Source organism: Hemitrygon akajei, chromosome 14, assembly GCF_048418815.1.
Source record: "Hemitrygon akajei chromosome 14, sHemAka1.3, whole genome shotgun sequence".
NCBI lineage: Eukaryota > Metazoa > Chordata > Chondrichthyes > Myliobatiformes > Dasyatidae > Hemitrygon > Hemitrygon akajei.
In genome coordinates, this window is record NC_133137.1 from 34,061,612 (window position 1) to 34,205,790 (window position 144,179).

Here is a 144,179-nt window from a genome sequence, read left to right on the forward strand (position 1 = left end):
ATCCTACCAGGGAAAGGGTTCCTCTTGTCCTCACCTACCACTCCACTAGCCTTTGCATTCAGCACATAATTCTCCACAACTTTCACCATCTTCAGTGGGATCCCCCTCACCAAGTACATCCTTCCCTCCCACAGACTTTCTGCTTTCCACAGGGATCGCTCCCTACATGACTCCTTTGTCCATTCGTCCCTCCCCACTGATCTCCCTCCTGACGCTTATCCTTGCAAGTGGATCAAGTGCTATACCTGCCTCTACACATCCTCCCTCACTACCATTCAGGGCCCAAATAGTCCTTCCAGGTGAGGCAACACTTCACCTGTGAGTCTATTGGGCTCATATACTGTGTCCAGTGCTCCTGGTGTGGTCTCCTGTATATTGGTGAGACCCATCATAGATTGGGGGACCACTTCACCGAGCACCTATGCTCCCTCTGCCAGAAAAAGCGGGATCTCCCAGTGGCCATGTCTATCCATGGCCTCCTCCACCGTCATGATGAGGCCACACTCAATTTGGAGGAACAACATCTTCTATTCTGTCTGGGTAGCCTCCAACCTGATGGCATGAACATCGATTTCTCAAACTTCTGGTAATGCTGACCCTCTGCTTCATCATTCCCATCCCCTTTTCTCTTTCTCACCTTATCTCCTCATCCACCCTCTGGTGCTTCTCCCCCTTTTCTTTCTCCCATGGCCTTCTGACCTCTTCTATCAGACACCCCCTTCTCCAGTCCTGTATCTCTTTCACCAATCAACTTTCCAGCTCTTTACTTCATCCCTCCCCCTTCAGGTTTCACCTATCACCTTGTGTATCTCCTTCCCCTCCTCCCACCTTTAAAATCTACTCATCTTTTTTCTCCAGTCCTGGCTAAGGGTCCCAGCCCAAAACTCAACTGTACTCTTTTCCATAGATGCTGCCTGGCCTGCTGAGTTCCTCCAGCATTTTGTGTGTGTTGCTTGATTTCCAGCATCTGCAGATTTTCTCTTGTTTGTGTAGATTTTGGTACTCCAGTTATCTCTGCCAGCTGACTATGAGGGGTGTTAGTTAGATTTGGCCCAGTAGGGTAATTTTCTTCAGCTAATGTCAAAATCTTTTCATGACATCCTGGCAAGGGTCTCAAAATGTTTTTTGAAGTCAAAATTAAATAAAGATCAAAATCACTGCTTTTTGAATCAGCTCTGTTGGCCCAAATGGATCACGTAACACAAGCACATCTTTTCCTGATACAACTGTTCCCTTTAAGCATGGTGCAGTGTCTATCTAACAGCTAAACCAGTGCATGTGACTGACTGTCTCCTGCCCCAATTAAGTGGCATAGTGTCCCACATAAATAAAGAGTATCCTGCCTATTTTCTCAATATGTTTTTGTTCTTTAAGTGTTGTCCCAAATAAGCGTCTGCCCTGATTAACCAATGGCCAAATTAACCTAAATGCACTGTACCATTCTTATCTAATGTCTCACAAACAAGTTTGGATAATATTCCCTTTTTTCTAAACCTGGGTGGCAGAATAAATCCCAGCTGTGAAGTGGGACTAGAACACACAATCTGATTGGGAAATGACAGTGTTACAAAGCCACAATGGAGGATCCCCCATCATTCATCCATCCTCTGTAGTGACAAGAGAAATAAATCAGAAAAATAAAGAAACGTCTCTGGAAAGCATTAATTCAGAGTAAAAAGTCAATAAATTAGTAATAAACTTGGTTTATTTGACTTTGTACAGTGATTCTGATATTCAAATCTAAATCAAATTTCTAAACAGCAGTAAGTCACTGCAGAAAATTAGTGAGTAGAAAAGGAAAAATGTGTATTCAATCTAGTCATTACATGCAAAATGTAAGGTATCCCTGGAGTGTTATAATCCGTTATACATCTGAAATACTGATGGAATATTAACATTAGCATTAATGTTAACATTATTTTCAAGAGAGAAGAAAAACAGAAGCATCCTTACTGCACAAGTATTTTGAATCTAGTAGTAATCCTCTCAAACAAATTCCAACAAAATATCCTGAATTATGTGCCCACCACCCACTAATTGTTTATTCCCATATATGAAATATTATCTGTAAGCAAAATCAAAACTCACTGCCAGATATTTGAAGAAATCCCATGTCATTTCTCTTAGCTAAGGAAAAAAATTATATTGATTAAGATCAAAATTAATGTGATGAGTATACAATCAGGCTTTGATTAAAGTTACAATTTAAATGCAGCACTTCCTTTTGAATTCTGTACTTAAAAAGCCGACAAGCTCAACTCAAGTTAGTCGACAGGTGGGTTAGTCGGCAGGCGGGTTTAAGAATTCTTCTGAGGAACCTTGGTTGTCACCTGAATAATAAGAAAATATTAATTTATGAGAAAAGAGCTCTCAGCATTCATCCTTAAACCCATTTCCCATTATTAGTCCTGAAGGAAGGTCTCGACCTGAATTGTTGACTGTCTATTTATTTCCATAGAAGCTGCCTCGGTTCCTTCAGGTTGTTATAACTAGGGAGGTTATGGTGACAAGCTCCCACTACTCATTAAATGCTCCCAATGGTGTGCACCTCAAATAGCCTCTGATAACCAAGTCCAGCTCCTGGCCTTCACGTGTGGCTTAGTTGCTAAACCCAGCAGAACCATTGCTACTGATAGGAGAAGGGGCAGGTTACTGGCACCTTAAAACCAGTCACTTTGGGCAGATGGGGCTCATCAGCTGTGGTTGGCAGCTCATCTTGGAGAAGGAAAACTCTGATCTCAAACTCCGCTGCCTTTCAGCTATACCCACTCATGAGGAAGTCTTTAGTGGTAACCCCCAAGGGAAAAATCCAGAGCTGCAATCCCTAATGCAGTCCTACATTGAGTTCAATGTTGACTGGCAACTCCTGAAACGCTGCTGGAACCAAACTGTATTGGTCTCTGCTGTTCCTCTGGGTTCATCAGATGCGTGGAGAGGGGGACCTTACTACATGGCCAACAGCTTGCTCTCAATATCATACTGCCCAGGCTTGCACATCTAGACAGCTAGGAAGCAACAGTCAACTCTGACTGAGGGGGGGCCTCAGACTCAGAGACACTGCCTAACCTGCTGAGTTCCTACAACAACTTGTATGTTGCTCCCATTATTTGTACTTGTCTCTGAATATACTACCCTGCACGTCACCCTTGGGTGAGGTATAGCACCTGCTTAGCCACCCGATCAGGGTCACATGAAGCCATGGGAGTAGGTGGTGGATGGTCATATAACAAGTCCTGGTTATGCGACCACTGATGCCAGCAGACAATCTCTGAAGAGTATAGATGTGGCTGGGGTCACCCGGCTTGTGAAAACACTACCCAGAAGAAGGCAATGGCAAACCATTACTGTAGAAATTTTTGCCAAGAGAAATCATGGTCATGGAAAAACCATGATCACCTACATCATACAACACGGTACATAACAAAAAAATTATGGTGTTTAAGGCAAAAGTGACAAATGTTGTCTAATGAGGATAAATGTCAGGCTTCATTTCTAGTTTATGGCAACATAAGCGATCTTAATTTCATTGATAATAGAGCAGTCCAGGTGACTGCAAAGTGATGGGAAAAAAAACCTTGCTATCAGCTTTCCTGTTGATTAACTGTGTAACTGTCAAAACTAAGGGATTGAATATAAAAATATCTTGACAGGTTAAGTAATTAGACTAATGTGTTGAAAATTACTGAGGAAGTGGAGAGTAACAGTTACCTTTAAAATCTGAATAATCAAATATAAAAAGATAAACATGCACATTCTAGAAGATTTTGGGTAAAAATGTAAAAGGAAATCAAAAACTTCATAAACTGCATTGATATTCATTAAATTCTAATCTGGGGTTACATTGTTAACACTTATTACTCACAGTCTTTACTTCAGTGTAGGCTGTTAATCCGTCCTCTCCAAGTTCCCGCCCAATGCCAGAAGCTTTGTATCCACCAAATGGAGCCTGAGCTCCAGCCACATTATAGCAGTTTATCCTGTGGCAGGGTGATGTGGTTAATAGAGGTACAAATTAGGAAATCAACTTTAAAATAACAATATTTTATTGCCAATTGGTGCTTTTCTAATGAACAAAACTTTGTTGGACTACGTCAGAAGTATAAATAAACTTGATTATTTATACTATGTGGATTTTTTCCCCATACTAATTAAATTATTTCTGCAATCCAGGTTTCCCCCGCTATCTGAAGGTAGAGCGTTCCTATGAAATGGTTCATAAGCCGGAATGTCGTAAAGTGAAGAGGCAATTACCATTTATTTATATGGGAAAAATTTGTGAGTGTTTGCAGACCCAAAACATACCAAATCATGCCAAATAACACATAAAACCCAAAATAATAGTAATACATAGTAAAAGCAGGAATGATCTGATAAATATACAGTCTATATAAAGTAGAAATACTTTTCTACAATCATTGCAGCACAGTCCACCATAGCGAAAATCGCACGCAAGCCCAAGGCAAGATGGCGGCACGACGCAGTTTGCAGCGGCCATTCCGGAGCTGGTATCTGTTATTTGTTAAGCGAGGTGCGGTGCACAGTCCTAATCTGATGAAAAACAGACGTGGGAGCACGGAGGAGCATCTGGAAATCTCCAGGAAGGCCTTCTTCGTTGCTGCTGCTGTTGTGAGGTCTGGGACTCTGCTGAGAAGAACAGGCCCCCAGTCCTCGGGGTCGCATTGCCGGTGGTGGGGGTGTCGCAGTCGCTCGGCAGAGGATGGTGCTCAGAGAGGGGATGGTCGGAGGTTCGATGGACTCGGAGTCCGCTGCAGTCGGGGCGCTTTCACCGTGTGCTGCGTCTGCGAGGCTGGGTCCAACGGAGCTTTCATTGTTTGATGCATCTGCGAGGCTGAATCCAGTGGCGGCTTGGAAGTCCATAGCTGGTATTCCCTTCTGCCGCCTGCGTGGGATGGTGAGTCTGTCAGGACCCTGAGGACTTGTGGAAACTGTGTGGTGGTTTCTCTTGAACTTATAGTCTTTTAACATCTTTGGACTATTTTTACTGTGCTCATGGTCTGTTTCTTATCAATTATGGTATTGTCTGCACTGTTGTAACTATATGTTAACTATAACTATATGTAACTATGTGGTTTTGTGTAGGTCTTGTAGCTTTAGTTTTTGGATTGTTGGGTGGTAGAGTTGGTCTCTTGACTTGGTGTGTCTGGGTAGTCTTGTTTTGTCTGGTGGATTTGGAGCTCCTTTCTGGGGTATGCGCTAAGATGGTAGCGCGATATTAATACGCAGCTGCCTCTCCAGACTCTGGACTGGGGATTGCCAAATGTTATGTGGATTTTCTGGTGTAGTCTGTTTTGTCGTGTGCTTTTGTGATATCATTCTGGAGAACGTTGTCTAATTTGTTAACTGCATTGCATTTGTGGTTTCTAAATGCCAATAAACTGAAACTGAACTGAACTGAAACGCTCTTGGCAGAATCACTTGGCGCAAGCACTCTCGGCAGAAGCAGTCTCTCCAATAACCTTTAAGCTATGAAGCTGCCAAATCATACCAAATAACACATAAAAATACACAGCCTATATAAAGTAGAAATAATGTATGTACAGTGTAGTTTCACTTATTGGAATCGGGAAGACAGCGAGCACACTGATGATGGTATGTTAGGCTGAGTTGGGATGGTGGGAGAGTGGGGTGTCATCTCATCGTCGTCTGTTTCCATCAGGGTAGGCAGATCATCTTCTTCTATGTCTGCCTGCCTTGATGTCGAAAGTTGAGGTTCGTTGTCTGCTGTGGAAGGCTTGAAAAACGACAGTATGCTTGACTACTTAGCCTCGCGCATTTTTCTATCACACAGTTCTTTGTAAGCACTCAAACCATCCTGCAAATATGCCCTAAACCTACACACCCTTTCAAAATTAAAGTCATACTTTTCTGCAATCATTTCAGCGTTGTCAATCGCAGCGAAAATCTCATGCAATTGCTTCATGTTAAGTTCCTGGATGACTTCACTTTTGGGCCATTCGCTACTGCGTTCGGTTTCAATTGTTATCCTTTCTTCTTCATCAGCTCTTCATCTGTCAGTTCTTGATCATGGGATGCCAAAACCTCTTCAACATCATCTTCATCAACTTCCACAAACCCAGCCTCCTTAGCCAAACTCACTATGTCCTTACTTTGTTCACCACGATCGAAACGCTTAATTACGCCCAGTTTTACGCTAAGTGTAACACCCTTACTCGCTCTCTTAGGCTTTTCCGATACCGTAGAACTCATCTTGCTAATGGATGCACAAAATAAATCGAGATAAAGCACAGATGCTCACGAGCATGTGTTTAAGCTATGGTGGCTAGAATGCGGTTCCTGGCGAGGAGACACGCTGCATTTTTTTGTGCGTTGCCTTTTTTTGTAACAGTGAAAACACCTTCTGTTAGTGAAAACAGGTAACTAATGTAGGTCTTTCGTAACAGCAAGGTGTTGTAAAGTGAACGTTTGAAAAACGGGAGACACCTGTTTTATTCTAACAATTGCAGAAAAGTAGTGAATTTTCCAATCCAAACAACTGTGCATAATATTTTGCAAACAGCAAATATATTCTCTCTTTAAAAAAAAAGCCAGGCAGGTAAGAAGAAAGTGATCATGTGGAAATATATCTGTAACCCTGAAGTCTTCATGAATTTGTAACTTTTGTAAAATGTAATGTAACAAAATGGGGTCTATGAAATCCTAAGGTGCTTTGCTGGCTTGGGTGAGAAAACTTACTAGTGTGTTTGTGTTATATGGTCAGAGGGGATGCTTGATAACAGGGGCAACAGGATGGAACTTACAAAGTTCAAATGTGAGAATGAGACAAGGATGAAGATAACAGAGGAATGTAATGTTTATGGAATGCTGTAAGTTTGAATACTCCCTAGCCGATAATATGATGAAATGCACAGTATTATTTTAAAATCTTTTTTTAAAGAAAATGCAATTAATTAGTTTTCAAGGAGACTGCAAACTAAACAATCCTTTATTATAAGATGAGGGAATTGAAAAGTATTTAACTCAGTAGGGAGATTAGAAAGGTAAGAGTATTTCATAAATGGTGTGAGACAATTAAAGATTGGTTTTCAAAGCAATCATAATAATGCCCTGACAAGAAATACAAATGTACTACGTACTTTAGGTATATGTAATCGAGAATACAATTGGAAACCTAATTACAAAGCAGATAGAGAAGAAAATAAGTTTTCCTATAACTATAGTGTTTGTTGAGATTGCAACCTAGAGTTTCATGCAGAATTTGAGTCACTGCCTCAAAGACTGTGGGAAGATGAATCTTGGGATTGTATACTGCTTATATACTTTGATAATAAACGTACTTTGAACTTTGAAGCAGATATATCTGAGGTGGTGCACTGAAAATACACTGGATTGATTCCTGGCACTCCAATAACGATTGATTGGAATTGGCCATACTGTCTGAAAATTAGAAGGTTGAATGGTCTGATTGAAACTCATAAGATTCTAGCAGGTTTAAAAGGGTGGTGGTGATGAGGATGTTTGTTGTTCTGGGAGAGACAAGTATTAGACAACTTACAGATGAGGAGGAATTTCTTCTCTGGAATTCTCTCCCCAGAATACCGTGCGTCAGTAAGTATATTTAAAACAATAGTAGACAAATGTTAATAAAACAGGAATGGGTTAGAAAAATCAAACTGAGGTCAAAGATTAGACCAGCTATGCCCTTATTGAATGGCATGGCAGGTTGGAGAGGTCACATGGTCTTATCCTGCAACACCATTCCCATAACCAACAAGAACTAGACAATCACGAGGAAATCTGCAGATGCTGGAAATTCAAGCAACACACACAAAATGCTGGTGGAATGCAGCAGGTCAGACAGCATATATAGGGAGAAGCGCTGTCGCTGTTTCGGGCCGAGACGTCTTGACGAAGGGTTTCGGCCCAAAACGTTGACAGCGCTTCTCCCTATAGATGCTGCTTGGCCTGCTGCGTTCCACCAGCATTTTGTGAAGAACTAGGCAATGGCATTTCTGTCTCACAGAATTCAGGTTCAAATGAAAAGCAGGCACAGATATTAGAAAAGACTCAGTAGTCATGTACCTCAATAGCTTTTTAAAACTCATGGCCACAATTGAGTAAAATAGACACTATCTAAGGAACAGCTGCTCTTGATGGTATTTTACAGTCAGCTGTTCTAGGTTACCTTGGCATTCAGGAAAATAATGTTTTTCTTCTGAATATTGTGTATGTAATTGTGCCCACAATGCTGCTGCAAGTAAGTTTTTCATTGATCTGTGCATGCATGTACTGCTGCACATAATAATAAATTCAATTTGATTTTAGAAAAGGGAAAAAATCCAAAAGAAGAGTGGGATGTCTCAGGCTTACACAGGGAAACTCACCAGACAGTTCCTGCACGTAAACCATGAGAGACGTAATTGGCCTTATTGAGATCATTGGTGAAAACTGCTGCTGCAAGTCCATATTTGGTATCGTTTGCTCGTTCGATTACCTCTTCCAATGTCTTAAACTTCAGGATCTGCATCACTGGTCCAAAAATCTCCAAGTAAACAAAAAAAAACTTACATTAATTGAATTAATAATTTCATAGATTTTTAGGAAACTTTGTATATAAGAGAGATTACTTTGCATTTAGTGACTGCAATGCCATTAGTTTCAAGGTGATGATGGAAAATGATAGGTCTGGTCTTTGATTTGAAATTCTAAGTTGGAGAAGGGCCAGCTTTGATGGTATCAGAAAGGATCTGGCAGGTCATAGTCATAGATAAATGCAACACAGAAACAGGCACTTTGGCCCATGTAGTCTGTACCAAACCATTTAAAGTGCATACTGCCATTGACCTGCACCCGGACCATAGGCCTCCATACCTCTACTGTCCATGTGCCCACCCAAACTTCTCTTAAATGCTGAAATCGAGCTTGCATGCACCATTTGCACTGGGAGCTCATTTCACACTCTCAAAACACTCTAAGTGAAGAAGTTCCATTAAACATTCCACCTTTCACACTTAACCCATGACCTCTAGTTGTAGTCCCACTCAACCTCTGTGGAAAAAGCCTGCTTGTATTTACCCTGTCTATACCCCTGATAGTTTTGTGCATCTCTATCAAATCTCCCCTCAATCTTCTAAGTTCCAAGGATTAAATTCCAAACCTATTCAATTGAAGTGTGGATTGAGACAAACTGTTTTCTGGCAAAGGTGTACTTGGTAAATGGGAGGCCTTCAAAAGTGAAATTTTGAGAGTACAGTATTTGTATGTTCCTATCAGCAGATATTGAGACTGTGGTTAAGAAAAAGGAGGAGGTGAACAGCAAGTATCGGCAGGTAGGAACAAATGAAGTACTTGAGTGTAAGAAATGTAAGAGAACTCTTAAGGAGGAAATCAGGAAGGACAAAAGAAGACATGAGGTTGCTCTAGCAGAAATGGTGAAGGAGAATCCTAAGATGGTGCCAACAAACAACGATTTCTCAGGTGAATCTTCCAGATCACCAAACTCCAATTATTTCACTCCTTATTTACCTTCTGCTTGTTCTTTTAGTCTGTTTGTGTTTCAGAGACTGTTGGAGCCTGTGACATGCAGTTTGGAGTTTGATCGAGTGATCTGACACTCTGCTATCCCCAGAAAGAACCAAGAGCAAGAGCACGAGCTGCCTTAGGAAGAAGAACAGAGTTGGGGCCCTGATTGACTCCATTTCAAACCATCGAGGAAGGATGAAGTATCAACGCGAATGCGGATTCAGGCCAGTGTTCGCTTTCCATGGAGGCCACGGGCCGATGGTGGTTTGTAGCCGGATCGGCTGCTATCGGAAGGCCACAGGCCAGCTGTTGTTCTTTGCGGAAGGATTACGTTCAGTAGCAGCTCTCCTCAGTTTTGATAGGAGGATATTTTCAAAATTCTGAGATTTATGTGATTATTGGACTGTAGTTTGTATTGCTCTCCTTCAGTTTTCTGTGTTTTCTTTCTAGTTGTCAATTGGCGGGTTGGGGTTCCAGGCGGGTGACCTGTTTTTTTTGTGCGAGGGACAGGTTGGGGATTGGGGTCTGATGTTTCTATGAATTTTTTCTGTGTGGCTCTTCTCTTACCTTTTGCATGTATGAGAGAGAGTTGGCAGGGTTTTGGTGCTGTTGGCACTGTTCTTATTTGCGAGGGAGGGGATTGGGGTTTGCTGTTGTCCTTTTTGTGAGGGTGGGGGTTGGGGTTTGGGGTTTTTGATGTTCTGATTGCCATCTTCTGGGTGGGTGATCTGTTGGTTTTTATGCGAGGACTGGGTTGGGGGATTTGGAGTTTAGTGTTTGGTGTTTCAGCTGCAGTTTTTGGTGTGGGCAATCTGTTAAGTTTTTTTGCATGACGGAGGGGGTGGCGGGTTTGGGGGTTTGCGAATTTTGTTTCTTTTTCCTTTTCATGAGATGAAGGGAGTTGATGTATTTTCTTTCAACGATTCACGTGTTTTTTCTGTATTTCATGTAATCTGGAGAAGATGAATATTAGAGTTGCATTGTACATGCATACTTTGACAATAAAGTGAAGCTCTGAGCTTTTTCTACAGGTATATTAAGAGCAAAATGAGCGAGAGGGACAAAATTGGTCCTCTGGAAGATCAGAGTGGTAATCTATGCCTGGAGCTAAAAAAGATGGAGGAGATCTTGAATGGATTTTTTCTATTTATATTTACTTGAAGGAGGCGGACCAAGTTTCTACAGGTGTGAGGCAATGTAGCAGTGAGGTCATGGACCTGATTCAGATTTCATAGACCCCAGACAGATTGCTGTCTTGAGGCAAATTAACGTGGATAAATTACCAGGGCCTGAAATGTGTTCCCTTGGACCCTGTAGGAGGCTAGTGTAGAAATTGCAGGGGCCCTAGCAGAAATATTTAAAACACCCTTAGCCGTGGGTGATGTGCCAGAGGATTAGATGATAGCTAATGTTTTTTGTTCTTTAAGAATAACTGAGGAAATTATAGGCTGGTGAGCCTGACTCAGTAGTGGGAAAGTTATTGTAAAGTATTCTAAAGGAGCAGATATATAGTATTTGGATAGATAGGGACTTATTAGGGATAGTCAACATGGCTTTGTGCATGGTAAGTCGAGTTTGTTCAGTCTTAAGAGTTTTTGAGTTACCTGAAAAGTTGATGAAGTAAATGTAGTGGATATTGTCTACATTGACTTTAGTAAGGCCTTTGACAAAGTCCCAAGTGGAAGGTAGGTCAAGAAGATTCAGTCGCTTGGCATTTGAGACGAAATAGTAAATTGGCTTTGTGGCAGAAGCAAGAGAGTGGTTGTAGATGGCTGCCTCTCTGATTGTAAGCCTGTGACTAGTGGTGTGCTGCAGGGATCGGTGTTGTTTGTCATCTACATTAATGAACTGGATGATAATGTGCTCATCCGGATCAGCAAATGTGCAGATGACACCAGGATTGTGGGTATAGTGGAGAGCGAGGAAGGCTATCAAAGTTTGCAGCAGGCTCTGGACCAGCTGGAAAAATAAGCTGAAAAATGGCAGATGGAATTTGATGCAGACTAATGTGAGGAGCTGAACTTTGGAAGGATTAACCAGGGTAGGTCTTATATGGTAAATAATAGGCACAGAGAAGTGTGGTAGAACAGAGGGATCTGGGAATACAGGTCCATTAATTCCTTGAAAGTGTCATCACAGGGTTGTAAAGAAAGCTTTTGGCACATTGGCCTTCATAAATCAATGTAATCAGTACAGGACTTAGAATCTTATGTTAAAGTTGTAAAAGGTGTTGGAATATAGGTTTTTTCCCCTAGAACATGGAAGATTGAGGGGTGATTTGATAGAGGTATACAAAATTATGAGGGGTACAGATAGAGTAAATGCAAGTAGGCTTTTTTCCCCACTAGGTTTGCTGAAACTACAACTAGAGGCAATAGGTTATAGGTGAAAGGTGAAATGTAATATATTTAAGGGGAACATGAGAGGGAACTTCTTCACTCAGAGGGTAGTGAGAGTGTGGAATGAGCTGCCAGGGCAAGTGGTGGATGCGGGGTCATTTGAACAACCAAGAGAAATTTGGACAGGTACATGGAAGGCAGAGGTATGGAAGGCTATGGATGGGACAAAGCAGATTAATGGTTTGGCACAGACTAGCTGGGCCAAATGGTGCCATCTGTGCTGTAGTGTTCTATGACTCTATGAGAGGGGAAACTGTTAACTGTATGAATCAGTGTGAGCTAGGGCTAGGGTTCACAGCTATACCATGGCTGATATGATGAGTACAGGCCATTACTGAATCTGGATGCACCCATACTACATTTTGGCATATGGCACTGATCTTATGGTCTCTCTCATCACTGCCTATTGGATATGATGCAGGCTGTTATCTGTCTCTATTTGTTGCATGCACAGCTCTCCACAGCCCAGAAATTGTTAACATAGGGCTAGAGTTCCCAATCTTTTTTATACCATGAACCCCTACCACAGAGAAATCAATAGTCACTAGCAAGCTGGCAGAGTGATGTTTGATTACAAAAAACATCAGGAATAGATTATTTGGCCTTTCAACCTTGCTCCACCATTCCAAGTCCAAACCAAAGGTGATCTTCCTCAGTGTCGCTTTCAGCAATCCTGTATCTTCAAAGTCCCCTAATACTCAGAAACCTACCAAACTTTGTCCTGAGCTTCCACAGGATCTGTCCTCTATGGCCTACCTCTTATTCCGAGATGACCTCTGATTCTTACCTCCTAGATCCACCGGCATTTGGTCGCTTTCATTGAAATCTCCTCGCATTCTTTTAAACTCTTAATTCTTACAAGACTAGTCTGGTCACTCTTTCTTCATCTGGCAAATTTACTATCCCTGGAGTCAGTTTAGTGCATTTTCAGTGCACTGCCCACATTGCATTTATTCTTTTGAATGCAAGGTGACCTAAGCTGTACATAATACATCATATTTATTCTTACCCTGTATAACTGCACGAAGACGTCTCTACTCCTGTACTCAAATTCTCTTGTAAAGGCCAACATACCATCTGGTTTCATAATCAATTGCTGCCACCAAATAGTTTCCAATGACTTGTTCCAAAGCACACGTGGGTCCATTTGAACGTACTCTGTCAATCTCAGAGTTAAATGAGGATAATGAAAAATGTGGATGATTTCACATTTTTCCACATTAAACTGTATCTGCTCCATTCCTGCCCAGTTGTTCAACTTACCTATATCCCTTTGCAGCCTCTTTATATTCTTCCTGATCCAAATTCCATTTGCTTTGTACTAATAAACTTTGACAGATGATATTTGGCCCGGAGCAACATTGTTGATATGGATCACATTTAGCTCAAAAGCCGATCCCTACAGTACACCCCTACTCACAGTCACCAACTTGTAAACAGTCTGTTTGTTCCCTCAATCTCTGTCCAACAACCAATTCACAATTTGCCCCAACTATTCCTCCTCCTTCTTAAGCCTGACACCAGTACTGGGGCATGAGCCACCAACAGCAGCTCGCCAGAGTCCTGTCTCCTTGGCCAATCTTTCAAGTCCAGTTGTAGCCCATCTATTTATCTTCTAGGCCAAGATCCTTCCTCTCTCAGGGATGAGGTGTTTGGAGCTTCTGTTGGTTTCTGTAGCTCTGTTTTTTTGTCGGATGGGATGCTAGCCCCATGCCCAATCCTCTTCCTTTTGCACCTAAGCTTGGGACCATCCATGGTGGAGTTCTCAACTCCTCCTGCTCTAGCTCAAATAGAACAATCTTTCAAAAATCCAAATAAACCACAAAATTATTTTATTAGTTATATCTCAAAGCACCTAAATCTCAAAAAATACATGTAAAAAACTTGGAAAATTGAAATATTACACAGTTTGGAAGACCTGTTTATCTCTGTAGTGCTTAGGACTCTTTTTACAGAGCCAAAAGTTACCTCAGTTTTAACATCTCATCCTAAATTACCGGTATCTCATCAAACTACAGCCAACAGAGATTACATGTTTGTCATCTGATATGGAAATCTGAACCAAAGAAGTGAATAGTAAGTGACAACTCCCCTTCCCCCTCGCACCACTATGAAGTTGAAGAGGGAAATGTGGTGCCTAAAGCAGGTAATATAGTTTGTGTAAGGATACAACAAAAGAAGAGGACACATCAGATTGAAAGCAGTCTTTCAACTCAAATAATGCTACAACTGACTAAAACTGGAAACATAACACTTAAGTAAAATTTGCTGGTTAGTGAAACATAACAGCTGGGAGTACAGCCTTACCTCCTCTCTAGCAATGATCATTTCGTCTTTCACATCTCCAAACACAGTTGGCTGGATAAAATACCCACGATCTGCTGCCACTCCACCTCCACAAAGTAACTTTGCTCCTTCTTTCTTTCCAGTGGTAATATATCCCAGAATCTTGTTGAATTGTTCTTCGTCCACCTATAACAAACATAATTTGGTGCTAATAGTTGTTTTACTCAAGGGTTCCAGTGACCAACGCGAATGGCCAAAACTAAATGCTTTGTTGCAAGTCACGCTAACACACCGACAGCAAATTCCTAATATATGTAAAGGTTTATGGCAAATAATCTTAATTAAGAATATTGAACTACTTACATTTTAATGTCCAAGTGAAATTAATAAGTTTTTTTATGTGGGTACAATGATTATTTTTAATTTAACATCTTCTTTCCCTGTATTTTCTCATCTCATCTCAAATGTAGACAGAGTTAAATTCCTTTGGCACCAAGTTTGTTTCTAAACAAAGACTTTTAATTTATTTTTAAACTTTTATTTATTGAGATACAGCGCGAAATAGGCCTGCCAGCCCTCTGAGCCACGCCACCCTGCAATCCCCCAATTTAATCTTAAATTAATCACAGGACAATTTACAATGACTAATTAACCTGCCAACCAGTACGTCTCTGGGCTGTGGGAGGAAACCAGAGGAAACTCACGTGGTCACAGGGAGAATGTACAAATTCACTTGCAAATTCAGATGGCAAGAGTTAGCTGGTAATTCCAGCAATAAAGGTATCTCATAATCAGAATGTTTGACATATGTGTGAACTTTGTTATTCTGTGGCAACAGTATAGTGCAAGACTTTAAAAGTTACAAGAAGGAAGTAATGAAAAGAGGGCTTGTCCTGGATGATGAGGGTCTTTAATGATGGATCCTTCCTTCCTGAGGCACCAAGCTTTTAAATATCTTTTCTTCCTGATTAAGAATTTTGCCAGTTTGCAAATGATAACCATCAGTCACATCAAACACAAATTATTCCACTGAATTTCCTCCTCATAAATACCATACATTTCTCTATTATGGCTTCATCGTTAACACACCCAAGGACAATAATTCACACAACAGCATGGCAGAGGCTGGTGTAAACACCTGTGTGAACTAGGTATGCAGGGCAGTGACTGGAGGTGGCCTATACTTTGGTATGAACTTCTTCCAGGTTTCAGAAGGGTTAACATCAGAAAGTTTACTGGTATATGATCTTTTCACAGCATAAAGCATTTTGTGGTTGTATTCATTTTTGATTTGACAGCCTCCATCGGTCAGATTTGACCATGAATATTGCATCCCAGCTGTGTAGATATGCAAGCCCAGGCAGTACCATATGGACAGTAAGCTGTGGCCCATGTAGCAAGCTGCTCTGCTCCATGTATCTGATGAATCTAAAGGGACGAATGCAGTTTGGTACCAGCAGCGTCGCAGGAGTTACCAGTCAGCACTGAGTTCAATGTAGGACTACCTTAGGGATTCCAGCTCTGGATTTTTCCCTTGGGGTTTACTCCCAAAGCCTTTCCCATGAGTGGGCATAGCTGCAAGGCAGCAGAGGTTTGAGATCAGAGTTTTCCTTCTAGATGAGCTGCCAACCATGACTGACAAGCTCCATCTCCCCGGAATGACTGGTTTTATGGCTCCAGTACCCTGCCTTTGCCCCTTCTCTTGTTAGTAGAAATGGTTCCACTGGGCTTAGTAGCTAAGTCACACGTGAAGCACAAGAGCTGGACTTGGTTGTTGGAGGCTATTTGAGTGCACGCCATTGGGAGCATTGACTGTAACAGCCTTAAGGAACCAATCATTTTATAAAAAAAAAAGAGGAAAACATAGCAGATTGATGGAACACGTTATTGATTTCCTATAAAGTAGAACGGTCTCTGCCCAAAACATCGATGTCTATTCATTTCCATAGACGTTGCCTGACCTGCTGAATTCCTCCAGCATGTTGTGCGAGTTACTTTGGATTTCCAGTATCTGCAGAACCTCTTGTGTCACCTGTGGTCCTTGCTCATTCCTGGCGTCAAATGGATTTCCCACAGTACGAAGTTTTGCTCTTTCCACGCTCTTCTCTACAAATTCATCGTACATAGATTCTTGAACGTAAGTGCGTGATCCAGCACTGCAGCATTGCCCTTGGTTGAAGAACAGAGCTGAATGGGCCTCCTCAACTGCATAGTTCACTGGAGAATGGAGTAAAATCAGTTTGAATATTTTTAAATAAGCATTTGCTAGGAGGGAAGAAAACTGAAAACAATTGTCATTTTCCACTGAAAGAATGAAACACAAAACAAGTAAGATTTTTTAGTTCTCAGAATCTAGCAAGACCTTTTCCAAGATCAATAACCTTCTAATTTTCCTTCACAATGCTAACACCTTACAAAAGTGGGGAATAAATACCGCTTTTCATAATGGATCTTTACTTAGGACCAGTTTGAATTAATAGCATTAGGAGCTCAGAAATTTTTAGAAGAGAAAGCAAAGAGAAATTTTCATTTTATTTTTCATTTGAAAAATACAACATTACATATTTTAAAATGTATTTGCACACAAAGTTTTGTTAACATATCAGATTGATCAGTTTTTATTTCAAAGGCCGCGAAACACTGTTTCTGCCTTCACAGAAGCTGCTGACCAGCTAAATATTGAGCATTTTTCCCTTTATAGCAGACTTACTGTTACAGCTTTTACCCTGACAAAGTTTATTGTAAACTTGTTTGGCTTTAACACTAAAAAAAAGCAGAATGAGACTGAAAGTGGATTTTTCTCCCTCCTTCCTACACACTGATCCAATGTAATCACTAATGTGAAATTGTTCAATTTGCAAGTTAAGTAGCAATTCTTACCATCAGCATCAGAAAATATAATGTTAGGACTTTTTCCTCCCAGCTCCAATGTCACCTTTTTCAAATTACTTTTTCCTGCAGCCTGCTGGATCAGATGGCCAACCTACAAGAGATCACAAAAAAAGATTTAAACTTCTGCCTAAAGGAGATTTTAAAAAAAGTATAATAATTGTTCAAGAAACAATATATTACATATTGAGCAATACAAGACTACAGTTATCACTTTCTTTCCTTCTAGCAAATGTATTTATAAATGTTCTAAATTACCTCAGGATTGTATCAGCTTCTGAACTTGTGTAATACTTGAAATCTCTTAACATAATATACAAAAAGCATTTGAATAGAAATACACAGACAGGTTATATTGTATCAGTATATCATGCTATTTTGATAACAATGCATTCACTTGGCTGTCAACAGTTCAGTTTAAACCCTGTTACTCCTGGTGACAGAAGCAGCACACCAGCACGATGAGAGGATTAACCATAGTCAACCTGACGGCTACAATTCTAGAAACATTTTGTGTTTCTAGAGCTCACTGAAATTACTGCAATCACCAGGGGATAGTTGGCAGGTGAAGAAACTATCTTGATTCAAGGCCTTGGCACAAACTGATTGTAATTTATCTGTTGTTGGTGCATGTGCTCCTTTAAAAAGTGTAGATGAGTTTCAAGTAGCACAGGCTAATTTTAAAGTGGTACTGGCTTTTGATATTTGAAGCTCCGAGATGAGATGGCAAGTACTCAAATGTACTGTTCGTGTTGGCTGCACAGATTAATGTTAATTAGCTTTTAGAGTAGAGGTACTACCAGCATGGCTTAAATCTTCATCAACACCCTGTGCCCATCTGGACAATTTCAGGATGTTTTGCATTTATCTTCCAAAGTGTTTTGCAGTGTGGCTGTTACTCTGTGATTCAGAATCAGGTTTAATACCACTGGTATATGTCATAACATTTGTTATTATGCTGCAGCAGTATATTGCAATCATCATTATGCATCGTGTTATATGACTCAGGTGATCATGGTCTCATAACCATGATTGTTAACATAGAACCACAGAAACAAAGAAAACGTACAGCACAATGCAGGCCCTTTGACCCACAAAGCTGTGCCGAACATGTACTTACTTTAGAAATTACATAGGATTACTCATAGCCCTCTATTTTTCTGAGCTCCACTTAGCCATCCAGGAGTCTCTTAAAAGACCCTATCGTGTCCACCTCCATCACTGATGCTGGGAGCCCATTCTATGCACTCACTACTCCCTGTGTAAAAACTTAACCCTGACATCTCCTCTGTACCTACTTCCAAGCACATTAAAACTATGCCTTCTCATGCTAGCCATTTCAGCCCTGGGGAAAAAGCCTCTGACTATCCACATGATCAATGCCTCTCATCATCTTATGCACCTCTATCAGGTCACCTCTCATCCTCTGTCACTCCAAGGAAAAAAGGCCATGTTCACTCAACCTATTCTCATAAGGCATGCTCCCCAATCCAGGCAACATCCTTGTAAATCTCTTCAATACCCTTTCTATGGTTTCCACATCCTTCCTGTAGTGAAGCGACCAGAACTGAGCACAGTACTCCAAGTGGGATCTGACCAGGGTCCTATATAACTGCAACATTACCACTCGGCTCCTAAGCTCAATGCCATGATTGATGAAGGCCAATGCATTGTATGCTTTCTTAACCACAGAGTCAACCTGCGCAGCAGATTTGAGTGTCCAAGATCCCAGAACAGATCCCCGAGGCACACCACTGGTGACTGACCTCCATGCAGAATATGACCCATCTACAACCACTCTTTGCCTTCTGTGGGCAAGCCAGTTCTGGATCCACAAAGCAATGTCCCCTTGGACCTCATGCCTCCTTACTTTCTCAATAAGCCTTGCTGAAATCCATATACATTACAACTACTGCTCTACCTTGATCCTCAAAAAATTTAATCAGGCTCATAAGGCATTACCTGCCTTTTACAAAGCCATGCTGAATATTCCTCATCATATTATGCCTCCCCAAATGTTCATAAATCCTGCCTCTCAGGATCTTCTCCATCAATTTACCAACCACTGAAGTAAGACTTACTGGTCTATAATTTCCAGGGCTATCTTTACTCCCTTTCTTGAAAAAGGGAACAACATCCACAACCCTCCAATCTTACAGAACCTCTCCCATCCCCATTGATGATGCAAAGATCATCATCAGATGCTCAGCAATCTCCTCCTTCGCCTCCCACAATAGCCTGGGTTACATCTCATCCGGTCCCAGTGACTTATCCAACTTGATGCTTTCCAAAAGCTCCAGCACATCCTTTCTTAATATCTACATGCTCAAGCTTTTCAGTCCACTGTAAGTCATCCCTACAATCGCCAAGATCCTTTTCCGTGATGAATACTGAAGGGAAGGGATACCTCTGTTATCTTCACCAGTTTTTCCAATGTCACACTTGATTGGTCCAGACACACTTTTCCAATGTCACACTTGATTGGTCCTACTCTCTCACGTCTTATCCTCTTGCTCTTCACATACTTGTAGAATGCCTTGGGGATTTCCTTAATCCTGTCCACCAAGGCCTTCTCATGGCCCCTTCTGGCTCTCCTTATTTCTTTCTTAAGTTCCTTCCTGCTAGCTTTATAATCTTCTAGATCCCTATCATTACCTAGTTTTTTGAATCTTCCGTAAGCTCTTCTTTTCTTGACTAGATTTCCAACAGCATTTGTACACCATGGTTCCCATACCTTACCATCCTTTCCTTGTCTCATTGGAACATAACTCTGCAATACTCCACGCAAATATCCCCTGAACATTTGCCACATTTCTTCCATATATTTCCCTGAGAACATCTGTTCCCAATTTATGCTTCAAAGTTCCTGCCTGATAGCCTCATATTTCCCCTTACTCCAATTAAATGCTTTCCTAACTTGTCTGTTCCTATCTCTCTCCAATGCTATGCTAAAGGAGACTGAATTGTGATCACTATCTCCAAAATGCTCACCTACTGAGAGATCTGACACCTGACCAGGTTCATTTCCCAATACCAGATCATGTAAAGCCTCTCCTCTTGTAGGCTTATCTATGTATTGTGTCAAGAAACCTTCTTGAACACACCTAACAAACTCCACCCCACCTAAACCCCTCACTCTAGGGAGATATTTGGGAAATTAAAATCTCCCACCACAACACCTTTCCAGAATCTGTCTCCCTATCTGCTCCTTGATGTCCCTGTTACTATTGTGTGGCTTATAAAAAAATACCCAGTAGAGTTATTGACCCCTTCCTGTTCCTAACTTCCACCCACACTCAGTAGACAATCCCTCCATGTCTTCCCCCTTTTCTGCAGCCGTGACACTACCTCTGCTCAGCAGTGCCACGCCTCCACTTCTTATGCCTACCTCCCTGTCCTTTCTGAAACATCTAAAGCCTGGCACTTGAAGTAAGCATTCCTGCCACTCAGCCATCCGAGTATCTGTAATGGCCACAACATCATAGCTCCAAGTGCTGATCCACACTCTAAGCTCATCCGCTTTGTTCACAACACTCCTTGCATTAAAATAGACACATTTCACACTATCGGTCTGAGTGCGTCCTTTCCTACCACCTGCCTATCCTCCCTCTCGTACTGTCTCCAAGCTTTCTCTATTTGTCAGCCAATCACCTCTTCCTCCATCTCTTCAGTTTGGTTCCCACCCCTCAGCAATCCTAGTTTAAACTCTCCTCAGTAGCCTTAACAAACCTGCCTGCCAGGGTATTAATTCCTCTGGGATTCAAGTGCAACTCATCCTTTTTGTACAGGTCACTCCTGCCCCAAAAGAGGTCCCAACAATCCAGACATTTTAATCCCTACCCCCGCTCCAATCCCTCAGCTACGCATTTATCCTCCACCCCACTCTATTCCTATATTCACTGTCACGTGGCACAGGCAGTAATCCTGAGATTACTACCTTTGTGGTCCTGCTTCTCAACTTCTTTCCTAACTCTCTGTAGTCTGATTTCAGGACCTCCTCCCTTTTCCTGCCTATATCATTGATAGCAATATGTACCATGACCTTTGGCTTTTCTCCTTGCCACTTCGTGATCGCTATCAGAAACATCCCGGACCCTGGCACCTAGGAGGTAAACTACCATCTGTGCTTCTTTCCTGCATCCACAGAACCGCCTGTCTGATCCCCTAACTATAGAGTCCCCTATCACTGCTGCCATCCTCTTCAATTCCCTACACTTCTGAGCCACGGGGCCAGACTCTGTGCCAGAGGCACAGCCACTTTCGCTTCCCCCAAGTAGGTTCCCACCCCCCCCCCCCCGCAACAGTACTCATGCAGGAGTACTTATTGTCAAGGGGAACAGCCACAGGGGTACTCTCTAGCGTCTGATTCCTGCCCTTCCCTCTCCTGAATGTTACCCACTTATCTGTCTCCACAGGCCCTGAAGTGACTACCTGCCTATAGCTCCTCTCTACCACCTCCTCACTCTCCCTGACCAGATGAAGGTCATCCAGCTGCATCCCCAGTTCCCTAACACGGTCCCTAAGGAGCTGCAGCTCAACTCACCTGGTGCAGATGTGGCCGTCTGGGAGGCTGGGAGTCTCCCGGACTTTCCACATGTGACACCAAGCACAGAACACCGGCCTCACACACATTCTTCGTGTCTGTGTATTGCACAGCCAACCTACCTCGTCTCAACCCATTATCGCTAAAGCCTTCCTACTGTGTCTCTGCTCCTCTGGCACCTGCTCTATAAAGCTGTCTCCTTTTAAACTCTTCTCGCTGTTCTCACCGGCTGATGTCTACGTGCTTGCACAGTTGTGCCCTGATCAAACCACTGAAGAATTGTTCTTGGCAGTTTTCCTACAGAAGTTACTTGCCATTGCCTTTTTCTGGGCAGTGCCTTTACAAGACGGGTGACCTCAATTATTATCAATACTCTTCAGAGATTGTCTGCTTGGTGTCAGTGGTCGCATAACTAGGTCTTATGATATGCACCAGCTTCTCATACAGCCATCCACTACCTGCTCCTAATCCTGATCAGGGTTTAAGCAGCTGCTACACCTTGCCCAAGGTAGTGGAGGGAAGGAGTGTCTTACACCTCCATTGATAGACTCATATCTCAACCCACCTCCCAACACTGCAATACATAATAATAAAAACTGTAAATTAAAATGTTTGTATATACACGTTAAATTAGTGGTGCAAAAATAGAGGAAAAAATGTAGTGAGATAGTCTTCATGGGTTCAGAAATCAGATGGCGGTGGGGAAGAAGCTGTTCCTGAATCACTGAGTGTGTGCCTTCAGGCTCCTGTACCTCCTCCCTGATGGAAGCAATGAGAAGAAGGCATGTCCTGGGTAATGGGGGTTCTTAATAATGGATGCTACCTTTTGAGGCATTGCTCTTTGAAGATGTCCTGGATACTGGGGAGGCTCGTGCCCATGATGGAGCTGTCTTTCACAACTTTGTGTGGCTTATTTCAATCCTGTGCAATAGCCCCCCTCCCAACCCAGATGGTGATGCAGCCAGTTAGAATGCTGTCCTTGGAACATCTGCAGAGAATTGCAAGTGTCCTTGGTGACATACCAAATCTCTTTAAACTCCTAATAAAACATAGCTGCTGTTGTGTCATTTTTGTAACTGCACAGATACGTTGGGCCCAGGATAGATCTTCAGAGATGTTGACACCTAGGAACTTGAAATTGCTCCCCCTTTTCACTTCTGATCCATCGATGAGGATTGTTTAAGCATTTAGTTATAATCTATAAGTATTTATTGCAGAACATGTGTTTCTAAAATATGGATTTCTAAATGTAGTGGCAACTATTTTACTGAATTATTCATTATGACTATTTATTTAAGAGTCTTACAATCATCATTATGCACTGTGTTATATGATGTAGTGGTTCCTAAGGTTGTCATAGTCGGGGGTGGTAATGAGGGATAAGTTCCCACTACCTATAAACTACTCCAAATGGCATGTGACTCTAACAGCCTCTGACAACCTATCGGTCTTTCACCGATTCTGTTATGGCTATTGTTCTATAGATTTGTTGAGTATGCCCACAAGCAAATTAATTTCAGGGTTGAATATATATGTACTTTGATAATAAAATTTACTTTAAACATGAGGAAGTCTGAAGATGCTGCAAAGCCAAAGTAACACACCCAAAATGCTGGGGGAACTCAGCAAGTCAGGCAGCATCTATGGAAATTAATAAATAGTCGATGTTTTGGGCTGAGAGCCTTTTTCAGGACTGAGAAAGAAGGGGGAAGATACCAGAATAAAAAGGTTGGGGTGGTGGGTAAGAGGCTAGCTGAAAGTTGATAAGTGAAGCCAGGTGGGTGGAAAAGGTCAATGGTTGGAGAAGAAGGAATCTGATAGGAGAAGAGAGTGGAGCATTGAAGAAAGGGAAGGAAGAGGGAACCCAGGGGGAAGTAAAAGGCAAGTGAGAAGAGGTAAAAGGTCAGAATGGAGAATAGAGGAAGGATAGGGCGGAAATTGGTTTACCAGGAGAAACTGATACTCATGCCATCAAGTTGGAGGCTACCTAAACAGAATACAAGATATTGCTCCTCTACCCTGAGGGTTGCCTCATCTTGGCACAAGAGGAGACCATGGACCAATATCAGAATGGAAATCGTAATTACTTTGAACTTTGGTTCATTTCTAAACTTCTATGTTAATTTGAAAGTGTTTTCAAACTGACCTCCGTGGATCCAGTAAAAACAACTTTATCTACATCCATATGGGAGGCAATAGCTGCTCCTGCAGTTGATCCAAAACCAGGAATGATATTGACTACTCCTGGTGGAAATCCAGCCTGTATTGAAGAGAAAAGGTGACACAGACATTAAGACAAAACAACTACCATTTTATTAATGGTCCAACTATACATAACAGCAAATACTGTTATCCATTACTATGTGTTGTATTTGCTTCATTAAAATTCAGGAAATTCTGTGTCTATGGATTCACTTTTAATGGTTATGATCAATACTCAACAAGCCTCTGACGACCTTCTTGAATATTTCAAGGCAAGAGGGAAGACTCCTCATTAGCATTAAAACAGAAAGAAATTCAACTTTAACCAATTAATTTAGGGACGGAGCCTTCTCGCATCACTAATGTCAGTTTGGGGAAATACACTAGGACAAGTGAATACACAATAATTGACAGTGTGGTGTCAATGAACAAAGGGACCTTGGACTATGCATCTATGGATCCTTAAATGTGTTAAGAGGTCAATGAAAGTTCTCTCAAAAGAGCTGTTGATAGTTTAGGGTTTGGATTCTGCACAAAAAAATGGAATGATGTTGTACTTTTGTATTAGAATAATGTGCAACTTCCTACAATCTTACATTCTCAGACAGGAGCTGCCTTCATCTGCCTGCTGGTATAGATGATATGCACTGGAGTTAAGGTATGCTATTGAGAAGCATAAATGTTCAGGAACAGAAAATGCTGGAACCACTCAACAGATCTGACAGCATCTGCAGGAAGACAAACAGTTAACATTACAGGTTGAAGATCCTTCTTCAGAATTGCATAGAAGAGAAAACAAGTTAGTTTGATGTGGCAGAGAAGGTGGGAGTGAGAGAAATGGATAGAACGAAGGAGATATCTGTGAAAGGGCGGCACCATGGTTGCCATCTTCAATCTGAAACATTAACTCTTTCTGAAGATACTGTCCGACTTGTTGAGTGTTTTGTTTCTAGCATTTGCTGTTTTGCTTTAAGCTTGCCAATGATAATGCTTTTGAAAGTCAAGAAGATAGTCAAGAGATTGTTGGGGATTCTCTTTGCCCAGTATTTGTGGAGTAAAGATGCTACTTTCAGCCATATTTCAAAAATTGCCTTGAATATAGTGCACTTTATTTATTGCTTGTTTTTGTTTATTTGTTGAGATACAGCATGGAATAAGCCCTTTGAGCCACGTTCCCCAGCAATCACCCGATTTAATCCTAGCCTAATCACAGGACAATTTATAATGACCAATTAACCTACCAACTACTACGTCTTTGAACTGTGGGAGGAAAGCAGAGCACCCGGAGGAAACCCACAAGGTAATTGGGGTTCCCTTACAGACAGTGGTAGGAATTGAACCTGGGTCACCAGCACTGTAAAGCATTGTGCTAACCACTACGCTACCATGCTGCCCCATGGGTTACTTCATTTGCAAATGGAGTTCATCAATCACTCCCACATCTACCCTTAAGGTGGAAGGAAATTTATTAATGAAGCAGTAGAATATGGCTGGGCTGGGGGCAGGACCCTGAGGAACACCTTTACTAAAGTTTATTGATTTGTCCCATTCTGGAAATATCTTATTGCCTACCACCCAAGATGCAAGGATGCTTCGATCTACCAGAAACACCATCCTTTTAATTCATAATGAGCATTTTGGGAAAAACTGCTCGTATTGGGTTTCTAGACATGGATCTCTCTTCCAATTCTTTACAATATCAGTGCCCTATCATCTTTAGTAGCTTCACCAATGTTTTTCCTCGACAGGGGTGGATATGGAAGAATGGAATTCAATTTGCTGTTTCTGAGATAATGAAAGAACAAACATCTGCAATCATCAAGACTTTAAATCAAGGTATGGCAAGTAAATGCCAAGAGGCTTTCTGGGAAATCTAAAGTATTAAATTATAAGGATAATTATCCCTCAGGCTTAGATGATTAAACCTTAGAAAGCAGAAGTATTGAAAATTAGAAAAGCAGTGTACATTAGATACAGAGAAATGATTTTCCTAATGAGAAAATATAGAAAATGGGTGAGTCTTCTAAAAATAATGAAAGTTAGCTGTCATAAATGAAGTTTATGAAACACTTTCTTAACCCAGAATAGAGTAGAAATGTACACTTCACTTCCCTGGGTCACCTTAATGTTAAGGCTGAGATTGTTTAAATCAGGCAGAATATTAAGATGAGTGGATTGGTGGAGTGGAGGATACATTAGCTGAATGGCAAAAAAGTTTCAATGCACTGAAAGGCCTACTCTGAAGATCAGGGTTGTATATGGTGGCATGCATGTACTTTGGTTTTAAAAAAACTTACTTTGAACTTGAACTGAGGTAGAAATAAAAGTAACAAGAAATGATTCCAAACAAAGCAGAGTCTACCTTCTTGGCAAACTACATCACTGTTTCTTCAGAGAGTTGAAATGAACTGGAAATTGGTGCAGTTCATGTATTCTACACAATGGTTCACATGACTCCCAAAGACTGCTCATTACCTGAAAGCCTCAGGTATGACTGAATAGGCTCCATTTTTCTAAATGGGGAGCAGAAGAGGGAAATAGATTCAAAGATTCAAAAATATTTCAATCCTTCTTGATTATTGCATTAAATATGTGAACCAGAGTAAAAACAGATGGGAGAAATATTAATCAAGGGTCTGAGAATAAAAATGATGTAAAATGTAATGTACACCCTTGAAGAGCAATGAAATAAAAGAATAATATTTAAAAACGTGGTCGGAATGCCAGAATAACAAACTGTACTTCTTCAGAAAACTTGAACAAATTAGTGAGTCTCGTGAGATGTAAAAACATTGAGGGTACGGAGTTGCAAAGAACAAGGGATGTCATGAGGAAATAAGAAGGGAAAGAGGATTTAGTACATTAAATTAAGGGAACACAAGATAAGCAATATGGAAAAGGGAGAAAGGTTTTATGAGAGGATTCCACAAATACCAACATGGTGCTGAGATACATCCTAAGATGCACTGAGACACATCATCATTGATGTCACCTGGGGTCATTGGGTGTTTTGGTCTTTCAACATCAGCCACCCTTGCTAGGGTTGATCAGTCCCTGACTTGTGTCCCAGCAGCACTGGTCCATGGCTCACACCTCTTGATCCATTGTCATCTGAGGCTCTGTGATTGTCCTGGTGGCTCTTCTCTTTGCAGCCCCCACCCCATAATGCAATGTGCAAAGCTGAAATGAATTCTTTGCCAACAAAATACATGAGCTCCACAAAGGGAAGCAGAAGGCAGAAAGAGCACCATCAACTCAGAATTTTGGAGCCTGCTAAGCAAAGGCATTTTGGGGCCATTTTCACCACACTAATTTTCAATAGTTAAAGATGGCAGTATGCCACCAACTTCAAGGCCAACTAACAAATACTTGATCAGCAACGGGATTTTCCAAAAAATATTTTTTAAAAATCAGACACTGCCATGCCTCACTTGATACAGCTGGCTCACCTCTCATCCTTTCAAGAGTTCTTAAAAAGTAACTGATGCAGAAACACTCAGTACACCCAGTATTAGTGGTCTGTCAAATCCTCTCCTGTCTTTAACTCTTATCAGTTTAGCTTCCTTCTCCAGCTTGCAAAGGGCCAACACTCTGGATGCCCTTCACAAAGCATAGCAGGAAATCCCAAGTTAAGTGACTGAGTCTTGGCCTTTTCTCCCCATAAAAACTGTTCCACCTGACTCCCATAGAATTTACTGCAAACCAAACAAATTTGACTGAAAAATCCATCTTTGTGCATCTAACATTAAGTAGTTCTGCAGTAGGTTGTCCCAGTAGCGTAATCACACTTCTCAACAATGTAATGTGTTGGAGTCTTGTTAAACAACATTCAAAGACCATTTCAGATAGTTTTATAAACAACCAACTGATGATTGACCAACCCAGTATTTGGTGTCCTTCTTCATTCCTCCTTCCAGTCCAAAATAATCCCACAAACTTCACAGAGAGTACCATATTATGGTATTCATTCATTTAGCCTGGTTATTATTGAGCTAGCATTAGTTGTAATTATATATCAGTGCTCTTTTCCAATAATGTACCAAAGTCAAGGTGCAAGGTCAAATCAGAAAACTGAAGATACAAACACAATTTGTAATATGTCACATGCAGATGCGATTCTTAGAGCTTATGGTCATATTGCCACGTTGGCTAACTAGCATCATTGACTTAAAAATGTGACTTAACCTCTTTAATCAAATTTGCTACGTAGAGTGCTGTTAGTGGGGTCTGCTCGGCCACCTTCATCACAACCACATTTCCCGTTGCTAATGCTGGTGCAAGTTTCCAGGCCTGCATTGTCAATGGAAAATTCCACTGAAAGAAAAATAAAATTGCAAATGAGTTTTCAGGAGATAAAATAAATCATGACTGTCGATAATTGTTAAATGTCCAAATCTATGTTGAGGAAAAGCAGGTCAATTCTACTACTTTGATGGCTATTAAGTGTGTAATTAATGCTTTAATTAACAGAAACTAGAAATCATGTGTGACTTCAGCCATTCAGACTACTACATTAGCCAACATGGTTTTTAATTTTTAAACAGTGATTACACTCTTTGGTAACAATATGAGTGTACTTAAAATAATTTTTTTCAAATATTGGAGCATATGGGGTGTCCAGGGAAGGGTAGCACTTCCAGTGAAGGGGCTTGTCATGTCCATTCTGGGGCAGCTCACTCATCTTTGGTCCCCATCAAACACTTAGCTCTTGCCTGTGGTTCCAAGTAGTTGTTTGCATGCGGCAGCAGCCACACTGCTTTGACAGGTTGGCTAAACCTGTTAAGGGTATTAGGTAGGCTCATACCCCTGAGAAGTAGGGACATGCCTGTCCTAGCATGTTAAGTCAGCTCCGACAGACTAGGCAGATGAGATCTATAGTGAGATCTAACAGCTAGGAAGGCTGTACTGGAATGCTCCATGGAGAGTGAAAGGCATGACAAGGTTCAGAAAACATCATGGTCATCCACTGCAACCAAGGAAGACCCCAGTTTGTGACGCATGTTCATACCACTAGACGCAGACTTCTGAGACTGAAAGATTAGAACTGCCCCAGTACAATAGCTTTTCCACTTTTAAAACTCTCCTGCACAGGTTTCCAGTCATCTTCCGACCTGATGGACAACCACCATTTAAATATTAAAGACGCATATGAACCAATTTAGAAACAGTTTTTTCAATGTATGAAAAACAAAGGTGTATCTATAAAAATACTGGGGATACAGCATGCATCACAAATGTAATTATTGCCAATTCTGAGGGAGATATAGCAGGTTGAGTAGCAACTGTGGGAGGGGAGGGGAGAGGAAATGTCAAGGTTGAGCCCTTTTGGAGGATCTCAACTTGATAATGTCGAAAGTTCCTTTGACCTACAGAGTTCCTCCAGCAAATTGTTTGTTGCTCCAGATTCCAGCAACTTCAGTCTTCTTTATTACTTTAGAGTCACAGAAAAGTACAAAATGAGGCCCTTCGGCCCATCCAGTCTGTGCCGAACCATTTAATCTGCCTACTCCCATCGACCTGCACCGAGACCATAGCCCTCTATACCCCTGCTATCCATGTACCTATCCAAACTTCTCTTAAACATTGAAATCGAGCTTGCATGCACCACTTGTGCTGGCAGCTTACTGCACACTCTCACTACTCTCTGAGTGAAGAAGTTTCTCCTCAGGTTCCCCTTAAACTTTTCATCTTTCACCCTTAACCCATGACCTCTGGTTGTAGTCCCAACCAACCTCAGTGGAAAATGCATTTAACCTATCTATGTCCCTCATAATTTTGTATACCTTTATCAAATCTCCTCTCAATCTTCTACATTCCTAGAAATAAAGTCCTAACTTATTCAATCTTTCCTCAGGTCCTCCACACCCAGCAGAATCTTTGTAAATTTTCTCTGTACTCTTTCAACCTTACTTACATCTTTCCTGTAGATAAGTGACCAAAACTGAACACAATACTCCAAATGAGGCCTCACCAATGTCTTAAACAACTTCAACATAACATCCCAACTCCTATACTCAATACTTTGATTTACAAAGGCCAAAGTGCCAAAAGCTTTCTTAATGACCCTATTGACTGTGATGCTACTTTCAATGAATTATGGACCTGTATTCTCAGATCCTTTTGTTCCACCACAATACGCACTTTTTATCCTACCAAAGTGCAACACCTTACACTTGTCTGCATTAAGTTCCACCTGCCATTTTCCAGCTGGTCCAGATCCCACGGCAAGTCATGATAGCCATCCTCACTGTGCACGCACATCCCCAATCTTATGCCATCCGCAAATTTAACCACATTTTCATCCAGACTGTTGATATAGATGGCAAACAACAATGAATCCAGCACCCATCCCTGCGGCACACCACAAGTAACAGGCCTCCAGTTAGAGAGGCACACCTCTACCACCACCCTCTGTCTTCTATCACAAAGTCAATGTTTTATCCAATTTACTAACTCATCTTGAATGCTGAGTGACTGAACCTTCTTGACCAACCTTGTCAAATGTAGACAACACCCACTGTCTTGCCTTCATCAACTTTCTTGGAACTTCCTCGAAAGACTCTAAGATTGGTTAGACATGACCTACCATGCTCAAAGCCATGCTGACTACCCTTAATCAATCCATGTCTATTCAAATCCTACTGATGTCAGGCTCACAAGTTGATAATTTCCTGGTAATAATTTCTTTCTTGCAAATTTATTTTCCAGCTGCTCACTCACCGGGATGATTTGCCCACACACACCAACTGGTTCATGACGTGTATAGCAGAAATAGTTTCCTTCGAGGGGAATGGTCTTACCATGGTATTTATCAGCCCAGCCTGCATAGTATCTGTGAAGAATTCAGCAAGGTAAAAAATGTCTTTATTATTTTGCCTTTTACACTTTGATAAAGTTGTGTAATGTGCATTTATGAAACTTTATAATAAAGAAAAACTTCCACCAAAAAGCAACTGCTCTGGTATTGGAATTACAATATAGAAATAATGACAACCATCTGTGTGAATGATCTTTCACTAGAATCCAAGCAAAAGAGAATACTTTTTAAGCCAGGAGAAAGATGGGTACAGGGAAGTGACAAAAGGGATAAAATTCAAGACAAGTAGTTAGTAAAACTATAACACATAGGAACAGAATCAGGTTACTCAGCCCATCGAGCGTGCTCTGCCATGACTGATTTATTTTCCCTCTCAATACCATTCTCCTTCCTTCTCCTGGTAACCCTTGACACTCCCACTAAGCAACAACCTATCAAATTGTTTTAAATAAACACAATGCCTTAGCCTCCACGGCCATTTGTGGCAATGAATTCCATAGATTCACCACCCTCTGACTGAAGAAATTCCTCCTCATCCCTATTCTAAAGGGATATCCTTCTACTCTAAGGTTGTGCCCTCTGGTCCTAGACTCTCCCACTACACGAAACATCCTCTCCACATCCACTATCTAGGCCTTTCAATATTTGGGAGGTTTCAATGAGATCCCCTCCTAATTCTTCTAAATTCCAGTGAGTACAGGCCCAGAGCCATCAAATGCTTCTCAAACATTAAACTTTCATTTCTGGGATCATTCTTGTAAACCCTGATGAAACAAGAGAGAAATACTTTGCCCAGTCGAGCTGCATTTCTCAAGCTTATCTTTGAGCTATACTAGAACAGTTCAAAGATAAGCGGGATGGAGATATGTCTCTACCAAAGGAGGTGTCAGTGATCCTTCCCTCCGCTGACTTGCAGGTCACCCTTGGGCAAGATGTAGCACCTGCTTAGCCCCTTCCCTCCCGCCAATTTGGCGCTCTTACCCTCCACTGACCTGCAAGAGTTCACCCTTGGGCAAAGTGTAGCACCTGCTTAGCATCCCCCCCACCCCCCATTAAGAGGCACGAGAAGCCATGGAAGCATGTGGTGAATGGTCATATGGACAGGTGCTGCAGATCACAAATCCTGGTTATGCGAACACTGATGCCAGGCAGACAATCTCTGAAAGTATTGATGATGGTTGGATCACCCATCTTGTAAAGACACTGCCCTGAAGAAGGCACTTCTCTAGAAAACTTTGCCAAGAACAATCATGGTCAACAGACTATGATTGCCCATGTCATATGACATGGCACATAATGATGATGGTGGTATTCAATCCCCAAGTCTTGCATCATGGATAGTCCATTACTTCTGCATAGCCAGTTCAATTGCATTTTATCTGTAACTAGGAAGGAAGTTGGTTCCCTTACCGAGTATGTGGATTGTCATCCTCATAATGCAAGTCTGCTCTAAACTGCAATGGTGAAGTTTTCCCAGAGTACAGCGACCACTTATAAGCTTTCTCTCACAAGTGGTGACAATTGGGCATGGGAGCCATTTATTTATCTTTCCTGCTACTCTCTACTGACCTAGCAGGGGCCTTTACTGTGACATCAATCGTGTCCATATAGTTTTTGTATCACTAATAACCTTCACCAGCACTGATCTCAGCAGCAGTGACCCGAGTTAGCACACCTAGATTATTGATAGGCATGTTATGGCCATCACATCAAGTTCTCATGCCTAGTTTACAGCTGATGAAAAGTTAAGTTTTCCTCTCTACCAACCCCCCACCCCCCACATATGCTGCCTGACTTACTGATTATTACCAGCATTTGTAATTCTTCCTTTTGCATTATGTATTAGGAATATTAATCTTTTATACAGGCAAACTTTTCTAGCAAGAGGAACAAAGTAGAATAGAAACATAATGCTCATACCTGAAACATTTAACAACAAAATCTAAGTCTATCATGTAGGCTATGTGGTATGGCTTCCCATTATCCAATGTCTCCAATGACTGAAAAATATAAATGAGAAAGGAAATAATATAAACAATATAGACGTTCAATAAAAATACCAAGCACCATAAAAACAATAAAATGCTCCTCAATGGTACGTATCAAAAATTAGGGGAGCATACGTATGTCAAAGGCATCTCAGCAAGTTCAACTTCTGTGTTTCTCCTCACTCTTCCACACCTTTATTTTGGAGATCATGCTTTCTCCCACGAGCTGCTCCTTGCTGACATCAACAGAAAACTACACCAGGTTCCAGATGTGTGTTAACAGCAACCAGCTCTCTTGTACCTCTATCACCTTCTCTGATTTAATTTGTTACTGCTCACATATCCACCCCAGGAAGAACAGTCATTGTCTTCAGTGCTCGCTATCCTAACTCACATGAAGTGTGATTCCACTATCACATTTGTTATTACTCGTATGCCCTAACAACATCTCAACTTCTAATTTCCAAAAAACCTTCAGGCCTCCAACAAAGCTGCCATCGTTGCAATCACTTCAGTCTCTACATGCCTCTTAAATCACTACACCACCATTTGTCTAGCTAATGGCTCATTGTTTTTTAATATCACCATAGTTTGTTTATCCACATTAACAAGACAGTGCCATAGTAACATAGTGGTACTATTCCAGATCGGGGCGTTCCGGAGTTTGGAGTTCAATTCTGGTGGTGCTCTGTAAGGCGTCTCTGTATGTCCACCCTGTGGAATGAGTGGGTTTTCTCTAGGTTCTCTCATGTCTTCCCAAGATGACTGTGCAAGCATTGATAACGTCGGCCTTTTTAGTTACTTCCTTTATTTTCATTAACACCCCCCCCCCCCCCCCCAATTGCTTCAATACACTTTTTCCAGTTCTCATGAAGTGGATTTAGTGTGAAATGTTGACTTTGGACAGGTTTGGCTTACTTTGCCGGCAGCCTCCAATATGCTTTCTTTGTTCTGCAATATTTGTACACTTAGGCTACATCCACATTGAGCCGGTGAATTTTGAAAATGCCAGTGTCGCGAACAAAAGATAGGTGTCCACACCAGGTGTTTCTGAAAATAGCTCCGTCCACATTAAAACGGGTACTTGGGCAAATCTCCTCCTACTGGGCACGCGCGCAGGACACAACTACAGAAAACAGCGAAGAAGGAACTGTATACTATTTCCGTTTCCTCCTCTTAGTTCAAGAAAACAATGAAATGCCGTGCTGCCGCCACCATCTGTTCTGGCACGTTGTGACAGCTTTTTTAAAAAACTCCGGTTATCCCGTACACACTACACCGCCCAGCTGGTGATTTTTCAGATCTACATACTCTGGAGAGCATTTTAGAAAAGCTCCATTTTCGGGGGAGGAAAACGCTGTTTCAGTGTGGACGAGACCTCAGACTCCACTTAATGCGGAGGTTGCCTTCCTCGGAGGTGGAGCGCTATGTGGGGTCATTATAATATTATTTAAATAGACATGTGTGACTGATTACAAAAATCAAACCTGAGATACATTTTATGTATGCACAGTAATTCGTGGAGTAACAACAGGCAAACAGGCCTAACCTGTACATAGTGGAGCAGCAACACATCGCAGCAGCTGCAGAGGGAAGTGGGCGGTGGTTGCATCTTACAGGAGCGACCAGGCTGTAGGTCCTCCTCCAATTTTGGCTTCCTCTTCAAGTAGGTGTCAAGATTTACCTGCCTTTTCTTAAGTTTTTCATTCGTAAGGCCAGTGATATTGTGGGGGTGGAACTGGACTCTCTGACGGTGGTGTCTGAAAAGAGTATGCTGTCCAAGTTGCATGCATCTTGGACAATGTCTCCCATCCACTCCATAATGTACTGGTTAGGCACAGGAGTACATTCAGCCAGAGACTCATTCCACCAAGATGCAACACTGAGCGTCATAGGAAGTCATTCCTGCCTGTGGCCATCAAAATTTACAACTCCTCCCTCGGAGTGTCAGATACCCTGAGCCAATAGGCTGGTCCTGGACTTGGCATAATTTACTTATTATTACTTAATTATTTATGGTTTTATATTGCTATATTTCTACACTATCCTTGGTTGGTGTGACTGTAAGGAAACCCAATTTCCCTCGGGATCAATAAAGTATGTCTGTCTGTTTCCTCTCATGAAGTAGTTCTCAACAGCAGGAAATTGTGTCAAGAACATCTCTGCCTCATTGCTTGGCTCCCAGTCAGGGTCATTATTGAGGAACTGGTGAATGATTTGTGTGATCGTAGTGATGCAGTGCTGAGGAATTCTGTGGTGAAGTTTCTTGCTGGAGTTTCCTCCTCTCCATCTGTGTCCTCAAGATTCAGTGAGGATGCATTGCTCTGCCAATTCTCGAAGCTCTTCGTTGTTAAGGGTCTCATCATGAGAATGCAGGAACTCTTCAACATCCCCATCATTAACATCCTCTAATCCTGCTTCACTAGCCAGTTCAATGAAGTTTTGGATGACTAGTTCCGTGAAATCCTAGGAATTTCATATCCCATACTAATGCTTTTCCTTGACAGCTTAGATGTACTACCCTCACTGGAAGTTGCAAGTGGTGGACTGCAGCCAGTGACTTTTTCTGCTGACCTGACGACTCGCCGTAGTTTTCATTCATTGTGAGAGGATGCTGCTCCAAACTAGACAGTAATGGTTGATGTGAGGATACTATCTAATACTGACAGGGCAATATTAGTACTAGCAGAACAATCCCATCAGAATAATTTCCCTGCAGCTCTGCAGCTTATTCTGTTCTACATGCTCATCAATTCACCTTTTGCTTCTACTGTCACTTTCCTACAGATCTAATCAGTCGCCAATTACTAACCTTAGTTACTCTGAACAACAACCCCTAGCCTTTCATCTCCACCACGAAGAAGAATCTTGGCTGCAGACATATTGAAACACCATCACTTGGCGGGTTCCTCCAAATCCCAGACCATCTGACTTGGAGATATATTGCTATTTCTTTATCATGTGGGCCTCAATCCTGTAACACCCTGCCCCAAACTCCACGGGAATGCCGTCACCTAAAGAGAAGCAGCTGTTGAAGAAGACAACTTGCCACAGTCTTTTCAAAGACGTTAAGGATGGGTGAGAAGCACTCGTCTTTCCTGTGATGCCATGTCCCATAAATTGATATTTAAGTATTTGCATAGCTTTCCTGTGAATGTCTCTATGCTGGCAACTACATACAGCACATTCTGCATCTTTATTAATATTACATGCTCTTCTCAAGTAACTGAACTATAATTGAAAAGCAATTTTAAAGCGCTTGTAGTTTTAAACTGCTTTGTAATTTATCAAAATTTGATTACTGTTACTGATTTATCAAAGGTAGATTAAATCATTAATCATTAAATGTTGTACTTCTGATTGTGCAATGAGTTCATGCTCTTTGCATTACAATCTTTTACTTTACTCAGCCCAGACATGAGGAATGAAATCATCTTATTAATATATGTAAACTACTCAAATGGGAATTGAATTAGACCAGCTTTGACTTTAATACCTTCCTGAATCTTGCAGCAAAATTGCATTTAGGGGGATGCTTCACGTGTAAATGTCACTAAAATATTTTGACTCTCCACCACACGAGGAAAGTTTAGTACAGCTTGGCCAGAGAGAGGCCTACAAGATTATAAGAGGCATAAATAGGGTGGATAGTCAATACCTGTTTCCCAGGATACCAATAGCAAACACCAGAGGGCATATGTATAAAATTAAGGGAGGGAAGTTTAGGGGAGACATCAAGGGTAAGTTTTTTTTAAAAAATAAACACAGAGGGTTGTGAGTGCCTGGAATGACTTGCCAGGGATGGTGGTGGAGGCTAAAACATTAGGGGTATTTAAGAGCCTCTTGGACAGGCACATGGATGAAAGAAAAATGGAGGGTTATGGGGTAGAGTGGGTTTAGTACTTTTTTTAAGGCTTATATGGGTCGGCACAACTTGGAGGGCTGAAGGGCCTGTACTGTGCTGTAGTGTTCTATGGTTCTAAGGTTATTTAAGAATTTGCAAAGATGGATTCGAATTTTTTTTCAATTTGAGCCTTTGTATGATTTGGAGTCAATAGGAATTGACAAAGATTCAAAGTACATTTATTATCAAAATATGTACGCAGTATACAACCCCAAGATTTCCCCAGACAACTATGATACAAAGAACCAGTTCGAAGAAAACATCAAACACCCAACATGGGAAAGAAAAAAAAGAACAAGTCGCACAACGGGAGAATGGGCTGGTACAACTTAGAACATGGGCAGCAGTGGTTTTGAGAAGTCCTGAAAGATGCAGATATTTAAAGAGTGATTGGAGCAATGAAATCACGAATGAACTGAAATGAGTACAAGAGTATCTCTGTGACAGAGTTGGTGGGATCAGTAACTCAACTTCAGTCAATATTAACATGTGTGTATTTAGCATCTCCAACATTATGAATTGTTCCTTAACAGATCTTCCATTAAACAAAGATTTAGAAAGTTTGACACTGAGTTGTGGAAATTATTACTACAGAAAACCAAATGTTGGACACTGGCTTTGAAGAGCATTTAAGAGCATGGAGAGATGGAGGTATGACAGAGAACAGCAAACAGTTTTTATTTTAGTGGCCCTTTGAGCCAAGCCACCCTAACAACCCCCAACAAACATGATCAACCCTAACATAATCACGGGACAATTTACATTGGCTAAGTCATCTTTAGTCAGTGGTCACATAACCAGGACTTGTGATGTGCACCAGCTGCTCAATCCTCTCTACATTGGGAAAATAATGTTTTGCAGAGCTCCTCCAGTCACCTTGCCATTTATTTTTGATTACACTTCAGCCTTCTCTCTTGCTCCAATACCGTCCTAGGCAAGGAAGTGGAATTCTACCTCATTACCCATCTGAGCACAGTGCAGTCCTCCAAACTTATTACCTAGGTAATCATCCTTGTAGTTTCTCTCCCCCGATATAACCGTACCTGTGTTTAAGTGTTAGAGTTTCCTTTTCTGTTGCAAGTTTTTAAGAAGTAATTATTACGTTAACAACTTGATGTGCACCCTATCAAATCCCTGGCCCCCCGTTTTTCCCACCCCTACCTTCAGTGAAAAACATGGTCGTTTTATAGCTTTTCTAGTTCTGATGAAAAGAACTTGACAAAACATTGACTGTTTCCTCATAGATTGCACTCATCTTGCGAATGCTTTAGGCATCCTGTGATTTAGCTTCATATTTCCAAGATTGGCATTTTTCTTTTTGCTTTTGGGATGTATTTGTGCATCCAGTGGAAAGAGAATTCTGGTCTGTGGATGAAGAGTAACCTGGTGACAGCAACGACGATGCCAGTGGTGCTGGTTGTGCGGAGCTGAGATATCATTGCTAAATACCTGGCTTGATTATCTGACAAGAGCATTAATATTGTTACACGCTTGGTGCCACTCCTTTTATTGTTACATTCTTCTTCTCACGTGTTGGGTGTTCAGTCTTTTCTTTGTTTCGTGGCTGCTTGCAGGAGGACAGATCTCGGAGCTGTATTTTAAATTTAATTTAATTTAAATTACTATATTGAGATACAGTGTGGAACAGGCCCTTCCGGAACTTAAGAGTCGTGCCACTCATCAATCCCCCAATTTCCTCCTAGCCTAATCGCGGGACAATTTTCAATGACCCATTATCAACCAAGCAATAGGTCTTTGGACTGTGGGGGGAAACCGGAACATGTGGAGGAAACCCACACATTCACAGGTTTCTGTATGCATACTTGGATAATAAATGTACTTTGAATCTATCAGCATGGAGGACATTTATGAGGAACTAATGAGGAAGAAAGAAAAAAAAGACTATGCTGATGTTGTGGGTAAAAACAAGCACCATGATGGATGAATCCGTCAAAAGGCCTCTTATTTGCTGTCCATTTATGCAATTATAATATTACTAAACACATTCAGTTCTCCTGGTCTTCCTCTATATAGAGATATAAAGAAAACAAATAAAAAATCATTCCCCACAAACAAAAGCTACTCTCAAAAATCAGATGGTATTGATGAATTCAGGAAGCTACACAAAACCAAGACAGGTTAATGCACCTGAAGTGACATTAAAGTAGCATTAGATGTATGGACAAAGCTTCTAAACATGACAGCATAAAGAATACAACGTGGGTCCTATGCAAAGTACTTACAGCTAAGTATGCTTTATCACGTTCAATGAGGTCAGCTAAGCGGTGTAAAAGCAGCCCTCTGTGTGATGCATCCATTAATCGCCACGGTGATCCAAATTTAAATGCATCTTTCGCTGCCTTCACTGCTTTATCCACGTCAGCCTGTGGGCAGATTAATCACAATGTCTGACAATATTCAATACAAGTACCCACAGTTAATCAAAACTGAAAATGCAAAGTAATTTTCTAGCGATAGTCACAGACACAGTTGTGTTCATTCTTTCTTGCCACTCCTAACGCCACTTACCATTGAGATCCATCAAGCCTCACCCACCGTATCACTAATTCTTCTTGTCCTCAATTCTCTTAAAAACCCATATCGCCCTCATCAATATGTGTTATGTTGTATGATGTGGGCAATCATAGCCTCAGACCACAATTATTCTCGGCAAATTTTTCTACAGAAGTGGTTTGCCATTGCCTTTTTCTGGGCAGTGTCTTTACAAGAAGGGTGACTCCAGCCATTATCAATACTCTTCAGAGATGGTCTGCCTGGTGTCAGTGGTCGCATAACCAGGACTTGTGATGTGCACCAGTGGCTCATACGACCATCCACCACCTGCTCCCATGCCTTCACGTGACCCTGACTGGGGTGGGGGGGGGGGGTGGCTGAGCAGGTAATACACCTTACCCCAGGGTGACCTGCAGACTAGTGGAGAGAAGGAGCACGTTGCATCTCCTTTCGTAAAGACGCATCTCCACCCCGCCACCCGACAACCATAGATAGTGCTTAAACAGATAAAAATACTCAGTCTTTTATGCAAAATCTTTCATATAGGTTGGAAACAGTTGAGATCTTAACATCAACCTAATATGTTAACATTGGCTAAAAAGGGACTTAATATGATTATTTCATCATAGTCTATTGCCCTTCAGCCTAAAATATGGAAACATTGCTAACATTATACAGGCTAACTTGGACAAGGATTGGAATCAGTGCTGTGAACTTTTAGAAAACTGCTTCTTGGAGCATGGGAATTCTCCAATGAATAATGATTGGATAACTTGGCCTTTATCCACTTAAATTTAAAAGAATGATAGATTAGATCTCCTCTCAGAGATTCTGGAAGGAATAGACAAAGTAGATGCCAAGAAGCTGTTTTCTTCATCTGGAAGGGCAGAACTAGGGGAGATCATAGTCTTAAATAAGGGATAGAAACATAGTAAACCTACAGCGGCCCTTTGGCCCACAAAGCTGTGCCAAACATGTCCTTACATTAGAAATTACCTAGGGTTACCCATAGCCCTCTATTTTTCGAAGCTCCATGTACCTATCCCGGAGTCTTTTAAAAGACCCTATCGTATCTGCCTCCACCACCATCACCGGCAGCCCATTCCACGCACTCACCATTCTCTGCATAAAAACTTACCCCTGATTTCTCCTCTGTACCTACTTCCAAGCACATTAAAACTATGCCCTCTCGTGTTAGCCATTTCAGCCCCGGGGAAAAAGCCTCTGACGATCCACACGATAAATGCCTCTCATCATCTTATACACCTCTTTCAGGTCACCTCTCATCCTCTGTTGCTCCAAGGACAAAAGGCCAAGTTCACCCAACCTATTCTCAAAAGGTGTGCTACCCAATCCAGGCAACATCCTTGTAAATCTCCTCTGCATCCTTTCTATGGCTTCCACATCCTTCCTGTAGTGAGGTGACCAGAACTGAATACAGTACTCCAAGTGGGGTCTGACCAGGGACCTATATAGCTGCAACATTATCTCTCAGCTCTTGAACTCAATCCTATGGTTGATGAAGGCCAATGCACCGTATGCCTTTTTAACCACAGAGTCAACCTGCACAGCAGTTTTGAGTGTCCTATGGACTCAGACCCCAAGATCCCTCTGATCCTCCATACTGCAAAGAGTCTTACCATTAATACTACATGCTGCCATCATATTTGACCTACCAAAATGAACCACTTCACACTTATCTGGGTTGAGCTCTATCTGCCACTTCTCAGCCCAGTTTTGCATCCTACCAAATGTCCTGCTGTAACCTCTGACAGCCCTCCACACTATCCATAACACCCCCAACCTTTGTGTCATCAGCAAATTTACTAGCCCAATCCTCCACTTCCTCATCCAGGTCATTTATAAAAATCACGAAGAGAAGTGGTCCCAGGACAGATCCCTGAGGCACACCACTGGTCACCGATCTCCATGTAGGATAAGACCTGTCTACAACCACTCTTGGCCTTCTGCAGGCAAACCACTTCTGGATCCACAAAGCAATGTCCCCTTGGATCCCATGCCTCCTTATTCTCTCAATAAGCCTTGCATGGGGTACCTTGTCAAATGCCTTGATGAAATCCATATACACTCCATCTACTGCTCTACCTTCATCAATATGTTTAATTATATCCTCAAAAAATTCAATCAGGCTCGTAAGGCATGACCTGCCTTTCACAAAGCCATGCTGACTGTTCCTCATCATATTATGCCTCTCCAAATGTTCATAAATCCTGCCTCTCAGGATCTTGTCCATCAACTTACCAACCACTAAAGTAAGACTCGCTGGTCTATAATTTCCTGGGCGATCTCTACTCTCTTTCTTGAATAAGGGAACAACATCCGCAACCCTTCAATCCTCCGGAATCTCTCCCATCCCCAATGATGATGCAAAGATCATTGCTAGAGGCTCAGCAATCTCTTCCCTCACCTCCCACAGTAGCCTGGGGTACATCTGGTTTGGTCCTGGCGACTTATCCAACTTGATGCTGTCCAAAAGCTCCAGCACATCCTCTTCCTTAGTATCTACATGCTCAAGCTTTTCAGTCCGCTGTAAGTCATCCCTACAATCGCCAAGATCCTTTTCTGAAGCAAAGTATTCATTAAGTACCTTTGCTATCTCCTCCGGTTCCATACACACTTTTCCACTGTCACACTTGACTGGTCTTATTCTTTCACGTCTTATGCTCTTGCTCTTCACATCCTTGGAGAATGCCTTGGGGTTTTCCTTAATCCTGTCCGCCAAGGCCTTCTCATGGCCCCTTCTGGCTCTCCTAATTTCATTCTTAAGCTCCTTCCTGCTAGCCTTATAATCTTCTATATCTCTACCATTACCTGGTTTTCTGAACCTTTCACAAGCTCTTCTTTTCTTCTTGACTGGATTTACAACAGCCTTTGTACACCATGGTTCCTGTACCCCACCATCCTTTCCCTGTCTCATTGGAATGTACCTATGCAGAACTCCATGAAAATATCCTCTGAACATTTGCCAGATTTCTTCCGTACAACCCTGAGAACATCTGTTTCCAATTTATGCTTCTAAGTTCCTGTCTGATAGCCTCATGTTTCCCCTTACTCCAATTAAACACTTTCCTAACTTGTCTGTTCCTATCCCTCTCCAATGCTATGGCAAAGGAGATAGAATTGTGATCACTATTTCCAAAATGCTCTCCCACTGAGAGATTAAGTAGATTAAGTACAGCCTCCCTATCTGCTCTTCGATGTCCCTGTTACTATTGGGTGGTCTATAAGAAACACCCTGTAGAGTTATTGACCCCTTTCTGTTCCTAATTTCCACCCACAGAGACTCCGTAGACAATCCCTCCATGACTTCCTCCTTTTCTGCAGCCGTGACACCTTCTCTGATCGAGAGTGCCACGCCCCCACCTCTTTTGCCTCCTTCCCTGTCCTTTCTGAAACATCTAAAGCCTGGCACTCAAAGTAACCATTCCTGCCCCTAAGCCATCCAAGTCTCCGTAATGGCCACAACATTATAGCTCTAAGTACTGATCCACGCTCTAAGCTCATCCGCTTTGTTCATAATACTCCTTGCATTAAAATAGACACATCTCAAACCATCGACCTGAGTGCATCTCCTCTCTATCACCTGCTTATCCCTTTTGCACTGACTCCAAGCTTTCTCTATTTGTGAGCCAACTGCCTCTTTCTCCGTCTCTTCAGTTTGGTTCCCACCCCCCAGCAATTCTAGTTTAAACTTTCCCCAATAGCCTTTGCAAATCTCCCTGCCAGGATATTGGTCCCCCTGGGATTCAAATGCAACCTGTCCTTTTTGTACAGGTCACACCTGCCCCAAAAGAGGTCCCAATGCTCCAGAAATCTGAATCCCTGCCCCCTGCTCCAATCCCTTTGTGGTCCTGCTTCTCAACTTCCTTTCTAACTCCCTGTCGTCTTGTTGTCAGGACCTCCTCCCTACATTTAGGATAGAAGACCCCTTCACCAGAGAGTTATACATCTTTGGAACTGTCAGCAACAGAGGAATGTCAATGACCACAATTGAGTTTGGTTGGGAATGACCAGAACTTTGGATAATTCTGGAATCAGAGACTAAGCAACAAGGGGGATATGAGACACAAGATCAACCACCATTCTACCCAGTGTGGAATAGATTTGAACAGACCCAAGGATCACGTGACCCACACCTCCATACTTCTTTTTTTGAATGGGACCTTAATGACTTTTGATGATCCAGACATGACTATTTCACTGCTTGCTTGACTCTGCCTATGTTTCCAAAGTCCCATTGCCATTCAATAACGAATTCCAACAGTTACCCAATAAGTGATGGCAAGCTTAGACCTGTAGTTTCCCCTCAGCAACTGTGGAGAGAGAAACAACATTTTAACAGAACAAGGAGAAGTTAGAAAACAAACATGCTTTTAAGTTGCAGAGAACAAAGGGAACTTCAGTGTTCAGCAGAACATCTGCAGATTTATCTCAGTAACAGAACTGCGAGAAGATGGCAATGGTTTCTTAATTGCATCTGGAGCCATAAATAGAAGATGAATGATGACCACAGATTAAAGTTCTTAATTCTCAATTAACAGCTTCACTGTACAGCCTGACTGTTTTGTAACCGACTAGGGTCTCCCAGTAACTTCATACGCCATTTTGATGTGAGCAGCAAATCACCTGGCTCAGACTGGGTGACAAATGGCTGTGCTGATTTGTAGGGGCTGACATCTACAGCTCCTGCATGAACGTCGAGGTCAGTGGATACAACAAACAGTAGGAACCCCAGTCCAGGTGAACATTGTATTCATTCCTGTTCAAATCAACATACCACAATTTGTAGGTCAAATCTCAATTCAATGCTGCCTCAAACTTCTAAACAAACAGGAAGGGAAGAAAAGCAGTGTTCATAGCACTACCAGCTTCTAGATATATCTAATTATCAGGGTATGTTGTTCCAGCAAAGCTTCCAAATTCATCATATTGTTAAATGGTCTTGACCCAAAACATCCACTATACTCTTTTCCATAGATTCTACCTGTCCTGCTGAGTTCCACCAGCATCTTATGAGAGATGCTTTCAAAAACTACTGGTCTGTTTAGCTCGGTACTCAAATTCATTAGGCTCTCCTGTAGGTTCCCCTGTGTTTCATATATCTCACTATTACAATGTAAGGCATCAGAGGGAATTTGCTGGATTCAACTAGTATTTGGTAGGAATAATCATTTTTTCCATAATTCTGTACTTTCTTAACAGAATTCAATATGCAAAGGACATAGGAAGCGTTCAGTTTAAATCAGGTGTTCCCAAACTAGGGACCAAGGACCCCTTGGTTAATGATATAGTTAGGGACCCCTGGTTTAAATGAAAGGCTTAAGCTATTTGCAACTTTATAAAACTCTGGTTTGGACACAATGGAGTACTGTATACAGATGGTCGTACCACTACAGGAGGGATGTTGAGTCTTCGGAGAGGGTGCAGAAACGGTTTACCAGGACGCTGCCCGGTTTAGAGGGCATGTGCTAACAAGGGAGGCTGGATAAACTCAGGTTATTTGCTCTGGAGTGTCAGAAGCTGAGGGAAGATCTGATAGAGGTTTACAAGATTATGAGAGGCAGAGATAGAATGGACAGAGAGTATCTGTTTCCCACAACTAAAATGTCTAATACCAGAGGACATGCATTGAAGGTGAGAGGGGGCAGGTTCAAGGGGGACGCGAGTAGTAAGTTTATTACCCTGAGTGATGGATGCCTGGAATATGCTGCCTGGTATAGTGGTAGATGAAAGTACATTTAGAGGCTTTTAAGAGATGCTTGGATTGGCACATGGATATAGGAAAGATGAGACATATGGACATTGTGGGTGCAGGAAAGATTAGTGTTTGGATGTTTTCATTTGCTTTTTAGCTGGTTCACACAACATCGTGGGCCGCATGATCTGCTCCTGTGCTGTACATTTTTATGTTCGATCTTCAATGTCAAATATATATAAAAAACAAATTACCTTATCTCCTTCAGCAACTTGACAGATGATTTCTCCTGTGGAGGGATTGATGGTTGGGAACGTTTTCTTACTGACTGCATCATGCCACTCATTGTTAATAAAGATCTGCAATAGAGGAAAAAAAGGATATACACCTCTTGTTGAGCATGGGATACAGAAACCAAACAGCACAAAACTTGGAAGAGTTTCCTAAATTTATCATTTCTTTCTCCAGTATAGTATGTGCTAGATAAAGAACAAATTTGACATTTGGTATGCGATCAAACATTACCGCGAATGCCAAATCTATGACAGTTCCATTGCTCCAGAACAACTTTTATCACGCAGTTTAAAATAAAACATAGAATGCAGAAAACAACCTCCTCATGAATCTTCGAATATACTCAAAAACTTCTTCAGGACATCAAGAAGAAGCCAATTGAAAAAGGTTGAGTTGGTGTTCGATTATTTTACACCTTTTTAACCTATACTTAACAAATTATGTAAAAATCAGCTGAACAGTTAAATAACTCTTCAGAACCAGACAGATGCTACAACTTTTTAGTGTGTTCTTGTGCGCTGAAGACAAGTGCAGAAAAAGACAAAATTGTGCTGTTTCTCCAGTAAAGAGTTAAATATTCTAACCAAATGTAAGTTTATATGGAGGTGACAGGCTTTCATTCATCTTCAAATTCTTTCGGCTAATTTATACAAACTTCTTGGTGGAAACAAGATTCCAACAAGAGTTAGAAATATACTGTATTGGATCATTGTTTGTTTAGTCAAAAATATTCCTTTGAATCTGTGAACCAAGAACAAAAGTAAAGAGATTGGCAATTTCAAAGTTCAAAAGTTCAAAGTAAATTTATTCTCAAAGTACATATATGTCACTCTGAGATTCATATCCTTATAGGTATACACAATAAATCTACAAAATAATAACCATAACAGGATCAATGAATGACCGCACCAACTTGGGTGTTCAACCAGTGTGCAAAAGACAACAAACTGTGCAAATACAAAAAGATAGATAGATAGATAAGCAAGCAAGCAATAAATATCAAGAACATGAGGTGAAGATCCTTGAAACATTTCAATGATGGGGCCAGTGAAATTGTGCTGCCTTTATGGCAGTTATTCAGTTTATAATATTTTCACTTAGTAATTCGTTTGTTAGCATTTTTTAGTTAAAGTTAGGATTGTTTAAGTAAATACATTTGTCTGTAATATATCGCGGCATGCGATGACGTCACATCCGGTTTCGCTGCGTCTTGTGGGAAAATACCGGTTTGGGTTAAACGCAAGGGTGGGGGGGCGCTCACATGTGGCAGTTCAGCGCAAGCAGAGTTTTCTCTCTACGCACCAGAAACACAGTGAAAGCAACGCTGTAAGTCATGAGATAATCGATATGTTGAATTAAAATGTTAACGCTGATTCTGTTAAAAGTAACAACGGTCGATAAGGTTTATGTTTTCGTTAGTTAAAGAGTCGGGATAGTTTGTGTTGAAGTGTATTTAAAGCAGTCAATGCAGTAGGTAGATTCTGACTGTATGCTGCACTTTAATGTAATGTAGTTATTGTAGTTTTACCTTTGCAAGTATTCACGATGTAAATGTGATATCTAGAAGGAAACAAACAGTGTACCAATCTTGTATTGTTTTATCAACAGTTTTCACCATACGTTAATGTGAAGAGTGAACAGTAAATGGTTAATCTTACTACGACCTTGTTTTCATTGACTACGGTTTACCTCGACGTTTAATTCGGGTTCCGTTACACCCGAGCGAGAACGTTACAGAAATCATTCCCTTTGATTCAAGAGCCTGATGATCAGGGGGCAATAACTGATGCTGAACCCGGTGGTTTGAGTCCTGAGGCTACTGTACCTTGTTCCTGATGGCAGCAGCGAGAAGAGAGCATGTCCTGGGTGATGGGGGTCCCTGATAATGGATTTTTGTGAAAGCATTTCATGTAGATGTACTCAATGGTGGGGAGAGCTTTACTTGTGATGAACTAGGCCTCAGACAAGGATTGTAAAGATCAAATTCCCTATTGAACTGAATTGAATTGACTTCATTTCTTACATCCTTCACATACAGGAGTAAAAATCTTTATGTTATATCTCCATCTGAATGTGCAATGTCTAAATTAATTTGTAATAAATTGTATGTACAGTAAGATATGCAATAGAACAATCAATATAGCTTAGAAATACAATTGTGTCAGTGTGAATTAATCTGTCTGATGACCTGGTGGAAGAAGCTGTCCCAGAGCCTTTTGGTCCTAGCTTTAATGGTGTGGTACCGTTTCCTGGATGATAGCAGCTGGAACAGTTTGTGGCATTGTATTATTCGAGCAGACTCAGTTATTTAGTATACTCAACACTAAATTCTGGTAAAAGTTTGGATGCCAAGGTCAAGACCAGATGAACTATTATCTTACCAAATAGAGTTTTATTTATATCTGCTTCATTTACACTGTAAAATAAAAGTTAATTTTCATGGCATTCATGTCCTGTATATGTCCCCATGATAATAAACATGAACTTTAATATATTCAAGTTATCTAGAACTGAAGGAGAGAATCAACCACAATTTTGATGACCAGACATCTAGAAGAACACTTCCAATGGAATGGCTGGGAAACAGCTTCCTTTCTCTACCTCATACATAGTGCTAACCAATAAATCAAGGTGTTGTGTATTTAATATATCAGTATTTAATATTTAAGTAATATTGTAAATACATTGCTTGATTACACCCAAGGGTGACCTGAAGACTTGCGGGGGGAAAGGGCACCTTACACTCCTTGGTAGAGACGTATCTCCACCCCTCCACCTAGACTTACCTACCATGAGAAATAGACTGCAACTTTATAATTTTATAAATCTCTATGGTCATCCATCAACCTCCTTCACTCTGGGGAAAACATTCAATTTCTCCACAACTTGGGGCGTGCTAGTGAGATGAGTGCAGTAGAGATGTGTTTTTTCCGGCTCCCCATGGCACACCAAACTTTACCAGTTAAAACTGCCTTTTTGAATGCTTGACTCTCAGTTTTTGTTGCAAGATCTCCGTTGTTTGTTTCTCTTTTACGCCACCAAAAAGTGTAACATGAACATGTCCAGTAAAACAGCAGAAGGTGGGAAGGGAGCCGCTCACCTGTGAGGCAATGCTGCAGCTAATGTTAGCCGGGTCCAAGCTAGCAAGAACCCTCCAGAAATGTTGTCAGCCGAAAAGGAAGACGAGCTTCCTCTTACTTGGCAGAAAGTGTTAAACAAGCTCTTGCAGTCCTTCAATGAGCGGTTTGACAAGTTTGAGCACAGTTTCCAGAGTCTGTTGTCCGCCCAGCAAGCGCTCACTGAGAGAGTGTTGAACACCGAAAATCAGACCGCTGACCACCAGCAGCAAATCCACGTCATGGAAACTTCAGTCACTGAGCTGCAGCAAGAAAATAAAAGACTGCGGGCCAAGCTTTCAGATCTGGAAGGGAGATCCAGACGCAATAACATAAAGATTGTTGGCGTCCCAGAAGGTGAGGAGAAAGGGAGGCCAACTGAATTTGTCACTAACCTGATCCCCAAGCTGCTGGGGGATGATAACTTCACCAAGCCGGTCGTTATCGATAGAGCACACCGCACACAACAGCCCAAATCACCAGAAGGCTCAAAGCCCCGTACGATAATTGCATGGGTGCATTTCGCACAGGAGAAAGAAAAGATTCTGTGGCTTGGGAGGCAACACTCAATGGATTACGGAGGTCATCGAATCTTAATCTACCCCGACTACACCGCAGAGGTTATGGAGCAACGGCGGAGTTTCCGTGAGGTGCTGCAACTGCTGAGGGAGAAGGAGGTCCGGCATTTGCCATGTTTCCCAGCCATGTTCATCACCAAGGGCAAGTAAAAGTATTCAGCAACCCGGTTGAAACCAAGACTTTTGTAGACTTTGAAAGGCTATTTTTCCACAACATAAATGAAGAGAGTCTAAACGTGCTCTGAGCAGACTTTAATTATGGCAGTTCTTTTTTCTATCCTCAATTTGTTCTTTAATATCTGTGCTAATGAGGGGCTGTTAGTTGGAGGTGTTTTCCTCTACTTTTATCCAGTGGTCCCAGATTAGGATGAGGGTAACTCTGTTTCATTTGGGGAAGCAATGAGTGGGGGTATTGTTCATTTATTTGTTAACTGTTCATGTTATTTTTTGTTGGTTTTTGCTGGCTGCCAGACTGAATGTTAAGTTTGCGTTTCATTATAATGCAAAAGGCACCACAAATAATATTCTTGACTCCATATCCTTGGTATCTTGGAATGTGCACGGTTTAGGTCACCCAATAAAGCGAGGTAAAGTTTTTGCACATTTGAAGTCACTGAAATCTGACATTATATTCTTACAAGAAACTCACATTAAAGCCACTCAGCATGGGAAATTCAGGGCTAATTGGATTTCACAGGTCTATCAGGCACCTTTCAGTTCCAAAGCCAGAGGCATTGCCATTTTCTTCCGTAAGACTGTCTTTTCATTTTCACTTATCCACAATCGATCCAAATGGCAGGTTTATAATTTTAACTGGGCATATCAATTCACTTCCCGTTACACTGGTAAACGTTTACGGGCTGAACTCGGACGATCCAGGTTTTTTCCATAAGGTGTTTGACTTATCCCAGATAACGATTCAAGCCACATATTGATTGGGGGTGACTTTAATTGCTACCTGGACCCGTATTTACAAACCTCATTTCCAGAAAAGTTGGGATATTTTCCAAAATGCAATAAAAACAAAAATCTGTGATATGTTAATTCACGTGAACCTTTATTTAACTGACAAAAGTACAAAGAAAGGATTTTCAATAGTTTTACTGACCAACTTAATTGTATTTTGTAAATATACACAAATTTAGAATTTGATGGCTGCAACACACTCAACAAAAGTTGGGACAGAGTTAAAATAAGATTGAAAAGTGCACAGAATATTCAAGTAACACCGGTTTGGAAGACTCCACATTAAGTAGGCTAATTGGTAGCAGGTCAGGTATCATGACTGGGTATAAAAGTAGCGTCCATCAAAGGCTCAGTCTTTGCAAGCAAGGATGGGTTGTGGCTCACCCCTTTTTGCCAAAATTCATGAGAGAATTGTTAGTCAGTTCAAAAGGAACATTTCCCAACGCAAGATTGCAGAGAATTTAGGTCTTTCAACATCTATAGTACATAATATTGTGAAAAGATTCAGAGAATTCAGAGACATCTCAGTGCGTAAAGGGCAAGGTCGGAAACCACTGTTGAATGCGCGTGATCTTCGAGCCCTCAGGCGGCACTGCCTAAGAAACCGACATGCTACTGTGACAATTATAGCCACCTGGGCTCGGGAGTACTTCGGAAAACCACTGTCACTTAACACAGTCCGTCGCTGCATCCAGAAATGAACCTATCAGGCAGGAACTTGGAAGCATAAATTAGAAACAGATGTTCTCAGGGAAATGTACAGCAGAAATGTGGCAAATGTTCTGGGGATATTTGCGTGGCGTTCTGCATAGGTACGTTCCAATGAGAAGGGAAAGGATGGTAGGGTACAAGAACAAAGTGTACAAAGGCTGTTGAAAATTTAGTCAAGAAGAAAAGCTTATGAAAGTTTCAAAAAACTAGGTATTTATAGAGATCTAGAAGATTATATGGCTAGCAGGAAGGAGCTTAAGAAAGAAATAAGGAGAGCCAGAAGGGGCCATGAAAAGGCCTTGGCAGGATTAAGGAAATCCCCAAGGCATTCTACAAGTATGTGAAGAGCAAGAGGATAAAACGTGAGAGAATAGGACCAATCAAACGTGACAGTGGAAAGTGTGTATGGAACTGGAGGAATTAGCAGAGGTACTTAATGAGTACTTTGCTTCAGTATCAGGCCCCTTTTCATTGACTACAGCTCTGCCTTTAATACCATCATTCCAAATAAACTGATTCCTAAGCTCCGGAACCTGGATCTTAGCACTCATATCTGCAGCTGGATCTTCAACTTCCTCACAGACAGGACCCAGGCTGTAAAAATAGGGGACAAGCTCTCCTCTACAATCACTCTGAGCACCGTACCCCACAAGGCTGTGTACTCAGCGCCCTGCTGTACTCACTGTACACCCATGATTGTGTAGCCAAGTTTCCATCGAACTCAATATATAAGTTTGCTGATGACACCACAATTGTAGGCCGTATCTTCGGTAATGATGAGTCTGAGTACAGAGAGGAAATTAAGAACCTGGTGGCATGGTGCGAAGACAATAACCTATCCCTGAATGTCAGCAAGATGAAGGAATTGGTCGTTGACTTCAGAAGGAGTAGCGGACTGCGCGACCCCATCTACATCAGTGGTGTGCAGGTGAAACAGGTCAAAGACTTTAAGTTCCTCGGGGTGAACATCACAAATGACCTGACTTGGTCTAACCAAGCAGAGTCCACTGCCAAGAAGGCCCACCAGCGCCTTTACTTCCTGAGAAAGCTGAAGAAATTTGGCCTGTCCCCCAAAACCCTCACTAATTTTTATAGATGCACCGTAGAAAGCATTCTACTAGTGTGCATCACAACCTGGTATGGAAGTTGTCCTGTCCAAAACCGGAAGAAGCTACAGAAGATCGTGAACATAGCCCAGCACATCACACAAACCAATCTTCCATCCTTGGACTCACTTTACACCACACGCTGTTGGAGCAGTGCTGCCAGGATAATCAAGGACATGACCCACCCAGACAACACACTTTTTGTCCCTCTTCCCTCCGGGAGAAGGTTCAGGAGCTTGAAGATTCGTACGGCCAGATTTGGGAACAGCTTCTTTCCAACTGTGATAAGACTGCTGAACGGATCCTGACCTGGATCTGGGCTGTACCTTCCAAATATCTGGACCTAACTTGCACTACCTTACTTTCCCTTTTCTATTTTCTAATTATGACTTATAATTTAAATTCTTATTATATTTACTTCGATTTGTACTTCAGGGAGTGCAAAGCGCAGAATCAAATATCGCTGTGATGATTGTACACTCTAGTATCAATTGTCTGGTGACAATAAAAGTATCCACTACAGAAAAGGACCTTGGCGATTGTAGGGATGATTTACAGCAGAATGAAAAGCTTGAGCAAATAGACATTAAGAAAGAGGATGCACTGGAGCTTTTGGAAAGCATCAAGTTGGATAAGTCTCTGGGGCAAGATGAGATGAGATGCATGGAAGGTGAGGGAGGAGATTGCTGAGCCTCTGGCAATGATCTTTGCATCATCAGTGGGGATGGGAGAGGTTCTGGAGGATTGGAGGATTGCAGATGTTGTTCCCTTATTCAAGAAAGGGAGTAGAGATATCCCAGGAAATTATAGACCAGTGAGCCTTACCTCAGTGGTTGGTAAGTTGATGGAGAAGATCCTGAGAGGCAGGATTTATGAATATTTGGAGAGGCATAATATGATTAGGAATAGTCAGCATGGCTTTGTGAAAGGCAGGTCATGCCTTACGAGCCTGATTTAATTTTTTGAGGATGTGACTAAACACATTGATGAAGATAGAGCACTAGATGTAGTGTATATGGATTTCAGCAAGGCATTCGATAAGGCACCCCATGCAAGGCTTATTGAGAAAAGTAAGGAGGCATGGGATACAAGAAGATATTGCTTTGTGGATCCAGAACTGGCTTGCCCACAGAAGGCAAACAGTGATTGTAGATGGGTCATATTCTGCATGGAGGTCAGTGACCAGTGGCGTGCCTCAGGGATCTGTTCTGGGACCGCTTCTCTTTGTGATTCTTATAAATGACCTGGACGAGGAAGTGGAGGGATGGGTTAGTAAATTTGCTGATGACACAAAGGTTGGGGGTGTTGTGGATAGTGTGGAGGGCTGTTAGAGCTTACAGCGGGACATTGATAGGATGCAAAACTGGGCTGAAATGTGGCAGATGGAGTTCAACCCAGATAAGTGTGAGGTGGTTCATTTTGGTAGGTCAAATATGATGGCAGAATATAGTATTAATGGTAAGACTCTCGGCAGTGTGGAGGATCAGAGGGGTCTTGGGGTCCAAGACCATATGACATTCAAAGCTGCTGTGCAGGTTGACTCCGTGGTTAAGAAAGCCACATGTGTGCATTGGCCTTCATCAACCGTGAGAGTGAGTTTAAGAGCCAAGAGGTAATGTTACAGCTGTATAGGCCCCTGGTCAGACCCCACTTGGAGTATTGTCCTCAGTTCTGGTCACCTCACTACAGGAAGGATGTGGAAACCATAGAAAGGGTGCAGATGAGATTTACAAGGATGTTGCCTGGATTGGGGAGCATGCCTTACGAGAATAGTGTTATGATACCAGCCCCCTCCTTTGTGAGAATTGCAAGAGCCCTAGTGAAAGGGGGGTCAATGACCCGAGAGAGAGAGAGAGAGAGAGAGAGACAGGCTGAATGGACACAGGAAATGGAAAGACAGCGACGTGCTGGATACCGCATTCCACTGGGACAAAAGCTGGCGACTGTGGCATTGTTCTCAGGAGACACCTGGGAACTGCAGACGTGCCAACTCGCAGGGACATTGTAAAGCCCTCGGGCAAAGTGGGCTGGTTGAGAGAGAGATTGCATCACCTGCAACCTGATTGACACCTGAGATCCCGTGAGGCAGTATAAAGAAGGGTCTGAAAGAGGACGACCCTCAGACGCACCAAGGAGACACCAAGAAGCACGATACCGCTTCCCGTGGGAACGGGAAGCCATTTTGAAGGAAGCCACGTGCGTTAAATTCCGAATGCGGAGTTTGTGGCTAAAACCAACGGAAGATCGCTTTTAACTAACAACGGGGAAGATCGCTCCCCTGATTCCACGGATGTTTTGGGCAAGTTTTTCCGTTTATCTCTCTCTCTCTCCAACACGTGAAACCAAAAGGGAAAAGCCTGCAGACTTCAGAGTGACTCTTTATATTTCCAATTGGACTCAGTATTATACCCTAGACAACGAAAGAGCTTATTTCTGAGTGATTATTAATGTACCTGCGTTTTAGATTGAGTATTGACGCATGTTATCTGAATGTTTGTATTAACCTTAATTTTTGTGCCCCTTTATTAATAAAACTTTTGAAAATAGTACCATTGGACTTCAACTGACATATCTATCTTTGCTGGTAAGTGAAACCAGTTACTGGTTTCATAACAAGTGGGGTTCTCGTCTCGGGATTTGACACCAAAAAGGGGGAGGTCAGTCAATCGGGATTGTAAGTCAAAAAAAATAATAATATGGATCTGGTACGCAGGTAGCCAGACAGAAAAACCAGCAAAGATGGACGTGTGTGAATTTATGAAAAACGCGACTGTGGCAGCGCTAGAGGTGTGCACCAAATCAGACTTGTTAAATTTGGCGAAGGGGTTAGAAGTGGAAAACGAGCAGGATCAAGCTGAGAGGCAAAGACAGCATGAAATTCGGATCAGAGAGTTAGCAGCAGCCGAGAGAGCGGCAGCGGGGAGAGAAAGAGAGAGGGAGGAGCTAAGGAGAGAGCGGTTTAATGTTAGTCGGGAGCTGAGAGTAGTACCTCCGTTCGAAGAGACGGATGTTGATAGTTATTTCTTGTTTTTTGAAACGGTGGCAGCTATGATGCCGACCCGCAGACGGGCGAGTGCGGTGGCCCCGCCCCTAGAGTCCCAAAGCTATCGCGCATGCGCGGTCACACGCAGCCTGTCCAGAAAAGCAGTGAGCAGTTTAAATCGGGCCAGCAGTAATCTGGCCAAGATGTTTTTACCGACCCTGTACCATGAGGGTTCCGAGGGTGGTAAAACAGAAAGCAGTAAAGTAAAAGGGGGTAAGGGAGAGGAAATAGCCCTGCCCTTAGTGAAGAGAAAGGTCCTAGAGGTAGGAACTAAAGTTGAGAAACGGATAAAGTTGTTAAAATGTCCAGAGTTGGACATGGTTAATCTGTCTGGTTTGGCAGAATTGTTTGAAGAAGTTCAGAGTTCTAAAGGTGTTCTCGATGGTCCCGAGAGTGAAATGAGGGCAGTCTTAGAGAGGAAGGGTATCCTTGCTGTGGAGAAGTCAGCTGAAATGGCCGAGGAGGTTGTTTCAGCTCGCAGGGTTGCGCCTTCCCCAACGGGGGGCTGCCTAGAGAGTAACTGGAAGGATCGGGGGACGTTAGAATTTGAAAAAGGTACGGGTATTGAAAGCCTGGAAGAGGCCAATGTCCCTTTTGAGTGTGTCCAAGATGGGGGCGCACGTGGTGCTGAACCTGGTAACAGAGCTCAGGGGAAGTCTGAGGTGTTTGATTCAGGGGAACGGGGCGGCCGTCTTTGTGGATCAGATAGGGTTGGTTCAGTAGGAAAAGGGTTAACCTTGGTAACCGTGGGAAGTGTGAGTTCCACGGTGTTTGTATTCGAGAGTGGGGCCAAGGTTAATGCCGAATTTAAGGGGGGAATGAGGATTGTTATTAAAGGAAACGGAAAGTCTGTAGTTCCCAAGTCGAAGGAAGAAATTTTAAACCTGGCAGATCGCTCACAGAGTGAGTCGGGAAATAGCGGGGCCCCCCACTCTATTGTTACGCCAGGGTGGGGTGTGAAGAGGTTGCATTCGAAATGCTACCTGAAAGAGGAGTTGGAATTAAAAACAAATAGCCTGAAGGGTCTTGATAGTTTGGGGCATGGTGTTGAAAAAATAGCCCCGATGAACGAGGCGGGCGGGAGTTCACCACGCCAAATTACTCAAAGTCCCAACGGGGGGGACTCGCCAGAAAAGAGGTGACGGTTAATGGGGATGCCATTTTTTTTTTAAACAGCAAAGCAGGTTTTACGGGTTGCGCTAAAGCCTGTGAATAATAAAGACAGACCTTTGGAGACCTGCCGGCGAAGTAAACCGACCGAAACGATTAGTATTCGCATAAACTTTTGTAGATGCACCTAAGCTAAGATCACACCTCCGCAGTTTTGTTGCTGAAAACAATAAATAAATAGGTGGTTATTGAATTGAAGTCTGATGTTACAAGACTTTAGTACGGTACGCAATGTTAAGATATTAACTAAAGGGACACTGTAATTGTTAACTGTTTAGATGCTGACTTGAATGTATAACTGTATTACTCTGTAGTGAAAAGAAAAGCTTCTGTATTGTGTTAGATTCAAAATTTCTGTAAGACTCTGTACCACTCTGTGTTTTTAACCGCTGGTAAAAAACCTTTAAGAGGGGAGGTGTTATGATACCAGCCCCCTCCTTTGTGAGAATTGCAAGAGCCCTAGTGAAAGGGGGGTCAATGACCCGAGAGAGAGAGCAAGAGAGAGAGAGAGACAGGCTGAATGGACACAGGAAATGGAAAGACAGCGACGTGCTGGATACCGCATTCCACTGGGACAAAAGCTGGCGACTGTGGCATTGTTCTCAGGAGACACCTGGGAACTGCAGACGTGCCAACTCGCAGGGACATTGTAAAGCCCTCGGGCAAAGTGGGCTGGTTGAGAGAGAGATTGCATCACCTGCAACCTGATTGACACCTGAGATCCCGTGAGGCAGTATAAAGAAGGGTCTGAAAGAGGACGACCCTCAGACGCACCAAGGAGACACCAAGAAGCACGATACCGCTTCCCGTGGGAACGGGAAGCCATTTTGAAGGAAGCCACGTGCGTTAAATTCCGAATGCGGAGTTTGTGGCTAAAACCAACGGAAGATCGCTTTTAACTAACAACGGGGAAGATCGCTCCCCTGATTCCACGGATGTTTTGGGCAAGTTTTTCCGTTTATCTCTCTCTCTCTCCAACACGTGAAACCAAAAGGGAAAAGCCTGCAGACTTCAGAGTGACTCTTTATATTTCCAATTGGACTCAGTATTATACCCTAGACAACGAAAGAGCTTATTTCTGAGTGATTATTAATGTACCTGCGTTTTAGATTGAGTATTGACGCATGTTATCTGAATGTTTGTATTAACCTTAATTTTTGTGCCCCTTTATTAATAAAACTTTTGAAAATAGTACCATTGGACTTCAACTGACATATCTATCTTTGCTGGTAAGTGAAACCAGTTACTGGTTTCATAACAATAGGTTGAGTGAACTTGGCTTTTTTCTCCTTGCAGCAACCGAGGATGAGAGGTGACCTGATAGAGGTGTATAAGATGATGAGAGACATTGATTGTGTGGATAGTGTGAGAGTTGAAGTAAATTAAGATGTGCGTGGGCTTGGAAGAGGGTTAAAGTCAGTAAACAAATGTGATTTAATTATGTCTGATAAGCAGGAATGCAGAAGCGCCTGACAAGATTAACTGCTTGTGGAAAACAGAGCAGATATGCAAAGATTGTAATCATTGAAGTCCTGAGATATGGACTATTGTTTTACAGAAATGTGTAAAAAACTCCAAATATGGAATGGGAAAACACCGAATCTAAGACTGTGTACCTCCTGAGTCAGGGAGGGGAGGGGTAAGGAAGAAGGATAAAACCTGCTGCCCTGTAAGGTTCAGGGTTCCCTTCTCTGAAGGCACCCAGCTCTGCAGAACTGTTAATAAACTTTGTTTCCTTGAATTTGTCTTGAAGCCATTATTCGGGAGCGTGGCTCGTTTCTGGCAACTTGGGGGCTCGTCCGGGATCCACACTCCAGCCGTGAGGGGGGAAAGAAAGGACATCGGAGAAGGTGCACCCTGCCGAGTTCGGCAGTCCCTGATTCCTTGCTCGTCGCCCCGCGCGGCTTGAGCGAGTGATATCCGGCGGACTCAAGGAAACAAAGAGGGGTTGTCGAGGCAGTCGAGACAGTGAGCGATCGAGTAATTCCTGTGCACAGGACCCAGGTAAGAGATCCTGCAGAGACGTGGTACACGAGAATTGTGGAACTACGGGGTTACCCTGCAGGTGGATCCTGCAGAGACGTAGTGCACGAGAATTGTGGAACCACGGGGTAGCTTGCGTGTGGATAGCTGGGCGATCGCGGGAGTAAAGGTTACAGAATTGGACAGGAGTGATCGAGCTAGGTGGGTCACATTCAAATTAAATTCTTGCAGTGACGTGGTGGGCAAGGAGTGCGGAACCACGGGGTAGCCTGCGGGTGGATAGGAACCGGGCAAGTCCTCGAGATGGGGAATAAGGGGTCTAAGAGAGAAAAGGGTAAAGGAAATCCAGGCGCCAACGATGAAAAATACCCCGGAGTACCCACTGATAGTCCGTTGGGACGGATGTTAGAAAATTGGGATTACGGAAGGCGAAAAGGGAAGTCAAAGAAAAAATGATACAGTACTGTGAATTCTGGTCCCGCCAGCCTATCCAAGAGTCGGCTGTGTGGTGGCCTAAGTTCGGGTCTAGCGAGGATTGGGTACAACAAGCCCTTAATCTGTACGTGAATTCAAAACCTAACGTTAAACCCGAAGAAAGTGATTATGCCCTATGCTGGTTACCAACGCCAAATAGTTATAAGTTGAAAGCGATAAAGGAAGGGGACAGAAAAAGAATACATGGGAGTTGCTCGAGCACCTGCCGCCCCCATATGTGCCCCCTACCGCTCCGCAAATCGATGACCTTGAGGCAAGGGAAAGTGAAAATGAATCGGCAGCTGCAGCTGGAGAAGATGCAGACCAGGGTGAAGAGGAAACGGAGCGTGCGAAACCGCAGATTATAGGAGCCAGGAGGATGGAAACCAGGTCACAAACAGCTAAAAATCACAAAGAGGAAGTCGAACAGACCGCCAGACTATATCCTCTGAGAGAAGTACCTATGGGAGGAGCAAATGGAGGGACGGGGTATGTTAATGTTCCCCTGACTAGCGCTGAGGTACGGAATTTTAAAAAGGAAATGAAAGGCCTATTAGAAGGCCCCATGGGCCTGGCCGAACAGTTGGATCAATTCCTAGGACCCAACATTTATACCTGGGATGAAATGTACTCAATTATGGGAACCTTGTTTTCCACCCAAGAAAGACAAATGACAAGACAGGCGGCCATAGTAATGTGGGAAAAGGAAAGGCCAAACGAAGCAGAGCCGCAACAGAAATTCCCTCTTGTGGACCCAGGCTGGGATAAGCAAACGGAGGGGGGCCGAAGGAATATGAGGGATCTGCGAGAATTCCTGATAAAGGGAATAAGACAGGCGGTTCCGAAGGGACACAACTTTACCAAGGCATTTGGGAGCCACCAAAATCCCGAGGAGACTCCGTCCGACTTCCTAGATAGAATCCGGAGGAACATGCAACAATACGTGGGAATAGACACTGAAACGGAGGTTGGCCAACAGCTGATTCGTGTTGAATTTGTATCGAAGGCATGGCCAGATATAAGAAAAAAACTGGAAAAACTAGAAGACTGGAATACTAAACCCTTGAGTGAACTACTTAGGGAGGCACAGAAAGTGTTTGTAAGAAGGGATGAAGAGAAGCAGAAGAAAGCAGCCAAGATAATGGTCCAGACAGTCCAACAGGTGACCGCAGACAAAAGAGAAAGAAGAGACCCATGGCCAGGATGAAGTGGCAGCCAAGATCGAAGTAGGGGACCCAGGAGGGCCCCTAGATGTTTTCACTGCAACGAAGAGGGACACTTCAGGCGCGAGTGCCCCAGATACCGACGGGAAGTGCGCTCGTACGCCATGATGGAAGAAGAGTACTAGGGGGGTCGGGGGTTCCAACCCTTGGGGAAGAAAAATCATCGGCAGGAACCCCTGATAAACTTGAAATTAGGTCCCCAAGGGTGTGACACAACCTTCATGGTCGACTTAGGAGCTGAAAGATCGAGTATAATAGAGATACCATCAGGGACCCAGACCGGAGCAAAATTGATGGGAGTATCCGGTATCGGAGGAAAGACAATACAAGTGCCAATTGTGGACAATGTGGAAGTCGGATATGAAGATACAGCAACTAGACGAGACCTCCTCCTGCTGCTCTCGGCAGGATTTAATCTATTAGGAAGAGATCTGCAAGTTCAATTGGGTATTGGAACAGTGCCAAGCAATGGAGAGATAATAGTAAAACTCTTCGCATTAAAAGAGAAAGACGATCGGAAAATAGAGCCCGAGGTATGGTATAGAGAGGGAAACAGGGGAGGATTGAACATCAGCCCTTTACAGATCACCTTGTTACCGGACAGTCGCCCAGTGAGAAGGAAGCAGTACCCCATTGCGATGGAAGGAAGAAAAGGGCTGCAGCCGGTGATTGAGGGATTCCCAGAAGGCACACCGGTGGTTGACTGACTCTCGCATCTTGAAGTACGAGACTATCCTGATGACCGGAGAAGACCTGAACTTCGCCAAAGATTCCAGTTGCAACCCAGCCCAGTTCCTATATGGAGGACTGGAGGAAGAGGAGTCAGAGCATGTCTGCATTGAACTTCTGGACTTGCAAAAGAAAAGTCGGGAAGACTTACAGGAAGTTCCCCTGGGAGAGGGACAAGAACTATATATAGACGGATCGTCTCGATGTATTGATGGGATACGACATAGCGGATACGCCATCATCGACGGAGAAACGGGAAAAAAATTGGAGTCCGGAAGACTACCGGGAAATTGGTCGGCTCAGTCCTGTGAGTGATAATATTGGAAAAGAGAGTCGGAACTGTATACACTGACTCCAAATACGCCTATGGGATAGTACATACATTTGGGAAGATATGGAAAGAAAGAGGACTGATAACGGCCAGGGGAAAAGGACTGGCACATGAACAAATGATAAGTATGACATTGGAAGCCCTGGCCTTACCGACTGAAATTGCGGTAATGCATGTACCCAGACACCAAAAAGGATCGACACCTGATGCTGTGGGGAACCGTCTGGCGGACGAGGAGGCCAAACGGGCAGCAGTTGAAGAACCGGTGCAACTCCTGACTTTGATACCAGTGAGAGAAGGACTTACTAAACTGCCTGTGTTTACTCAAATGGAGATTGACAACATGAACCAACTAGGAGCCCGGAAAGACGCTGATGGTAAATGGAGACTCCCCGATGGAAGACAGGTGCTAAATAAGGAAGTGACCCACAACATACTCCAACAACTGCACCAACAGACCCACTGGGGAGCGCAGGCAATGTGTGACACGGTACTTGGGGAATATGTATGCAAGGGAATCTACACTTTGGCCCAACAAGAGGTAACTGGATGTCCAACGTGCCAGCGAATAAACAAGAAAGTGATGCGATCCATCCCAAGAGGCGGCCAACCCCTGGCCATGAGACCCTTCCATGGAATCCAAATCGACTTCACCGAGCTGCCCCAAGTGCAGAGATGGAAATACTTATTGGTAATCGTGGATCACTTTACACGCTGGGTGGAAGCATACCCAACTACTAAGGCAGATGCGCCCACAGTAGCTCGGATACTACTCGAGAACATAATCCCCAGATATGGAATCGTGGGGTCCATAGACTCTGACCGGGGGACACACTTCGCCTCCAAGACGCACCAGTTAATTTGCGATGCATTTGATATCGAATGGAAGTACCATACCCCGTGGCATCCCCAGAGTTCGGGAAGACTAGAACGAATGAACAGCACCCTGAAGGCACAGCTAACCAAGTTGATGTTGGAAACCAAGCTACCATGGACCAAGTGTTTGCCGATCGCTCTCCTGAGAATACGTACAGTACCCCGGAAGGACATAGGAGTATCTCCTTATGAGATGCTCTTTGGACTGCCATATTGGAATAAAATAGAGGGGTATCCCACACTACAGGGGGGTGATTTATTTGTAAAGAACAATTTACTGGCCTTGTCCCATTCCTTTGCAGAGCTACGCAAGAAAGGTCTGCTCACCCAGACGCCGCCACTTGACTTCGCTCTACACCAAGTAACCCCAGGGGTTTGGGTTCTGGTGAAAACCTGGAAGCCAGAGAAGCTCCAACCGCAGTGGGAAGGCCCCTTCCAGGTCCTGCTCACGACTGAAGCTGCAGTTCGGACAAAAGAAAAAGGGTGGACACACGCGTCAAGAATAAAGGGGCCTGTGAAGCCTGAGAGCGGTGACGAGTGGACCTGTGAACCAGGAGAAAAACCATTGGTGGTGAAACTAAAGAGGCAACAGAGATGAGTCGCATGAAGAGCGCAGTAATATGGACAATTTGTATTATACTGTGTGTATTATGTGTTGGGAGGATGGAGGGAAGATGTGATAAGTGTCGAACAACAGTGTGGGTGAGAAGTCGGGTCTTCCCTGGATCCTTCGTATCCCACTCGCATGTAAATGACCGTTGTTATGATAAAAGCAGTAGGGTGTTGGGAAAATGGTAAGCCGTACTATCAGGTCTATAATAAAGGCGGTTGGTGGCGAACAGTACTCTGGATGGTGGGAGGTGGATTAATGAGTTTGATGCTTTTACCCTGCCTCATTCCCTGTGTACAAGCACTAATAAGACGAAATGTGTCACAACTTCAGGCAATAGCAATACCTCAGCACGGCACTGGCATTGGAGCTGTTGGTAAAACAGCAGAGCCAGATGCGAACAGCAATATACCAGAACAGGCTGGCTGTGGATTACCTATTGGCCTCTGAAGGCGGGGTATGTGGGAAGTTCAATCTTACAAACTGTTGCCTTAAGATAGACGACAGTGGAAAGGCCGTGTTAAAAATATCTGACAAAATTTGGAAACTGGCCCACGTGCCAGTACAAAACTGGAGATCCCTTGGGAACATGAGTTGGCTAGACGGGCTACTGGGAGGTAGTTGGTGGCGCACCGCTCTCCTAGTAGCAGGCGGGGGTCTAATGATTCTCTTACTTTTGCCGTGTTTGATTCCTTGTATACAAACACTGATCAGGCGCAGTATATTCCAGCTCCAGGCAGTAGTGATACCCCAACATGGGACAAACGAGCTAAAACTTATGCTATTAAAGAAGAAAGTTGACCCTCCACAGGGGGGGGGGGGGGCGGAGGAAGGACGGTGGGCCCCCTGGAAAGAGGAGAAATGCTAGCTGCTACGCACATCTTAAAAAGAAAAAGGGTGGAATTGTGAGAGTTGAAGTAAATTAAGATGTGTGTGGGCTTGGAAGAGGGTTAAAGTCAGTAAACAAATGTGATTTAATTATGTCTGATAAGCAGGAATGCAGAAGCGCCTGACAAGATTAACTGCTTGTGGAAAACAGAGCAGATATGCAAAGATTGTAATCATTGAAGTCCTGAGATATGGACTATTGTTTTACAGAAATGTGTAAAAAACAACTCCAAATATGGAATGGGAAAACACAGAATCTAAGACTGTGTACCTCCCGAGTCAGGGAGGGGAGGGGTAAGGAAGAAGGATAAAACCTGCTGCCCTGTAAGGTTCAGGGTTCCCTTCTCTGAAGGCACCCAGCTCTGCAGAACTGTTAATAAACTTTGTTTCCTTGAATTTGTCTTGAAGCCATTATTCGGGAGCGTGGCTCGTTTCTGGCGGATAGTCAGAGGCTTTTTCCCAGGGCTAAAATGGCAATCACAACAGGGCACAGTTTTAAGGTGCTTGGAAGTAGGTACAGAGATGATGTCAGGGTTAAGGTTTTTACGCAGAGAGTGGTCAGTGCGTGGAATGGGCTGCTGGCAATGGTGGTGAGGTGGATACGATAGGGTCTTTTAAGAGACTCCTGGATAGGTACAAGGAGCTTAGAAAAATAGAGGGCTATGGGTAACCCTAGGTAATTTCTAAAGTAAGTACATGTTTGGCACAGCATTGTGGGCCTAAGGGCCTGTCTTGTGCTGTAGTGTTTCTATGTTTACATTCTCTGATACTAAAAGTAAATATTGAACTTTTCCTTAATCTCTTCTTGCCTTTCAAAATAAATCTAGTCTCCCAGTATGCTTTCCTGTAACTATCTCAACACGGATGCAAAGTTCACCCACCTATATTTCTCTGGATTGTTTGTTTATGCAGCTTTTTTGGAATAAACGCACATTAGCCATCTCTAGCGTTCCAATACTTCACCCACGGGTAAATAAACTCGTTGCCATGAGACCCGCCATTTCTTCCCTACGTTCTCGCTGCTTCCTTCAGGATTTATCCATCTCTATTTCGGTTCAAAACCAACAACATCCCTTTTTGATACAGTAATAGCTGGCCAGAATCTTCAAGAAGATATAACAATTTGAAATTCACCCACACGAGCACATGCTCTGTATTTGTTTTGTGACAATATATTATTACCGCATAATACGTTGTAATCATTTTATAACATTCCACCCAAGTTTTAACTCGTCACACTGATTTTTAAACGAGTACAAACAATATTCCCTTACTGCTATGCCCAGGACTGCCCTCCATTACCTTGTTGAAGTAAATATCCGGGTGGGTAGTCGGGGCTGGAATCGCCGCAGCAGCGGAGTATCTCCTCACTCGCGAGATCCTGAACAAGCGACTAACTACCGATTGCAGCATTCTCCGTGTTCGTCCAAAAAGAACCTCCCAGGCGGGGGGAAAAATCTTACTCGAATTCAATTAAGTCCTAATAACAGCGCCGCTTTATATCAATCCCTGTAAACAGGACAGACCGCCCAGTCTAGTAATGGCGGCGTGTCAATCAACAGTTCAGAACCAGGAACATTTGTCTTCCACTTGTCCTGTGAAAGTGAACTGGAAATACTGGCACGGTGTAAGGAGTAAGATAGATTAATATTTAATGTGCACAAATCTTTTCTTAGAATAGTTCAGTGTAAGAGAGTTATTGAGTTTCTAGATGTGTTTATTCTGAACGGCTTCTATCCTGATTTAGTTTGGCACTATTGTTTATTAACCCTTTTTATTAAAAGATTGTGATGAATTTTATGTTGAATCGGCACGGGAAAACAAAATATGTCCAGCCTTCATCGTTTACCCTGAAGTTCCTCTGTGCGGTTATATTGTTTAAGAGAAACGCGAGGAAAAAATTTGCAAACATGAGGAAATCTACAGATGCTGGAAATTCAAACAACACACACAAAATGCTGGTGGAATACAGCAGGCCAGGCAGCATCTATAGGGAGAAGCACTGTCGACATTTCAGGCCGAGACCCTTCGTCAGGACTAACTGAAAGGAAAGATAGTAAGAGGTTTGAAAGTAGGAGGAGGAGGGGGAAATGCGAAATGATAGGAGAAGACCAGAGGGGGTGGAGTGAAGCTGAGAGCCGGAAAGGTGATTGGCAAAAGGGATACAGAGCTAGAGAAGGGAAAGGATCATGGGATGGGAGGGGAGCACCAGAGGGAGATGGAGAACAGGCAGAGTGATGGGCAGAGAGAGAGAACAAAAAGGGGAAGGGGGAGAAAAACTGAATATATCAGGGATGGGGTAAGAAGGGGAGGGGGGGCATTAACGGAAGTTAGAGAAGTCAATGTTCATGCCATCTGGTTGGAGGCTACCCAGACGTTGTTGATAAGATGTTGTTCCTCCAACCTGAGTTTGGATCCATTTTGACAGTAGAGGAGGCCATGGATAGACATATCAGAATGGGAATGGGACGTGGAATTAAAATGTGTGGCCACTGGGAGATCCTGCTTTCTCTGGTGGACCGAGCGTAGGTGTTCAGCGAAACGGTCTCCCAGTCGGCGTCGGGTCTCACCAATATGTAAAAGGCCACAACGGGAGCACCAGACGCAGTATAGCACACCAGCCGACTCACAAGTGAAGTGTCGCCTCACCTGGAAGGACTGTCTTGGGCCCTGAATGGTGGTGAGGGAGGAAGTGTAAGGGCAGGTGTAGCACTTGTTCCACTTACAAGGATAAGTGCCAGGATCCCTCTCTCCCTCTCTGCCCATCACTCAGCCTGTTCTCCATCTCCCTCCGGTGCTCCCCTCCCCCTTTCTTTCTCCCTAGGCCTCCCGTCCCATGATCCTTTCCCTTCTCTAGCTCTGTATCCCTTTTGCCAATCACCTTTCCGGCTCTCAGCTTCACCCCACCCCCTCCGGTCTTCTATCATTTTGCATTTTCCCCTCCCCCTCCTACTTTCAAATCTCTTACTATCTTTCCTTTCAGTTAGTCCTGACGAAGGGTCTCGGCCTGAAATGTTGACAGTGCTTCTTCCTATAGATGCTGCCTGGCCTGCTGTGTTTCACCAGCATTTTGTGTGTGTTACTTGAAAAAATTTGCAAAGCTGGTTTGTACTTTGATTGGCTGACAGTCTGTAAAACTCTCCGCTGTCCGCTCCTGTGATGTTTACAGTTTGGCTGTTGCAATACAGACGAGTCATGTGGCAGCAAGATAAAGGCTGATTATATCAGTACTGTGATCAGAGGTCACGAGAGGGTTCTGGTTTGGAGAAAGGCAGTTCAGTTCATCAACTAGCATTTCACTAATCTTCAAAGTTCATAGAGCAGCTATCTAATCATTAGTTTTTAAGCTACATTAATCTTTTGTTTTTATTCTCCCCACATTCTCATCAACCACACCTGGATTTCACCATTCCTTCATCATCATTATGTGCCTAGTCCTGTGATGTAGGCGATCAAAGTCCCGTGACTTTGTTCTTGGCAAATTTTTCTACAGAAGTGGTTTGCCTTCTTCTGGGCAGTGTCTTCACAAGACAGTGACCCCAGCCATTACTCTTCAGAGACTGTCTGCCCGGCGTCAGTGGTCACATAACCAGGACTTGTGATATGCACCAGCTGCCATTATGACCATCCACCGCCTGCTCCCATGACTTCACCGGACCCTGATCTGGAGGGGAGGAGGGGTAGTTGAGCAGGAGCTACACCTTGCCCAAGGGAGACCTGCAGGCTAGCGAAGGGAAGGAGAGCCTTACACCTCCTTTGGTAGAGACGTATCTTCACACTGCCACCCAAGGAGCAACTTATTGTGGCTAATTGCCCTGTTGTATAGTTAAGTAGTTGAATCTACCCCAACTTCAATGTTAGTAAGACCAAAGAACTGATTGTGGACTTAAGAAAAGGTAAAATGAGGGAACACAGACCAATCCTTATAGAGAGATCTGAAGTGAAGAGAGTGAGCAATTTCAGGTTTCTGGGTGTCAATATCTCTGAGGATCTAACCTGGTTACAACATATTAATGGCGCTGGTGAGTCTCAGTGACTTCTGGCTGGTGGCTAAAGAAACAAGGAAAACAGCTAAATACTTAGTTAACCACATTTTTTGTGCAGAACTGAGGCAAGGTGAGGTGGCAGGGCTGTCACTAAGAGTGTGGAAGAGCATGAAGGATGGGGTACAGGCCAAATGGAAGCTGTGCTGCCCAGCAGTCCCCTTCACTTACCAACTGGTATGGCTTTGCACTGGGAGGAAACTGGAGCACTCAGATGAAACCCATGTGGTCACAGGAAGAACGTACAGACAGCGGCGGGAATTGCTGCACCAGTCCAGACAATTTGTTTCCTCCCACAGATCAAAGTTTAAAATTCAAAGGAAATTTATTATCAAATTACATATTTGTTACAAGTGTAATGCGCTGTAATGTTTCATGCTAATGTAATGGTTTCCCTGTAGCAGCAGTGTCTCGCTTATGACTAGAGATAATGTCACTGTGGAATGTGCACTGGCCAATGATGGGAGATGTTTTCTTTCTTGTGTGCCTTAACGAAGGTTTTGGGATCTTTTGATCGGTGGAAGATGGAGAGAGAAGATGCCAGACCAGGGAAGTCGTAGTCTGCAGGACGGAGTGGACTTGGAATGGGATCGGGAGTCAACATACGAGGGGAAAATCGATGGATAACTAACAGATGGGAAAACAGTGAGCTCCAACATGCATTAGACTGTTTCATGAGAAAGGGCCCTTTTTCTTTTTTGTTTCTTTACTAACCTGTAGTCAAATTAAGAATTATAAAGCTCCATCATTTAATTGCATATTGTGTACTGTTTGTAATTTCATGGTACTGACTTGTAAAAGGGGAACACATCACACAGCATCCACCCAAACAAGATTTCTCAAGTTTGGCCGGGCTGGAGTGTTACAATTGTGAGGGCTCATCTGGGACTGATTCCGTTGGATGCTGTGTGATTACCCTGAGCATTGAACCAGTGGGGTAGATATTCGTACTCCAGATGAATTGTTAATTTGCTTGTTAAGTACTGTTGAAGTTGCAATGTGGGCAGAGGTTTGATAAAATGGCGGGTGCAGCTCTCGTTTTAATGCAGTCCAACACTAATGTGGCTGGAGGTGGCGATTTCAAAGACAGAATTTTGTCTTTTCTGAGGACTGAGGGGAAGGAGTGGTTGGATTTGAAATGTCTAATTAGTCCCCGTTCCCCAGGGGAGAGTGAGAATTCTGAGTTAGTATCGCCCTTACCTCTCTGGTGAATAAATGGAAAATGCTCAGGTTCAAAGTCCCAGCTTTGGTAGGCTCCGCCTATTCTCTGGAATTACACCCACCCCTAAAGGGTAAGAGGAGTATGAGGCTTGGGCAGAGCAGACCTCTCAGTGCTCTGATGACGTAAAGCGACAGACATTGGTTGAGGGTTTGCGTGGGTCGGCTGCTGACGTGAGAGCCATCAGGTTGCCGTATCCCTTAGCAACGAGTGATTACATGCGAGCACTGGACAATGCTTTTGGAAGCCCAATGGAGCTCATGGCGGGGTTTCTGAACATGCGTCAGGAGAAGGGGGAGAAACTTTCTGCTTATATTTTTCGGCTAGAGAGGCAGCTAAATTGCTTGCAGTGCAGAGGGGTCATTCGGGCGGCTGAGGTGGATCAGTTAAGAATGGACCAGATAGCCAAGGGTACCCAGTCCCAGAACCTGATCGCTTGGGGTCTCCAACAGTCCCCTCCCTCTTTTGTTGAGCTGATCAGAGAGGTATGGGAAGAGGAGAATGCGTCAGAGGTGCGGGAAGCCTCCGTCTGCAGGGTACAGTCCTCGGTAGTGGTCCCCTGCGGTGAAGTGACCACAGATAGCCTACCCTGGGGAGTGGTAGAGGAGATTGTGGCAGAGTTGAGAACTGAGGTGTTTCAGATGTTATCGGTGGGTTTGACCCCCCACCATATGGTGGAGCAGATGTGGGGTGCGAATCCCCTAAGGGGATGAACAATGCGGAGAGCTGCTGGCTGCTGGTGTCACATCAGAAGGAGAGTGAGCCCCCTGGTACCCGAGCAGAGAGAGTTGTTGAGAAAACTTAGAAGAGACCCAGTGAGGGAACGGTCTGGTGTCTCTGGGGGAGCACGTTCCCAGCAATGTACCAAGGAATCCCCGAAAGCGAAAGACCCTGTTCCTGAAGGCTTAGTGGGACCACGCTCCAGTGTGTCACTATGGATAGAGGGTCTTTATGCTAAAGCCATACTCGACACCAGGTCACAGGTCATGTTGTACTGTTCGTTTTACAACTGAAGCATTTACCATTGACCCCATTCAGGGCACTGGAGATCTGGGGCCTTAATGCTGGTGATTATCTATACGATGGTCATTTGTCAGTGAAGCTGGAGTTCTTGTAGGCCAATGTGGGAGTGTCTGACTTCCTTGATTCATTAGTGACGGACGGTGTTGAGAAGGGCGGCGTTTCAATTCTGGTGGGGACCAACACCCCTCTTGTGAGGAGGCTCATGGGAGCCTGCAAGGAGAAGGCGGGCAAGAGCTTTCTGGGAACATTGTCTGTGCACTCGGTGTTTCGAGCTGCTTTTGAGGGAATGCTGGCTGCTTTGGGCCAGACACCGAATTTAGACAAGGGACTGTGTGGTTCACCCAGTCAAAGCCAATGGTGGTACGGTCAGGGGAAGTAGCAAGAGTGATGGGGACCACCAGATTTCCGGAGTGCCTGAGGGTGAGGCTCTATTAGTGGACACAACAGAAGGCAACAAGGGGGAGTTGGGATTTCCTGCTGGGGTACTGGTGAGGCTCAAACTGCAGAAGCCCTCAGTTGTTCAGGCGAGCAGGATGGCAGTGATTGTCAGGAACACCACGAAGAGTGAGGTCACCTTCAAGTGGGGGGTGCCCCTGGTGCATCTGTTCCTGGTGACGGTAATGTCTAGTGTCACTGGGAGACAAGCCGGGGAGAAACTATTGGAAAAAGGGGGAAAGTTGACCGCTGAGTCATTCAACTTCGGGGACTCCCCGGTTCCTGCAGTTTTGAAGAGGAGGTTGGTAGAGAGGCTGTTGAAGCTGGAAGGTGTCTTTTCCACTGACAAGTTTAATGTGGGTTGTTCCAAGAGCACTCGTCACACTATCCAGGTGACCGAGGACATCCCGTTTAGAAAGGGATCGCGGAGGCTGACCCCTGTAGAGGTGGAAGACATTTGGCAACATTTGTGTAAATTAGAAACATAGAAAACCTACAGCACAATACAGGCCCTTCGGCCCACAAAGCTGTGCCAAACATGTCCTTACCTTAGAAATTACCTAGGGTTACCCATAGCCCTCTATTTTTCTGAGCTCCATATACCTGTCCAGGAGTCTCTTAAAAGACCCTGTCGTACCCGCCTCCGCCATCGTCTCCGGCAGCCCATTCCACGCACTCACCACTCTGCGTAAAAAACTTACCCCTGGTATCTCCTCTGTACCTACTTCCAAGCACTTTAAAACTGTGCCCTCTCATGCTAGCCATTTCCACCCTGGGAAAATGCCTCTGACTATCCACACGATCAATGCCCCTCCTCATCTTATACTCCTCTATCATGTCACCTCTCATCCTCCATCACTCCAAGGAAAAAAGGCCAAGTTCACTCAACCTATTCTCATAAGGCACGCTCCCCAATCCAGGCAACATCCTTGTAAATCTCCTCTGCACCTTTTCTATGGTTTCCACATCCTTCCTATAGTGAAGCGACCAGAACTGAGTACAATACTCCAAGTGGGGTCTGACCAAGGTCCTATATAGCTGCAACATTACTTCTCGACTCCTAAACTCAATCCCATGACTGATGAAGGCCAATGCACCGTATGCTTTCTTAACCACAGAGTCAACCTGTGCAGCTGTCATACAGGGGGTGTTAGGAGTGGACCCAAATGCAAGACACAGACACTGAACCACCAGGAACAGGACTAGGCATGAGAAGGAAGCAAGGAAAGTGGAGAAGAAAGGACACTGGACATGACACAAGCCCTGGACGAGACAAGGATTCCGGGCCTGGGCTAGGACTTGACTAGGATAGCGGAACCAGGACAAGGAACTGGGAACTAGGACGCTGGGCTTGGACTCTGAGCCAGAGACTGGACAAGGACCCAGAACCTGGGACTTGACTTGGGCTCGGACTTCGGATCCAGGCTCGGACAAGAGGTGGCCACAGGACAAGGAGAGGCAACAAGACTGGACGTGAGACTCCTGGACAGGACAAGTGAGCCCCAGCACAGGACGAGGAAACCCCAGCACCGGGCTGGGCAAGGCAAATGGACAAGACGAGAACACAAAGCCGTGGCTTGGACAGGACAAGGTTCTTGGATGTGGCTAGGACTGGACAAGACCCCAAAGCCTTGACTTGGTTGAGGAAGAGACAGGAACGCAGAGCCTTGGTCGAGGAAGAGACGGGAACATGGAACACAGAGCTGGAACCCCTTGTTGGAAACAGGATGTAGCGCCGGGACTCATACACAGAATGCAGAATACAACGAGACGGTTCCCAACACAAGGTAGTGGCAGACAGCCGGACCTACATAGCGAAGGCGTGGACGCAGACAATTCCCAACACTAGGTAGCGTCAAACGGCCAGACCTACCTAGCAAAGACGTGGACACAGAGACAGTTCAAAACAACAAAAGACAGTTCCTTATCTTGCTCCGGTGGTTGAACTTGACAGCAGTGAAGGCAAGACTCCAGGCGAGGTGAGGCTCCAGGCAAGGCGAGGCGAGGTGAGGCTCCAGGCAAGGCGAGGCAAGGCAAGGCTCCAGGCAAGGTGAGGTGAGGCTCCAGGCAAGGCGAGGCGAGGCTCCAGGCAAGGTGAGGCGAGGCTCCAGGCAAGGCGAGGCGAGGCTCCAGGCAAGGCGAGGTGAGGCTCCAGGCAAGGCGAGGCGAGGCTCCAGGCAAGGCGAGGTGAGGCTCCATTACCATTAATACTATATTCTGCCATCATATTTGACCTACCAAAATGAACCACTTCACAGTTATCTAGGTTGAACTCCATATGCCACTTCTCAGCCCAGTTTTGCATCCTACCAAATGTTCTGCTGTAACCTGTGACAGTCCTCCATGCTATCCACAACACCTCCAACCTTTGTGTCATCAGCAAATTTATGAACCCATCCCTCCACTTCTTCATCCAGGTCATTTATAAAAATCACGAAGAGTGGGGGTCCCAGAACAGATCCCTGAGGCACACCACTGGTGACCAACCTCCATGCAGAATATGACCCGTCTACAACCAATCTTTGTCTTCTGAAGGCAAGCCAGTTCTAGATCCACAAAGGAAGGTCCCCTTGGTTCCCATGCCTCCTGTCTTTCTTAATAAGGCCTAGCATGGGGTACCTTATCAAATGCCTTACTGAAATCCAGATACACTCCATGTAGTGCTCTATCTTCATCAATGTGTTTAATCACATCCTCAAAAAATTCCATCAGGCTCGTAAGGCATGACCTGCCTTTGACAAAGCCATGCTGACTATTCCTAATCATATTATGCCTCTCCAAATGATCATAAATCCTGCCTCTCAGGATCTTCTCCATCAACTTACCAACCACTGAGTTAAGACTCATTGGTCTATAATTTCCTGGGCTATCTCTACTCCCTTTCTTGAATAAGGGAACAACATCTGCAATCCTCCAATCCTCTGGAACCTCTCCCATCTCCATTGATGATGCAAAGATCATTGCCAGAGGCTCAGCAACCTCCTACCTCGCCTCCCACAGTAGCCTGGGGTACATCTCATTCGGTCCCGGTAACTTATCCAACATGATGCTTTCCAAAAGCTCCAGCACATCCGCTTTCTTAATATCTACATGCTCAAACTTTTCAGCCTGCTGTTAAGCTATCCCTGCAATCGCCAAGATCCTTTTCCATAGTGAATACTGAAGCAAAGTACTCATTAAGTACCTCTGCTATCTCCTCTGGTTCCATACACACTTTTCCACTGTCACACTTGATTGGTCCTATTCTCTCATGTCTTATCCTCTTGCTCTTCATATTCTTGTAGAATGCCTTGGGGTTTTCCCTAATCCTGTCCACCGTGGCTTTCTCATGGCCCCTCCTGGCTCTCCTAATTTCTTTCATGAGCTCCTTCCTGCTAGGCTTATAATCTTCTAACTCTCTATCATTACCTAGCTTTTTGAACCTTTCGTAAGCTCTTCTTTTCTTCTTGACTAGATTTACAACATCCTTTGTACACCATGATTCCTGTACCCTACCATCCTTTCCCTGTCTCATTGCAATGTACCTGTGCAGAACTCCATACAAATATCCCCAGAACATTTGCCACATTTCTTCCATACATATTCTCTGAGAACATCTTTTCCCAATTTATGCTTCCAAGTTCCTGCCTGATTGCCTCATATTTCCCCTTACTCCAATTAAACACTATCCTAACTTGTCTGTACCTATCCCTCTCCAATGCTATGGTAAAGGAGAAAGGAAGCTGGGATCATCACAAGTCCTAAAGCCCCTATGCATCCTCAAAAGTAGTGACCTAAAAGAAGAATGTGAATGTACAGATGTGTGTGGACTATAGGACTCTGAACAGGCGTACCATCCCTGACCAGTATACTGTCCCGAGGATTGAAGATGCCCTGGCCTGCCTGAGTGGTACGAAGTGGTTCAGTGTGCTGGACTTGAGGAGTGGATATTACCAGGTCCTGATGAGTGAGGCTGACAAAGATTTCAGCCTGAAGTACCAGCCGGGGAGCTGGAACATTGATGCAGGTGCTTTGTCCCAATGGATGCATGAGGGACTTTATATCTTAATTATGGTAATATTTTGGTTTACGTGCTGTATGTGATACAGTGTATATTTTGTGGGTGCACTATGTTTTGCGGGTAGAACATTGTTTTGTTTGGTTGTAGATACGTACAGTCAGATGACAATAAACTTGAACTTGATAAATACACACTGGTATTTGTGTGTTTATGTACATTTTATTCCATATCTCAACCTCAACCTTATTTTATATCATTTTTTTTATCATTGTTGAACATTGTTGTTTTTACTGCATGTGGCGCCAAAGCACCACAAAAACTTCCTAAAACATTCAAGATTCAGAATTATTTATTATCATTCTTCAGTAGATGAGTGTAAAGGAAAACAAAATGATTGTCACTCTGGATCCATTGCAGCATTAAGCACACAATAAAGACAGAATTAATTTTAAAACACATAAGATTTACTCACAGACTGATTTTCCGTCTATAAAGTGACACTCGGTAAAGGAGTGTCTGTACATAAGGTGTCTCTGACAGGAAATGGTAAAGTAGTGGTGGTGGGGTGGGTTAGTGGGTGTGGGTGTTGACCGGCCTTACTGCTTGGGGGAAATAACTGTTTTTGAGTCTGGTGGCCCCGATGTGGATGCTGCGAAGCCTCTTCCCTGATGGGAGTGGGACAAAGAGTCCATGAGCAGGGTGGTGGGATCCTTCATGATATTGCTGGCCTTTTTCCAGCACCTTCCTGTATATATGTCTTTTGGCGGGCTATAAGTGTGTATGGCAGATAAAGTTCATGATCCTCTTAATTTTCAGCCACCACTGCACATTTTATGTGGAAAGAGCCTGCTTGCATTTACCCTATCTATACCCCTCATAATTTTGTATACCTCTATCAGATCTCCTTTCAATCTTCTACATTCCAAGGAATAAAATCCTAACCTATTCATTCAATCTTTCCTTATAACTCAGGTCCTCCAGTCCCAGCAACATCCTTGTATATTTTCTCTGTACTCTTTCAACCTTGTTTACATCTTTCCTGTAGGTAGGTGACGAAAACTGCACTCAATACTCCAAATTAGGCCTCACCAACATCTTACACAACTTCAACATAACATCCCATCTCTGTTCATTCATTCTTGAAGGGCTCTGGGCCAAAAACTTTCTTTATGACCCTATGTACCTGTGACATTACTTTCAACAAATTATGGACCAGTATTCCCAGATTCCTTTGTCTACCACACTCCTCAGTGTCCTATTGTTCACTGTGTAAGACCTACCCTGGTTGGTCCTACTGAAGTGCAAAACCTCACACCGGTCTGCATTAAATTCGAACAGCCAATTTTTCAGCTGATGCAGATCCCTCTGCAAACTTTGAAAGTCTCCCTTACTGTGCCCCCACCCCACTACACCCCCAATCTCGGAGTCATCTACAAATTTGCTGATCCAGTTAACCACATTATCATCAAGATCATTGAGATAGATGACAAACAACAATGGACCCAGCACCGATCTCTGCAGCACCCCACTAGTCACAGGCCTCCAGTCAGAGAGGCAATCCTCTACTACCACTCTGTGGCTTCTCCCACAAAGCTAATGCCTAATCCAATTTACTACCTCATCCTGAATGCCGAGCGACTGAACCTTCTTGACCAGCCTCCCATGGGGTACCTCATCAAATGCTTTACTAAAGTCAATAGTAGACAACATCCACTGCCGTGCCTTCATCCAGTTTCCTGGTAACTTCTTCAAACAACTCTGTAAAACTAGTTAGACCTGACCTACCATGCATGAAGCCATGCTGACTATTCTTAATCAGTCCGTGTCTATCCAAATACTTATACAGTATATCCAGTCCCATAGAATAACTTCCCCACAACTGATGCCAGAATCACTTGCCTATAATTCCCTGGTTTATGTTTAGAGCCTTTTTTAAACAGCGGAATAACATTGGCTATCCTCCAATCCTCCGATACCTCTCCTGTCGTTAAGAATATTTTAAATAACTCACTCTGCCAGGGCCCTGGCAATTTCTGCACTTGCCTCCCACAGGGTCCGAGGAAGGACCTTGACAGACCCTGGGGATTTATTCACACCGATTTGCCTCAGGCTAGCAAATTCAGATTCAGATTCAGTTTATTGTCATTTAGAAACCACAAATGCAATGCAGTTAAAAAATGATCCAACATTCTCCGGAATGATATCACAAAAAAGCACACAACAAAACAGACCACACAAGAAAAACCACATAATGTTTGGTATTCCCCAATCCAGAGTCCGGAAAGGCTGCTGCGTATCAATATCGCGTTACCGTCTTAGCACGTTCCCCGGAAAGGAGCTCCAAAACCATCAGACAAAACAAGACTACCCAGACACACTAAGTCAAGGGACCAGCACTACCACCCAACAAACCGAAAACCTACACAAAACCACATAGTTATAGTTAACATTTAGTTACAACAGTGCAGACAATACCATAATTGATAAAAGACTAACTGATGGGACTGTGAATACGCGCCCCCTACAGCATTCCCACCCGGGGAGGGCGGGATCAGGAAGGCTTTAAAGCGAGGCTGCGAAGTTTGAATAAACCTCTTTTGTAACTGCAGCTCACTGACTCCGTGTCGTTATTGCAGCGCTGCGTGTAGCTCACCGCCTACATTATCATTATATTTGAATATTCCTGATGTGATCTCCCAGTACCCTATAGGTACATTCAGTTCACTTAAAATAGTGTTTGATACATTTCTGGTAAGCATTTTGGGTTCTTGCTTCCTGACTGGCAAATCTGGATCTTTGTAGGCTGACAAGTATCTCAAAAATGAATGCATGTGGCAAAATTTCCAGGTTAATTACACTCACATCACGTACACTCAGTGGCCACTTAATCAGGCAGACCTGTACACCTACTCATTAATTCAAATATCTAATTCGCAAATCATGTGACAGCAACTCCAGGCATGAAAGCATGCAGACATGGTCAAGAGGTTCAGACCAACATCAGGAAGGAGAAGAAATGTGATCTCGGCAACCTTGATCATTGGTGCCAGACAGGATGGTTTGAACATCGCAGAAACTGCTGACTACAATACGGTCCTTAGAGTTTATAGAGAATGGTATGTAAAAAACACCGAGCAGCTGTCCTGTGGGAGAAAACACCTTGTTAATGAGGGAGGTCAGAGGAGAATGGCCAGACCGCTTCAAGATGACAGGAAAGAGTCAGTAACTCAAATAACAGCGGTGTGTTACAATAGTGGTGTGTAGAAAAGCAACTCTGAATGCACAGCATATCAGACCTTGAAGTGGTTATACGTCAGCTGCAGAAATCCATGAAGGTACATTTTCCTTCGCTGTCAGAGTTGTGGAAGGGCTACTCCCTAATAGTAACACCAGAGGGCAATGCAGGGCTATATTACAGTTAGACGAGAAGCTAGACTGGACTGCCAACACAGATGCCTTGTGCAGGAAGGCACAGAGTCGACTGTACTTCCTTAGAAGGTTGGCGTCATTCAATGTCTGTAGTGAGATGCTGAAGATGTTCTATAGGTCAGTTGTGGAGAGCGCCCTCTTCTTTGTGGTGGCGTGTTGGGGAGGAAGCATTAAGAAGAGGGACGCCTCACGTCTTAATAAGCTGGTAAGGGAGGCGGGCTCTGTCGTGGGCAAAGTACTGGAGAGTTTAACATCGGTAGCTGAGCGAAGGGCGCTGAGTAGGCTACGGTCAATTATGGATAACTCTGAACATCCTCTACATAGCACCATCCAGAGACAGAGAAGCAGTTTCAGCGACAGGTTACTATCGATGCAATGCTCCTCAGACAGGATGAAGAGGTCAATACTCCCCAATGCCATTAGGCTTTACAATTCTACCGCCAGGACTTAAGAACTTTTTAAAAGCTATTATTAATGCTTTTTGAGATAGTGATTTAGATGCATATCATATTTTTTACTGAGTTAAGTATTGTATATAATTAGTTTTGCTACAACAAGTGTATGGGACATTGGAAAAAAGTTGAATTTCCCCATGGGGATGAATAAAGTATCTATCTATCTATCTATCTATCTATCTATCTATCTATCTATCTATCTATCTATCTATTTCGAGCTCCATCATGGCCCTGCAGAGACTTGGTGCAAAATCGCCTATCAGAGTCCAAAGTAAATTTTATTATCAGAATATATGTATGTCACAATATACAATGCTGAGTTTCATTTACCTGTGGGCATTCTCAACAAATCTATAGAATAATATTTATAACAGAATTACATCTGCAGCATGCTACCACCCACACTGGACACAGCTGTGTGGTGAAAAAGGCACAACAGTACCTCTTTCACCTCAGATGGTTGAAGAAGTTTGGTGTGGGCTCCCAAGTTCTAAGAACATTCTACAGAAGCACAATTCAGAGCATCCTGACTGGCTGCATCACTGCCTGGTATGAGAAATGTACTTCCCTCAATCGCAGGACTCTGCAGAGAGTGGTGCGGACAGCCCAGTGCATCTGTAGATGTGATCTTCCCACTATTCAGGACATTTACACATCTGTCTTTGTAAAAAGGGCCTGAAAGATCATCGGGCACCCAAGTCACCCCAACCACAAACTGTTCCAGTTGCTACCATCCGGGCAATGGTACTGCAGAATAAAATCCAGGACCAACAGGCTCCAAAACAGCTTCTTCCACCAGGCCATCAGACTGATTAATTCATGCTGACACAGCTGTACTTCTATGTTATATTGTTGTATATACTATTTATTAAAAATTACTGTAAATTGCACATTGTACCTTTAGATGGAGACATAACATAAAGATTTTTACCCCTCATGTAAGGATGTAAGTAATAAAGTCAATTCAATTCAATTCAGAATCAATGAAAGACTGCCAAGCTTGGGTGTACAACCAGTGTGCAGAAGACAACAAACTGTGCAAATACAAAAATAAAAAACAATAATATAAATAAATAAACAATAAATATTGAGAACATGTGATGAAAAGTCCTTGAGTGCAAGCCATTGTGGGTACATTTCAAAGATGGGCAAGTGAAGTTGACTGAAATTATCATCTTTGTTTGAAGAGCTTGATGTTTGTGAGGAGTAGTAACTGTTCCTCAACCTGGTGGTGTGGGTCCTGAGGCTTCCGTACCCTTTTCCTGATGGCAGCATTGAGAAAGGAGCATGAATTGGGTGGAGAGGATCTCTGATGATGGGTGCCGCTTCCCTGTTATGGCATTTCATGTAGATGCGCTCAATGGTGGGGAGAGCTTTACCTGTGCTGCACTGGTCTGTATCCACTACTTTTTATAGGATCACTCTGCAAACTTAAAATGCTGTCTTTCAGTTCCCTTTATTCTGGTTTATGCTGAGACATAGAGTAGTGAGTGCGTGGAATGGGCTGCTGGTGACGGTGGTGGAGGCAGATACGATAGGGTCTTTTAAGAGACTCCTGGACAGGCACCTGGAGCTTAGAAAAATAGAGGGCTATGGGTAACCCTAGGTAATTTCTAAGGTAAGGACATGTTTGGCACAGCTTTGTGGGCCGAAGGGCCTGTATTGTGCTGTGAGTTTTCTATGTTTCTATGTTTCGATCACAAAATCAACTCCCTTCTTGAAACAACAACACACACAAAATGCTGGTGGAACACAGCAGGCCAGGCAGCATCCATAGGGAGAAGCGCTGTCGATGTTTCGGGCCGAGACCCGTTGTTGTTGTTTGAATTTCCAGCATCTGCAGATTTCCTCGTGTTTGCTCCCTTCTTGAAATCTCACCCAAAATTACCATTCTTCACTTATGAATATAGATAATTCAGCAAACTGTTTTAATAGGAGAATTATCACAATTTACCTCTTAAATTTTGCTTTTGACCAGAGCAATGCTAAGGCTTTCTTGTAGAGAGATGTCAGATTTATAGAAAAGCCTCACTGGCTTCACCAGAGTGTCCATGTTGTCCTGAGCAGTTTGAAATTGATGATGATAGGACAACTCCCTCCTAATCAGTTTTCACTGCGCCATCCATCTGATTTCTACAGGTTATTGTCGGTGAAATCCGGAGCTGGAGTCCCTAAGGCAGACCCACACTGAGTTCAATGGTGACTGGTGACTCCTGCGATGTTGCTGGTGCCAATCTGTATTGGTCCATGCTGTTCCCTTGGATTCATCAGATGCACGGAGAGGGGGAGCTTCCCACATGGGCAACAGCTTGCCCTCCATATTGTGCTGCCCTGGCTCGTGTACCTAGACAGCTAGGGTGCAATATCCATGGTTGACCCTGACCGATGGAGACCTCGCAACCTCAGCTCTCCTGGTCTCTTAATAACATCATGACAGAGCATCACCAAAACATCTTTGGAGTTGTTTCAGGGAGGGTATTTCATTATATTCAGAGTCAGAATCAGGTTTAATATCACTGGCATAATGCATGTTGTGAAATTTGTTGTTTTTGTGGCAGCAGTACAGTAATAAAACCCGTGAATTACAGTAAGTATTAAATAGTTAAATTAAATAAGTAGGACAAAAAAAGTTATGAGTTAGTGTTCTCAGGTTCAATGTCCGTTCAGAAATCGGATGGCAGAGGAGTAGAAGCTGTTTCAGAATTACTGAGTGTGTACCTTCAGGCTTCTATACCTCCTTCCTGAGAAGAGAGCATGGCCTGGGTGATGAGGTCCTTACTGATTGACACTGCCTTTCTGAGGCATTGCTCTTTGAAGATGTCCTGGACACTATAGAGGCGAGAGCCCAGGACAGAGCTGACTAAGTTTACAATGCTCTGCAGCTTACTTTGATCCTGTACAGTAGCCTCTCAACACCGCTCCCCCCATACCAGATGGTGATGCAACCAGCTAGAATACTCTCCTCCATGGTACATCTGTAGAAATTTGCTTTAGAATACACACCAGATCCGTAATGAAATATATCCGCTGTTGTGCTTTCTTTGCAGCTGCATTGATATATTGGGTCACAATTCTCCTTTGGCAGAGATGTATCTCCACCACACCACCAATATATAATGTACTCCTATAGTCAGATGATATAAAGGATATGCTGAATAATGTCTACACCCCAGTGCACATCCTTCACATGATTTCCATTGTTGGCCTGGATGAGCAGTGATCAGTAGAATGATAGAATTTGAAGTCACAGAAGATTTGTTACACCAGTGAAGAAAATTCAGCCACATTAAGAGATGAAAGCAATGACAAACAGTTTACTGACAGGGAATACATGGAAAGGAAAGATAAGGGGGTCATTAGGAAACAACAGAAATGAATCACACAAATCAGGAGAAAGAACTCTTTTTCAAGGACAGGATTTTATGTTCAAAGTTAAAGGTTGCTTCCTGTTGAAAGGCAGGACAAGGGCAGCTGATAAACACTGGAGACAATTAAAATGTCAGGACAGACACAAGACAAGATGTTTTCTTTCTGCTACATTTTTTATTCTGAACTTATCACTTGGGTGACCCCCATCACCCAGGACATGCCCTCTTTTCATTGCTACCAACAGGGAGGAGGTACAGAAGCCTGAATTAGATGATTCAGGAACAGCTTTATCTCCTCTACATCTGATTTCTGAATGGACATTGAAACCATGAACACTATCTCATTAGCTTTTTAATTTAATTTAACTATTTTATTAAGATATGTATGTATATATTTACTGTAATTCACAGTTTTTATTATGTATTGCAATATACTGCTGCTGCAAACTCAATAAATTTCACATTTGCTGGTGATATTAAACCTGATTCTGATTCTGAATCTAACAAAATACCCTCCCTGAATCAACTCCAAAGATGCCTTGCTGATGCTCTGTCAAAATCTTAATAGAAGACCAGGAGAACTGATGTAAAACACAGGTATTTGCACAATTTCTCTGGGATTTTGCCTGTCTAAAGGTTATTGTAGAGATTAGTTGAATCATCACAGAATTTCAGTACCACTGATACTAGCCAGGATACCACATTACAACAAAACTATCATTATTTTCTCTAAATTTTTCTTTCTGCTACATTTTTTATTCTGAACTTATCACTTGGGTGACCCCCATCACCCAGGACATGCCCTCTTCTCATTGCTACCAACAGGGAGGAGGTACAGGAGCCTGAAGGAATAAACTCGATGATTCAAGAATAGCCTCTTCCCCTCTGTCATCCAATTTCTGAATGGACATTGAACCCATTAATATTACATCACTACTTGGAATGGAGGGAATTTAAAGACAGTATTTTAAGATTGCAGAGTGATGGGCAGTTTTACTGAGCACAATGTGCCAAGTCTCTGCAGTGTTAGGATCTTCAGCAAGTTATGGAGCTTGAAAGGTAGCCCAGCACACCCTCTGTTGGTACAATTGGGGAGTAGCCCTTCCACAGCTTTGATCGAGAAGGAAAATACATATCTGTGGTTTTCTGCACCTGTAGAAGTATGTTTGTGATCTTCTGCTTCTCTAGCCCATACTCTTCAAGGTTCAATCTGTTGTGCATTCAGAGTATTGCTCTTCTGCACACCACTGTTGTAACATGTGGTAATTTGAGGTATTGTCATCTTCCTATCACCTTGAACCAGTCCCACCTCTCTCATTAACAAGGTGTTTTTGCACACATAACTGCCGCTCACTGGATATTTTTTTGTTTATCGCATCATTCTCTGTAAATGCTAGCGGCCATCACCTTCTGGGCAGTTTCTGAGATACTCAAACCACCCTGTCTGGCACCAACAATAAATCAATCAATCAATCAATCAAACAATCAATCTAGGGTCAAAGTCACTTAGATCACACTTAGCTCCTTCCTGATGTTGGTCTGAACAACAACTGAACCTCTTGACCATGCCTGCATGCTTTCATGCCTGGAGTTGCTGTCACATGATTTGCGAATTAGATATTTGAATTAATGAGTAGGTGTACAGGTCTACCTGATTAAGTGGTCACTGAGTGTACGTGATGTGAGTGTAATTAACCTGGAAATTTAGCCACATGCATTCATTTTTGAGATGCTGGTCAGCCGACAGAGATCCCGATTTACCAGTCAGGAAGCAGGTGCACAAAACACTTGCCAGAAATGTATCAAACACCATTTTAAGTGAACTGAATGTAAGAGTACTGGGAGATCATATCAGGAATATTCAAATATAATGATAATACATTCAAATGTGTGCAAGATCATCATTTAAAACTATTTAAAATGAATTATTTGGTCTTTAATTGTGTATTACTGCTCGGATTTTGAGTGTGTTTGGTGTGTTTTACCACGCTGGAGTACTTGAAGTACAGGTTAAACAAGTATGTGATAAAATGTAGATCTGTCTCAATCTTTTCCCACTATTGGAATTTTCTGTTTTTCTCATGAGGACAGATGGTGGATGGTCATATGTGCAGCCGGTGCATATCACAAGTCCAGGTTATGTAACCACTGACATCAGGTAGACAATCTCTGAAGAGTATTGATAATGGCCGGGGTCACCCATCTTGTAAAGACACTGCCCAGAAGAAGGCAATGGCAAAGCACTTCTGTGGAAATATTTGCCGAGAACAATCACGGTCATGGACAGATGGAAGACCATGATCGCCCACATCATACAACATGGCACATAATGATGATGTCATATGACATGGCACATAATGATGATGATATATCGGTGGCTATTTCCTGCAGATACACAGAGGACAGCTATCGCTTTCAGATTTAAGGGAAAAAAAATCGGTGATGAAAGTTCAGAATTGGAAGATCTTGCCTCCTACATAGATCTTGCCTGTTCGCTTCCACGGAGTGAAAGTCAGAAGTGTGTGTAAAATAACAAGGTGTACAAGGAGCATCCCATCGGTGACTTCTGGGTTGTCCACTGCCACTGAAAATGAAAAGCAGGATTTCCCATCCCAATACGGAAACAAGATATGCTTAATTAATATGTCATAAATAAAGGAGATAGGTTGTTGGGATTCTAGCTTGACATGGAGACAAAGGCTGTTGCATGCAACATGAGGATTTAAAGTTACAGCCCCCAACTGATAAACATCACCTTTGAACTTAATGGCTTGATTCAGTCTCAAAAGGCTTTGTTGTCTTTGAGTCTCGGTGCTATCTTGGTGATAGACTGGCTGTGCTGTTTATCTTTCAGTTACGTTCCAAGGACAGAAAAAAGGAAGGGAAGATTTTGAATTACTGTATAACGTTTTAAATGTGTTTCATTGTTTTAGATACTTTATCATTCACAGCCGGCTGGTGGAAGTAGTGTATTATACCCTCACAGAAATCTTACTTTCTTGATTAGCTCCTCGTGCTTTGGGAGCGATGCCTCAGAAAGGCAGCATCCATCATTAAGGACTCCCAGCAAGCAGGACATATGCTCTTCCATTGCTATCATCAGGCTGAAGGCACACACTCTGACTCAGGAACAGCTTCTTCCCCTCTGCCATCAGATCACTGAATGAACATTGAACCCATGAACACTAGCTCACTACTCTTTCACAGGACTTAATTAATTTAAATATCTTATTGTAATTTCTCATTAAAAATTATTATGTATTGTATTTTACTGCTGATGCATAACAACAGATTTCACAACGTATGTCGGTGATATTAAACCTGATTCTGGATTGAATGGAACTTCTATATCTACTCTACATGCAGCCAGTGTATCTGCCATAAAATACAGTTTTGTTTCAATTTCTTGCCATACTGCACTATTCTCAAGATTATTTTATTTTAGGATGAATTATTACTTTCCTGATATTCTGCTTGCTGCTCGCAATTATCATAGTCCATCTGATAGTAATGTAAAGGAACTATCTTTGTGAATACCTTTATCATTCCTGGGACTGCAAAGCACATATAGTTAATAACCAACAAAAGGCAAATTTATAGATATTTTTGATGAACTTCAGAGTATGGTACTAATGCAAAATCTTGTCATTAGGATCTTCCACATTCACATTCACTCTTCCCCCTTTGCATTATCTATCTCTCTATTTCATTTGTTTATTATCTGCCATGTTGTATGACATGGGCGATCGTGGTCTTTCCATGACCATGATTGTTCTCGGTAAATATTTCCACAGAAGTGGTTTGCCATTGCCTTCTTCTGGGCAGTGTCTTTACAAGACAGGTGACCCCAGCCATAATCAATACTCTTCAATGATTGTCTGCCTGGCGTCAGTGGTCACATAACCAGGACTTGTGATGTGCACCAGCAGCTCATATGACCATCCACCACCTGCACCCATGGCTTCACGGGACCCTGATCAGAGGTGGGGGGGGGGGGGGGGAAGCAGGTACTACACCCTGCCCAAGGGAGACCTGCAGGCTAGAGACGTATTCCTTCCCTGCCACCCAGATCTATCTACTTAATTATTGATTTATATTGTAACTTAAAATAACGTTATGCCTGCATAACGTTACTGCTGCCACAAATTTTCCCCGACTTATGTCTGAATGTCTGAAGCTGCAGCCACCTGGAGAACAGCTAAGACTCCCCAGGACTGTGACAGCAGCAGCCATTAAGTCCAATCCTACTGATTCTGCTTTTGTGCTGAAGGGAGTTCACCTGGGGTGAGGACTTGAGGCAGCTGGAGGCTTTTTTGGATCCTTGGGTACCCTTGGCTATCTCAGCATAACCCGTTTGTGGACTGGAGGGAGGGGAGAATCATGGCTGTGTTTGTTTGTGGCATGGTGTTCCAACATGCAGGCTCTCCCGTGACCGCAGACCGATAAGGTGGCAGCCCTGTGAGGAAATCTGAGACCTCCTGGAGACCTAGTCTGGTCCTCAAGAGCAGCAGGCTGGTTCTGGCCAATGGGACTGTGTGAGTCCCAACACTGTCTAGTCGGGATCCCATAAGAACCAGAGAGAGGGAATCTCTGGTTCAGGAGAAGACTAAGGAGATGCCTGAGCAGTCCGGAAAACTTGCAGCTGAGCCCAAGGAGTCCTTGAGGAAAGGAAAGGCTTCTTTACGCCAATCCTGGCAGTGCAAGAACCCTCTGTAGAACCTTGCTGCCAATGCCTGTGGATGCAGACAGGGATTTGCACTCTGATTGGTCCACTGTTTCTACAAATGAACTTTCTGAGCTCAGGGAGGGTCTGTCGAATCACCCTGTCTCCTCAGGAGTCATCCTTGTAGGAAGGTCTGGAAGAGATAGCAACATCCAAACCCTTCCATCTACAAGGATTTGGAGAAGGTCATCAACAAGGGAAAGGCCTTGATTCTTCCACCTCACCGAGCCTAGGACTGTGCTATAGACCTGCTGCCTGGTACTTGTCCCCTGCGGGATCACTTGTACACACTCTCAGGTCCTGACGGAAGTGCAATGGAGGAGTATATAAAGGAAGCTCTTGCCACGGGCTTCATTCGGCCCGCCACCTCACCCACCGGTGCAGGTGTCTCCTTCATACAAAAGGAGGATGGGAGTCTGCTGCTGTGCATTGATTACAGGGGATTAAACACATAACGGGCAAGAATTGCTACCCCCTTCCACTCATGAATACATCCTTGGAGATGCTCCAAGGAGCGAGGGTATTCACATAACTAGACCTACTGAGTTCATACAATCTGGTCCGCATTAGGGAAGGCGATGAGTGGAAGACTGCATTCAATACACCACCAGGGCATTACGCGTACCTGGTCATGCACTTCAGCTCTGTGAACGCTCCAGCCATTTTCCAGGCCTTTATAAATGAAATGCTCCGGGATACTCTCCATAAGTATGCCTTTGTCTACCAGGAAGATATCCTAATCTTCTGGAAGTCCATGGAAGAGCACTTCACTCCTGTCAGGGACATTTTAAAGAGGCCTCTAGACCATGGACTTTATGTCAAGTTAGAAAAGTCCGAATTTCATGTAACGACTGTTTCATTTTTGGGTTTCATCATCTCCAATGGCAATCTCAAGGTGGGCCCTACCAAGACGCAGGCAGTCATAGACTGGCCACCACCATCCAATATCAAACTAGTCCAGCAATTCCTGGAGTTTGCTAACTTCTAGAAACACAGAAAATCTACATCACATTACAGGCCCACAGTATTGTGCCGACCATGAAACCTACTCTAGAAGCTGCCTAGGACTTCCCTACCGCATAGTCCTCCTGATGTCGTTCATCAGGAACGTCAGCTCGGCAGCAACTCTGCTGACGGTGCAACTAAGAAATCCATGGCCCCTTTTGTTTGGACGATGAAAGCGGAGGCTGCTTTTGCAAAGCTTAAGTTCAGAACAGCTATCTTGATTTCTCCTCACCCAGACCTTCCCTTCATTGTGAAAGTGGACACCTGAGTCATCGGGGTGGGTGCCATCTTGTCCCAACGACCACCTTCGGATAGTAAACTGTACCCTTATGCATTCTTCTCAGGGCAGCTATCCCCAGCAGAGAGGAACTGTGAATTGGGAGCTTCTTGCAGTTTATTTAGCCTTGGAGGAATAGTGTTACTGGCTGGAGGGGGCCAAGAACCCTTTTATTGTTTGGACTGACCACAAGAACCTGGCTTATATTCAGGAGGCCAAGAGGCTGACTTCCAGACAGGCCAGGTTCTTTAATTCATCCTGACCTTTCGACAGGGCTCAAAGAACCAGAAGCCAGATGCCCTGTCCCATCAGTTTGACGAACTGGACTGAGAGGAACAGCCCCAGGTTGGGGTGGCGGTGCCAATGTGTTGGGGAATCAATGCTCTAGTTCACGAAGCCCAAAGCAAGGGGAGATTCCTAAGGGCTATCCTCCAGGTTGGCTGTTTGTCCCAAGTTCCGTCTGATCCCAGGTCCTCCGTGGGGACAATAATATGGAATGGCTGTGTACACAGGAATTGTCAGCACCCTCAAGTTTATCAGGAGGAGGTATTGGTGGCTCAGAGTGACGAAAGAGGTTTGGCAGTGCATGCAGGCGTGCCAAGTGTGTGCCTGGAAGAAGGAGCCCCCTATGTGACCTCAAGGGCTCCTTCACTCCTTACCTGTTCCAGGAATACCTTGGGCACGCATCTCTGTCCATAGACTTTGTCACAGGTCTTCCACCAACCAAGGGGAAGACTGTCATCATGGTTATTGTTGATCTGTTTTCGAAAGCCTGCAAGTTCATTGCATTGGAGAAGCTATCATCTGTGGAGGAGATGGCTAAAATTGTCCTAGACCACCAGGGAACTGTACTCTCTCCGGTCCTGTTCACCCTGTACACATCAGACTTCCAATATAACTCGGAGTCCTGCCATGTGCAGAAGTTCGCTGATGACACGGCCATAGTGGGGTGTGTCAGGAATGGACAGGAGGAGGAGTATAGGAAACTGATACAGGACTTTGTGATATGGTGCAACTCAAACTACCTGCGTCTCAATATCACCAAGACCAAGGAGATGGTGGTGGACTTTAGGAGATCTAGGCCTCATATGGAGCCAGTGATCATTAATGGAGAATGTGTGGAGCAGGTTAAGACCTACAAGTATCTGGGAGTACAGTTAGACGAGAAGCTAGACTGGACTGCCAACACAGATGCCTTGTGCAGGAAGGCACAGAGTCGACTGTACTTCCTAAGAAGGTTGGCGTCATTCAATGTCTGTAGTGAGATGCTGAAGATGTTCTATAGGTCAGTTGTGGAGAGCGCCCTCTTCTTTGTGGTGGCGTGTTGGGGAGGAAGCATTAAGAAGAGGGACGCCTCACGTCTTAATAAGCTGGTAAGGAAGGCGGGCTCTGTCGTGGGCAAAGTACTGGAGAGTTTAACATTGGTAGCTGAGCGAAGGGCGCTGAGTAGGCTATGGTCAATTATGGATAACTCTGAACATCCTCTACATAGCACCATCCAGAGACAGAGAAGCAGTTTCAGCGACAGGTTACTATCGATACAATGCTCCTCAGACAGGATGAAGAGGTCAATACTCCCCAATGCCATTAGGCTTTACAATTCTACCGCCAGGACTTAAGAACTTTTTAAAAGCTATTATTAATGCTTTTTGAGATAGTGATTTAGATGCATATCATATTTTTTTTACTGAGTTAAGTATTGTATGTAATTAGTTTTGCTACAACAAGTGTATGGGACATTGGAAAAAAAGTTGAATTTCCCCATGGGGATGAATAAAGTATCTATCTATCTATCTATCTATCTATCTTTAGGGTCTGTGGATTCCAAGTGGACATTGTCTCAGATTTTCTTCCACAATTCACATCACATTTCTTGTGGGTGTTCTGCAAACTAATAGGGGCAACAGCAAGTCTTCCCTCTGGGGTTCACCCACAGTCCGATGGCCAGACGGAGCAGACCAACCAGGAGCTAGAACGTACAGTGAGCTCGGAAAGACCTGATGAGTGGTGTGACCATTTGATGTGGGCAGAGGTCGCTCACAACACCTCACAGCAATTACTACACTGGATGTCACTGTTTGAGTGCCAGTTTGGTTAATCTCTGTCTTTCTTTCTGGAACAAGAGACTGAGGTTGGGGTCCCTGCAGCTGAAAATCTCATCCCAAAGTGAACTAATGGAGAAGACAGGGACCTACTTTGCAGCCTGGGCAATGAGTCCGGCTGCCCAAGTTCATTGGACCCTTTGAAATCCAGAGGAAAGTAAACTGGATGGATTACACCTTGCAGCTCCCCAAGACCCTAAAAATCATCCTCACTTTCCATATAGCTAAATTAAAGCTGTCTGCCCCACCACCGTCGACTCCACCATCACCCATGTTTATCGAGGAGGAACAGGTCTTCACAGTGAGAAGACATTTGGATTCGCTATTCTTCAGGGTGTTCAGCTGTACTTCGTGGACTGGGAAGGATTCAGACCTGGGGAGAGGTGCTGGGTACCTGAAAATGACATCTTGAATTTGGCTCTCATCCACGACTACCATCACCACCTCTCAGGGCAGCCAGGGCCGTCAGGAGTCAGGAGTCAGCCATAGGGGAGGGTTTCCTGTTATGAGACGCTCCCAATCGTGCCAGTGTCTGGGATTTAGATGCTCTAAAACATGGGAGTATGGATCGCCTGCACAGCCCCTTTAAGGGTCCAGGATGGTCCCGCTAATTGACAGTCATGTTTTGGGCACCACGAATCAGTATTTAAGGAACACCCGAACTGCGGTTCAGTGCTCAATCGTAAGCCTATTGCCTACCGTTTGTTTTGTGCTCAGATCCAGATTGATATCGTGTTTCAAACCTTGGTTCAGATACCCCAGCATCTGGGTCCAAACTATCCTTGTCAAGGACTCTCATCACAGTTTTGAGGAAGTAGGCTACAGAAGGACTTGGACAGATTCGGAGAATAGCCAAAAAGTAGCAGGTGGAATACAGTGTCCGGAAGTGTATGGTCATTCACTTTGGTAGAAGAAATGAATGGGATGACTATGTTCTAACTGGAGAGAAAATACAAAAATTTGAGACACAAAGGGATTTGGGAGTCCTTGTGCAGGGCTCCCTGAAGGTTAATTTGCAGGTTGAGTTTGTTGTGAGGAAGTCAAATGTGATGTAGCATTAATTTCAAGAGGACTAGAATATTAAAGCAAGGATATAATGTTGAGACTTTATAAGACACTGTTGAGGCCTCACTTGGAGTATTGTGAGCAACTTTGGACGCTTATCTTAGAAAGGATGTGTGAAACTGGAGAGGGTTCAAAGGAGTTTCATGAAAATGATTCCAGGATTGAACAGCTTGCCATAAAAAGAGCGTTTGATGGCTCTGGTCCTGTATTCACTAGAATTCAAAAGGTGACCTAATTGAAACCTGTGGAATGGTGAAAGGCATTGATAGAGTGGATGTGGAGAGGACATTTCCTGTGGTGGGGGAGTCTAAGACTAAAGGTCACAGCCTCAGAATAGAGGGGCATCCTTTTAGAATGGAGATGAGGAGGAATTTCTTTAGCCAGAGAGTGGTGAATCTGTAGAACTAGTTGTCACAGGCAGCTGTGGAGGCTAAGTCTTTCTGTATATTTTAGGCAGAAGTTGATAGATTCATGATTAGTCAGGGCATGAAGGGATACAGGAGGAAGGCAGGAGATTGGGGCTGAGAGGAAAAATGGATCAGCCACGATGAAATGGCAGAGCAGACTCAAGGGGCCAAATGACCTAATTCTTAACCTATATCTTGTGGTCTTGTGCTCTTATGAATTGTTTGAGATTCTGGACTTGGCGTTGAAAAAGCAGATTGGAATAAGCTCGTAAGAAAAGACATTATTTGGTTTAGTCACCTGGCTCATGATCTACTTCATTCATATCTCTATTTTACTGATATTATGCACAGAAACAACAATTAGAATAAGTGGCCCAACAACACAGTTTGCCTAGGAGCCCAGGTGTGCTTCTTGAATATTGAACCTTCAGATCAGCAAGTATCCTTGTCAAAATTGAAATGAAAGGATAGAGGTTTCTATATATTGATGAAAGAAAACTTTCCAGGTCCCTAACTTTGCTGTCTTTCCCTCTAATCTTTTCACCCATCACTCTGAACCTGTAACTTTTGTTCTTAACCCTTATACCAAGGGGAAATGATCCTTCTTGCTTGCTCTTGGGATCCACAAAAACCACGAAGCAATCCAACCATACCACATAGTGGAAGATTTCCAGTCAAGCACCATCCTCGTAAATCTCCTCTGAAACCTCTCCAGTGCAATCACATCTGACCTGTGATAGATTGTCCAGAACTGTACAGCAGACTCAAGATGTGGCTCAGTCAATGTAACCTCACTCCTCCAAACTGAATTCTACTCACCACTTTGCTGCCCAACCAACTCAACTGAAAGTATCCTCCTCCATGCCAACTCCAGGATCAAATTTTGTATTTTTGGCAAACTTCATCGTGCAACTTACATTAAAGTCCAAATTAGGGACTGGATACTGAGATCGACCTGAAACAACTTCCAAACGCCACAGATCCTGCCAAAGAGTGAATTTTGGATCCAATTTGCCATTCAGGTGTTCTGGTGAACTGAAACACCGATTCTGATTCTCTCTCTTGCTTACCTGTTGAGTATTTTCAATATGTGCGGCTTTGTTTCACATTTCTAGCATCTGTAATATTTTATTACAAATACCAATCTCTCAATCTCCAGCTTGCTTTTGATTTATGCTTTGATAAAAACTACACAGATGAGAAAAACATCTCATGCATTGTTTATTTATTGAGATACAGCCCGGAATAAGCCCTTCCTGCCCTTCGAGCCACGTCGCCCAGCAATCTCCCAATTTAATCCTAGCCTAATCATGGGACAATTTACAATGACCAATGAACCTACTGACCATCACGTCTTTGGTTTGTCGGAGGAAACTGGAGCACCCAGAGGAAACCCACATGGTCACAGGGAGAACATACAAACTCTTTGCGGACAGCGGCAGGAATTGAACCCGGGTTGCTGGCACAGTAAAACATTGTGCTAACCACTATACTACCACACTGTCCCATCAATCCTCTGTTACTTCTCCCACAAATATAATTGTTACTCCCTTAACAGACCTTCTCTTAACAAGGATTACAATTATTTACTGCTGCAGATTTCAGCATCTGCTTTCTCTTCTGCTTTCCCTTAACAAATCCTTGTGATCCTTCTTGATTAGTCTGTGCCATTCTAAGTTAAAATTTATATTATAATTAGAATGGATTCTAATAATTTGCTCAAAGTTCAAAATAAATTTATTAAAAGTACATTTATGTCACCATTGTCAACTCACAGATTCATTTTCTTGTGGGCATAGTCAACAAATCTATAGAATAGTTACTATAATTGAATCAAAGAAACTAGGGCATTCAACCAGAGTGCAGGTGACAACAAACTTGGCAAATGCAAATATAGATAAACAGCACTAAATATTGAGAATATGAGATGAAGAGTCCTTAAGAGTGAGTTCATTGGTTGTGAGAACATTACAATGACGGGGCAAGTGAAGTTGAGTCAAGTTATCCTCGCACCATCTAAATCAGACTAATTGGCTTATAATTAATTGTTTTATCCCTTTCTTCTTTTTAAAAACAACAAGGTTTTAATGTTTGAATATTGCCATATTTCAGCTTTGCTGGCGACACCACCGTCACTGGCCAAATCAAAGATGCCGATGAATCAGCTTGTAGGAGGGAGGTTGAAAATCTGGCTGAGTGGTGCCACAACAACAACCTCAAAGTCAATGTCAGTAAGACCTAGGTGCCAATTATTGACTTCAGAAGAAGTAATCCAAGGTCCATGAGCCAGTCCTCATCTGAGGATCAGAGGAGAGAGGGTCAGCAACTTTAAATTCCTCAGTGTTACTATTTTGGAAGACCTGTCCTGAGCCCAACATGCAAGGGCAATTATGAAGAAAGCACAATGCCTCTACTTCCTTGGGAGTTTGTGAAGATTCAGGATGACATCTAAAATGTTGACAAACTTCTATAGATGTGTAGTGGAGAGTATATTGACTGGTTGCACCACAGCCTGGTATGAGAACACCAATCCTACACCCTTAAATGGAAAATCCTACAAAAAGTAGTGGATACAACACACTGTATCATGGGTAAAACCCTCCCCATTGTTGAGCTCATCTACATGAAACATTGACGGTGGAAAGCAGCACCCATCACCTTCCTGCTACTGTCATCGGGAAGAAGGCACAGGAGCCTCAGGACTCACACCACCAGGTTCAGGAACAGTTATTACCTCTCAGCCATCAGGCTATTGAACCAAATGGGATAACTTTAATTTGCCCCTTGATCAATCTGTGCCTTTCTTATGTTTTATCTTATATTAGAAAAGTGTATATATTATTAGAATAGATCATAATTTGCTCACCATCTAAATCAAACTAACTGGCTTATAATTATTTGTTACATCCCTTTCTCCTTTTTTCAGGCAACAATCCAATGTTGCCGATGCCCATTCGCCTGTGTTTAGGGAGGATTGGAAAAAGATATGTTTTTCTCAACAGCTTTAGTTTCCCACTTACTTACTCTGTACTCTTGCAGAATATGTTGCCGTCTGAAGTCTCACAGACACAGAGCACTGAAGAGGCAGCCAGGCAGCTGATGGGTTGTTTATCTGGGTATCCAATCTCACTGTGAAATGTTAAATGATGGTCTACATGCCACAGAAAGCCACTTTATCAGTTCTATGGAATTATTTATCACGGTTTTGTGTTACGTACTGTGATCAAAGACTTATTTGCTGTTGAAACAACTCCAGACACTGATGCTGAGATACATCCTAGGATGCGCTGGGACACATCATCAGTGATGTAAACTGCGTCATCAGGTGTTTCTGGTCTTTCAACATCAGACGTTCTTACCCAGGCGACCCAGCCAGGATTGACCGAGACCCGGCTTGTGTCCCAGTAGCATCGGTCCACGGGTCACACCACTTGATCCACAGCCATCTGGAGGCTCGCTCAGCAGTCCTGGTGGCTCTTTTCTTTGTAGTCCCCATAGTGCCAAGGAGAGCGTAGATTTTTAATCAAATTTGTAAGGCTATTCAACAATAAAAAAGGATAAATTTTCAGAATCAAGTTTAATATCACTGGCATATGTCATGAAGTTTGCTTTGTGGCAACAGTACATTGTAATTCATTATTTTAAGCTATAAATTACAATAAAGAGTACATATATATTTTAAGTTGTGCAAAAAGAGCCAAAAAGATAATGAGGTAGTGTTCATGGGTTTGATGTCCATTCAGAAATCTGAAGACAGAGAGTAGGAAGCTGTTCCTGAAACTTTGAGTGTATCTTCAGGCTCCTGTACCTCCTCCTTGATGGTCACAGTGAGAAGAGGATATGCCCTGGGTGATGGGGGTCCTTAAGGATGGATGCCACCTTTTTGAGACATCCCCTTTTGAAGGTGTTGTAGATGCTGGGAGGCTAGTGCCATGATGGAGCTGACTGAATTTAGAAGTTTCTGCAGCTCTTTCCAATCCTGTGCAATGGCCCCTCAATACCACGTGTGAAGCCACCAGTTAGAATGCTCTCATGGTACCTGTAGAAATTTGCGAGTGTCTTTGGTGACATCACAAATCTCCTCCAACTCCTAATGACATATAGCCGCCTTCTTTGTAATTGCATCAGTATGTTGGACCCAACATAAATCTTCTGAGATGTTGACATGCAGGAACTTGAAACAGCTCATACTTTCCACTGCTGATCCCTCAATGAGTACTAGTGTGTGTTTTCTCAACTTCCTCTTCCTGAAGTCCACAATCAATACCTTGGTCTTACTGACATTGAGTACAAGGTTGTTGCTGTTACACCACTCAACCCGCTGATCTCTCTCACCACCGTCTGAAATTCTGCCAACAATTGTTGCATCATCAGCAAGTTTATAGATGGCATTAGAGCTGTCCTTAGCCACACACTCATCGGTGTAGAGAGAGTAGAGCAGTGGGCTAAGCATGCATCCTTGAGTGCACCAGTGTTGATAGTCAGTGAGGTGGAGGTGTTATTTTGGATCTGCACAGACTGCAGTCTCCAGGTATGGAAATCAAGGATCCAGTTGCAGAGGGAGTTACTGAGGCCCAGGTTTTGGAGCTTGTTGATTAAAGCTGAGAGTATGATTATGTTGAATGCAGAGCTATAGTCAATAAATAGCAGTCTTGCACAAGATTTACTATTCTCCAGGTGATCCAAGGCTGAGTGCATAGCCAGTGAGATTGCATCTGCTGTAGACACAGGCAAATTGTGGGGTCCAGATCCTTGCTTAGGCAAGAGTTGATTTTGGCCGACTCTCAAAGCATATCATCACAGTGGATGTGAGTCCCACTGGGGGATAGTCGTGGAGGCAGCTCACCCTGCTCTGCCTGGGCACTGGTATGATTGCCACCCTTTTGAAGCAGGTAGAAACCTGTGACTGCAGCAGAGAGAGATTGAGGATGTCCTTGAACACGCCGGCAAGTTGGTTGGCACAGGTTTTCAGAGCCCTACCAGGTACACCACCAGGGTCTGACGCCTTGTGAGGGTTCACCCTCTTGAAAGATGTTCTGACCTTGGCCTCTGAGACAGAAATCACAGGGTCACAGGATGCTGCAGGGATCTGGACAGGTGTATATTTATCCTCCCTTTCAAAGTGTGCATAAAAGGTGTGGAGCTCATCTGGGAGTGAAGCATCACTGTCATTTTTAGCCCTGTAGGAAGTAATGGCCTGCAAACTCTGCCAGAGCTAATGTGCATCTGATTCCATCTGTAACTTCAAACAGAATTTTTTTGCCCTTAAAATGGCGTTCCATGGGTTGTACCTAGACTTCTCATATAGTTCTGGATCACTGGTTTGAATGCCACAGATCTGGCGCTCAGCAGACTACAAATCTCCTGGTTCATCCATGGCTTTTGGTTAGGGTATGTCCAGTATGTTCTTGAAGGCCCATAATCATCCACAGTGGGACAGCTGTGGTGTATTCATTCAGATTTGAAGGCAAGTCCCTGAATACCATCCAGTCCACTGACTCAAAGCAGCCCAGTAAGCATTCCTCCACCTCTGTTGACCATACCTTCTTGGTCCTTACCACCGGTGCTGCGGTCTTTGCCTATATGCTGAGAGTAGATGTACGGTCAGGTGATTGGACTTCCGGGAGGGCATGGGATGGCACGGTCAGCATTCTTGATGGTGGTACAACAGTGGTCAAGTGTGTTGGCTCCTCTGTTTCCACAAGTCATATGTTGGTGATTGTTGATCAGAGACTTCTTCAAGCTGTCCCAGTTGAAATCCCATAAGATGGTGGTGAAAGCATCAGGGCCCGCTGTTTTGTGACTGTTGATTACAGTGCACAGCTCCTCCAGAGTCTGTCCGACGTTGTCCTGAGGTGAAATATACACTGCTCAGCAGATAAAATGGGCAACACTTGACTGCGAGATGCTTGAAGTTGGGTGATCAGGACCAAGACAGAACCACCATGTCTGTGCACCACGACGAGTTAATCAGAACGTATACGCCACTCCTCTACCTTTAAAAGACTGAACTGTCTGTCTTTGTGAAGAATTGTGGAGCTACAGTGATGGCAGGTAGGAGCCATCTTTCCTTAAAGCGAAGTACACAGCAGTCCCTGATGTCCCTCTGCTCCAACAATCTTGCTCTGAGGTCTTCAATTTTATTTTCCAGAGACTATGTTCACCTGCAGGATAGTCAGGAATGCAGGTCTAAAGCCTTTGTGTTTCCATCATACCCGCAGTCTGGCTTGGCTTCCACGCTTCTGCTTTCTTAGAGGGGAACTGCACTAGCGACCCCAGTCTGTGGTCTGGGGTCCGTCGACATCACTAGGTTTGTGTATTGATAGGTTTTTAAACAGTCTTAAAACAATGTTGCTTACTGAAGTAAGCAGGGATGTGTCTGTGGATTTCAGCTGTTATAGTCCTTAATGGGAATATTTGAAGATTCCCATTGGAGCCGCATGAAAAGAATCACCACTTATCAGTGCCATCTTATTGTTTGCCATTGGCTAACTGGGCATCTACTTGCCCCTTCAGTTCTGCCATTATTGGGGATTAGCTACTCCAATAATTATGGTATTTTTCAGTTACAAGTGGATAAGACGTGCACATCAATACTCTTCACCTTCTACAAATGTGTAGCTGAAAGCCTCCTAGTATGTAGCATCACTGTGCGGTATAGAAACCGAACTGCAGTGGACAGAAGGACTCTATAACAGGTAGTTAAAACAGCTGACCAACCATCAAGGGCATACATGCAGAAAGATGCCAGAAATATCATGAAGGATCCCAGCCACCCTGTTTTTAATCTCATTCCCGTCAGGAAAGAGGCTACACAGCATCCACATCAGGACCACCAGACTCAAAAACAGTTCCTTCCCCCAAGCCATCAGGCTGCTCAACACCTCCACCCATTAACCCAGCCCCACCACCAAGACATTATCATCACCTGGTGCCATTTTATACACACAAATCATCCTCTGTATATAACAGTTACTTGTATATTATGTTTTATATCTATGTAAAATTTTGCTTTATTGTGTTCTTTATGCTTATCGTGCTACATCGGATCTGCAGCAACAATTCTTACGTTTTCCTTTACACTCTGGTACTGAAGAAGAGCCATAGACAATCTTGAATGCAGACTTCATAGTTCTGCAATTTCATTAACACAAAATATTCATAATTCACTAATTATACAACCTTTGAGATTTGCTCATAGGCAGTGACAAATCAAGAAACCCAAAATAACCCAATCAAAGAAAAAAAATTTAAAACCATGCAAACAATTGAAGTGAGCGACAACAACATTCCAAGCCAAAACTGAGACATTCATTTAGAAAGAAGCAGTAAGAAGAATTTTTACCATTTAGCCAGTTTGAAGAATTTTCACTGGCAGAAGCAACAATCACTGGTAAACATTAGATATGAAAGTAGAAGGAGCGGGATTATTTTTCCATCCAAGATGAATTCATAACTAGTCTTGACTCTGCAGGCAGTAGAGTGAGAAATTAGGGCCAAAGATGATCAAAGCAACAATGATCAAAGATCACCACTCTGAGGCATTATGCTTTGTTTATAAATAGCAGGCATTTTATGTTATATCACAGGGTGAACTACAAGGACTGAATGGCTATGAACAAGTGGCCACTCTGTGTGGCAAACATAATTGTATGATGTCATTAATGACTGATATTGTTACGTCCTTGAGATATTCATGAAAAGGACATGATAATACCAGGTAGCTGCTTTTACAAAGCATACTTGGACCAATGGCAGGAACTTCAGCTCCAGGTTTGTCCTCGGGGTTTACCCCTGAAGCCTTCCCCATGTGTGCATATAGGGGTAAGGCAGTGGAGGATTGAGATCAGATGTTTCCTTCTCCTAGATGAGCTGCCAACCATGGTTGACAAGCCCCAGCGGCCTGAAGCAACTGGTTCCAAGGTGCCAGTAACCTGCCTTTGCCCCTTCTCCTGTCAGTAAACATGGTTTCACAGGGTTTAGTAGCTAAGCCACGCATGAAGGTCAGGAGCTGAACTTGGTTGTCAGAGGCTATTTAAGATGCATTTAATACAGGGGTTCTTAACCTTTATTATGCCATGGACACCTTTGTCAGCCTATGGACCCTTCTCAGAATTATGTATTTAAATATGCAAAATAAAATACACAGGATTACAAAATAAATCAATTATATTGAAATACAGTTATTAAAATATTAAAAAAAACAATTTTGTGGTAGTGATATATGTGCTTCTTTACCAATACATTATATAACAAGACTATACATTTTGTAACAACTGTAATGCGCTATGAAAATATCTGTCATTTCTATTGGTGACAAATTCACAGGTACTGCTAATACTGCATTCACCATTGAAGGAAATGCTAAATTTCAGTTAGAGGTTAGTAAAACTAAAGACGTAATATTTTCATACCCCAGTTCACAGATTCCCCCTGCAATTTATCCACAGAACACCCCCCCCACAACGAGGAGGGCCATGGACACCAGGTTAAGAGCCACTGATTTAATAGTTAGTGGGAGTTATCACCACTACCAGCCCTAGTTACAATGACCTCAATGAACCACTAAATAACATAACTCTGCTCTTTCTACCCCAATTTATGGCTGAGGCTTACTCAAATTAAAGGTTGCCATTCTAGCAATGGGTGGGCTGGACATCCTGCTTACACATTACTCAAGTGTTAGCTAAACAATTTGTGCACTTAAAGAGGTGACAAAATATAAATAAAGTCAATTTCCTCAGGATACTCTGTCCTCCTTCTCAGTAATGTTTTTCACACAGAAAGGACTGAGTTTGCTGTTCAATGCCAGCAAATTTGCTTCGTATTGTGCTGAGTATTTAAAATCCTTCTTGTTATGTTTTTATTCTTGTCCTTGATCCTTCCCCCTAGATTCAAACCCTTCTTTCCCTTTTCCTCTTGGTCCACTGTTTTCTTTACCTTAGCTTCGAGGTAGGAAACTGATTTCTCTGTGTGAGCCTCACAACAGGATATCCTCTTTGCTTGAATCAGATCTGGAGGCACAGTGAGACAGGGACAGGTTGCATCAGATAAAAATCCAGCTTCTTATTATGTAACCTAAGCATCAAAATATCTTAATAAATCTTAATAAAAGGGAATGTTAACCCACCAAATACTGGATCCCTCAGAGAAGGCAATATTAAGAATTTTTAAAGGGCATTCCAAGTTTCTCACTGAGATTTTGACATAAAATTGACAGAAACTCTAGAGAATCAGGATTCCCTGATTTTAGCCATTTACTTTGTTTCTCTAAATTTTTGAAGTTCAAAACAAATTTATTATCAAAGTACATACACATCACCATATACAATGGCAAGATACATTTTCTTGCGGGCAGACTCAGTGAGTCTATCAAATAGTAACTGTAACAGAATCAATGAAAGACTGCGCCAACTTGGGGGTTCAACCAGTGTGCAAAAGACAACAAACTGTACAAATAGAAAAAGAAAGAATAATAATAATAATAATAATAATAATAATAATAATGATAATAATAATAATAATAATAAATAACCAATAAATATCAAGGAGATGAAAAGTCCTTGAAAGTGAGCCGATTGGTTGTAGGAACATTTCAATGATGGAGCAAGTGAGGTTGAGTGAAATTATCCCTTTTGGTTCAAGAGTCTGATGGTTGAGAGGGAAAACTGTTCTTGAACCTAGCAGTGCAAATCTGAGGTTCCTGTACCTTCTTCCTGGCCTGGGTGGTGGGGAGTACCTGATGATGGATGCGACAGCACTTCATGTAGATGTGCTCAGTGGTGGGAGGGTTTTTACCCATGATGGACTGAGCCGTATCCAGGATGACTTTTTGGAGCATTTTCCATTCAAGGGTATTGGTGTTTCCATAAGAGGCTGTAATTCAGCCAGCTTTCAGGGGAAATCCCAGGAACATGAAACAGCCCATCGTTCTTCCAACTCACTGCATTCCAGACTTCGATGTCTCAGCTAAATGACTTCTTTTTAAAAAGATATCTGCAGGCAAATCCAATTTTAGTTTTCAAGTCAGGCCAAGTTTATTGTCATTTAAGCCTGACAGGCTGCAACATTGTCTGGTATGGAGGGACTACTGCACAGGACTGAAAGCTGCAGAGTGTTGTAAATCTAGTCAGCTCCATCTTGGGCACTAGCCTACAAAGTACTCAGGACATCTTCAGGGAGTGGTGTCTCAGAAAGGCAGCGTCCATTATTAAGGACCTCCAGCACTCAGGGCATGCCCTTTTCTCACTGTTACCATCAGGTAGGAGAAACAGAAGCATGAAGACACACACTCAGCAATTCAGGAACAGCTTCTTCCCCTCTGCCATCCGATTCCTAAATTGATATTGAACCCTTGGACTCTACCTCACTTTTAATAAACCTGATTCTCATATACATGTATATAACATACAGTGCTTATAAAATGTATTCATCCCCTTGGAAGTTTTCATGTTTTAGTGTTTTGCAATATTAAATCTCAGTGGATTTAATTTGACTTTTTTGACACTGATCAATAAAAAAGACTCTTTTATGTCAAAGTGAAAACAAATTTCTACAAATTGGTCTAAATTTATGAGAATTATGATCAACAAAGGTTTTGCTTCCCGAATACCTTTAGGTCTATCTTATGAACTTTGGGCTACTGATCATGAAAATCACCATGAAATTTCCCTATTATGCACCATTTTTAATAAACTTATGTTTATTATTTCAATTCATAATTCAAGTCAATTAAAATATTACCTATAATGTAAGCTAGAAAGTTTCCTATCTTGTCCAGGCATGCTTGGGCATGCTTTGGCAGCGTAGCTGCTGCATGGCAGAACAGGTTTGAGTAATAATTATTGGGTTCAGGATTGTAAGGATGGAATTTGCTATCACCAGGCACAAAAATTTCTATGAAGGATTTTGATATTTGAGACAGATGCTTCCCAGAATAACTGATGCCAAGATTAAGAAATGCATTTTTGTTGGTCCACAAATCAAACAGGTCATCAATGACAGGCAATTTGAAGAATTTCTAGTGGGACCAGAGAAAATCACATGGAAGGCATTCAAGGAAGTTGTTGAAATTTTTCTCAGCATCGACAGAGCACCAAACTACATGCAGCTGGTTGAAAGTATGCTTCAGGCATATAAAACCAAGAAATGCAACATGACACTAAAGATTCATTTTCTGCATTCCCATTTAGACTTCTTCCCTGCAAATCTTGGTGCTGTTAGTGACGAGCATGGTGAAAGGTTTCACCAGGACATTGCAGTCATGGAGAAAAGATACCAGGGCAACTGGAATCCACCAATGCTGGCGAATTATTGTTGGACACTTAAGCGAGAAGCCTCAGACACAGAGTACAAATGAAAATCATCAACAAAATATTTTTAACTTAGTTGAACTATTGCAAAGCATCAGCACCATTATGTAATTAAACATATTCAATAAAAGTTAATTTGTTGTTTCTCCAAATTCCTATGTGGTACAATTAGTCTGAAATTATATTTGTGCTCATCTTCAAGCAGTCTATCATAAACAAAAAAAAATTCTGAGGAAGCAACACCTTTGAAAAAATTTGTTGTCGAGGTTCTAGTGATGTCATCGTCGAGATTGGCAGCTTAAGTCACAAGCTCCTCCGGAAAAACGCGTATTAAGCCCCGTTATCCCATCAAATATAATATTTTTTGAAAAATATTTGAACTGAAGAGAGGGGCAAGAATGGGGAGAAGAAATGGAAATTAAAAAAAGTGACACTGTGGAGCCTGCGTCCGAGAGGAGTGCAGCAAGCAGCTCTCCGACCCGACTGCGTGCGAGCGAGGCGGCCGCCGGGCCTCGTTCAGGTGAAGTGGCAAATATCTTCGAAATCCTGAAAGAAATAATGGAGGTCCAGAAAGATATAAAGCAGCAGCTCCATGATATTAAGGCAGAGCTCGCCAGCGTTAATCAAAAAATAGCAGTGGCAGAGACTCGAATCGAGAAGGTGGAAGATCGCGTTCAAAACATGGAACGGATAATGAGCAAGACAGTAAAAATAATACATCACCAAGAAGGTAAACTGCTTGACCTGGGGAGAAGATCACGGCGGAAAAATATCAGAATCTACAACGTTCCCTAAGGAGCGGAGGGCTCGTCTATGACGGAGTTTGTCGAAAAGTTACTGTGGGACGTGCTGGATCTTCCCTCAGCTATGGAGCTGGAAGTCGAGAGAGCCCACCGCGCGTTCGTTCTGAAACCTACCCAGGATAGAAAGCCACGCTCAATAATAATTAAATTCCTGTGGTACAGCACCAAGGTCCAAATTCTACAAAGGGCTTGGGGTAAGAAGAGAGTGTTTTATGACAATAAATTAATATACTTCGACCAAGATTATCCCCCCGCGGTCCTGCAGAAACGCAAAGAATACTCTGAAGTAAAGCGAGTACTAAAGCAAAACAAGATTAGATTTCAAACTCCATACCCTGCTAAACTTCGAGTGTTTTATGACAACGGGACGTGATTGTACCAGACGGTGGAAGAGGCGACTACAGACATGAAGGCCAGAGGGTTGCCCGTTAGCGTCACCAAAACGAGGGAAAGCCTGACTGAGGAATTATCCCGCTCCGCTTGGGAAATAGTGTGAGAATCGAGAAGGCAGGAGATGGGAGGAGGCCGAGAGAAATATATCAGGAAGAGACTGGGAGTTTCCCAAAGACAGTCCTCACCCCCTTCAGAAGAGCCATAAGGTTTGGCTGACTTTAAAAATGTTGAGAAGCTAAATGGAAGCAAAAGTACACGGTGATATACCTATCTCGAGAAATACTTATTATAATGTGGATTTTATATTACTTAGTTGTTATTCTTTATTCTCTCACTTACTCCTTTTCCCCCCACCAAAATGAGATATATATATATGTATGTAATGTGTGTGTATGTGTATGTATGTGTGTATGTATGTATGTGTATATATATATACACATATGTGTGTGTATGTATGTATATATATAGGAGGAGTACACAGGGAAATCTTTTCTGTGTAATGGATTTGTTCACTGACTTTTATGAATACTGCATTGGGGGCCCTCAACTCACAAGTAGGAAGGGATTATCCCCCACAGCTAGACATTTCCTCTAGCTCAATGCAGGGTCATCTACTAGAGACCTCAGCCTTGGAATCACACGTTCGTTGCCATTTTTGTTGTTATTTGCGTTTCTTGGTTCTTATTTGTTCAGAGAGTAGATCGATTAAGTTTTACTCTAATTTCAATGGTACATTGACAGATAAATACAGATGGCTAAGGACAAGGTAAAATTCATTTCTTTTAATGTCAATGGGCTATTAAATCCAATCAAGCGTAAGAGAATTTTATCCAATTTGGAACAATTTGATTCATACTGGGAAAAATGGTTTAACTACATAATGGTTCATAGGCCTGATTTTATTCTCACAAATCAATGAATCTGTTGTAAAAAAAAAGATCACTCCCTACTTGTACAGTTCTTTCCTTTTGCTTGTTTTTTCTTTCCACTCTTTTCTATAAGTGTATACCTCAGATAAATATTTTGTGGAGATTTGTGATATATATGATTATATGATATATATGTACAATGTCTGAAATACATCTTATGGAAATGTTTGTTTGATGATGAACTTCAATAAAAAAATAAATTACAAAAAAAAGAAAAAATCTGTTGTCCAAAATAATTGATTGCATAATTACTCCTTTCAAGTCAGTATTTAGTAGATGCATCTTTGGCAGCAATTACAGCCTTGAATCTGTGTGGATAGGTCTCTATCAGCTTTGTACATATGGAAACTGCAATTTCCCCCCCCCCCCATTCTTTATAAAACTGCTCAAGTTCTGTCAGATTGCATGGGGATTGTGAGTGAACAGTCCTTTTCAAGTCCAGCCACAACTTTTCAATTGGATTGAATCTGGATTCCAGGTCTCCGACTTGGCCACTCCAGGACATTAACTTTGTTGTTCTTAAGCCATTCCTGTGTAGTTTTGGCTTTATGCTTGGGGTCATTATCTTGCTGGAAAACAAATCTTCTCCCAAGTCACAGTTCCCTTGCAGACTGCATTAGTATTTTACTGCATTCATTTTACCCTCTATCTTCACAAGTCTTGTGCAGTGAATCATCCCCACAGCATGATGCAGCCACCACCATACTTCACAGTAGGGATGGTGTGATTTTGATGATGTACAGCGTTTGGCTTACACCAAACATAGCATTTAGTCTAATGGCCAAAAAGCTCATCAGACCATAGAAAGGAAACTTTGGAGCCAAGAGGGAGGAGCTGGCCACAGTTGACTGGACGGATAGCCTAGCAGAAAAGACAGTGGAACAGCAATGGCAGGTATTCTTGGGAATAATGCACAAGGTGCAAGATCAGTTCATCCCCCGGAGAAGGAAGGATTCAAAGGGGGGAAAGGGGCCACAGTGGTTGACAAAGGAAGTCAGAGATTGCATAGCATTTAAAAAAAGGAAGTATGACAGAGCTAAGGTGAGTGGGAGGACAGATGATTGGGAAGTTTTTAAGGAACAACAGAACTTAACTAAAAAGACAATACGGGGAGAAAAAATGAGGTACGAACGCAAGCTAGCCAGGAATATAAAGGAAGATAGCAAAAGCTTTTTTAGGTATGTGAAGAGAAAGAAGATAGTTAAGAACAATGTTGGGCCCTTGAAGAATGAATTGGGTGAAATTGTTATGGGAAACAGAGAAATGGCAGAAGAATTTAATGAGTACTTTAGATCTGTTTTCACTAAGGAAGACACAAGCAATCTCCCAGATGTATGGATGGGCCAAGGACATAGGGTAACAGAGGAAATGAAACAGATTGACATTAGGAAGGAAACGGTGATGAGAAGACTGATGGGACTGAAGGCTGACAAATCCCCAGGTCCAGATGGTCTGCATCCTAGGGTACTAGAGGAGGTGGCCCTGGAAATTGCAGATGCATTGGTAATCATTTTCCAATGTTCCTTAGATTCAGGATCAGTTCCTGAGGATTGGAGAATGGCTAATGTTATCCCACTTTTTAAGAAAGGAGGGAGGGAGAAAACAGAGAACTATCGACCTGTCAGCCTTACATCAGTAGTGGGGAAGATGCTAGAGTCCATTATTAAAGATGAAATAGTGGCATATCTAGATAGCAGTGATAGGATTGGGCCGAGCCAGCATGGATTTACCAAGGGCAAATCATGCTTGACTAATCTATTGGAGTTTTTCGAGGATGTAACCAGGAAGTTAGACAAGGGAGATCCAGTGGATGTAGTGTACCTTGATTTTCAGAAGGCATTTGATAAGGTCCCACATAGGAGATTGGTGGGTAAAATCAAAGCTCATGGCATTGGGGGGAAGATATTGACATGGATAGAAAACTGGTTGGCAGATAGAAAGCAAAGGGTAACGGTGAATAGGTGTTTCTTGGAATGACAGGTGGTGACTAGTGGGGTGCCACAGGGCTTGGTATTGGGACCACAGCTGTTTACGATTTACATAAACGATTTAGATGAAGGCATTGAGAATACCATCAGCAAGTTTGCTGATGATACTAAACTGGGTGGCAGTGTGACATGTGATGAAGATGTTAGGAGAATTCAGGGTGACTTGGATAGGCTGGGTGAGTGGGCAGATACTTGGCAGATGACGTTTAATGTGAATAAGTGTGAGGTTATCCACTTTGGGAGTAAGAACAGGAAGGCAGATTATTATCTGAACGGTGTAGAGTTAGGTAAGGGAGAAATACAAAGAGATCTAGGAGTCCTTGTTCATCAGTCACTGAAGGTGAATGAGCAAGTGCAGCAGGCAGTGAAGAAGGCTAATGGAATGTTGGCCTTTATTACAAAGGGAATTGAGTACAAGAGCAAGGAAATCCTTTTGCATTTGTACAGGGCCCTGGTGAGACCACACCTGGAGTATTGTGTACAGTTTTGGTCTCCAGGGTTAAGGAAGGACATCCTGGCTGTAGAGGAAGTGCAGCGTAGATTCACAAGGTTAATTCCTGGGATGCCCGGACTGTCTTATGCAGAGAGGTTAGAGAGACTGGGCTTGTACACGCTGGAATTAAGGAGATTGAGAGGGGATCTGATTGCAACATATAAGATTATTAAGGGATTGGACAAGATAGAGGCAGGAAATATGTTCCAGATGCTGGGAGAGTCCAGTACCAGAGGGCATGGTTTGAGAATAAGGGGTAGGTCATTTAGGACAGAGTTAAGGAAAAACTTCTTCTCCCAGAGAGTTGTGGGGGTGTCGAATGCACTGCCTCGGAAGGTAGTGGAGGCCAATTCTCTGGATGCTTTCAAGAAGGAGCTAGATAGGTATCTTATGGATAGGGGAATCAAGGGATATGTGGACAAGGCAGGAACCGGGTATTGATAGTAGATGATCAGCCATGATCTCAGAATGGCGGTGCAGGCTCGAAGGGCCAAATGGTCTACTTCTGCACCTATTGTCTATTGTCTATTGAAGCTTCTTCCAGCTGACTTCAAAGTCTCCTGAATACCTTCTGGCAAAATCTAGTTGAGATTTCATGTGAGTTTTTTCAACAATGGCTTTCTCTTTGCCACTCTCTCATAACTCTGCGACTGGTGAAGCACCTGGACAATAGTTGTTGTTTGCACAGTCGCTCCCATCTCAGCCACTGAAGCTTGTAACTCCTCCAGAGTTGTCATAGGTCTCTTGTTGCCCTCTCTCACTAGACCCCTTCTCGTACAGTCACTGAGTTTTTGAGGACGGCCTGCTCTAGGCAGATTTACAGCTGCCCATATTCTTTCCATTTCTTGATGATTGACTTAACTATACTCCAAGGGATATTCAGTGACTTAGAAATTTTCTTATATCCATCTTCTGACTTGTGCTTTTCAATGACCTTTTTGTAGAGTTGCTTGGAGCATTCTTTTGTCTTCATGGTGTAGTTTTTGCCAGGATACTGACTCACAGGACCTTCCAGATCCAGATGTATTTTACTACTATCAATTGAAATGCCTTGACTGCACACAGGTGATCCTCATTTAACTAATTACATGACTTCTAAACCCAACTGGCTGCACCAGTGATGATTTAGTGTGTCATATTAGAGGGGTGAATACTTATGCGATCAATTATTACGTGTTTTATATTTGTAACTAATTTAGATCACTTTGTAGAGATCTGCTTTGACTTCGACAGGAAAGAGTCTTTTTCAGTTGATCAGTGTCAAAAATAGCCAAATTAAATCCACTGCGATTCAATGCTGTATAACAATAAAACATGAAAATGCTTTGGGGGGGGGGATTACTTTTTATAGGCCTGTGTATAGCTATATAATGAATATAGAAATGAGACAATGTTTCTCTGAACCAGGGTGTCAAGCACAGTAGTACACATAACACACAGTAATTTATGAAGGTCAGGATAAAACCTACAGATGAATCACACATAAATAACACTCTAAAGTGTGTTAATATTAAACATTATACTGGAACAGATTAACCAGTGACATTTTGAATACGATGCCGCAGGGAGTTGAGAAACCTAATGGCCTGGCGGGAAGAAACTGCTTCTCATCCTGACCGTTCTGGGTTTTATGCATTTATTGTTTGCATTTGTTGTTTGATGTAGTTATCATCCCATCGTTCTTTATCATTTATTAGTAAAATGACGGAGCACATCATTGGGAATGCTACAAAGTTGCAGTTACTCCACACCAATCCAATAACTAATAAGGTTTAATATTCTTTAGATCTCCTTACAGACCCAGCCCTTCCCTGAAAAATGGAAAAAAAAAACCTGAACCCAGAGACAAAGAAAGAATGACACATCTTGACTGAGTATGGCAGCGAACAACTCTGAAATCAATACAGATCATGAGGAAAATCTATTTATTTATTTCTTTGTTGAGAATAGGCCCTATTGGCCCTTTGAGCCTCACCACCCAGCAACCTCTGACTTAACCCTAGTCTAACCGCGGGGCAATTTACAGTGACCAATTAACCTACCAACCAGTGAATCTTTGGACTGTGGGCAGAAACCAATGCGGTCATGGGGAGAACGTACAAGCTCCTTACAGGCAGCGACGGGAATTGAACCAGGGTCACCTGTACTGAAAAGTGTTGTGCTAACCACTACCCCACCTTGCCATCCGAAATCTCCATTGGGTGCACAAAAGAATAACAATTATTGTGTTTGTCGGAGCTCAATAATCTTAATCCCAATCATGGTATCAGAAGAACTCATTGATAAATTATACAATGTTCAATTATTTTCATAACTCTTTAGAAAATGAATCAGCCTTGTCTGTATCCAGCAAGACCTGAACAAGAGCGTCTGCTTAGCCTCCTGTTCTACTCTCTTTACACTTGTGACTGTGAGGCTATGCACAGCTCTAATTCCATATTTAAATTTGCTGATGACACCACTGTTTCAGGCCGAATCAAAGGTAGTGATGGATCAGCATACAAGAGGGAGATTGAAAATCTGGCTGAGTGGTGCCACAACAACACCTCACTCAATGTCAGCAAGACCCAAGAGCTGATTATCGACTACAGGAGGAGAAAACCAGAGGTCCCCGAGCCAGTCCTCATCGGGGGGGGGGGGGGGGGGGGACTTCAGAGGTGGAGAGGGTCAGCAACTTCAAACTCCTTGGTTTCAGAGGATCTGTTCTGGGTCCAGTACATCAGTACCATTGCAAAGAAGGCATGACAACACCTCTACTTTCTTAGAAGTTTGCAAAAATTTGGAATGTCATCTAAAACTTTGACTAACTCCTATGCAGTAGATGCCAAGTGGATAGTGAACTGTACGGTTGCATCACAGCTTGCAATGCCGTTGAATGGAAAAGCCTACAAAAAGTAATGGATAAAGCACAACAGGTAAAGCCCTCCCCACCAGTGGGCACATCTAGAAGGAGCACTGTTGCAGGAAAGAGCATTCTTCATCAAGGACCACCACCATCCAGACCATGCTCTTTTCTTGCTGCTGTTATCGGGAAGGAGGTACAGGAGCTTTTAAGTCCCACACCAGCAGGTTCAGGAACAGTTGTTACCCTACAATCATCAGGCTCTTGAACCAGAGTGGATAACTTCACTCACCACAGTGAGCCTCAGGTCCCACACCAGCAGGTTCAGGAACAGTTATTACCCTACAACATCAGGCTCCTGAACCAGTGTGGATAACGTCACTTCCCCAACACTGAACTGATTCCACAACCTGTGCACTCACTTCCCAGGACTCTGCAGCTCATCATCTCAATATTATTTATCATTATTTTGATTTCCTTTTTGTATTTGCACAATTTGATGTATTTTGCACACGGGCTGTTTGTCCACCTTTGGTGTAGTTTTTCAATGATTCAGTTGTATTTCTTTGTATCTACTGTGAATATCTGCAAGAAAATGAATCTCAAATGATAACAGATATGAACTTCTATAATAAATTTACTTTGGACTTTGAACATTTAGACTGGTTTCAATAAGTAGCAAATTTGTCTTTCATTTTGATCATCTGCACAGATAGTGTTTAAGCATCTACCCTTGATATTCAAGAGTGCCAACTCTAAACTTTCTCTGCGTCCTCCACCATCAACATGCTCGGGTTCTCCATTGAACAACAACTTCACTGTATCAGCTGCCTAAATACTGTGGCTTCAAAGGCAGGTCAGAGGGTAGGTATCCAGCAGTCAGTGATTTACCTTGTAACTCCCCAAAACTTTTCCACCAGCTACAAGGCACAACTAGGGGCTCTGCAGCCGGATGAAACCTGATGCAATGCAGCTGCAGTATTGCATTGCTGGTATTACACATGCCGATCTACTTAAATCAGTAAAAACAAAACACTTTAACCATATCAGCAAGACCGGGCAATGGCAGCTGATGCAAGGGATCCATCAACACCAGCACATTCTCCTCCAAGCCATGCACAACCTTGACTAGAAGCATAGTAGTATTCCTTGGTCATTACTAGGTGCAATCTAGTTTTTCTACTCAACTGTATAGTCCATGACACTTCATGATTAGGCCAGTAGCAGAATGTATATTGCTTGTGTCAGATTGCAAGAGAGGAAATTTGTTGAATGCCTACGAGATGGTTTTTTAGAGCAGCTTGTGCTTGAGCCTACTCAGGGAAAGGCTATCTTAGATTGGGTGTTGTGCAATAACCCAGATCTTATTAGGGAGCTTAATGTAAAGGAACCTTTAGGAGGCAGTGATCATAATATGATTGAATTCACACTGCAATTTGAGAGGGAGAAGCATAACTCACATGTATCAGTATCGCAATGGAATAAAGGGAATTACAGAGGCATGAGAGAGGAGTTTGTCCAGGTGGATTGGAGGAGGATACTGGTGGGATTTCTGGCAGAGCAGAGATGGGTGAAGTTTCTGGAAACAGTTCACAAGGCACAGGGTAGGTATGTTCCACATAGGGAGAAGTTCTCAAATGGCAGAGGTAGGCAACCATGGAAGTTAAGTATTACGTAAAAGCCAAGGAAAGGGCATATAAGATGGCAAAAGTGAGTGGGAAGTTGGATGATTTGGAAGCTTTTAAAGACGAACAAGAGGCAACTAAAAAAGTAATAAGAAGTGAAAAGATGAAAATGAAGGCAGACTAGCCAATGATATAAAGCAGGATACCAAAAGTTTTTCAGTTATCTAAGGAGCAAAAGGGAGGTGAGATTTGATATTGGACCACTGGAAAATGATGCTGGTGTGGTTGTAATGGGGCACAAAGAAATGACAAGTGAACTTAATGGGTACTTTGCATCTGCCTTCCCTGTGGAAGACACCAGCAGTGTGCCAGAGGTCTGTGAGTGTCAGGGAGCAGCAGTGAGTGTCATTGTTATTACAAAGGAAAACATGCTAGGGAAACTCAAAGGTTTTAAGGTGGATGAGTCACCTGGACCAGATGGACGACATCCCAGAGTCCTGAGAGAGGTTGCTGAAGAGATAACAAATGCATGATCATGATCTTTAAAGAATCACTTGATTCTGGCATAGTCCCGGAGGACTGGAAGATTGCAAATGTCACCCCACTCTTTAAGAACTGAGGAAGGCAAAAGAAAGAAAATTATTGGCCAGTTAGCCTAACCTCAGTGGTTGGGAAAGTGTTGGAGTCTATAAATAAGAATGAGGTTTCAAGGTACTTGGAGACTGGCAATAAAATAAGTTGAAGTCAGCATAGTTTCTGTAAAGGGAAATCTTGCCTGACAAATCTGTTGGAGTTCTTCGAGGAAGTAACAAGCAGGGTGGGCAAAGGACAGACGGTCCATGTCATTTACTTGGATTTGCAGAAGGCTTTTGATAAGGTGCCACACATGAATCTGCTTAACAAGATAAAATCCTATGGAGTTACAGGAAAGATACTAGCATGGATAGAGGAATAGCTGACAGGCAGGAGGCAGTGAATGGGAACAAAAGAGGCCTTGGCTGCCAGTGACTAGCAGTGTTTCTCAGGGGTCAGTATTGGGACCGCTGCTTTTCACATTGTTTGTCAATGATTTGGATAATGGAATTGGTGGCTTTGTGGCAAAGTTTGCGGATGATACAAAGATAGGTGGAGGGGTGGGTAATGCTGGGGAAGCAATGTGATTGCAACAGGACTTAAACAAATTGGAAGAATGGGAAAATGTGGCAGCTAGAATACAGTGTTGAGAAATGTATGAAAATGCAGTTTGGTAAAAGGAGCAATAGTGTGGACTATTATCTAAATGGGGAGAGTCAAACATCAGAGGGGCAGAGGGACTTAGGAGTGCTTGCGCAACACTCCCAGAAGGTTAATTTACAGGTTGAGTCTGTGGAAAAGAAGGCAAATGTAATGTTGGCATTCATTTCAAGGGGAATAGAATATGAAAGCAAGGAGGTAATGCTGAGGCACTAGTCAGGCTGCACTGGGAGTATTGTCAACAGTTTTGGGCTCCATATCTTAGAAAGGATGTGTTGTCATTGGAGAGAGTCCAGAGGAGTTTAATGTGGATGATTCTGGGAATGAAGGGGTTAAGATATGAGGAGTTTTTGGCAACTTTGGGCCTGTACTCATTGGAATTTTGAAAAATACATGGGGATCTCATTGAAATTTACTGAAAGGACTAGTCGGATGGATGTCGAGAGGATGTTTCCTGTGGTGGGGGTATCCAGACTAGAGGGCACAGCCTGAAAATTAACGGGTGACCCTTTAGAGCAGAGGCAAGGAGGAATTTTTTTGGCCAGTGAGTAGTGATTCTGTGGAATGCTCTGCCACGGACTGTGGTGGAGGCCAAGTCTGTGTGTATATTTAAGGAGGAAGTTGATGTTTCCTGTTCGGTCAGAGCATCAAAAGATATGGCAAGAAGGCAGAAGTATGGGGTCGAGAGGGATCCGGGATCAGCCATGATGGAATGGTGGAGCAGACTCGATGGGCTGAATTACCTAATTCTGCTCCTATGTCTTATGGTCTTATGGGCTAATGGCTGATGGACCCAAATAATTCCTGCCTACCATTCCTCAAAAGATGTCAGTATCTCCCAATATTTTAATTCAAAGGATTCAAAGTACATTTATTATCAAAGTAGGTGTGCAGTATGCAACCCTAAGATTCATCTTCCCACAGACAGCCACGAAACAAAGCAGACCCTGGAACTTGGTCAAAGAAAATCATCAGAATTCCACCCCACCCCCCACGTGCAAAAACACACGCAAACAACAACTAAATAATGAGTGAAAACACAGAAGATAAAACTGAGAACAAAAGGAGTCTAGGCATATTTCAGTTCAGCTCAGTGTTCCTTATGAGCAGGCTGCCCTGCTTCAAAATTATGGCATTTCTTTTCAAAGATTTAAACTCAACTATTACATATTTATCTGACAATTTCACTTGAGCTTGTGCTATACTACTCAAATGGTATCAGATTTTATACACTGTCAAAATGCCACTGTTCTTGCAAGCACTACAGAAACAATGATGCAAAGCAAAAAAAAAACCCTGCTGAAACAGGAAACCTGAAATAAAATCAGACGGTACACGGAATACTCAACAGGACATACAGCATCTGTGGAGAAAGCAACAGGTCAATAAGCCCTCAACAGAACCAAAGAAGTGAGAACAAAGTTGTAAGAAGGTGGTAGAGTGGAGAGAGCTAAGAAAATGACTATGATTTTTGTAGGATTATTGCAACCTTTTTAAAACAGCACAAGATCAATCCAATGCACAATCAGAAATCCGCTTGTAAATGATTTCCTGCGTTTGTTCAGTACAATCACGATAGCTGATCTATAAATATCACATAAGAGTGTTTTATTGTGATAAGGTCTTGTAATTTTCAAATCAAAACATATTTTTCTCTCATTAACTAACGGAGAGGACTTTAGGGCCAAGACAGCATTTTCCGCTACTTAGTGACATGCACTTAACATATTCTTAAACCTTGCTGATGCATTTTCTATACTTCACTTTCTAAATATTTTGGAAATTATTGGTGATAAGTTGAATTTTGCTTCTTTGGAAATATTAATACAGATTATCAGGCATTTGTTAAAAAAAGATGGATTTATATGAGTATTTTAAAAGCTTTTTACTCCCAGAAACTTTTTTAGCTTTCTGGGACTAGAAAGCTTGTTTTTGCTATTGCACCACAGATATCTAAAACACATCTGTCCCATGTTTCGGCAGGGGATTTTTTTGTTAGATCCTGCTGATGGACTCTTAGTACAGGCAATAGACTGTTAATGCTGGATCTAATGCTTTGTGGAATTCACTTTGAAAATTCAGGGGTGCTGAATATATTGCTTTGTGGCAAGAGATTCATGGTTGATAAGTGGTGCTGCTGCTGATGGTGTGTTTTCGGCCAGACTGAGTGGTCTGGCGCCTTGCTGTCTCTAAGAAAGTGCAGTAAGGTTTCGTGTGGACTCGAGCCCAAGGAGTCCCGAGGAAGAATGAAATCATCGGGGTGAGTGGCTGTTCAGTGCCAACTACCAGCCTCTTGCTCGCCGCTGCCAGAGGAAGGTTTCTGTGTGTGACGGTCTCTCGCTCCCCCTTTCGCTCGCTGCTCCCAAAGCAAGGTCCCTGCCTGTGAACGGTCTCTCTCTCCCTTGATGCTGTTGGGGAGGATGGTGCTGGGCTTCTGAGTCTGGGGCAAGGTTTAACCGATGCGGTTTGCGGGCTGGACTCTGTAGTTCACGTCATGATGTATATCTGGTTTTTGTTGCTCTTTTGGGCGATTTTGAATCAGGGCCGCCTGCAGATAATGAACGCTGAGCTGGACTGAAATATGGCTGGACTCTTTCAATTTTGTGGTTTATATTCTGTGTTTCTCGCTCATTTTTGTGTGGGTTGATGTTTCCTTCTTTGAAAGGCTTCCATGGTTTTGTTTTGTGGCTGTCTGTGGGAAGTCGAATCTCAGGTTGTACACTGCATGTATACTTTGATAACAAATGTACTTTGAATCTTTGAATGGTTGATTAGTCACTCCATGGCCCTGCCAGTAGAAACAGCATGAAATCTGCTGCCTAGGTTTGAAGTTGCTTTTGCTATCTTAGTTTCCCTTGCCTTTGTCTGATCCCAGTCTGTTCACTTTGCCCTTGCAGTAAATAAAATAATTCTTCCCTCTGCCAATATTATGCCTTCTTTCGATAAGAGCTGAAAGTTTTCAAACCACACTGATCACTCTTATACAAATTAAACAGTGTTTCAGGATGCCCTGTCTGGTTATCCCTAGAGTACTAAGACAGTCGGGGTCATTTGACCGCTCCTCACAACTATAAAAGGCTGTGAATTAGATTGAATTTCACAACAGTGTCAGGCGAGTCCTCAGGATGGTTCAACATGAAGCCCAAGTTTCCATCACTATCTGTACTTGAGTAGACCAAACCTTTTCAGGTTACATTTCAGAGATGTGTCTGGAGTCTGGAGTATTCTTAGGCACCAGATATTCACTGACCTGGAATATTCAGATGATATAGTCTTGCTGACTATCTTTGTGCTGGAGAGTCTTTTTCTTACTCATTTCTATGGGATCAAGTGTAACTCATTTCCAGTCAGTTCCAAGGTTGAGAAGTCCTATCAGGCCTCTATATTCTCCCATCATAGAAACCTGAACTCTTGGTGCCAACCCAGATGCTCTGGCAACTGTTTCATGCTTCACAAATCCAAGATCCCATGAGCTGGTGTGAAGGTAACATTTTCTCCAGGAAGATTGGAAAATACTCCTGAAATGTTTCTCTGTCTTCCAGGAAACCTGCAGTGATGGATTTTTAGGTGGCAAGGTAGGGTAGTGGTTAGCGTAACAATGCTACAGTGCCAGTGACCCGGGTTCAATTCCACCGCTGTCTGTAAGGAGTTTGTATGTTCTCCATGTGACCATTGAGTTTCTTCCTGGTGTGACAGTCTCCTCCCACATTGGGTTAATAGGTTAATTGGTCACATGGGTGTAATTGGGCTTGTTGGGCTGGAAGGACCTGTTTGTCATTGTGGCTATCCCTGGAGGTCGAGGATGATGGTCTTTGTTCTGTTTCCACAGAGCAAAGACGCCTATGCGTGTATTTGTTAAACGTGTACTTGATGTTGCACTCCAAAAAACACACGATATTTCACAAATCAACCAAGTGATCCCAATGGCATGGAAACCATGGCGATTGGAGCTGATGGATTTGTTGCAGCCTTCATCCGCCTTCACAGCCATTGAGTTCGAAGTAACTTTGTCCGCCTCTTCCACTGTTGAGGTCTTGGTTGGATTGTTCTTTGTCAGGGACCTCACCCTCGACCTTACCACCATGGGTGACCCTACCAGGAGCATAACTCCAGACGGCATCGCTCTCGGGATCTCAGGACCACACGAGCTTCTCCACCATGACAAGGTGACAATCCAACCAGAGGACCTGTTATCTCTAAATAAATAAAGTGTTTCAGGAGTCTGGAGCTGGTTGAACATAATCAGACCCTGAATCATGGGGGCATTGACCTCTGAGAAAGCACTGATGATTCTCTGGCAGTGTCTGAATGGCCATGTCCTCTTCTTTGGCCATATTTTACAGTTGAGTTGTTGGTTGATCACATTAGTTCTCTTTTCGCCCTGACTAACAGCCTGCCACATGACTGCAAGAAATAGTAGAAATGTACAAAGTCACAGTCTTGCTCAGAGCTTCCAAACCTGGGGTCCACAGACCCCCTTGCTTAATGGTATAGGTCCATGACATAAAATAGGTTGGGGACCCCTGGTCTAGATCCACCATTGCATCATCACAGAATAAAGTGGATTAGGAATGTCAGAGGCAAACAATGAAAAAATAATAAGAGAACTTTTCAGAAGTTGGCAATGAGTTTTCATGAATATGTTGAAGCATATGATTTGGGTCTGCAGTGTTAACCTGGACGCCAGGAAACACTCTAAGCACAATTTCTATGACAATTTTGTTTTCCATAGTATGGACTGGCAGAAGGCAAATGTCCATCTGGTTCAAAGTTTGAAGTAAATTTATTATCAAAGTACATTTATATCACTATATATAGCCCTGAGATTCACTTTCTTGTGAATTTCTATTTCACTTTCTATTGATATCCTCAATAAGTCCATAATAGAATAAAAACCATGGTGTGGTCGCTGCACCAACTTGGGTGCACAACCAGAGGGCAAAAGGCAACAAAATGCAAATACAAAAAAAGAAATAATAATAATAAATGAATATGCAACAAATATTGAGAGCATGAGATGAAGAGTCCTTGAAAGTGAGTCCATAGGTTATGGGAACATTTCAATGATGGGGCAAGTGAAGTTGAGTGAAGTTATCCCCTTTGTTTCAAGAGCATGATATCTGAGGGGTAATAACTGTTCCTGAACCTGGTGGTGTGAGTCCCGAGGCTCCTGTATATTCTTCACTGTGGCAGCAGCAAGAAGAGAACATGGCCTGGATGGTGGGGGTGCTTGACGATGGATGCTGCTTTCCTGCGACAACAGTCCATGTAGATGTGGACAATAGTGTGGTCGGGCTTTACACATGATGGACTAGACTGTATCCATTACTTTTTGTAGGATTTTCTATTCAGGGGCATTACTATTTCCATTCCAGCCCATGATGCAGCCAGTCAATGTAGTCTCCACAACACATCTATAGAACTTTGTTAAAGTTTTAGATGTCCTGCTGAATCTTCTCAAAATGCTTTCTCTGTAATTGCACTTATGTGCTGGGCCCAGGACAGGTCCTCCAAAATAATAACACTGAAGGAATTTAAAGTCGCTGACCCTCTCCACCTCTGATCCTCCTTCGAAGACTGGCTTGTGGACCTCTGGTCAGCAATCAGCTGCTTGGCCTTGCCGACATTGAAAGCAATTATGATTTTATAGCCAGCATTAAATTTCTGGACCTGAATGACTTGAACAACATTTGATTTTTTTCTAATTAAAGGCAACAGGACAAATTGTATTATTGCCAGATTAAATGCTTTTTAAATTTAATTATTCACTGTCAGCATTGAGCACTCCACAGTTCAGGTGTATCAAGGGTAGATGGAAATTACAGTTTTTTCTGCTCTGTGACGTTATCATGGCCCAGTTCCCAAATCTGATTAGGAGGTTTTGCATTTTTGACATTACTTTCGCTGTGAACTAAGGAAATTTAAATTTAGTTATTTATTGAAATGCAGAGTGGAACACCCAGAAACCCCCAAATTACTGATAGCCTAATAATGGGACAATTTACAATGACAAAATTAACTAACCAACTAGTACGTCTTTGGACTGTGGGAGGAAACCGGAGCATACGGAGGAAACCCACGCAGTCATGGGGTGAACGTACAAATTCCTTACAGGCAGCGGTGAGAATTGTGCTAACCACTAGGCTTCCATGCCACCCCATTTATGTTGTGGTCCTGGTCTAATAGGAATTGCTCAGGCAATATATTTACTGTAGGTGGGGAAGTGATTCCATCATACAACAGTTGAGCACAGCACGGCAAAGGCCCTTCAGCCCCATGATGTTCTGCTGACCCTTTAACCTACTCCAAGATCAATCTAACTCTATCATCCATGTGCCACTAAAATGATGGATCCTATTGTAGGTTAAGAATACAAAATACATCAATTTTATCATCTTAAGCAGGAAATAGAGAAAATCAGCAGAAGGTTTTTTTGTGTATTTAATATTTCAGTTGTATTTGAGTAATCTTTACATATATACACACGTTTGTATGTATATATATATATATATACACACACACGCAAAATGCTGGAGGAACTCTGCAGGCCAGGCAGCATCTATGGAAAAAAGTACAGTCCGTGAATTGGAGCTGAAACCCTTCGGCAGGACTGGAAAAAAAACTGAGGAGTAGATTTAAAAGGTGGGCGGGAGGGGAGAGAGAAACACCGGGTGATGGATGAAACCTGGAGGGGGAGGGATGAGGTAAAGAGCTGGAATGTTGATTGGTGTAAGAGACAGAAGGTCATGGAAGAAAGAAAAAAGGGGAGTGGGTAGGAACACCAGAGGGAGGCGATGAGCAGGCAAGGAGATAACAAAAGAGAGGGACAAGGGGATGGGAAATGGTGAAGGTGGGTGGGGGTGGGGGCATTACTGGACATTTGAGAAATCAATGTTCATGCTGTCAGGTTGGAGGCTACCCAAACGGAATATAAGGTCGCACATAACGAATGGAACAGTGGATGGGGAGCACGTAATTTGTAAAAAAGCTTAGTCTTTCTTTATTTAGTAATGCAGCACAGACTAAGCCCTTCGGGCCCTTTGAGCCACACTGCCTCAGCAACCCTGATTTAACCCGAACCTAATCACAGGACAATTTGCAATGACCAATTCACCTACCCAGTACACCTTTGGAGTGTGGGAGGAAACTGGAGCAGCCAGGGAAACCCACACATTCCACCGGGGGAGGGGGGTTGCCTGAGGAAGACATACAGAGACTTCTTACAGACAGCGCAGGAATTGAACTCTGAACCCCTACGCCCTGGGATGTAATAGAATTGCGCTAACTGCTACACTACAGTGGTGCCCTTATAACTCCTCTCAGGATGCAAGAATGCTTGTTCCAGAATCATGACAAGAAATCGATTAAAATTGGAAATAATTTGCCCAAATGACCAATTTGTTGCAGTTCTGGATCACTTGAATAATGGGGTGTGCCTTTTCCAGCTAAACTTTCAGAGATATCAGGACCAAAGAGCCTTTATTAAATATTCTCAGCTTGCTTCACAAGTGTATACAAAGGAATCAGATAAGATCTCAGTACATCCCATTCATGCTTCCCTCTCACTTGACCTGACGCTAAGGAGGGCTAACAGCAGTTTCCTTCCAGACGGCTAATTGATTACAGTCTCCGAACAGGAAGGAGCCGCTTATAGCTGGTGAATTTATTGTGATTTTGGGGTCTGGCATTGCAGATGCAGCAACTCACAGCAGGGAGAGAAGCCCAATAAAATCAGAACATCATACTAAGAGACAATCCTTTAGAGAGATCCATTACAATACAGATCTTTTGTTTCTTCCTTCTGCTGAGGCTGTTGAATGTTATTAGGTGTAATTCCATGGGAACCAACCATTCAACTGTATCCCATTCCTGTGGCCATCCTTCACAGCCAAGTCCAGACAGAAAATGTCAGTGAGCTATTCAATATGTGCACTTTCAGCAAGATTTGCTGGGCATCAAGAAGTAGTGACAGCCTCACCTATTTCCTAAAATCTAACCAAGATTTGTAACACCAGTACTGGGTAAAGTCACTAACTTCACCATTGAGAAGTACTTACTATGTAACCTGACGACCCGCACATTAGTCCAAAAAATAATTCTAAAGGCATCTTTTCAACTTGAGATTATATGAGATTTAGATACATTTAGATTTAACAGATGCAACTTTACATTTTACTGCCTGTTGGGAGTATAACAGTAGCCTCTGGAAATTGCAGTTTTGTATTTAGCTTTATGTACATATGTTAACTTCGAACATATGTTATTTCTCTGGTGGTCTCTGCTTGGACAGCCCAGTTACCACTTCTTCCACGCAAAAGCACTTATAAAGGGCTTAAACGTGACTTACAGGTAGTAGTGGGCAGTGATGTTGATACAGTGAAATTCTAATAATTTGGTGGTGATGGAGCAGCATATTATACAGACTTTGGCTGTTACTCTCATTAATACCCAAAGAGACTCTATTTCATTTTGGTAAAATTATGAACAAAGCACAGCAGGGCCACTACTTACAAAGGAATTTGCAGAGATTTGTCAAGACATGTAAAACTTTGACAAACTTCTATAGCTGTATAGTGGAGAGTATATCGACTGGCTGCATCACAGCCTGCAATGGAAACATCAATGCCATTGAATAGAAAATCCTACAGAAAGTAGTGGATTCGGCCCACTCCATCACAGGTAAAGCCCTCCCCACCTCTGAGCACATCTACATGAAACACTGTAGCTGAAAAGCAGAGTCCATTATCAGGGTCCCCCACCACCCAAGTCATGCTCTCTTCTCACTTATGCCAGAAGGAAGAAGGTACAAGGGCCTCAGGACTCACACCACCAGGTTCAGGAACAGTTACTACCCCTGATCCATCAGGCTGTTGAACCAAAGGGAATAACTTCACTTAACTTCACTTGCCCCATCATTGAAATGTTCCTACAACCAACAGGCTCACTTTCAAGGACCCTTCATCTCATGTTCTCAATATTTATTGCTTATTTATTTCTTATTACTATTGCTTTTGTTTTTATATTTGTAGTTTGTTGTGTTTTGCATACTGGTTGAACGCCCAAGTTGATGCGGTCTTTCATTGATTCTGTTATGATTATTGTTCTATAAATTTATGGAGCATGCCCACAAGAAAATGAATCTCAGGGTTGTATATGGTGACATATATGCACTTTGATAATAAATTTACTTTGAACTTTGAAAACATATTACTGTACATAATATAATGCATTTTCCATATATCATAGTCTCCATTCCATAAAGTTAATTCTTAAGCAAAACTTCTACATAATACTGACTTCCAAAGATTATGCAACAAAATCACATTAGTCATTTATCTCAATTATGATATTGTCATAGTTGAAGGGGCTGGAAGAATTTGTTTTCCAGGTATAAACACTGAGTATCTGACAGTGGATACAATATGGCTATGACCATGTTTGAAATAATTTCTCTGCACCATCCAAGGATGATGGCATAAAATTAAGGAAAAAAATTTCCTATACTCTTTGGAGATTGTCTGCCTGGCATCAGTGGTCACATAACCAGGACTTGTGATCTGCACCAGCTACTCATACGACCATCCACCACCTGCTCCCATGACTTTACATAACCCTGATCGGGGTGGTAAGCAGGTGATACACATTGTCCAAGGGTGACCTTCAGGATGGCAGAGGGAAAGAGCCCCTTACACCTCGTTTGGTAGAATGTATCTCCACTCCGACAGCCAGTGTACTGCTATAGTCAGATGATATAAAGGTTATGCTGAATAATGTCTACACCCCAGTGCACTTCCTTCACATGATTTCCATTGTTGGCCTGGATGAGCAGTGATCAGTAGAATGATAGAATTTGAAGTCACAGAAGATTTGTTACACCAGTGAAGAAAATTCAGCCACATTAAGAGATGAAAGCAATGACAAACAGTTTACTGACAGGGAGTACATGGAAAGGAAAGATAAGGGGGTCATTAGGAAACAACAGAAATGAATCACACAAATCAGGAGAAAGAACTCTTTTTCAAGGACAGGATTTTATGTTTAAAGTTAAAGGTTGCTTCCTGTTGAAAGGCAGGACAAGGGCAGCTGATAAACACTGGAGACAATTAAAATGTCAGGACAGACACAAGACAAGAAGTTTTCTTTCTGCTACATTTTTTATTCTGAACTTATCACTTGGGTGACCCCCATCACCCAGGACATGCCCTCTTCTCATTGCTACCAACAGGGAGGAGGTACAGAAGCCTGAATTAGATGATTCAGGAACAGCTTTATCTCCTCTACATCTGATTTCTGAATGGACATTGAAACCATGAACACTATCTCATTAGCTTTTTAATTTAATTTAACTATTTTATTAAGATATATATGTATATATTTACTGTAATTCACAGATTTTATTATGTATTGCAATATACTGCTGCTGCAAAATCAATAAATTTCACAACATTTGCTGGTGATATTAAACCTGATTCTGATTCTGAAACAACTCCAAAGATGCCTTGCTGATGCTCTGTCAAAATCTTAATAGAAGACCAGGAGAACTGATGTAAAACACAGGTATTTGCACAATTTCTCTGTGATTTTGTCTGTCTATAGGTTATTGTAGAGATTAGTTGAATCATCACAGAATTTCAGTACCACTGACTCTAGCCAGGATAACACATTACAACAAAACTATCATTTTTTCTCTATATTTATTTATCATGTATTGCATTGTACTGCTGCCGTAGTTAACAAATTTCATGACATATGCTGGTCATGTTAAACCTGATTCTGGACATCTACTTCCTTCTTAGACATCCTGCTCTGGTCCTCTACCTGCTGTGGGTCAATTAGTCTCTAATTGCCAACGAGGCATCAACCAGCTCGATGTCAGCACTCCTCGAACTTCACCCCTTCTGAACGCACTGCTGTCCACTCTCTTTGCACCCAGCCCAGTCTCACCGTCAAGCCCGCAGACACAGTGGGTGCTGTTGTAGACTGATGGTCTGACCTCTACCTTGCTGAAGCCAGGCAGCAAGTATCAGCCAGCACTTCTTATTACTCCTTGCCACTGTCTCCCAGACTATCAGTAACCGCATCAGCTCTTGGGATCACCCATCCAATGTCACCAATGTCATAATTCCCTTACACTGTATTCCTCATTTCCACCTGCTACCCAAGATCCACAAACCTGACTATACAGGTTGGCTCATTGTCTCTGCCCACTGACCTCACGTCCACATACCTCGACTCCATTCTATCCCCCTGGTTCAGTCCCTTCCCACCTACATCCACAACACTTAACATGCTCTCAATCTCTTCAACAACTTTTAATCTCCAGGCCCTGACCACTTCATTTTCATCATAGATGCCACATCACTTAACACTTCTATCCCCCATCAAGAAGATTTTAAAGCTCTTCACTCCTTTCTCAACAAAAAACCCAACCAGTTCCCCTCCACCACCACCCTCCTCCATCTGGCAGAACTTGTCCTCACACTCAGCAATTTCTCCTTTGGCCTCTCCTGCTTTCTCCAAACTCAACGGGTATGCATGGCCACCTGCGTGGGCCCCAGCTATGTCTGTCTTTTCGTTGGCTATGTAGAGCAGTCCATGTTCCAAGCCAACTCTGGAAATGCTCCCCAACTCCTCCTGCGCTAATTATGACTCCATTGGTGCTGCTTCATGCACCCATGCTGAGCTCGTCAATTTCATCAACCTTGCCTCCAGCTTTCACCCTTCTCTTAAATTCACTTTGCCCATTTCTGACACCTCTCTCCCCTTGCTTGATCTCTCTATCTCCAAGTCAGGAGACAAACTGTGTACCGAAACCTTTTATAAACCTACTGATTCCCACGGCTATCTTAACTATATCTCTTCCTACCCTGTCTCCTATAAAGATGCTTTTCCCTTTTCTCAGTTCCTTTGTCTCTGCTGCATCTGTTCCCAGGATGATGATTTTCTTTCCAGGACACCAGAGATATCCCCCTTCTTCAAAGAATGGCTTTTCCTTCCTTCACCATAGATGCTGCCCTTATCTGTATCTCCTCCATTTCCAGATATCTGCACTCTCCTCATCTTCCCACTGACTTAACAGGGATAGAGTTCCTCTTGTCCTCACTTGCCACCCATGAGGCTCTGCATCCAACACAATTCTCTGCAACTTCCATCATCTTCAAAAGGATCCTATCACTAAACGTACCTTTACCAACCCCCATTGGCATTGGAGATGGTCCAGAGGAGATTTAACAAATGAGGAGTGTTTGATGATTCTGGGTCTGTACTCACTGGAGTTTAGAAGAATCAGTGGGGATCTCATTGAAACCTACCGAATATTGAATGGCCTAGATAGACTAGACATGAGAGGAGGAATTTCTTTAACCAGAGGGTGGGAACCTGTGGAATTCATTGCCACAGTCAATGAGTATATTTAGAACTGAGTTTAGAAACACAGAAAATAGGTGCAGGAGTAGGCCCTTCGGCCCTTCGAGCCTGCACCGCCATTCAGTATGATCATGGCTGATCATCCAACTCAGAACCCTGTACCTGCTTTCTCTCCATACCCCCTGATCCCTTTAGCCACAAGGGCCATATCTAACTTCCTCTTAAATATAGCCAATGAACCGGCATCAACTGTTTCCTGTGGCAGAGAATTCCACAGATTCACCACTCTCTGGGTGAAGAAGTTTTTCCTCATCTCAGTCCTAAAAGGCTTCCCCTTTATCCTTAAACTGTGACCCCTCGTTCTGGACTTCCCCAACATCAGAAACAACCTTCCTGCATCTAGCCTGTCCAATCCCTTTAGAATGTTATACGTTTCAATAAGATCCCCCTTCAATCTTCTAAATTCCAGTGAGTATAAGCCTAGTCGATCCAGTCTTTCTTCATATGAAAGTCCTGCCATCCCAGGAATCAATCTGGTGAACCTTCAATGTACTCCCTCTATGGCAAGAATGTCTTTCCTCAGATTAGGGGACCAAAACTGCACACAATACTCCAGGTGCGGTCTCACCGAGGCCTTGTACAACTGCAGTAGAACCTCCCTGCTCCTGTACTCAAATCCTTTTGCTATGAATGCCAACATACCATTTGCCTTCTTCACCGCCTGCTGTACCTGCATGCCCACCTTCAATGACTAGTGTACAATGACACCCAGGTAGGAGTTTGATAGGCTCTTGAGCAATAAAAATATCAGGGTTATAGGGTTGAGAGGGATAATGAATCAGCTATGATCAAATAATGTTGATTCAATGGGCCAAATGTCAGAACAGTTGAATGTGGACACAAGGAGTTTCAGTTAATGATCTGCTAAAACAGAGGCTATTCTCAGATAAGAAGCTGTGTACTAGGTAAAGTTTCTAGAAGGAGATGGCACCAGTGAACAACGCTACCAAGGACGACGTCCTCCAGATGGTTCACAAAGCTACTTCTTTCACTTCTTTCACATCTTCTTGTTCTTTCAAATGTGGTTCTGCCACTGTTCAGTGCCTGTGATCTACATTCTGGTGGTGTGTTTTGGGCCAATTGAGTGATCTAGGACTTTGCTGTCTCCAAGAGGATTCCATGCGAAGCAGGCAACCTGGAGGCCAAGAAGCCTGGAGACAGGGCCTGAGCTCACGATTGACTCCATTTCTCACCAATCTGCCAACTAAAGCACCCACAAATGATGTGTTTCTGGTTTCTGGTCACCTCTTTTTTTGTTGCAAATTTGGGCAATTTTGAATCTGGGCAGCCTGCAGATAGCCACTGAGCTGAACTGAATATGCCTGGACTCTTTCAATTTTGTGTTTTATATTCTGTGTTTTTCGCTCTTTCTTGTTGCTGTTTGCATGATTTTTTTAATTGTGTGTGGCACGGTTTGTTGTTTTTGTTTGAATGGCATCCAGATTTTCCTTTATTTTGTGGCTGTCTGTGGGGAAAACAAGTCTCAGGGTTCAAAGCATACATACAGTGAAACCCCGATTTTATGCGCTCCGATTTAACGCAAATTCGGATATAACGCGATGAGTCATTGGACTCCATGACCATCCATGTCCATGTCAATCCATATTCCTCCTTCTCCAGCCTTGTTTCCCTTTTGCCAATCAACTTCCCAGCTCTTGGCTTCATCCCTCCCCCTCCTGTCTTCTCCTATCATTTCAGGTCTCTCCCTCCCCCTCCCACTTTCAAATCTCTTACTATCTCTTTTTTCCGTTAGTCCTGATGAAGGGTCTCAACCAGGTGCTGCCTGGCCTGCTCATTCCACCAGCATTTTGTGTGAGTCATTGGACCTTTGTTTTGCTCAAAATGGAACAAACTGCTAGAAAAAGAAAATCTTTTTCTGTGAAAGATAAGCTTCACACACTTGACGCGATCAAGACTAAAAGTTAAATTCAAGTTGCATGAGACCTTGGGATACCGGTATCAACACTTCGTGGCTGGAAACCTCCCGAAAAAATGTTAGGCACTTCACTTTGCAAAGTTGAAGAAGAAGCAGGACTAAAAGCCAAACGCTTGAAGACAGCCAAAGATGTCAGCCTCGATGACTCCCTGTATGAGTGGTTCGTTCAAGCTCGCTCAGAAGGCCTTCTGATTTTATTTGTTGTTTTGTGTATTAAAAAGCTTTACTAAAAATTAATTTGTGTTTTAATTTCTACAGTAACAACAATGATTTAAATGTACTCTGAATCTTGGAATCTTTGGCAGGTTTGAAGAAGGAACAGCCTGTGATCTGGTTGTCTAGGTCCAGGCTTTGTGTGACCTGGTTAGACTGATCTGAACATTCTCAGTTGGACAGAACAAGAGAAGTCACCTCGGGCACAAGGCTGAAGGGAAGGTCATAGAACAACACTGCTTGTTGTCCTGGGTTACATCCAATGGGAACCTGACTCAGGTTGGTCAGATGACCTCGAGCCAATGAAATTAAAACATCATAAATTAAAACAAATAAAACCTGATAAGAAAAAGAATCAAAACGGATGATTCTGGGGGCTCAAGTAACAACAACACTAGAGACCAACCATTGCAGATGTGGAGGACCCTGCATCGGTCAGGTGGAGAACACATCACGACCACAAGGAACACCTGGCCTATGTCGGCTCCTTTTCCCAGGTGTTACCTTTTCTCTTCTTTGACAGTTCATGGATGACAGGGGAAACCTAGTGAGTGTGCAGGCAGGTAATTAATAAACCTGCAGATTCTGGAAATCCAAGCAATACGCACAAAATGCTGGGTTCCTCCATCATGCTGCAATCTCCACCCTTGTAATTTTTGTACCTGCATTATGATAAGAGAGGCCAGAAGCAATTACAGAGGAGTTACATCCACTAGAAACAATCCAGAGAGAGAAGGTTTGGAGGTGAAGACATCAAAGCTTCAGGAAAGATAGCAGGAAAATAGTCATTGAAATTGAACAGGAAGACTGAAAATGGGGAACCTAGAGTAGAATTGAAATTAGAAAATGTCATTGTTGAGTTTACGTTATTTAAGAATAAATTTACTCATTACCTCTAGTCACTGGGTGTATTTAAGGCAGAGGCTGGTAGGTTCTTTACTAGTCAGGGCACGAAGGCAGGAGATTGGAGTTGAGAGGGAAATGGACCAGCATGGTGAAATGGAAGAGCAGACCTGATAGGCCAAATGGCCAAATTATGCTCCTATACCTTATGTTGTTACAATATATATTTATAGCTACTTGAATAATTAAGAGCTATAACATTAATTTTTTGATATCATTTCTGAAGATACTGTACAAACATTTACAAACATGAGACAATCTCCATATGCATGAAATCCAAGCACCACACACAAAATATTGGAGAAACTCAGCACTACTGAAGAAAAATTTGCCAAGAACAATCAAGGTCACAGGATTTAGATCACCTACATCATAGGACAGGGCACATAATGATGATGAAGGAATGGTGAAATTCAGGAGTGGTTGATGAGAATGTGGGTAGAATAAGATCAGAAGATTAATTTAGATGAAAGATTAACTAATTAGATAAGAACTGCACTTTGAACTTTGAAGATTAGTGAAATGCTGGTCGATGAACTGAATGGCCTTTCTCCATACCAGAGCCCTCTCATGACCCTCTGATCACAGTACAAACCATTGATATCATCTGTCCTTATCCCACTGCCACATGACTCGTTTGTGTTGCAACAACCAAACTGTAAATGTCACAGTACCCTCTCCTATCAGATCCCACCTTCTCCAGCCCTTTATCTCTTTCACCAATCCACTTGCCAGCTTTTATTCCACCATTCTCCCTCTCCCAATTTCACCTATCACCTGCCACCATATACTTCTACCTCCCCTTGCAACTACTGCCTCATGGTGCTGGAGACCTTGGTTCACCTTGACCTGTGTGATGTCTGTGTGGAGTTTGCAAGTTCTTCCTGTGACCGTAGCTTTCCTGCAGGTACTCCAGCATTCTCCCACATCCCAAAGACAATATGAGTAGTTAGGGGCAGATTCTACTACTCACCTGTATAATAGGAGCAATTAGCTACTCTATGCCACAATGTCAAGCCATGAAATGGAGACACCTCTCTCTCCCTTATTAGGGAGAGAGAGAGCCTGTGGTGTGTTGAATACTGGGTGAACTAGTCATCTTTGGATGCTCGGTGGCGGGTACCGATGCTTTTTTTTTGCCGGTGGGGGGAGTGGGGATTGTTGTCGCTTACGTGTAGGAGGGAAGGGAGCTGGGGGGAACTTTGGGGTTCTAACATTTAACTGTAGCTCATTCTTTGGGGGCACTCCTCTGTTTTCGTGGATGGTTGTGAAGCAAAATCATTTCAGGATGTGTATTGTATACAGTACATTGCTCTGACATTAAATGTACCTTTGAAACCTGTAAAGTGCTCTGTGAGTGGTGGGGCAGAGATGTGTCTCCACCAAAGGAGGTGTAAGGCACTCCTACCCTCCGCCAGCCTGCAGGACACCCTTGGGCAAGGTGTGGCACCTGCTTTGCCCCCCAATTAGGGTCACTTGAAGCTACAGGAGCAGGTGGTGGATGGTCATATGAGCTGCTGGTGCACATCACAAGTCCTGGTGATGCGACCACTGACACCAGGCAGACAATCTCCGAAGAGTATTGATAATGGCTGGAGTCACCCGTCTTGTAAAGACACTGCTCAGAAGAAGGCAATAGCAAACAACTTATGGCAAATTCTGTAGAAAAATTTGCCAAGTACAATCAAGGTCATGGGTCTTTGATCGCCTATGTCGTAAGACTGGGCACATAATGATGATGAAGTTGCTCCCGGAGGAATGGTGAAATCCAGGGGTGGTTGATGAGAATGTGGGGAGAATAAAAGCAAAAGGTTAATGTAGATTAAAAACTAACTGATTAGATAGCTGCAATTTGAACTTTGAAGATTAGTGAAATGCTGGTTGATGAACTGAACTGCCTTCCTCCATACCAGAGCCCTTTCATGACCCTCTGATCACAGTACAAACCACTGATAATCATCTGTCTTTATCCCACTGCCACATGACTCATTTGTATTGCAGCAGCCAAGCTGTAAATATCCCAGCAGTGGAGGCTCTAATGTTCTGTCAAACAACCAATTGTACAAACCAACCTTGCAAATTTCTTCTTCGGCAATCTGTGTCAATAAGCCTGTGTGGAAGAAGTTCCAAGTAACCAATGAAGGCTGGACACGCCTTGTTTTCCCAGGACAATTCAATATAAACTTCATTGCAATCTTTCAATAAAAGCAGTTCAAAGCATCAATTCGTGTGGGCTTGGTTTGAGCAATAGTGTCATTTTGCATGGTTTTATTTGTAAATCAGGATAGAAGCCATTCAGAGTAAACACATCTAGAAACTCATTAATGCTCTGACACAAAATTATTCTAAGAAAATGTGCTATTTGTGCAATGATACAACTGGGCACAATTTTTAGGACAAGTTAATCGAATTTGAATAAGATTTTTCCCCCCGCCTGGGAGGTTCTTTTTGGACGAACATGGAGAATGCTGCAATCGGTAGTTAGTCGCTTGTTCAGGATCTCGCGAGTGAGGAGATACTCCGCTGCTGCGGCGATTCCAGCTCCGACTACCCACCCGGATATTTACTTCAACAAGGTAATGGAGGGCAGTCCTGGGCATAGCAGTAAGGGAATATTGTTTGTACTCGTTTAAAAATCAGTGTGACGAGTTAAAACTTGGGTGAAATGTTATGAAATGAGTACAACGTGTTATGTGCTGATAATGTACTGTGACAAACTTTTTTTTGAACTCTATAAATTAAAAGCAAACACACAAAATGTTGGCCAAATGCAGCAGGCCAGGCAGCATCTATGAAAAAGAGTGAAAAGTCCACGCTTTGGGCCAAGATCATTCATCAGGACTGGAAAGGAAGAGGAGAAGTCAGAGTAAGAAGATATGAGGGAGGGGAGGAAGAGGTGCATGGTGGTAGGTGATGGGTGAAACTGGAGAGGAGGAAGGATGAAGTGAAGAGTTGGGAAGTTGATTGGTGAAAGAGATAAAGGGCTGGAGGAGTGGGAATCTGATTGGAGAGGACAGAAGACCATGGAAGAGTGGAATGTGGGAGGAGCACCAGAGAGCGGCGATGGGCAGGTAAGGAGATATGGTGGGGGAGAGAAACAGGATTGGGGAATGGTGACGGTGGGGTACATTACCAGAAGTTTGGGAAATCGATTTTCATGCATTCGGACTACCCTAATGTTGCTCCACCAACCTGGACGTGGCCTCATCGTGGCAATAGAGGAGGCCATAGACTGACACGTCAGTGAAGCTGTAAGCTAATGTTTCAGAATCCAGAATATGCGCTGGTGTGATTGAATTTCAAATCGTTATATCTTCTTGAAGAAATTACTTCTTGTAGAAGAGAAGGATGCCATTGGTCTTGGACCAAAATGTATATTCATTTGTTCAATCAGACCACTGGCCTGGGGATAATAGGGACATGAAAGACTCACTCACACCATGGGAGACAACCCACTCTCGTACCCTGGAAACATAAAGTGTGAACCATTTTTAGATAGAATTTCAAGGGGGTCGTCACATACAGAAACGAGATGCTCTAGCCCCCGAATGGCGTTAGCTTTAACAGTAGGGAATGGTATCAAAGGACTAGAATGCATGTCTATCATTGTGGGGAGGTACTAGAATCACTTCTGTAAAGGAAGGGCACCAGCACAATCTATTTGCCAAACATGAGCAGGGACACAATCAATTCTAAAAGCAGCTAGTGGACTTTTTAAAAGCTGTCGGTCCTTAATTTCTAAACATAGACTGCAATTCCCAGCCGCAGTGTGAGCCACTATATCAGTGGGAAGGAATAATCCCTGCTTCCTAGCCCGCTCCACATGGTGAGAATATTCATGGGCCCACTGAACAAGTGGCAATAGCAGTACTTGAGGCTGGGGGTTAGAAGTCACTGTGTCAACACGAGCCAGTTTTTCAGCAACGTTCTTTGATCTTGTCTTTGGCAAATCGTCTTTCAAATGGGCGTTGACATGGTGAACTGAAATAATAGCATGCAATGATCGGTTCCAAACGACCTTCGGTGACTTTGTTCCCCATAGAGGATGTCCCATAACAGTATAAGACTGCTGGTTTCATCGGAGCAACCAGACAGCAAGTCCATTAACAACACCAGAGAATCGGTATTATTACGAGCTTTTCGGTTTCGTGCATAATGACAGTATGCTCTGCTACAAGTCCTGCATATTGACTCGACCCACCAGAGCCTTCCTTCCTTCTTCAGAGCTTGTTGGGTGAGAGGCTTCGAGGCAGCAACATTCCAACGACGACGACCATTCTTCCATATTGCGGAGCTGTCGGTGAACCAGGTAACAGTCGAGACTTCAACCCGAGTAACTTCAGGTGTGGCTGAGAGGACTCAGCAGTCAGTGCATGTATTTTACTGATTCTGTCCGGCCCCTTTGACGCTCCTTCAGAAACGTACCACCTCCACGGGACAACTGAACTCTGTTGTGCAGGCCACCCCTTATGGGTGAGTGTGTCAGAGAGTACTCATCCCATAATAGGAGAGTCGGGCTGGAGGGAGACGAGAGAAGTCCCCGCCTGTGGTTCAGTGTCTTCTAAAGACCAGAAGCAGGCAAGAAGCTGCTTCTCAAACACAGTGAATCTGGTGGCAGCATCAGGACGAGAAACCCAGAGGCATTTTCCTTTCTGCATACTCTGCCACATCATCTTCAACAGAAACTTGTAGTTCAAATGGGAGGCCTTCTCGATGAGGAGATGGGGGTAAGGCCACACTGACGGCCTCCTTTGCACCCTCAAAAGCTGATTGTTGCTCGGGGATCCAAACAAAACTAAATTTCTTTCTGGTCGCAGCGTACAAGGGTCGAAGGAGCAGAGTCAAATGGTATATATGGTGTCACTAGATCCCAACAGGCCAACAAAGTGTTGGGCTTCTTGTTTTATCATGGGAGTGCTATGTCTAGGATCCCATTTCTGACATTATCCAGAATTATACTACCACCCTTAATCTATTGTATTTCCAGAAAACGAACGGTGGTAGCTGGGTCCTATATTTTATCTGGGGTAATTCCGCATTCCTTCGATTGCATGTGATCAATCAAAGTATTAAGGGCTTCAGAAACCTCTTGTTCAGAGGATCCCCACAATGACTCATCATCTATACAGTGACCTACTTTAATGCTGTGGGATAAGACTCACTCAGGCAGATCCCGTGCCAATACACCATGGCAAAGAGTGGGACCTTATACATATTCCTATGGAAACCACATAAAGGTGTACTGATCCAATCACAAACGAGAAAATCTACAGCTGCTGGAAATCCAAGCAACACACACAAAATGGTGGAGGAACTCAGCAGGCCAGGCAGGATCTATGGAAAAGGGCTTCTTTTCCTGGATGCTGCCTGGCCTGCTGATTTCCTCCAGCATTTTGTGTGTGTTGTAAAGGTGCACTAAAGGCCCTTTCATGTAAATGCAAACTGATCTGGGGAATGCTTAGCAACAGGAATGGAGAAGAAAGCATTAGCCAAATCAATAGTGGCATGATAACTGCCAGTCCCATTAGAAAAGTCCTCAGTTTGGGTCACCACATCTGGAACATCTGTGGCCAGTGGAGGGGCAAACTGATTTAACTGTAATTCAGTGATGGTGTAGTTACCAATAGTGGCCTCAGTGGTGATAGGGACAGCCACTACAGATTGATTTTGTTCATCAGCATTCCAGAGTTCCTCTTTTATCATTGACGTGTCTGAGGGGGCATGCCTCAATTAAAATGGGTCCAGCCCCCATCCAAGTCATTATCATAGCAGAAACCCCTATCCCTGGTATCTGATGCCATAGCCATGGCAACTTGTTTAACTTCAGAGTGCTCCGCGCGTTCTTCTGCTGTGCATGGCGTTTTGTTTAAAATAGTGTTCTGAGAACTCAAATAGGCTAACTCGCGCTGTGGTCATGAAGTTTCCTTGGACAGCTGGGCTTTCTCAGTATTTATCTGTCACAACACAGTCATAAAAATCCACCCTACTTGAGAAAAATAGTCCCTCTTAGAGGGAAAAGCTACCTATGTGCTTAAGGCATTGTGATATCGCACACAGAAGCTTAACATCACCTTCTCTCGTCATCTGAGAAGACCCCATTTACACAGAGCATTAGCTAGTGATCCAAAACCCTCAGAATTATCCATCCATCCAAGGACCTAAAAAGTCTTGGCTACAGTATCTCTCAACTTGCTTGTCCACCACCACTTTTTCTTGGACCCTGCTCACAGTGCCAAAATGTAATGCTGATGTAATGTTGATAAGATCCAAATGATTCGAGTGTCTAGGAGGGGTGGTGATAAGTTTACAAGCACAACCAAGGAATTTGAGCCTAATTTATTATCATAAACCTGAAAGCACAACCAAACCACACAGAATACTATTTAGTAAGTTACAAAGATTTCCACAAAAATTTCAGGGCTCACAATTCATAGTCTCCACTTAATTGCTTTTGTCAAGGGAACTCCGAATTCCGTCTCGTGAAATCATCCTGGGTCTAGGCACTGGTAATCATGACTCCTTGATCTGGGTGAAATCCCAAGACCCAGGCGAAAGGTGCCACAATAAATAGGGGTTCAACCCAAAAGCATAGTGACACTCACAGAAGCAGACAGGCTCTTTGTTCTCATGCTGCTGGTGCCTTGAGGCCAAGAAAGAATCCAGCCGCTATTAGCAAACATTTAACAAACTTGCAGCGTTTAATTTGTACAGGCACCTTACATGCTGCAAGCTCACACAGAGTTAAAATGTCACTTGGGGCTGTTCAGACTTTCCTTTAATTGTAATAGTTGAATAGCTCTTTTTAATATCAGAGAATGTGGACAATATACAACCTGGAATTCTTACTCTCTGCCGACATCCATGAAACAGAAGAAAAACCCCAAAGAACGAATGACGGAAATAAGTAAGAACCCAAAGCCCCCTACCCTTCCCCCATGCACAAGCAGCAGTAGGTATCATCAACCCTCCCCTCCCCATCCTGCATTTATTCTAGCATAAAGCATCAGCATTCCCACCACTTACCGTGCAAGCAACATCAAAGCCCTCAAAGAGAGACCATCAGAAACTAACTGCGCACTCCAACATTTTTGACATCCCACAGGCCCTCTCTCTCACACGCAAGGGAGAAACAGATACCACTCCTTCCACAGCGACAGAGGAGACCACAGTTGCTACTTTGCTGTTGCAGTCAGTCTGAAACATGAATTTTCATTTTGAGTTCTCTGACTCGAGAATCAGCAGCAAACTCTCCCTCACTATCGAGAGCGAGAGAGAGAGATTGATTGATTACTGGGTGCAGAGCCCTCTGACAGACACTCTCGCTGTGAGACTTCAGGCTAGACCCAGACATACAGAAACACAGCTGATTAATGAGCTCAAAGAACAGGAACATGCCGCTGTGCAGAAGCACAGTTTTGAGCGCTGCTGTAGATCAAAGATCCAGCTACACTGAAAAGGAAAATCGAGACATTAGAAAAGGAAGAATTTAACTATTTTGCTGGTGAACTGGGTGCCATCTTTAGCTCCACCCATCTAATACCCTGCTTTAGGACAATGCTTAATTTTATTAGTTCAGTTATGCTATTGGACATTTTATTTTCTCAGATTTCCTCAAAATGTAAATCTATATTAAAAACTGTTCCTTTAGTTACATTATGCACTCAATAATTCATAGTTTCAAGTGAGTATTTCATTTTGCTCTTTAAAATAAAAATTCCGTAGATTAATAAGTTAGGCTTGTTGTATCAGCCAATAGAATTTGTCTTGCTAACATTTTGGCCAATAAGATGTCAGGAGAAAGAAAAGGGTGATGGGGGTAGCCACTTGAGAGTGCACAGGATCGAAGAAGTTTTGAGAAAGATTTACAAAATAGACAACCAACATGGCAGAAGAACATGGTTTTTCAGTGCAGAGCCATTTTGGTGGCATGAGTAAACAAACTGAAGCAAACTGGATTGATTATGCGACAATGATCTCCAGCAATTGTATGCGTACTGTAAACTGATATACTGTATATGTGATGGTCCAATCATAAACAAAAAAAAATCTGCAGATGCTGGAAATCCAAGCAACACACATAAATGGCTGGAGGAACTCAGCAAGCCAGGAAAATCTATGAAAAAGAGTAAACAGTCGACATTTCAGGCCGAGACCCTTCCTGAATCCTGTGAAAGGGTCTCGGCCCAAAACACCAACTGTTCATTCCTTTCCACAGATGCTGCCTGGCCTTCTGAGTTCCTCCAGTATTTTGTGTGTGTTATTTATATATCTACATGCACATACAATGGGCCCTTTACTTTGTTATAGTTTAAAATATTTTGTCAATGCAATTTAAATCTAAGCTTAAACTGGTGTGAGCTGAATTATTGCTTCCTAGAAAACACTAAATTTGCATGGGTGTCTGTCAGAATTCATACAGGGTCTTTTTTCCCTTAAAAGGAACATTCAAACATTTATGTATTTTATGTAGAAAAAATAAAAACACAAAATTCTGGCAGAACTCAGCAGGCCAGACAGCATCTATGGGAGGAGGTAGTGACGATGTTTTGGGCTGAAACCCATCACTACCTCCTCCCATAGATGCTGTCTGGCCTGCTGAGTTCTACCAGCATTTTGTGTTTTTATTTATTTCCAGCATCTGCAGATTCACTCGTGCGCCTATGTATTTTATGTGTTTACCTGAATTATTTTCATCCTAGACCCATTTATTAACTGGTAATGGTCTTTTCATCATTATTCCCATGCATTGTAGAGTTATGTTGCTGTTAGTTTGTATTCATGATAATAGGTAACTCATTATGAGCTTACAGTGAGAGAGTTACATTATTAGGGGCTCATCCGGGATTGGGTTATTATTTGATCTAACGCTGTATGAATGCTGTATACTGTATAGTGATTGGATAGCCCATTTATTTATCTTCAAGCTGGTGTTACACCAGTGAAGGTGATATGGATGCCTTGGGGATTAAGGTTTGGTGTAATAAAAAGGGGTTAACCACTCACAATGTATGTGTACTGAGCAAATATTTTGTGCTCGTCCGGACTTTCGGTGATATGACTGAACCTACTCTGGCTGATGAGATAGGAATACCTGGTGAGGCAGTGTTGTGGCCAGTTCATGTGTTTAGAGTTGCACAGAATACAATTCCAGATGCTGCTGAGGGTGAAGATTTGCAGTTTAAGTTGCTTTCTTTTCTGCGGAATGAAGCAAATACTCTGACTGATGTTAAAAATCTACCAAGTCTTCATCTGTTGATCTGGATTCTGAGCTGCTGTCTGCTACCACATCACTGGTCGATGAATGCCATAGCATATCACTTGAGATCCACGGTGAGAATGTTCTCTGGGGTCAAGCCCAACCTGATGGGGAAGAAGAACGTGAGGCCTGGGTTGAGCAGTCATCTCATTTACTAGATGAATGGCAGTACTCGGACAATATAAAGAAGCAGACTTGTAGAGAGTTTAACAGGTCCTGCCACTGATATAAAGAAGTTCCTAAAGGCAGAAAATCCTTCAGCCTCGACAGTCTATTATGCAGGCTCTGGAAAACACTTTTGGCTGTACTAAAAGTTCAGCTGATCTCATGGTGAAGTTCAGACACAATCCAAGAGGCTCTCTGCCTACATTTTCACGCTGGACAAACTGCTGCGTTGTTTGTGTTGCAAAAAGGGGCATTCAACTGTCTGAGATAAATCGCTTGAGAGTGGGGCAAGTTGTGAAGGGCGCACTGTCACATGACATGGTTGCTCTACGTATTTGAATGGCCCACAAGATGCCTGGTCCACTATCTTTTACTGAGCTACTAAGAGAAGTTAGAGAAAAGGAAAATATGCTTGCGGGGACGAGACTATTCCATAAGCTGAGTAATGTCTTCAGTTGTGGCATCTGTTGCTAAAGTGACCCTTGATGCCACAAAAGTAGAGCTTTTGAGAAATGAGGCGAAAAACATTTGAGCTGAGATGACTCGGCTGATGTCTGCTATTGTTACAGCTGAGTGTGCCACGTTCATTGGAGAATCAGACCTACCTGTGAAAATCACAAAGCAGAGGAATGCCACTGCAAAGGGGTTCTCTTGGCTGAGGATAGGTGTGAGATTTTCTGTCACAAATGTGGAGAGGATGGACCTTTCAAGTGAGATTGTGAGGGACGGGAAAATCTTTGAAAAGTAAATCAGTGGTTAATCAAACAGAGAGAGAGGATGGGAGACTACAGAGGGACGCAGGAAAGGAACAGCCTGACGTCCAGGAGCATGTACAGTATGTTCCAATCAGTGTATCAACAGAAGTACTAAAGTGCAAAACACAATTCCTGAAGGCTCAGCGGGGCCAGGCTCCAATGTCTCCATACAGATTGAAAACATTTATACCAGAGCTGTACTTGACACAGATTCTCAAATTACTTTACTCTACAGACTCCTTTACAACAGGTATTTGATGCACTTGCCACTAACTACTATCAGTGCTCTTGAAACTTGGGGCTTAGTGACGGTGATTATTGGTGTTGAAACTAGAGTTTTCAGAAGCAGATGTTGGAGTAGCCGAGACTATTGATACACTTGTGTTGGTCTGCCTGGTTCTGGTCATAAAAAGGTAAAGCTTCCATCCTTGTGATAAGGCTCGTGGGATCATGTAAAGAGAGAAGGAGAGAGAACTTTCTGAAAACCTTGTCTATTCACCCTGCATTCAGAGGTGCTTTTGAGAATCTGTAAGTTTCTTTGCAGGACATTTAGAATGAAAGAGGAACAGTGTGGTATACTCACTCTAAAACAGTCACTTTATGTCCTGGTGAAGTAGTTAGAGTGACTGGAACACCCACATTTTCAGGAGTGCCCAGCACACCAGCCGTTCTTGTGGATGCTCCTGACAATTAGGAAGAAGAGCCACTCTTACCTGCAGGAGTGCTGGTGAGACCTGAACTGCAGAAATTGTCAGCTGTCTATTCTAAAAGGATAAACGTGATTGTCAGGAACACCTCAGAAGGAGATACCACCCTCAAATGAGGCAGCAGATCACGCAGTTCTTTCCTGTGGTGGTAGTTTCTAGCTTTCCAGTGGAGTAAAAGAAAGAAAAACTGTCTCCTATATCGGGAAAGTTGACATCAAAGTCATTCAACTTTGATAACTCTCTAATTCCAGAGGAATGGAAAAAGAGACTAACTGATAGGATATTGGAACAAAAAGATGTCTTTTATGCTGATGAGTTTGATGTTAGTTGCTCCAAGTGTACTCATCACACAATCAAAGTGACAGAGGACACACCTTTCTGAGAGAAGTCTCGCGGGTTAGCACCAGCAGAGGTTGAAAATATTTGGCAGTTCCTGCTGAAACTTAAGGAAACTGGAATTATCACTTAGTTGAGGAGTCCCTATGCTTTGTCTTTAGTAGTTGTGAGGAAAAGAATGGGAAAATATAAATGTTTGTTGATTATAGAATATTGAACAGATACACAATCCCAGACCATATAACAGTTCAACAGATTGAGGATGCTCCAGCCTGCTTAAGTGGAAGCAAATGGTTCAGTGAGTTGGATCTAATTATCAAATACCAATGAGTGAATCTGATAAAGACAAGATAGCATTCATGTGCCCTCTCATCGTAATTGAATTTTTCATCAAAGTTCTTCAGATTAGTGAGCTTTTTGAAACTGCAACCTGACTTTTCATCTTTTTCTCTTTCTTGTGCATTCTAAGCAAACTGTATTCCAGCTATTGCAGTCAACAAAACTGGCACTTGTTTCTCATTGGCTATTTCATTTGCATCAAAACACTGTGCAACTTGCTTGGTATATAACGACCAGTTATCTGTTGTGCACTTCAACACATCTATATTTCAGATGTAGCCAGGCATTTTAATTTACTATTATTATCACATGGTACTCAATGTTTCTGAACCCAAGAATTTCATCCAGTATCAGCCTTCCTTTTAACTCCAATGTCTTGCTGCACTTCATAAGAAAAAAAAGTGGTGTGCTTTAAAAAAAATTTGAATCTCTCTCTCTCTCTCTCTCTCTCTCTCTCTCTCTCTCTCTCTCTCTCTCTCTCTCTCTCTCTCTCTCTCTCTCTCTCTCTCTCTCTCTCCCTCCCTCCCTGTGCGAAGAAAGAACATGAAGGTGGTCGTCTTGGGCTAATTTTAAAAATACCTATCGCCACTGTTACAATTTGTAACTCCAAAGACTAATTGACAGAAGAACTGAGGATAAATCATTTTTACTCTACTTACGATGTTGTGGCATGCTGATGTTTTCCATTCACAGTATTTTTTACAGATAACCCATAATGAATTATGTACTCTACAAAGAATGCTTAAGAAGACATATTTACAATATTACTCAAATATTACTGAAATATTAAAAACACAACACTTTGATTTATTGGTTAGCATTGTGCATGAGAAAGAGAAACATTGGAAGTGCTCTTCTTGTCATCCAGACAACAAAATTGTGGTTCATACACCCCTTCAGTTCTAGATAATTTTAATATAGTCAAGTTCATGTTTATTGTCATGGGGATGTAAATGCCATGAAAATTAACTTTTTTACAGCATAAATAAAGTAGATGTAAATAAAACTCAATTTGGTAAGGTCATAGCTCATCTAGTCTTGATCTTGGCATCCAAAATTGTATTTGAATATTTATTGCTTATTTATTTATTATTATTATTGTTGTTGTTTTTTTCATTTTTGTATTTGCACAGTTTATTGTCTTTTGCATGCTGGTTGAACACCCAAGTTGGTGTGGTCTTTCAATGATTCTGTTATGGTTATTATTCTATGGATTTATTGAATATGCCTACAAGGAAATGAATCTCAGGAATCTATATGGTGACATATATGTACTTTAGGCATAAATTTGCTTTGAACTTTTGAACTTTGAAATTGCCAAACTCTTTGCTTTTGCTCGTTGTTCAAAGAGTCAAAAGTGTATTTTTGACTAAACAAACAATGACCTGATTCAATATAATTCTAATTCCATTGTTGGAATTTTGTTTCCACCAAGAAGTTAGTATAACTTAGCTAAAGGAATTTGAAGATAAATCAAAGCCTGTCACCTCCATATAAACATGCAGTTGGTTAGAATATTTAACTCTTTACTGGAGAAACAGCACAATTTTGTCTTTTTCTGCACTTGTCTTCAGCGCACAAGAACACACTAAAAAGTTGTAGCATCTGTCTGGTTCTGAAGAGTTATTTAATTATTCAGCTGATGCTTACATAATTTGTTTAGTATAGGTTAAAAAGGTGTAAAATAATCGAACACCAACTTGACCTTTTTCAATTGGCTTCCTCTCGATGTCCTGAAGAAGTTTTTGAGTATATTCGAAGATTCATGAGGAGGTTGTTTTCTGCATTCTATGTTTTATTTTAAACTGCGTGATAAAAGTTGTTCTGGAGCAATCGAACTGTCATAGATTTGGCATTCGCGGTAATGTTTGATCGCATACCAAATGTCAAATTTGTTCTTTATCTAGCACATACTATACTGGAGAAAGAAATGATAAATTTAGGAAACTCTTCCAAGTTTTGTGCTGTTTGGTTTCTGTATCCCATGCTCAACAAAAGGTGTATATCCTTTTTTTCCTCTATTGCAGATCTTTATTAACAATGAGTGGCATGATGCAGTCAGTAAGAAAACGTTCCCAACCATCAATCCCTCCACAGGAGAAATCATCTGTCAAGTTGCTGAAGGAGATAAAGTAATTTGTTTTTATATATATTTAACATTTTCATTTAAACCAGAGGTTCCCAACCATTTTCATGCTATGGACCCTAACTGAGGGACAAGTGGACCCCAGATTGGGAACCCTTGAGTTAAACTGAACGCTTCCTGCATATTGAATTCTGTTCAGAAAGTACAAAGTTATGAAAAAATAATTAATACAGGTTGGATCCAACAAATTCCCTCTGATACCTTACATTGTAAAAGTAAAGTATCTGAAACACAGGGGAACCTGTGCTACCAAGCCCAACTGACCAATAGCTTATCATTTGACAATGCAATGACTTTGGAAACTTTGCTGGGAACATACCCTGATAATTAGATATATCTAGAAGCTGGTAGTGCTGTGAACACTGCTTTTCTTCCCTTCCTGTTTGTTTAGAAGTTTGAGGCAGCATTGAATTGAGATTTGACCTACAAATTGTGGTATTTTGATTTGAACAGGAATGAATACAATGTTCACCTGGACTGGGGTTCCTACTGTCTGTTGTATCCACTGACCTCGACGTTCATGCAGGAGCTGTAGATGTCAGCCCCTACAAATCAGCACAGCTATTTGTCACCCAGTCTGAGCCAGGTGATTTGCTGCTCACATCAAAATGGCGTATGAAGTTACTGGGAGACCCTAGTCGGTTACAAAACAGTCAGGCTGTACAGTGAAGCTGTTAATTGAGAATTAGGAACTTTAATCTGTGGTCATCATTCATCTTCTATTTATGGCGCCAGATGCAATTAAGAAACCATTGCCATCTTCTCGCAGTTCTGTTACTGAGATAAATCTGCAGATGTTCTGCTGAACACTGAAGTTCCCTTTGTTCTCTGCAACTTAAAAGCATGTTTGTTTTCTAACTTCTCCTTGTTCTGTTAAAATGTTAATTGTTTCTCTCTCCACAGTTGCTGAGGGGAAACTACAGGTCTAAGCTTGCCATCACTTATTGGGTAACTGTTGGAATTCGTTATTGAATGGCAATGGGACATTCAATAACGATGGGACTTTGGGAACATAGGCAGAGTCAAGCAAGCAGTGAAATAGTCGTGTCTGGATCATCAAAAGTCATTAAGGTCCCATTCAAAAATATAAGTATGGAGGTGTGGGTCATGTGATCCTTGGGTCCTTTCAAATCTATTCCACACTGGGTAGAATGATGGTTGATCTTGTGTCTCATATCCCCCTTGTTGCTCAGTCTCTGATTCCGGAATTATCCAAAGTTCTGGTCATTCCCAACCAAACTCAATTGTGGTCATTGACATTCCTCTGTTGCTGACAGTTCCAAAGATGTATAACTCTCTGGTGAAGGGGTCTTCTATCCTAAATGTCGATCCCTTATGTTCTATCCTAGGTTCTGCCCTTCTAGATGGAGGAAACAGCTTCTTGGCATCTACTTTGTTTATTCCTTCCAGAATCTCTGAGAAGAGATCTAATCTAATCTCTCATTCTTTTAAACTTAAGTGGATAAAAGCTAAGTTATCCAATCATTATTCATTGGAAAATTCCCATGCTCCAAGAACCAGTTTTCTAAAGGTTCACAGCACTGATTCCTTTGTAATTTATTTTTTTATTGAAGTTCATCATCAAACAAACATTTCCATAAGATGTATTTCAGACATTGTACATATATATCATATAATCATATATATCACAAATCTCCACAAAGTATTTATCTGAGGTATACACTTATAGAAAAGAGTGGAAAGAAAAAACAAGCAGGAAGAAAGAACTATGTACAAGTAGGGAGTGATCTTTTTTTTACAATAGATTCATTGATTTGTGAGAATAAAATCAGGCCTATGAGGCATTACGTAGTTAAACCATTTTTCCCAGTATGAATCAAATTGTTCCAGCTTATGGTTAGCAGATGCTGTTATCTTCTCCATTTTGTAAATGTCCATTGTAATTTCCATCCATGTATTTAAAGTTGGGCTCTCCTGTGATAACCATTTCCTAGTAAGAGTCTTTTTATCAGCCACCAACAATATATTCATTAAATATTTATCTTTTTTCAACCATTCTTGAGGTATATATCCAAAATATATGGTCTTACTCTCTAAGGGTATTTCACATTTAAAGATGTCTTGTAGGGCATTGTGTATCCCCCTCCAATAGTTTTTGGTAACAGGGCAGTCCCAAAAACTATGATAATGATTTGCATTTTGATTTCCACAATTTCTCCAGCAAACAGGGAGGTTCCTATCATAATGGGATTTCTGAGAGGTTGTAATAAAATATCTTATCAAGTTTTTCCATCCAAACTCCCTCCATTTCTGTGAACTGGTACACTTCCATTGATATCTCCATATTGTCCATTCTTCCTCAGATATAATTATCCCTCCTTTCTTCTCCCATTTTGTTTTAATGTATGAAGTCGAATGTGTTTTAAGATTTGACAACCCCTTATACATGTTTGAAATGATTCTACTACCATTATCTGAATTATATGCTTTTCTAAAGAGCTCTATCAAGCATGTATTTGCCTTGGTTACATTTTTAAGCGTCTTATTAACATATTGTCGCATCTGTAAATACCGATAAAAATCTTGTTTTTCTATTAAGTGTTTCTCTTTAAGCATTTCAAAACTGAACAGTGTTCCTTATTTCATTATGTTGCAAAGAACTGTTATTCCTTTAGCTGTCCAGTCCTTAAATCTAGCATCCAATTTATTTGGTGTAAAATCCGAGTCATATGCACACCATTTAAGAATTGCAATATCCCCCTCTAGATTATATTCTTTTATAGTAGTTTTCCATATTTTAAGAGTCAATTTCACCCATGGGTGATCAATAGTATTTAAGTACCTTTGCAGGTTGTTATCAGCCAAAATTGCTTGTATGGGGATGGGAAGTACCCGCTCCTCAATGTTTTTCCATTGAGCGTCATATGATGGGTTACACCAACATATCACAGCTCTCAACTGTGCTGCAAAATAATAATCTCTAAGAGAAGGTAGGCCCCATCCCCACTTT

General features: G+C 42.7%; 1 protein-coding gene across 2 annotated transcripts; it reads right to left on the bottom strand.

The window, feature by feature from the left end:
• Nucleotides 1-1,687: 1,687 nt before the first annotated feature.
• Nucleotides 1,688-64,477, bottom strand: LOC140738476 (aldehyde dehydrogenase, mitochondrial-like). 2 transcript variants are annotated; one of them, XM_073065792.1, is made up of 14 exons: nucleotides 64,160-64,477; nucleotides 45,014-45,118; nucleotides 43,333-43,377; nucleotides 38,773-38,913; nucleotides 32,558-32,637; nucleotides 30,541-30,652; nucleotides 28,006-28,134; nucleotides 23,765-23,878; nucleotides 17,067-17,169; nucleotides 16,219-16,403; nucleotides 14,208-14,372; nucleotides 8,364-8,521; nucleotides 3,863-3,977; nucleotides 1,688-2,330 (listed from the first exon to the last, which is right to left on the bottom strand). In XM_073065792.1, the coding sequence occupies exons 1-14, from the start codon at nucleotides 64,268-64,270 to the stop codon at nucleotides 2,298-2,300; spliced, it is 1,596 nt and encodes a 531-aa protein (XP_072921893.1). In that variant the 5' UTR covers nucleotides 64,271-64,477; the 3' UTR covers nucleotides 1,688-2,297. The 2 variants fall into 2 exon arrangements, with proteins under 2 accessions (XP_072921893.1, XP_072921894.1); XM_073065793.1 differs by lacking the exon at nucleotides 43,333-43,377 and having other exon boundaries at nucleotides 64,160-64,476.
• Nucleotides 64,478-144,179: the final 79,702 nt, after the last annotated feature.

Bases quoted from the DNA above. Each gene is read 5' to 3' on its own strand.
- LOC140738476 (XM_073065792.1), bottom strand. From the start codon at position 64,270: ATGCTGCAATCGGTAGTTAGTCGCTTGTTCAGGATCTCGCGAGTGAGG. The intron at 32,638-38,772 runs GTAAGTACTTTG...TATATTTTTCAG, and splicing joins GTGATAAAGCATACTTAGCT to TCATTGGAGACATTGGATAA. The intron at 28,135-30,540 runs GTGAGTGAGCAG...TTTTTCTTTCAG, and splicing joins TGTGTGGGCAAATCATCCCG to TGGAATTTTCCATTGACAAT.